This window comes from Quercus robur, chromosome 8 (assembly GCF_932294415.1).
Source record: "Quercus robur chromosome 8, dhQueRobu3.1, whole genome shotgun sequence".
NCBI lineage: Eukaryota > Viridiplantae > Streptophyta > Magnoliopsida > Fagales > Fagaceae > Quercus > Quercus robur.
In genome coordinates this window covers 37,443,863-37,560,715 of record NC_065541.1, presented here as the reverse complement: position 1 = coordinate 37,560,715, position 116,853 = coordinate 37,443,863, and the positions used below count along the sequence as shown (strand labels likewise).

The 116,853-nt window shown below is 35.2% G+C and overlaps 7 protein-coding genes across 11 annotated transcripts; 4 read left to right on the top strand and 3 right to left on the bottom strand.

The window, feature by feature from the left end:
* The first annotated feature begins 19,874 nt into the window (after positions 1 to 19,874).
* LOC126695416 (G-type lectin S-receptor-like serine/threonine-protein kinase At4g03230) lies at positions 19,875 to 25,058 on the top strand. Its single transcript, XM_050392153.1, has 8 exons — positions 19,875 to 21,619; positions 22,326 to 22,832; positions 22,992 to 23,147; positions 23,262 to 23,473; positions 23,564 to 23,774; positions 23,915 to 24,152; positions 24,306 to 24,456; positions 24,544 to 25,058. Exons 1-8 carry the CDS (start codon positions 20,275 to 20,277, stop codon positions 24,850 to 24,852), a joined length of 3,129 nt encoding a protein of 1,042 aa, XP_050248110.1. The 5' UTR covers positions 19,875 to 20,274; the 3' UTR covers positions 24,853 to 25,058.
* An 8,691-nt stretch (positions 25,059 to 33,749) lies between these two features.
* LOC126695415 (calcium-binding protein PBP1-like) lies at positions 33,750 to 34,580 on the top strand. The gene has a single exon (XM_050392152.1). The coding sequence runs from the start codon at positions 33,958 to 33,960 to the stop codon at positions 34,312 to 34,314; it is 357 nt and encodes a 118-aa protein (XP_050248109.1). The 5' UTR covers positions 33,750 to 33,957; the 3' UTR covers positions 34,315 to 34,580.
* Positions 34,581 to 63,408: 28,828 nt separating this feature from the next.
* On the top strand, positions 63,409 to 64,756 carry LOC126696249 (uncharacterized). The gene is made up of 2 exons (XM_050393019.1): positions 63,409 to 63,914; positions 64,063 to 64,756. Exons 1-2 carry the CDS (start codon positions 63,409 to 63,411, stop codon positions 64,754 to 64,756), a joined length of 1,200 nt encoding a protein of 399 aa, XP_050248976.1.
* Positions 64,757 to 68,337: 3,581 nt separating this feature from the next.
* On the top strand, positions 68,338 to 70,871 carry LOC126695414 (indole-3-acetic acid-amido synthetase GH3.6-like). Its single transcript, XM_050392151.1, has 3 exons — positions 68,338 to 68,757; positions 68,922 to 69,850; positions 70,084 to 70,871. Exons 1-3 carry the CDS (start codon positions 68,417 to 68,419, stop codon positions 70,668 to 70,670), a joined length of 1,857 nt encoding a protein of 618 aa, XP_050248108.1. The 5' UTR covers positions 68,338 to 68,416; the 3' UTR covers positions 70,671 to 70,871.
* A 4,074-nt stretch (positions 70,872 to 74,945) lies between these two features.
* Positions 74,946 to 77,739, bottom strand: LOC126696248 (putative F-box/FBD/LRR-repeat protein At4g03220). Its single transcript, XM_050393017.1, has 3 exons — positions 76,684 to 77,739; positions 75,340 to 75,522; positions 74,946 to 75,248 (listed from the first exon to the last, which is right to left on the bottom strand). The coding sequence occupies exons 1-3, from the start codon at positions 77,737 to 77,739 to the stop codon at positions 74,946 to 74,948; spliced, it is 1,542 nt and encodes a 513-aa protein (XP_050248974.1).
* A 2,114-nt stretch (positions 77,740 to 79,853) lies between these two features.
* LOC126695413 (pentatricopeptide repeat-containing protein At3g12770) lies at positions 79,854 to 85,709 on the bottom strand. 4 transcript variants are annotated; one of them, XM_050392148.1, is made up of 4 exons: positions 83,349 to 85,709; positions 83,001 to 83,198; positions 80,427 to 80,681; positions 79,854 to 80,318 (listed from the first exon to the last, which is right to left on the bottom strand). In XM_050392148.1, exon 1 carries the CDS (start codon positions 85,628 to 85,630, stop codon positions 83,384 to 83,386), a length of 2,247 nt encoding a protein of 748 aa, XP_050248105.1. In that variant the 5' UTR covers positions 85,631 to 85,709; the 3' UTR covers positions 79,854 to 80,318; positions 80,427 to 80,681; positions 83,001 to 83,198; positions 83,349 to 83,383. The 4 variants fall into 4 exon arrangements, with proteins under 4 accessions (XP_050248105.1, XP_050248104.1, XP_050248106.1 ...); XM_050392147.1 differs by having other exon boundaries at positions 80,427 to 80,610; XM_050392149.1 differs by having other exon boundaries at positions 80,427 to 80,529.
* A 17,698-nt stretch (positions 85,710 to 103,407) lies between these two features.
* On the bottom strand, positions 103,408 to 106,933 carry LOC126695412 (putative dehydration-responsive element-binding protein 2H). 2 transcript variants are annotated; one of them, XM_050392146.1, is made up of 3 exons: positions 106,760 to 106,933; positions 106,608 to 106,648; positions 103,408 to 104,283 (listed from the first exon to the last, which is right to left on the bottom strand). In XM_050392146.1, the coding sequence occupies exon 3, from the start codon at positions 104,154 to 104,156 to the stop codon at positions 103,560 to 103,562; it is 597 nt and encodes a 198-aa protein (XP_050248103.1). In that variant the 5' UTR covers positions 104,157 to 104,283; positions 106,608 to 106,648; positions 106,760 to 106,933; the 3' UTR covers positions 103,408 to 103,559. The 2 variants fall into 2 exon arrangements, with proteins under 2 accessions (XP_050248103.1, XP_050248102.1); XM_050392145.1 differs by having other exon boundaries at positions 103,408 to 104,208; positions 106,760 to 106,932.
* Positions 106,934 to 116,853: the final 9,920 nt, after the last annotated feature.

Below are 116,853 nucleotides of genomic sequence, written 5' to 3'. Positions count from 1 at the left end.
AGCCCATTTTTCTTGTAATGAGTGGGTCTATTGAGTGGACTCATAATCTCAATGATTTTCTATAGATTATGCTATCTTGCCGTATTTTCTTTTTCTTTTGCAGCATGTAGCTTATCCAAATTTGGATAGTTCCACCTCTTTCTTTGGTGTTTATGATGGTCATAGAGGTTAGCATATGGTTGTTATTTATTTTTACATATTTTATCCCATCTCATTACAAATTTCTTCCAATTAAAGTTCCTTTTCGAATTAAAGTTTTTGTCCTTTTCTTGCTAGTGTTGGCATCTTTTTGGGAATTAATATATTCTTTTGGGTGATATTTAGATTTGCTTAGGAATCTTAATTCATTTTCTTAGAAATATTGATTCATGGGGTCTTGGTTGGCTATGTTGAAACACTAAAATTGTTTGGATTCAATAATACTTAGTGTTAGGTTCTAAAGACTTAGGATTTTATGTATTTAGAACTCTAATTTGTATTGTTAGCAAACCATGATCAAAACAATGTATTTAGAAGTGTTTTAGTCTTGCTCAAAGTTGTGCGTTTATGTAAAGTTGGAATCAAGCTGAATGCAGAAAAGATTAATGCATTTCGGTCTGGCTCGATCGATTGAAGCTTAGGCTCGATCGATCGAAGCTCGGGCAGAATGTTTTTCTGCAAAATTTTCCAACTTAGCCCTAGTTGTTTTAAAACGTTTTTAGGGTTTCTTATTTGTCCTAAGTATAAAAGGCAAACCCTAGCCACGTTTTAGTGTTGCTTATATTGCTGTTTGTGTAAATCTCTTGTGAGATCTAGAAGAGCTTTCCTTTACACAAACTTAGGGTTTTCAAGGAGAAGATTTATCTACACCTTGATGATCAACTCAGTTGCTGCCATTGAAACTTAAAGAAAACACAAGCGGGTGTGCTTGTATCTGGTGATGAATCCAAGAAAGAAGGAGTCTGTGGATTCGGAGCTTGCACGTGGTCATGTCAGTAAGTTCTACTGGTTGGTAGCAATAAGAAGTCGAGTATGGAGGCTTGTAAGTCTTATTGTATGAACTTCAATTCTTTCAAGATAGTGGATTCAAGTTTACCTTGAGGATAGCTAGGTCAAATCCTCCCCAGGTTTTTACTGGTTTGGTTTCCTGGGTGATCATATCTTGTGTTATTTATTTTCCGCTGCTTTGCATGATTTGATCTTTGTTATTGTGATAACCTAGACTTGTTTAATTGGACTAAGTAACAACTTGGCTAATTACCTAGGTTAAATCAATTGTTTTAAGGGGTCTAAAAACTATCACTTAGGAAAAGTTGAAAAAATAAATTTATAAAGTGTCGAATTGTAGGAAGAGTAGTAGCACTCACAAAAGGAACTTGACACTTGAAAAAAAAATTATGGGAATGCCACCAATTAAATTAATTCACAAATTTCACTCTTTCGACCTTATACTTATTGAAAGCTAAGGCAATATATGATATTTAAAATAATTGTTACATATCAAATATGCCCATGTTCTTACTAAAATATATGTATAAGCTATTTCTATTAGCTTATTCGTATATATACTAATAATATAATACGTATGATACATATACCTATAATTGTAACAATATAGGGCTTGAGGAAGAGATTAGGCATATTATTCAAGGTTTCCCAACTTGGCTAATCTGAATTAAGGCAACCTTTACTTCTTTCTTTCCAATAGGTATTCTATGCACCAAATCCTATAATTATTTGGCTTGAAATAATACGTATTTGACAATATGTGATACATATTCTCCTTGCAAAAATTATTACATATTCTCATGTTTGGTGGAAACTAGAAAATATGTATATGTAGATGTGGCTCATGTATGTTTCTTTTTGAATTTTGAAAATATATCATGTCTTTCTTTATATTGTGAATATATTTGCAAAACTGTAAGGACTATTCTTTTGAAGGTAACTCATCTTTCTCTTATATTTCTTTAAACAATTCTTCCTAATCTACTTTAACCTTAATTTCCCAACTTAAAGCTTCAGTCTTTACCAGTATTACACCCAAAAAAAAAAAAAACCATAAACAAAATGAAAGCTTAGTGAGCTAGGATGCACAGACATGGACACAGGTACGGATACGGGTATAGGTACGACAAAGCAACACAAGCAATTTTTGAAAAATTATAATATGAAACGGTAGGTACGACACAAGTATGACATGGATATGACACAGGTACAGCACCCTAAATGAAGTGTGTATGTATCCTAGTTAGTGAGCTCAAATAGCCAATATGAGGAAAGAGAAAGCCAGAGTCAGTCATCAGAGATACGAGAAAAAAGATAAATATCAATTATATCGTTGTGGAGAGCAAATCTGTGGGTGAGCCATGATGCCAATATAAAATTTGTTTTTTGGAATTGATTGAACAATGGTTTTTTATTTTTCTTTTTTGAAGGGCTAAGAAAAGGGTTTCATGTTAAATTTTTTTGGTTATTGTTTGTAGGGTTGTCCATGGGTCAGGTTAGCTTGGGTTTGGGCCTAACCTGCACTCAACCCGATTGGGTCAGGTCACTAGAAAATTGACCCGCACTCAACCGAAATATGGGTTGGACCCGCCGAGTCGGGTCATTGGTTGGGACGGGTCAAATTCAACGGTTTAACGGGTTTGGACCACATATTAGGACAAATTTGTATATTTTCATGGATTTAATTTTTTTGGGCCTTTTTTGGCCAAAATTATTGGGCTTTCTAAATTAAAAGGATTTAAAATTTTTTGAATCTTGTCATATCATATTGGGCCTCTTTTTTACTTCATTTCTTTTAAAATGGCCTTCAAGCTCTGCTTGAATCTGTCCAAATTAATATTTCCTAGTAGGCCAGTACCCTTTAAAAAGGGCCTTCAAGCTCTACTTGAAGCAATATTAGTCCAAATTTATACTTCCCAGAACCCACATATTGACATTTGAGAACAAAAAAAATACAAAGTAAAACCTGGACACAATAGCAAACAAATAAAAACACACAAAATACCATTTTTTACCACCTGTTAAACATCAATACCATGTAAAACCTGGGCATTAATCAAACAAATAAAAACGCATAAAATACATTCCTCTTTTTTACCACCTGTTAATCATCCACACATTACAACAAATATTTTTCAAATTGCCTAAGCCTAAGGGCTTGGGCACTGGGCAGTACCTCAAAATTGCCTCAAGAAAACTCAAGCATATGAAAGTCAATCTAAACACATATTAAACCTGCCAACCATTCCACACATCAAGTAAATTTCCAAAACCACAAAGTAGCAAGCATTGCTACAAATACTAGAACATCTTCATAATTCCATATATATATATATAGTAAGCCATAAAGGCAACAAAGAAGGCAGTTACTACACAAGTCTGTAAGGCAATAAACCACCAAGGCAGTAGGCAATATTCCCAACAGTATATATAATTAGTTACAATTATGAAATACTATAAGTATTTCCAAAAAATAGCTTTCCTAAAGTAGTAAAGAACTACTCTATTATCTATAGTTAACAAGTCCATAACTTATAGAAAGGAAAGCCTACATAGATGCTAAGTTTTCCTTCCTATAAGCAAGAGTTAATGTATAGTTAGAAAAGCTATACATCTTTCCAAAAAAGCTTCCAAAATATATCCAAAAAACTATCACTTATACAAAATGTGACATTCCTTCCTCCTACAATACAAGGGGAAAAATATTTATCAATAATATATAAAGACAAAGAACAAAAGCTACAGAATGACCAAAAGGGAAGTAACCAAAAAAAAAAAAAATTACAGGTGCAAAAACATACCCGGTCAGTGATCATTCATCAGTACTAACTGTGGTACGGGTACCACCTTTGCTTGAGCAAGAAGTAGAACTTGCTACTGTTGTTGCTTGATTCAAAACTAGAAAGAAAAAATTGAGGCAATAGATTAAATTTTGCTCAAGTATATGACACATTTAATAACAATTAATAGACAAGAAGTTTGGAAGTTAAACATATTACCTAAGTCATGAAATTCATCCTCCAAGGCCTCCATCTTGTCCTTTGACTTGCCAAAAAGAAATTGGGACATGGGCTTGCAGCTAGTTTTGAGCACAAACAAAATTTTGAACCATGAGAGGAAAGAGTGAACTTCGAAATGGATCAAGTATGTGCCCTCAGAAGCAATCGTAGAAACAGGTACAGCTAGCACATCCCTGGCCATTTTGGATAACACTTGGTACCTATTTGAATTGGCTTTCCACCACCCCAAAATCTCAAATTTCACATCCCTTCTACTCTCACAATTTTCAGCCAAATATTTTTCAATCTCATTACTACACCTTATAGACTTCTCGGCCTCTAAGAAACACTCATATCATGAATTAACCATCGCATATGGATCAGTACAACCAATTGTATCACCTTCTATGTGTGTCCTCTCACTCTCACTTAGTACTACCACATTTGGTGAATCAACACAAGAATAATAATCATACAACCTATCCATGGTCTTCCTCACCAAACCATCTCATCAACCACTTCATCCCCATAAATTTCAGAAAAAGAAAATTTCAAAAACCTCATTTTCTTTCTTGGATCAAGAACCACAGCCACATACAAAAGCTGATTAATCTTATCCCCTTTCCCCCAATACTTTTTAAATTTAGCTTCCATCTTAGTTGCCATGTTTTTTAAAAAAATGATTTTGAGATTTAATTAAATGAGCAATATTTTCTTGAATCACTAACATCTCATTAAAGAAGGTATTTGAAGTAGCATACAAAGAACCGGGGAACTTCTTTGTTGCATTATAAAAAAGTTTCAAGAAACCCACAAATGTCCTACAATTTTGAAAATCAACCCCACAAGGAGATCCCAAACCACCATTATTTTCCTTGTTCATAAAGTATGAAGAATAGCTATCATCCTCAAAGTCTATTCTTATGAACACTTTCTCAAATTTTTTAGCAGTATCTAACATGAGGTAGGTAGAGTTCCACCTAGTAGGTACATCTAGACTTAGTAAACACTTGGATTCATTACCTAATCTCTCCATAAAACTCCTAAAAGTTTGATTTCTATTTGGTGAGGACTTCACATACCTCACCGCTTCACGCACCCTAGCAATGGACGCATCAATTTCTTTCAAACCATCCCCCACAATCAAATTTAGGATATGTGCACAACACCTCATGTACAAGAACTCATGTTCTAAAACAGTCCCCTTCCAATTTTTAGTTACTGTTTGTAAAAATTTAATGGTAGCACCATTAGAGGAAGCATTATCCACTATCAAGGTGAATATGCCATCAACACCCCACTCACGCAAATACATCTCAATCTTACTACCTATAGTCTCCCCCCCTATGGTCTTCAACTTGACAAAAATTTAGAATTCTATTATGCAAGTTCCAATCATCATCAATAAAATGACATGTGAGGGACATATAATTCAGATTTTGAATACTAGTCCATGTGTCCGTAGTAAGGCACACCCTATGACCTTTCAAGGCTTCCCTTAGTTTCTCTCTTTCAACACCATAAATGCCAATCACATCCCTAGCCACAGTTTGACGAGATGGGATATCCCTAATTCGCAACTTGGGTTGTAAGGTTGTTGAATATCTTTGAAACCCATACCCTTCAACAAACCTAAAAGGCAACTCATCTATTATAATCATTTCAACAAGTGCCTTCCTAGAAGCCTCAACAATAAAGGCTATTGGTATAAGCTGAAACCCTTCCTCCCTATTCATTTTGGGTTCAAATGCTAAGGTTTGTTGCCCTTTAAGTGCATCTCTATTAGGGTTCTTAACACAGTTTGGCACATAATTCAATAAATTAGTAGTACCATGCCCCTTATTATTAGCACGATAAGTTTTTTGGTAATAATGGCAAACAACCTTAAATTAACCCTCACTAATCTTTATTTTTTCAAAATGATCCCAAGCAGTAGACTTTTTCCTATTATTACCACCATCAGTAGCTATCTGACTCACCTTGGCTTTACCATTAGGTTTAGGTGAAAGTGCCTCAGCATTAGTTGAAGTGGCAGTAGGTTCAACTTGGGTAGTGAGTGTTGTTTGGGAAGGGGGTGCATCACTAGAGGGTTCCATAACCTAAAGACATCAAATTTAAGCATTAGCAAACTACCATAACAATGATACTACTAATCCAGTAACAAGAATACACACAAGTGACACAACAACAACAACAAGTCAAAGCGATAACAAAAACAACGACAAAAGTAACAAACAAACAATAATAAGAAGTTAAAATATAAACAACAGAAGAGAAATGATACCTCAGAGAACTCTTAGCTGTTAGGGATTCGACCTTGCAAAGGAAGCAAAAAGAGTAGCCTAATTGAACAACTTTCAACTCCTGTATAAAATTAGGATTTCAATTTTTTAAGTTAAGAAAGCAAAATGAATCAAACAAATGAGCAATAAAATACAATCAGATAAACAAAATAAAAAATGTGTTTGGATTTCATCTTTTTAAATTAGGGGTTCATCCTTCTTTTCTTTTCTTTTTTCTTTTTTTTTTCTTTTTTTTTTTTACAGTGAAGATACAACTATATTGATCATAGAAAAAGAAAAAGAAAAAAAAAAAAAAAGGAATAAAATTGGGCAGATACAAAGCACACTCAGAGCACACTAAAATAATGAATCAAGCTAACTAAAATGTCTATCTATAAAGAGTAAACATGAAAATAAACACAAAGCACACTCAGAAAAGTGATAACTCAAGTCTTTGAAAAATGATAACACAAACAAGCACACTCAAATTAGGGGTTCATCTTTGAAAATTGATAAATCAAGTCTTTGACCCAACAAATCAAATAAATAAAAAATTAGGGTTTCATCTTTGAATCCAATCTCTTGGTCAGTTTTGGTCCCTAATCTTTAAGTTTTAAATCATTTGAACAAGATGAAAAAGGAAGCCAAAACTGAGACTAGGAAAAAGAGGGGTGAAAAAGGAAGAAAATTTACCTGATCTGAGACTAGGAAGCCAAGACTGAGAGGCTGAGAAGACCCATGGTGGAAAGAAAGTGAGGTGATGGTGTCAGGTGTGGTGTGAGGCAGCGGCAACAACAACCAGCAACTAGGGTTTGGTCCGTTGGAGTGAAGAAAGATTTTGATGTAAAGGACTTGTTTGTTTCAAAATAAAAAAGAAAGATTTTGAAATCAACCCTTGAGACTAGAGAACAGAGAGAAGACTGATTTATGAGAGAGAGAGAGAAAGAGAGAGAGAGAGAGAGAGAGAGAGGAGAGAGAGAGATGAGGGTTGAGGCCTTGAGGCTGAGGGTAACTGGCTAAGTCTAAGGAGTAAGGAGTAAGCCATGGGCATAGGGAAGTGGAACTCTGATTTTGATTTGAAATTTAGCCATTCTAAATCTTCTGATGAGATTTGGTTGATTTTCTTTTGCGTGTAACTGTGTAAGTTTAGTGCTTTAGTCCAATCACTCTTAGCAACTCAGTGCTTTTGATTTGAAACTTAGCGTGTAACACTAAACAACTCAGTGCTTTAGTCCAATCACACTTCTCTCTTCACGTGTTCTCCTAGAAATAACTGAAGTTTCTATTTTTTTTTTTTAAAATCTAAAACCATCGGTCAGGTCGGTTAATACGGGTTTTTATTTCCTTAACCCGCTATCCAACCCGAATCATCAGTTTTTGTAAGAGACAAACCCAAATCCGACCAACCATGGGTTTCGGGTCCACCTGCTAGGCTTCGAGTTGGTCAGACCCGGTCGGTTTGGGCGGGCCAATGAACCACTGGAAAGCCCTAATTGTTGGGGCCATTTTTGCAGTTGTTAGGCTATTTTAACAGCGGATTAAGTTAATCAGTAGTCTTTTTTCTTTTCTCAAAATCGTAGAGGAGACAATAAATAGAAATGTGTATAATTTATGATTTTATGAGTACTAAAATAGGAATATAAAAAAGATTAGGGGGGTCTTGGGCCCCCTTTAGCTCTGTCCCTACTTGTGGTGAAGAACAAAAAAATTTGTCAAAGTTAGATTGAATAAACTTGTGGTTGGTTTAAACTAAATACTGATGGCTCCTAATTGGGTATCCCTGGAGTAGCTAGTAGCGGTGGTGTGATTTGTGACCATTGAGGCTCGTGGATTATATTATATGGGTTTCTATTTTCTCAACTCATAGATGTGAATACTGTGGTCGTTGAATTATGAACTTTGAGAGATGAATTGTCATTGTTTATAAGCCTTAACTTATTGGTAGTTAAACTTGAGATTGATGCTTGATAGGAGTGACGAGAACACATTACCTTGACGAAGTCAATCTAGTGACGAGGTCATCCCTGGCGACAAACAGCCATCACTGACGAGGAAAGAAAAGTCATTCAATGATGCTAGCAAGTAACCTGGGTAGTTACGAAACTAGCAAAACAGACCGTTGGAGCCCAATAAAAGCCCCATAATTGGGATGGAGGCGTTACTAAAGAGAGGCATTAACACCCCAACGGCTAGCAGTCAAAATCACATATATAAAGTCCTTACATCGACAGCATAAGATACATCCATACTGATACTCTAAGAAAATATCTATTACTTTCGAGTTTGGCGAATTGCTTTATTGTTCTAACTTTGGCATCGGAGGCGTTGTGGCAGACACCACACCGGTGACCCCTTTTTGAGGATACATTGGTGCTGACGGAAAGTTCCATCTGCCTACTTCGACTGACGAATTTACACTTCATCAGTTTGGCGCCGTCTGTGGGGAACGACATTCTCAAATTCATCAGTTTCCATCAACCCTCTACATTCAGATGGAATCCAACCTAGATTCAGCAGCCTTGGCCCAGCAAGTCCAAGCCCTTGCAGCCACCATTGAAGAACTCACCAAACAGAACCAGGAAATGAAGCTACGGCTCCAGCAGGTTCAACAGGCTCAATAGGAAGAGAACCGGTCCAAGGGTAACCTGGAGGGAGAAAGGGATAGTCACCAGAGAGGAACCCCTCAAAGGCCGACTACTCCAGACGAGCAGAACTCGGATCTCTTTCGAGAAATGAGAAAGGACATGGACGAACTGAGAAGCGCCATTAAGGAGAAGACGGACCGGAGCGTAGACAAAATGGTAAGGGCTACGAATTCACCCTTCACCTCCGCGGTACTCGAATGCCCTGTACTGTCAAAGTTTCGCTTACCTCAACTTGAGCCATTCGACGGACTAAAAGACCCACAGGATCATCTTAATACTTTCAAGACAACTCTAGGTCTTCAACAACCACCTGATGAGAGATACTGTGTCGTTCCTTCCCAACGACTCTCAAAGGAGCTGCAAGAGAATGGTTTACGAAGTTGCCAAACTCGTCCATAGACAACTTCGATCAATTAAGTAGTGCCTTCTTGCTCCATTTCATAGGGGGGCAACGCCCAAAGAGGCCGGTAGACTACTTACTCACCATAAGACAGGGAGAGAAGGAAACTCTGAGGTCGTATGTCAAACGATTCACCCGAGAGACTCTGGAGGTGGACGAAGCTGATGACAAGGTGCAGCTGATGACCTTCAAGGCGGGGTTGAGGTCCAGAGAATTCGTGGCCTCCCTCGCAAAGACCCCCCAAAGACGATGGCGGAAATGCTCCTGAAGGCACAGAAGTATATGAATGCTGAAGATGCTTTAGCTGCCATAAAGGATGCCGAGAAGCCAGGAGACAAGGCCAAGAGGGAAGACAACCGTAGGGGGCAAAAGAGAGATCGACCAGACCGTCGGAACAATGACGGGAACAGGAGGAAGGATGATAAAAATCCTCAGACGGTAAGATTTACTCCTTTGGTTATGCCTGTTGACAAAATTTTCACGTAGATCAAGGACGAGCATTATCTCAAATGGCCCAAGCCATTGCACTCATCCCCCAATGTCCGTGACAAGAACAAGTATTGCCGGTTCCACAAAGATCACGGCCACCACACAGAGGATTGCAAACACCTAAAGGAGCAAATAGAGGAGTTAATACGGAAAGGGAAGTTACAGAAATATGTGAAGAAATGAGAATATAGCAAGTTCAGGGACGACAATAAATCCAACATGAATCCTTCTCCCGGGATGGCGACCGTTTGTCCCAGCCTCCACACAAGGTGATTGGGGAGATAAGCACGATTATAGGAGGACCGTTTTCAGGAGGATCGTTTAAATCACTCAAAAAGGCATACCAGAGACAGGTGAATAGCGTCCACGCCATACCTCCATCCAAGCACTGACGAACATACCAGGACATGTCCTTCAGTGAAGGAGACGCCCTGGGAGTGAAGCAGCCCCACAACGATCCCCAGGTCATAATGCTGAATATAGAAGGGTTCAATACCAAAAGGATCCTCGTCGATAACGGAAGCTCCGCGGACATCATCTACTTCGCAGCCTTCTAGCAGCTGAGACTAGACCCTAAAAGACTACGCCCTTTTGACTCTCCACTCGTCAGCTTCAGTGGAGATAGGGTCTACCCCAGAGGCATAGTGACATTGACGGTGACGGCAAGGGCCTACCCAGTACAGTTGACCAGACAAGTAGACTTCCTAGTGGTAGATTGTTCCTCATCCTACAATGTCATCATTGGGAGGCCCACCCTCAACAAGTGGAAGGCGGCGACGTCAACCTACTGTTTGAAGGTGAAATTCCCAACAGATAATGGCGTCGGTGAAGTGAAAGGAGATCAAGTCCTGGCAAGAGAATGCTATCAAGCCGTCCTGGTTGGGAAGGAGAACCACACATGGATGATTGAAGAAAAAGAAGAAGACAGGATAGAGGCCCTGGAAACAGTGGAATTGGTAGAAGGAGAAGCGAACAAGACGACCAAGATAGGAACGACGTTGAGCCCCGAGATGAGAACAAGACTCATAAGGTTCCTTAAAGAGAATCTAGATGTCTTTGCATGGAGCCACGAGCACATGCCGGGCATATCTCCAGAAGTCATCCAGCACAGGCTGAATGTGGACCTAGAAAGGAAACCCGTTCAGCAACGACGAAGAACCTTCGCCCCAAAATGAGATCAGGCAGTTGCAGAGGAAGTTACCAAACTCCTGATGGCTGGATCCATCTGGGAGGCATATTATCCTGAATGGCTCGCAAACGACGTCCTACTAAAGAAAGCAAACGAGAAATGGAGGATGTGCGTAGACTTCACCGACCTGAACAAGGCATGCCCAAAGGACAGCTTCCCTCTACCAAGAATAGACCAGCTCGTGGACTCCACAGCCAGGCACAAGTTACTGACATTCAAGGACGCCTTCTCAGGGTACAACCAGATAAAGATGGCTGAGGAAGACCAGGAGAAGACCGCCTTCATCACAAGTCAAGGACTCTACTGTTACAAGGTAATGCCTTTTAGGCTGAAAAATGCTGGAGCTACGTATCAGAGGTTGGTGAACAAAATGTTCAGTTAACAGATTGGCAGGAGCATGGAGGTGTACGTGGACGATATGCTCGTCAAGAGCAAGGAAGAGCTCACACATCTGGACGACTTGAAGGAAACGTTTGCAACCCTCAAAAAACACCAGATGAGGTTGAATCCAAGTAAGTGTGTTTTTGGGGTTGCCTCGGGAAAGTTCCTGGGATTCATGGTGTCCCAGAGAGGAATAGAAGCAAACCCAAAGAAAGTACGAGCCATCATCGACATGGCCTCACCCAAAACCGTCAAGGATGTTCAAAAACTCACAGGAAGGATAGCGGCTTTAAACAGGTTCGTCTCTAGAGCTACAGACAAATGCCTGCCCTTTTCAAGACTTTGAAGCAAGCTTTTGCCTGGACCGACGAGTGCGAAGTGGCGTTCCAAGAACTAAAGCGTTACCTGAGCAGTCCACCTCTCCTAAGCCCGTCCAAAGAAGGGGAAAACCTATACTTATACCTAGCAGTGTCAGCCTCGGCAGTAAGTGCAACCTTGATCAGAGAAGAGGGCAAGAAGTAGCTCCCAGTTTACTATGTTAGCCAAGCCTTCCAAGGAGCTGAGTCCAGATACCCAAGGATCGAAAAGATTGCGTTTGCGCTAATAGTAGCCTCGCGGAAGCTAAGGCAATATTTCCAGGCAAATCCCATTCTTGTAATGACGGACCAACCAATCAAGAAATCAATGAACAAGCCTGAAGCAGCAAGAAGAATGGTCCAATGGGCAATTGAACTTAGTCAATTTGACATCGAGTACCATCCCAGAACAACGATCAAGGCGCAAGCTCTGGTGGACTTCATCACAGAATTCACTCTTCCAGACGAAGATAGGATTACCGACGGGGTAGATAGATGGACAATACAAACTGATGGTTCGTCAGCCCAGAGGAAGGGGGGAGTAGGGGTCGTCATAACCACCCCTGACGGAGAAGTGCTCAAATATGGGGTCCAACTAAAATTCTCAACCACCAACAATGAAGCTGAATACGAAGGGATACTGACGGGACTAAGGCTTGGGAAAGCTCTTGGTGCCAAAAACTTGTTGATCCAAAGTGATTCAAAGCTAGTGATCGGAAAGATCAGGGGAGAATACGAAGCAAAGGAAGAAAGGATGCAGAAATACCTCAAGCTGACGAAACATCTAACTCAGGAGTTTGATATAGTGGAGTTCGTGCAGATCCCAGGAAGTCAGAATATGGGGGCTAACGAAGTATCAAAGCTAGTGTCATCAGAAGAAGGGGGGATTAGCACAGACCTGGCGATGGAGGTCTAGAAACACCCTAGTATCGAAGAAATTGCAACATTCACCATCCAAAGCATAGACACCTGGATGACGCCCATAATATCCTACCTCCAGGACGGGCGCCTCCCTCAGAACACAGAAGAAGCTAAAAAGATCAAGAAGAGGGCGGCCAGGTTCACGATCTTGAATGACGCCTTGTACAAGAGAGGCTTCTCTATGCCTTACTTGAAGTGTGTCGACGAGGAAGAGGCTAGATACATCCTGGAAGAAATCCACGGAGGAATTTGTGGCGATCACGCTGGCTCCAGATCCCTGGTGAACAAGGTAGTACGAGCAGGATATTTTTGGCCAACCATGTAGGTAGATGCTGCTGAGATCGTCAAGAGGTGCGACAAATGCCAGCGATACGAGAATGTACAACGGCTTCCAGCAGAGAGACTGACGACTATTGCTTCCCCATGGCCATTTGCACAGTAGGGAATTGACATCGTCGATCCGCTACCCCAAGGTAAAGGTCAAGTAAAGTTCCTACTTGTTGCTATTGATTATTTCACGAAATGGGTTGAAGCAGAGGCTCTAGCAACGATCACTGAGGCTCGGATCTGGAGCTTTGTGTGGAAGAATATAATCTGCAGGTTCGGGATTCCCTTGACGATCATATCAAATAATGGGAGGCAGTTCGACAGCCAAGGCTTCAGGGAATTCTGTTCAAACCTTGGGATCAAGAATCAGTTCTCGTCCCCAGGGCATCCTCAGGTAAACGGGCAGACGAAAGTGACGAACCGGACGCTGCTCAAGATTATCAAGACCAGGCTGGACGATGCAAAGGGTGCTTGGCCAGAAGAATTACCAAATGTCCTGTGGGCTTACAGAACCACAGCCAGAACCCCGACAGGAGAAACCCCCTTCAGGCTTACCTATGGCACAGAAGCAGTAATCCCAGTCGAAGTGGGGGTAACGAGCATCAGACGAGGAACTTTCAACGAAGGGATCAATGACGACGAACTACGACTCAACCTGGATTGTCTGGACGAAGTAAGAGACAACGCGTCCAGCAAGATGACGAAATATCAGAAAAAGATGGCCAAATACTACGATAAGAGAGTTAAACTCAGACGATTGGACATAGGAGACCTCGTCCTTAAGGTTACCACCACAGCAACTAAAGACCCTACCCAGGGAAAGCTGGGTCCTACGTGGGAAGGACCTTACCGAGTCATTCATTACTCAAAACAAGGAAGTTACCACCTGGAAACCATGGACGAACAAAGGCTCCCTCGACCATGGAACATTGAGCATTTAAAAAAGTACCACCAGTAGATGTAATAGACAAATGCAGTCATTCTTGAATTTAATAAAAAAAACTTTATTCTCTGATATCTTTGTGCAAACAGGTCTAGCCAATTATAAGTCAAACTAAAGTAACAAGATTCCGCCTTGATGGATGTAAGTTACTGATGACAACGCCAACGGGTATAAGGCAAACTAAGGTAACAAGATTCCGCCTTGACGGATGTAAGTTACTAATGACCCTCATAACGGTTACAAAGTATGTGAAAGCTAAGTGATAAGATTCTACCAAGACGGATGTAAATCACTGACGAAACCTGAAGTGACGAGATTCCTTGAGTGGATGTAAGTCACCAAAAAATGGCCAAGTGATAAAATTTCGCCAAGACGGATGTAAATCACTGACGAATCCTAAAGTGACGAGATTCCTTAACCGGATGTAAGTCACCAAAAAGTGGCCAAGTGATAAGATTTCACTTTGACGGATGTAAGTCACTAACGAAGACATAAAAGAAAGTAAATGTCCCCAGAACGGGCTGGTGACGAAGACACAATCCTTAAGGCCTACGCAATTGGCAAAGTCCCGCTTGACGAACTTAGGATACTGACGAATACGCAAGAGAAAGGATAAGGAGAAAGAGAAGAAGGACAAGAACCCTCATTAAAGAAAAAGAATGACGAGCCAATCACGGCTAAGAAATTTACGCTAAGTACAAGCTAAGTACAAGGTATGCTAAGAAATTTATGCTAAATCACAAACACGTGCATGGTCATAAACAGAAGCATAGCCATAAAAACGGGTAAGTACAAAATCATAAAAAGCCCAAAAACAGAGGGAAATTATCTTTGTTCTTCCTACAGACCCATGAAACAGAGGGCCAAGAGACATTGTTCTGAAAATAGATTTTAAAAAAAAAAAAAAAAAAAAAAAAAAAAAAAAAAAAAACATATATTTACATCACCAAAAAGGCCCAAAACACAACGGGCATATATGACAGATAAATTTTCCTAAGTATCAGGTTCGAGTTTCTGGAGCGTCAGTAACAGGATCGTCAGCAGCAGCGAGAGCATCATCAGCAACAGGGGCATCATCAGTAACAGGGGCGTCACCTTTAGGTGCAAAAGACTGGGCAGCCTCGTCAGCAGCCATCTCTTGATCTACCACTTCTAGATCCAAATTCAGCAGATCAACCCCTGTAGGGTGCTTGACGAGGTACCTACGAAGGAGCTCGAAGCCCTTGAAGTACCAGCTGAAGAGTACTGTGGAATACTCCTCAGTTTGCTGGAAGGCCTCAACAGACCTAGCAGCGATCGTCTTCAACTTCTCCTTTGCCGCCTGTAGCTGGTCGTCCTTCTCCAGATTTAGCTGACGCTCGACCCTAAGGTCGGAATTCAAAGCCTTGACTTTCTCCTTCAATGTGGCAGCCTCGTCCATCGACTCTATGAGGTCCTTTTTCAGCGTCGAGTTCTCCTTCTCCAGAGCCTCCATCCTGGACGCCAAAGAAGCCACCTTAGCCTCTTGAGTGAGACACTCAGAAGCAAGGTGAAGGCTCTCCCCCAACACCTGACAAAGCAAATTAAGTGCGTCAATAAAAAAGGATGGGGAAATTGATGTGAAAAGAAACCAAGGAAAACGCATAAACAGCCTTACCTGCACGATCTTATGAACATGCTGACTTGCAACCACATTGAGAGGCACTCCAGAAAAGACCTTAAGGTCTTCAGCCTTCACAACGTTATGTGCCCGCTCCACGGCCACACCTTCGTCGTCCTAGACGGACAAGCCCACTCTCTCCTTCTCTTTATCTTTGGCTGACAGTCTCGGCCTCTTTGATGACGGGGTAGGGATCTCCTCAACTGAAGTGGCCGGTGAAGCCACCCGTAGACTCTCTACTCCTGAGACAATGGGAGTGGCATCTGCAGAAGGAAGGACGGACGGACCCTTTCCCGTGACGCGAACTCCCTTCTTGCCAATGTTCGCCAAGGGTTCGTCCTTCTTGGACCTCATCTTGGCGTACATATCTTTGTTGAATCTAGTCGTCATCTCTAAAAAAAAATAAAAAATAAAAAATAAATAAAAAATAAAAAATAAGAAACCCAAAGTACACAAGTGAAGATCAGTACTGACGAGGTAAACGCTTACTCTTCTTCTCCTCGATGTTGATGCTGCGCAAAACGTAAGGAGATGGGTCCGGCCCTAAGCAGTAGAAGGCAAGCGTCCGTGGATCAAGAAGATCGTCCCAACTCTCAATCGGCTCTGCGTATTCTATTGCCTTCTCAACACGACCTTGATACTTGCTCTTCAGTTTGGGGCGTCTTTTAACTGCAAAAGAAATTGAACAAGTGGTTAGTGACGACCAAATATGCAAAATGAAAATGAACAGACAATGAGAAACGTGGACGCACCTAAGTTTGGGGTTCCCCACCGACGAAGTAACCTTGGGATATCACCCCAAGCCTCGCTAGAAGGGGTCTCAAAGTCATCCCCGGACATGAAAAAGAAACGTGATTTCCATTACCTGAATGACGAAGCTAAACCCTTAATGATTCTAGTCCTCCTCGTCCAGGGGACTAGCTCATAATACCCATACTCTTTCGATTCCTTTAAGCGGTAAAGGTGGACGAGCTCACTCACTTTGATCATGTCTCCATTGGCAGCCAGCCAAATCTCCATACAATTGATAACTATCCTCCAGAAGTTAGGCATGAGTTGCCCGGGGGCAATGCCAAAATGACCCAAAAGCTCCATCACCAGAGGATGGACGGGTAGCCTAAGCCCAGAAGTGAAAGCAGCCTCGTAGAAGCATACTTCACTAGGAAAGAAGTGGCAGGCCTGATCCTCAGGACCAGGCCGACGAACGCGGACTCTAGCCACGGTGTCAACATCCAGCCCACACTCCTCGTTAAGAGCATAAAAAGCCCTAACTTGATAAGGGGTGGAAACGGCCGTATCACCCTCAACCGGGCCACCGCTAGACGACAACCCCGTGTCTAGTTCGCTGGATCTCACCTCCGACATCCTCCTCGTCTCTCCCTCAAACCAAGCCAGCGACTGACCCAAAATTGGAGACAGCTCCCCTAGAACTACACTCAACCCACAACCTTCAAAAAGATAGTCCCCAATCAAAGGAAAAAAGTCCCCGGAGACACCCAAAGCCGCCCCTAAGCGAGCAAAAAAGAAAGAAACTGAGGGGCAAGCTACCCCAAACCTCAGAAGAACTAACCATGAAAAGGGGTACCCAATCCTAAATGCCCACATATCAAACACAAAAAAAAAAAAAACAAAAGCAAAAGACAAAGGAAAAATCAGGAATTTATAAAGGGGCCATGAAGAAAAAGGATCTGAGAAAAATCAAAGGAGTAGCGTACCTTGAAAAGCGGAACAGTCGAGGCCAGAGAAATTCGTCGCCGGAGCAAGGTTGAAGTCGCCGGAGCATAATCGAAATAATCACAGAAACAAGCAAGAGAGACAAACACTCGGAGCAGGAAAAGAAAGAAAAATCAGAGTGAAGGAAAAAGAAAAGTTTTTGAAACCAAAAATCCAAGGAAACTGAAAAGTAGCGGGAAACCCAAGGGTCATGCCATCAATGCCTTCAATCAGCACGTGCCACGTGGCCACGTTTCATACCGCGCCGCCATCATACATTAAATTCAAAACGAAACCCCAAGTGTCACAAACAACTCAGGAAAAGAAACCTTTCACCTTCTGTGGCCCTCATGACACGTCACTGACGACCACAGAACCTAGGGGGCAACTGATGGGAGTGATGAGAACACATTACCTTGACGAAGTCAATCTAGTGACGAGGTCATCCTTGGCGACGAACAGCCATCACTGACGAGGAAAGGAAAGTCATTCAATGATGCCAGCAAGTAACCTGGGCAGTTACGAAACCAACAAAACAGACCGTTGGAGCCTAATAAAAGCCCTATAATTGGGCTGGAGGCGTTACTAAAGAGAGGCATTAACACCCCAACGGCTAGCAGTCAAGATCACATATATAAAGTCCTTACATCGGCAGCATAAGGTACATACATACTGATACTCTAAGAAAATATTTATTACTTTCGAGTTTGGCGAATTGCTTTATTGTTTTAACTTTGACATCGGAGGCGTTGTGGCAGGCACCACACCGGTGACCCCTTTTTGAGGATACATTGGTGCTGACGGGAAGTTCCATCTGCCTACTTTGACTGACGAATTTACACTTCATCAATGCTAATTTTTTTTTTTTTTTTTCCGGGTTTCTAAAACACATAACTATACTCACAACATGCAACTCTTATCATGGATTATAGGAACCTCTTCAGTCAGATATTGTAAAAGATGAGTTATTGCTTCCATGAGGCAAACCAATTTGCTTACGCCATGGCTAGAGAAAGACCAGATATATAAGTTAGGATTTGAAGTTTTTCGTAGTCCCCATGTGCATATTTGTATTTTACTTTTGTATGATAAAATGGATTTGTATTATGAGAAGCGATATTCTCCTAATAAGCTTCTTTTGGCTAATTAATGAAATCATTTATTACCACAAAAAACAAAACAAAAAATTCCAAAACCAAAACCCTCTTAGCCTTAGGGTCATGCGAAAGGACAGGCTGGTCGACCTTGATCTTGTGAGTTATGTCATTATCATCGTGTTATTAAATTGCTCGAAACAAAAAGTGACAAATGATGCTTTTTTATATAAGAAACCCGCGTAATCACATCTTAAATTCTTTCCCACAAAAAGAGGGAAAAAAGGTCAACCCAGGGACAACTTTTCAATCAAATCAAATTAAACAAATCCAACAATCTTGACCTCCCTGGCCGCCCTGCTTTTTCAATAATTCAACTTAGTTCACTCAATTACCCCTCTAATTACAGATTATTATTGTGCTGCCCTTTTTATATAAAAATAAATAAAAAATAAAATTATTCTTTATTTAAATTCTACGAGTCTACGACCTTGTATCATATTCCCCTTCAATCGTGTGTGGTTATGTAAGGAGAGAAAATAAATATGACAATTCTGATGGTTAGATTAAACTTCAACTTATTGGTATTGTTTTTCCTCGAATCTAATTATAGGTTTAATGCACAAATGAAACAGGCTGAAAGAATTGTTGATAGGTAAAGGGCTAGCTCAGTCTTGGTCTCGTAAAGAGGAGAGTTGTAAGTTCAATTCAATGAGTAATTTGTAATTCATTATGGGCCAGTTTTTCTTCTTTCTGCTAGTGCCCTTCGTCCCCAAGTCATCTCCACGTGCTTCTTCCTTGTTATTTATTTGTCATCCTTTGCATAACTTCTTTGTGCCCTGTGAAGTCTATGAAGCTAAAGGTCTATTTGGATAGAACTTATTTTATTGAAACTGAAAACTGAAAACTGAAAACACTGTAGCAAAATAATTTTTAAATGTGTGAATAGTATCGTGAGACCCATTTTTAATGAAAAAGTTGCTGAAAAATGTAATTTGTGGGTCCATGAACAGTGCATGTATACACTGTTCACTGTAGAAAGTCAATATTTGCGATTACTGTTCAATGAACAGTAACTGCATTACTCCAAAACGCGTGAAAAAAAAAAAAAAAAAAAAAAGAACAAAAACGCAGCTCCAGAAACGCAACTCAACAGACGTGGAACCCAAACACACACTAAATGTCAAATGGGAATAGTGCTGCACTTTCCTTTTCTTTTGATAATGTGAATCTTGGATAAGATGTTAAATCAGCTCTAAATCAAGTCAATTCCGACTAGAAAATTGGGTACCAATTATTTAACTAGTACACATCATCTCATATTCCACATTGGTCTAAGTTTCAGTCAATATGTAAAATAAAGTGTTTTTGTTTTTTACTCAATTTTTTCTATTACTTTATTCACATATGATTTTCTTTTTCAATATGAATGTACCTTCTTCTATATAAATATTAGTACATATTGCTTATTGTATGCAAGTCTACACACACATTTTGCATTGAAATTGTTATTTCAAGTCACTCTCTCAGTTCAAAAAGTTTTGAACCGAAGTCGTTGGAAAAATTGTATATTTGTTTGTGTGCAATAAGCGGTGTGAAATAAACACCATCCACAATTATGCTTTAAGGGTGACAGCCGACAGGGATGTGGTATGTGTAATTTGTCCTATGCAATTATGTATTTCACCCATTCGTCCCAGTGAACTCCATGGACACTGTTTATCAGTCAAAAAGTTACTGTGTGGGGGCAATTTTGATAATGGAAAACAACTCTGTAAGTCAGTTTCGCGGAAAGAAAACAAAATCCGAGCTTCACCAGCAGACCTATGGAAACTGCATGATTAGCTACCACTGTACTCTTTCTAGATAAGTACAAGATTCTAACCAATTTAGATTTGATTACAAGGGTATGCAAAAGAAAAATATGAGAAAAACCATCATCATTACTTGGTCTATAAATTACAAGCTACTTCCTACCATTTTCTCATTCTACACATTTGTACTTTTCTCATGCGTTTTGTTTTGCTCCGCTAGAGATACCATATCCTTTAGCAGATTGGTTAGTGATGATACAAGCAATACTCTCATTTCAGCAGGAGAAAATTTTGAACTGGGATTTTTCACTCCTAGTGGAAGCTCTGACAATAGAAGATATGTTGGAATATGGTATTACAGGTCGAATCCACAAACTGTTGTGTGGGTTGCCAATCGAGACAGCCCAGTTTTAGGTACTGATGGTGTTTTTGCCATCGTGGAAGATGGAAATCTAAAGGTATTGGATGCAAGTGGCAAGCCTTACTGGTGGACAAACATGGAGACATCATCACCTATGTACAGGACAGCAAAGCTAATGGATACTGGGAACTTGGTTGTGAGCCATGTGGAACAAGAAAATCTCACCGAGAGAGTTGTGTGGCAGAGTTTTGAAAACCCAAGTGATACATTTATTCCAGGCATGAAAATGGATGCAAGTTTAGCATTGACTTCGTGGAAAAGTTATGATGATCCAGCACCTGGGAACTTCACTTTTCGGCAAGATCAAGAAGAAGTGAACCAGTTCATCATCTGGAAAAGGTCTTTAAGGTACTGGAAAAGTGGAGTTTCAGGTAAGATTATTAGTTCTGATCAGATGACATCTGCTATATTTTACTTGCTATCCAACTTTACCTCGAATTTAGTCCACAATGAGTCTTATATGCCATATCTTGCATCACCATTATACAGTGATACGAGGCTAGTAATGAATTTTTCGGGCCAACTTCAGTATTTGAAGTGGGATACTGAGAGGATTTGGTCATTGATTTGGGCAGAGCCCAGGGACAGATGCAGTGTTTACAATGCTTGTGGAAATTTCGCTAGTTGTAACAGTAAGAATGACATAATGTGCAATTGTTTGCCTGGTTTCAAGCCTAGCTTGCTGGAGAGCTGGAATAGAGGAGATTTTTCAGGAGGCTGCACCAGAAAGTCAATATTATGTGGCAAAAATACTGAGAGTGACATTTTCTTAAGCTTAGAGATGATGAAAGTTGGAAATCCAGACACTCAATTTAATGCCAAAAATGATATGGAATGCAAAATAGAGTGCCTTGACAATTGCCGCTGCCAGGCTTATTCTTATGAAGTATCGAATATCACACGGCGGGGTGGCACTGGCAGTTCTGTATGCTGGATATGGTCAGAGGACCTCAACAATCTTCAGGAGGAGTATGACAGTGGCCAAAATCTTTTTGTACGAGTAGCAATTTCTGATACAGGTAACACTTTTTCCATATCTCTAAATGTTTCGTGAATGAAAGTTCATGATTGCCAAATATACATTTTAGCTGATGTAATTAAGGTATATTTGAAGATTAGAAAGTCACTGATATAGGAACTGCTCTAAATTAGATCTCTTAGGCTTAGATTTTTGCTTTGTTGTTTCCATTGAGTTCAGAGGATGTCTGAAAACCAGGGTGATCCTCCACTCCTAATGACAGAAGGAAGGCTAATTAGTCCTTCCAAACACTGGAGTTATTGGCATTAAGTTAGTTCACCACAAGCCGTGTCTAAACCACTAAACTTGTAGTAAATATATCAGGCTAAGGTTGTTCTTACCCAGTTGAGTAATTCGTTTGGTTCCTAGGAATGTTCCAATTCATTTAGCTGACAAATATGACCAAATAGATTGTGTAATTATGATCAGTTGATAGTCATTAGGTTTTGAATTGACAGGACTTAAATAGGCCAAATCAGCTGAAATGGGCTCCAGCCTCATATAACATCACCTTAGAACTTATGATCTATATATCAATGATATGTTTCCTAGATTCAGTCAGATTTATATTAAAGAATCCATAGCCTCATGCTTGTATTATACGCTTGACAAGTGAAACACATCACCAATATGGTCAATCTTTAAATAGCAATTGAGCCAAAGCTTGCTGGTTAGTGTTTCTGAATTCTAAAGTTCTAATTTTGCAGAATCAACTACTAGAAATTGTGAAACTTGTGGCACAAACATGATTCCCTATCCCCTTAGCACTGGACCTAAATGTGGTGATCCAATGTACTTCAATTTTCACTGCAACATCACCACAGGCCAAGTTAGCTTTGAGGCACCTGGTGGCACCTACCGTGTCACAAATATCTATCCAGAAAAAAGAAAGTTCATCATCCAAATAAAAGACGCAAATAATTGTGGGGATAGGAGCTTACAAGACAAAATTCTGCAGCTCAACCAGTCATCACCATTTAAAGCAATCAGCTGGTGCAATTTTGGGCAGGCCAACTTTAGTTCTGACTTATCATTTAAAGGTGAAGATGAATTTGAGATTGGTTGGGATCCACCACCAGAGCCAACTTGTTCTTCACCTACTGACTGCAAGGACTGGCCAAATTCAACTTGCAATTCTACTGGAGATGGGAAGAGAAGTTGCCTTTGCAAATCAAACTTTGTATGGGATAGTTTGAGCTTGAATTGTACTCAAGGTAAGGATATGTTACTGGGCAAAAGTATGCAATGTTCATTATTTGTTTTTTTGGATAGAATGAATTAGGTCAATGCTGCTAAGGTTAGCGTTATTGCCAATATGGATTTTGTTGGGCAAAGATTGAATAAAAGTGAGACGTTCATTTTCATTCTTGCAGCTGGCGATTTCAAGCAAACAGATGGACATTCAACAGGAAAGTTGCCCCTATCACTGATTATTGCAATAGCTTTTTCAAGTGTAATTGTCCTAATTATTCTCTCAACTACTATTATTTGTATCTATTTTTGGAGAAGAAGGATCGGCACAAGACAAGGTAAACTAGTAACCATTAACCATTGCTTATTTTACCCAAAATTGCCTAAATTCAAGTCTTCTTTAATATGACTTGCCCACAAATGAGTAATTCAGTTGATATATTCGAAATCAGAAAATGGAGAAATTGCTCTGAAAAGTCCTGTGTTTCATGTATACGACAATGAAAGACGTGTCAAAGACTTCATTGAATCAGGCCGGTTCAAAGAAAATGATGCAAAAGGCATAGATGTACCATTTTTTGATTTGGAAAGCATACTAGCTGCCACAGATTGCTTCTCGAGTGCAAATAAGCTTGGACAAGGGGGATTTGGTCCTGTTTACAAGGTAATGATTCATTTCTTTACACTTTGTTGAATTGAGTTTCACCTTTTTCTTAGTTAACAATGAAAGGTGTATTTTGAACTCCAAAATCAGGGTAAATTTCCAGGAGGACAAGAAATTGCTGTAAAGAGGCTCTCAAGTGGTTCTGGGCAAGGTCTAGAAGAATTTAAAAATGAGGTTGTGCTGATTGCCAAACTCCAACATCGGAATTTGGTTAGACTTTTGGGCTATTGTGTCAAAGGAGATGAAAAGATGTTACTCTATGAATATATGCCCAACAAAAGCTTAGACTTCTTTATATTTGGTTAGTCTCTACATTGAATTTCTAATGCATTTTATCACAAGGTATAGTATCCTTATAAAATAAAAGATTGCCTAAAATAGTGATTAAAAGCTAACTAATAATGTTATGTACTTGGGATAAAAAAATCTTGATCTTCTAAGATCAAAAGCTATGCAAGTTATTGGATTGGGACATGCGGTTCAAGATCATTTTGGGAATTGCTCGTGGGCTTCTATATCTTCATCAAGATTCTAGATTGAGGATTATTCATAGAGATTTGAAAACAAGCAATATTCTACTAGATGAGGAGATGAACCCCAAAATCTCTGACTTTGGGTTGGCAAGGATTTTTGGAGGCAAAGAAACTGCAAGAAACACCAACAGAGTAGTGGGAACGTAGTAAGTTTGTGTAGAGATTAATTTAATGTAGATTGTATAATCAAATCCTGCTATCTCAAACTCTATCACATTATTCAATCCTCCAGCTTTCTTTGAGAAAAAACCATTTAGTCACCTACCTGATTCACTGATTATTTATACTTTTTAATGCAGTGGTTATATGTCTCCAGAATATGCCTTAGATGGGTTTTTTTCAGTGAAGTCAGATGTTTTTAGCTTTGGTGTTGTTGTGCTTGAGATTATTAGTGGGAAAAGGAATACAGGATTTTATCAACCTGAACATGCTTTGAGTCTTCTAGGCTATGTAAGTTTGCTGAATTTTTTTCATACCCATCAACCTTTTGGTCATCCTCTCTACTTCATAACACTTTCACTCTTGAATCGATCCCAGGCATGGCATTCGTGGAAAGAAGAAAAGGCACTGGATTTAATAGACCAGACACTATGCGAAAGTTGCAATACAGATGAATACTTGAAGTGCGTAAATGTTGGGCTGCTATGCGTACAAGAAGATCCAAGTGATCGTCCAACCATGTCTAATGTTGTTTTCATGCTTGGCAGTGAAACCGCAACTCTTCCAACCCCTAAACAACCAGCTTTTATTGTTAGGCGATTGCCTTCTAGCAGAGCTACTTCTTCTAGTAAACCTGAAACGTTCTCTAATAATGAGTTAACAGTCACTTTGGAAGGTGGGCGATAGTTCTTGAGGTTCAATTTCTAGCTAGTCTTGTACTTCTCTCCATTCATCAATGTTATAAAGTTTCAACTTTCAAGTGCATTTCATGTGTAATCTTTTGTTATAGGGATATACCCTATTGAAATATATGATTGATGGAACATTCTTCCATCCACAACTTGAGAGACTTTATAAGTTATTTTAAGGCACCTTTTCTATTCTAAGTTTTACCCCTAATATTGTCACTGTTTCCTAAATACTAGAGCACCGTGTAATGTATCGAGCTTTGAGTCATCTAGCTTTGATTTTGAAATCAAAAGTAGGGTCCTTGATTATGTGAACTTTCCCAGTTTTCCTAGAAGGAAAAAGTTTTCTCAAGTACTAAGTCAAGCATGACAGCTGGAATGCTTTATGAAAAAAATAAAATAAATCTAATTTGGATCCCAACTTACAATTTAATGGATTAAGTGTTGCTTAAGTCCAGAGTTAGCAATCTAATAATAGTGTGTGTAACCACATTAAACAAAGAATTACTGCCAGTATGGGGCAAGGCAAAACATAGATATAACTTCATATACGCACATATAAGCATGCATGAATACAGTGGTAAACCCTCCTTAGGACCATGTATGCATGTGACCACATTCTGTTGGTCAAAATTGACGAAACTATGATGGAGTGGTCAATTTCACAAATATAAAAATATCAAGAAATTATAAGGAAAAATTGAAAACTCAGAATTCAGTTTGCGACTGACCGAAACCCAAGGGTGGTTTTGTATTTTGGCATTGTCTTAGGGTGTTTTCCTGGGCCACGATAAAATTTTAAAATAATATATAATTTCAACAGGAAATTATGTAACCAATACATACATAATTTAGAAAAGAATTTAGTCATTTTACTTAATTAATAAGTGTTATATCATAGTTTACCCAAAAAAAAAAGTGTTATATCATATGTTTAAATATCATTATGATTTTTCTCAAAAAAAAAAAATATATATATATATATATATATCATTATGATTATTTTTATTATTATTTTTCTATTTTATTAATTCATTATCTTCAAAGTATTTTTTTATGAATTTCTCATTAATTTATAAGATTTTGATCTAATGTTTTTGTTATATTTTTTATATTGTTAGTAACATATTTATCAAGGGATCCTATTAGAAATTCTATTGATTTTTTTATTCTTCTCTCTTTATGTTTTTATTTTCAAATAACAAGTTTTTAATTTTAAATTTTTTAAATATCCTAGTAGACATTTATAATTTTTTTTAAATAAATTACAAACATAATAAGCACTATTTATAATATAAAAATATATTTTAAAAATATAATAAAATTCAAAATTGTGGACAATATATTCTAGTTTAACAAAAACACTTAGCACAAAACTTAATGAATCAATACTAACTGATTATGGTATTTAAAACTCAATGTTACAATTCTCAAATTATGGTGTTTAAAACATGTATTTTAAGAACTTATCCATATCAATTTTTAGGTTTCAAGTAACATTGTTGAGTGGCTTTTTTGTAAATAAGTTGAAAATAGTGGGACCCACTTGAGAAGACCAAACATAATGAAATTCTCTCTCAAGCTTTAATCTCTTTCTTTTTCTCCCATGCTTCCACCTCTCTCACACATTTTGTTGTTCTCTCTTCTTTTTTCTTCTTTTTTTGCTCTCTCCTTAAATATAATAATATACTTTTATTGAACAACTCAATGAGTCATCACTTTTTTTAATTAAAAAAAAAAAAAAAACATACACATTCCGAACACGCGAACACATTTTTTCACATTTTAAAATATGTTATTTCAAACAAGGTGCCAAACACATTGTTGAGGTACAATTTTTTCACTCATGCCACATGTCCCAATCCTATTTAATCACATTTATTTATTCACCAAAAAATACCAAAATATCACCCATAAATTATTTTGGGCCTCTATGAATATTTCTTATTCCATTGGCCCACAAATATTTCATATCTCAATATCTAAATTTGGTCATAATATAAACTATCACAAAAAACCCAAAAAACTCATATCTTATCAAATTTTATTATCATTATTTAGTTAAATCCAAAACCGGCCCTATAAGCCCAATGCACAAATCTCATTCTATTTAAAACCCAATAATACTTATGCTTGGCAATATTTGAAAAACTCATAATTCAAGTCCATGACAAAACAATTTTATCAATGGAATTCAAATCTATAATCAAAGCCCATGGTTTAAACCCATGACAATTTTATCAATAGAATTCAAATTCCATAAGCTTAAACCCATGACAATTTATTTATCAAAAACCCAATTCACATTAGCAATATCAAAAACTCAATTCACATTGGCAACATCATCAAAAGCTCAATTCTCATTCGTAATATTAAAAGCCCAATTCTCATTAGCAACATCAAAAACCCAATTTACATTAGCAATATCAAAAGCCCAATTCTCATTAGCAATATCGAAAGCCCAATTCACATTGGCAACATCAAAAGCTCAATTCTCATTGGCAATATTAAAAGCCCAATTCATATTGACAATATCAAAAACCTAATTTACGTTGGCACTATTAAGAGCCCAAGCTAACTACTTAGCACTATTTTATCAAAAGCCCAAGGTTATTAATACTTGGCAAAATACTATATCATAAGTATTTCACTTAAAGTCCAATAATGAACAATATTAAGTTCTTAAACCTATTACTATAATATTACAAGCCCATGAAATCTGTGGCAATTATCGATTTTCAAAACTCATGACAATTATCTTATAAAAGCCCATGAAAAGTTATGATTATTTATCTTAGACCCATGACATTTATTTATTTCATATCATATTATAATCTCATGGAATTTATATAAGAACCCATGGTCACTATTTATCTTATATCACAACATTCATAATATTTATTTCCAAAAACTCATGATAATTATATATCCTATAAGCCCATTATGATTATCTATAGAAAAACTCATGAGAACATCACATTATTCCATTATAGTGGTTGTTACCATATTTTATTTGAAACCCATAGATATTGCATTTATTAAAACCCATCGTAAATATTATTAACAAGAAACATTGGAGGTTACTATTTAAAAGCCCCAAAGAAAATACCATTTACAAAATAATCCATGGCAAAAATTATGAGAAACTATAAAAATTGTTATTTAAAGTCCATGGAAATTAATACCCAAAATTTTTCATAAATATTTATTAAACCTTATGAATACATTTCGTTTTTACTAACAACTAAAGCCCACGTGGAATAAAAATCCATGACAATATATGGTAACTTTGTCCATTTTGTAAGACTTGCAATGAAAAAGCAGAAGAGTAGGCCCAAGCGGAGAGAATCACCAAGTCAGAGGCCAACCAAAGTACGCAGCCCTCATGGCCAAGCCCAACTTGAAGTCTTAGCCAAAATGCATTCCACTGGAGATCACCCCAAGAAGAACCCAAGCTCTTAAACCAAATTAGGAGCTAGCCATCTATCCCATCAGCCTCTTTGCCACTGCTAATTCTAACATGAACAGTACCAAAGGCTAGGCTGACACCTAAAAGTTAATGAGTAATAAATACCCTTCTTCTCCAAGTTTTGGTTACAATTCAAGGAAGCTATAACCAAGACTTCCAAGCTCATGAAATCCTTAACTAAATAGTTTATTTTATTACTAAAAACGTATATAATTGATTCATGAGACAAGCCCATGAATCCCAAAAGGGAAGATTAGGGAAAAGTGGTTTGGAGGGCATAAGGGGGTATCCAGCGGAAGCTGCCAGTAGAAGCATCAATGGTTAACACCTAGCTTGTAATGTCAACCAACCCTCTTGAGCTCTGATCCTAGTTGCAATAAGCAAGATCTCTAATCCTCATACTTGCCCTAATTCTATTGAATGAGATCTCCAAATCCCAACATTTAATGCCTAGATTAGGAGCATCTCAGCCTCCAGTTGCATTACCTAAATAAGCAATACACTCTAAAAGCAAGTCTTACCATTTTGGATCAAATCTTAGAGGAGATATTCTGGGATTTTGCTGCTATCAAACCTGGCCCCTTCTAAATTTTGCTAATCAATCCCTTAAGCTTCACTATAAAATGAACTACCACAACTCATCAAAGAGACAAGATCTCCTCATAAAATTTCTCACCCATCATGCTATTTTCAGCTCATAAATCAGTCCTTTAGTTCATAAATTAGCTTTTGATCCATAAATACCCATGTACACTTACCCATAAACATCTCATTCCATCTCCTCATAAAATCCCAACACCTTAAAATAGTTATAAACAACCCATCTTTACACCATACCCAAAAATGGCTAAATACCACTTCATCCCTCTTCCATATTTCCATATATTCACTCATACTTTCCATAAAGTCATTTACATCACTTACTAGTTACTATACACATATATTCATCATTATGGGCATAATATGGCACATAGAGATCTTGTTTAAACATTTGTTGCACTAAATGGACACTCTTTCTCTTTCTTCACTCCATCCTAATTTTTCCTCTTTTACTTGTAATTATGAAACTTTTAATCCTTGTTTATTGCTATTATAATGTTTTGGATACTATGGAAGTTTTTCCTCTTGTTGACTTAATAATAATGTAGAAACTATATGATTTTTAGTCATGTATATACACTTACTAATCTGTTAGACATCTGCTGTTGGAAGTCTGTCATATTCACTGCTAAACCATTTTTCCTCATGTATACTTGTTATAATGGGCCCACTTTTATATTAACTGCCTATGGAGGAAATGCATAACATTTACTATGCAAATACATTTATTAAGTTTCTAGACATCTACCGCGGGACATTTCTTTTGTTTATCGTTGAACTATTATTTAAACACTTATTGTGGCGGGCTATCCGTTGTGCTAGCTTATCTTTTGCAAGAGTTATTTTTGAGGCCTTATTATAATCTTTGTTGGATGCAACTCGAACCTTAAGCAAAAATGGGCCTTCCTCGCTTCCCTGATAGCCTTTAGGCCATATTTCAAGCCCAAAGTCAAGTCTCGGTCTTGGCTTCCCAAATATCATATTAGCAACAAAAAAAAGGCCCACAACACACATTTTTTGTATTATGAGTACTTTAAACACATGTTTTCACACTTTTTAAACCACAATTTTCGCATCATTTTGAATACCAATACTTAAGCACCACTACTAAATAGGCTTAGTTACAAAAATTGAGATTTCAGACCGTTAGGAGAAGTTCATCATCAACAATGATTCAGCACACTAACAAGTTTCTTTCTTTTCTTCTTTTCAAACAACTTAAAATTTCAATTATGTTGGATTTTTTTTTTTTTTAATCTACAATTTTGGGTTCTTGTACTCTTGTTGAGTAGTGATGAATAAGAGAAAGTATACACCAATGGATATATACAACATCTCTTTCATAATAGGTGGGCCCTATTGATGTGTGAACCCACGTACTGTCAAAGAAATGTTGCATATACCCTATAATTTTTAGGTGAATAGATCTCATAGCCCACTTATGTTTTTATTTTTATTTTTTTCTTCTTTTATTTATTTATTTATTTATTTTTACTTTTTTGGTTTCCCCTAGAGAAATCAATTATATATTGACCTACAAATATTTTGAGCTCCTTATCTAATGGTTACCTTAAGCAAATGCCTAAATGGCCTGGGCCTGGAGCCCATCCTGTACTTAATTAAAACTGTTGATATAAAGATACACGGTGTTCCTGTAACATGGTCCAAGAATATCGATATCTCTAAACAAATAACAATGTTAAATGGACAAGAAGCATCCTTAACGGTGTCCATCCCCTCTTCTGCCCAGTATTTCTAATGAGGAACATGATTCCATTGTTGTAATTTCTCTAGTATTTCACATTGCTATGTATACATGACAAAAACGGCAGTTCTTTCACATTGCCAATTAGAGCAGTCTAGGCATAAATATGATTTAGAATCTGAAGTTGCCAACCCTCAAGAGTCAAGACTAATAACACAAGTAATTGCCACTCACAAGGGAAGATCGACATAAACATATATAATAATAATAATTATGCATTCACTCTTCATTTTCAAGCAACTTTATTGTTCACCTGTGGCTTTCTATATACAGCGAGGAACTGTATATTACTGTGTGAACATTGGAAGTATTGTGGCTTCCACAATGGCTGCAAAATTAATGCCTTTATTTTGACTAGGCTATTTTTCCAAAAGAGATCTCCTATTTTCTACTCTTAACATGAGAGTCAAATTTATTGCCTCTTATACATTAAGGAAATTAATTACTAGTAACCCCAAAGAAACATTTATTGCCTCTTACATAAATTGTAATTCTTACTTGTACCACATCAATTAAAGCTCAGAAAATTATATTATGGATTCCTAATTGACTGTAGAATTTCAAAGTTGAATGTCGATTTTGGCTAGCTATCACATTAAGTCTTTAACAATTTTCTTAATGTCCAAGCTTAAAAAGAGGATGAGGCTACGTAAACCTTAATTAATTTATCTAGTTCAGACGCAGATATGAAATATAGTGTTTTTTCTTTTCTAGAAATAAGATGAATGTGAAAGATAATATGAGAAGAGAAACTTCTAAAATGCTGTGGGAAAAAAAAGAAGTGCAGGAAGCTTCCTGCTGTGTTGACCTTGGGAGTTGTTTGACTCCGACAAAAAAAACTTGTCGACCAATTTAGAGCTAGATTTAGATTTGTACATTATAGCCATCGAAATTGTCAATGTGCTCAAACAATCCGTGAAAGATCCCAATCTGAATCAGGCTATTCATGTGTTTGTAACTCGTGAATTTGTATATTAAACAATAACTGTGACTGCCAACTGGCCAAGAAATTAAAATTGTATGTGTATGGGAGGTAGCCTTACGCGTTATGGAATATGGACCACTCTAGTCTAGGCTTCATCCACATCTCTTTCTTACTTTGATTGTCTTATACTTTTATTTGGCCCTATTTTCTTTCCCAAACTGGAAATGCTTTGTAAGTTCTAATTTTGGCAGTACATGAGAGGTTCCAAAAATTTTAAAAAAAAAAAAAAAAAAATACACATTCACACATAGCTTTCTGCAATTGAATACACTACTTTTGACTTTTGTTGTAATTTTGCTTGTTTGGGTTTAATCGATCAAAAGAAATTTTCCAAGTCAATGGAAGCTGGAATTTGGAGGTCATTTTATAAACCAAAAGTGACAGCGAGACACCCAAATTATCATCTGGCCAAAATTCGTAAGAAAGAAAAGAACAAAAGAAAAGAAAAAGAAGTTTCATGAAGAGCGCAACACGGCAACAGCCTGGTTGGGTGGTAAAATATGTGGAGTGAGAGAAATAGGAAAAGAATCAGATTTTAAAATTCATTTTTGGTTTAATTACCATTTCAATCCTTAACTTTTGTTTCATGTTTAAAAATGGTCCCTCAAATATGTTATTTTAATCCTCAATCTTTTTATCATTCATTAAGTTTTTTTTTTTTTTTTTTGAGAGCTTCACAATCTATGATGTCTGCTCCTAATAATATTACTTTATCATTAGACCAAGATACCAATCGATTTTTGGTATAGATTGGGATTGAATCTCAAATCTCTTATTCAACTACTAAAGACTTTATCAATTAAACTAATTGGAACCCACATTCATACCATTAAGTAATAGATGATAAACGATGATATTAAAATAGTAACATATAAAAGTCCTCTGTTTTGTATATTTGATGCTTTATATATAAAAACTCCCCTCTTTAGAGAGAGAGAGAGAGAGAGAGAGAGTGAGAGACTATTCTAGTTTTTATCATAATAGAAAGAGGCGTCACCATTACTAACAAAATTGCATAATGCAGCTAGCAAGAAAATAGAACCTTCATTGCAATCGAGCAATGTACTAGTACCATATTTAACCATTATCATTATTATTATTTAAAATGTCCTACCCAATTATCCATCTTAAAAGTCGTACTTGTACGTATGCTTGAATATTATAACAAACTTTCTTAGCGATGAAGTTCATCAATAACCTGAAGTTACTTCATGAAAGTTATCACTTTATCAGGCTATCCAATGCCTTTTTATTTTGCATCTTCCTCCAAATTTCCTATAACTTTTCTCCCATGAGTCATGAATTTTTCATGAAAGTGAACCCAGACGTGTCATATACTCATCCTAACTCCCAGCCGACCTACACTTTTGGGCACCTTCGTAAACTTTTATGTGAACATAGTCTTTAGGTTAAAGTCAACCCAAATGCAATAGGACCCCTCCTATAACCAATACTTGGGCCAAACTAACTCTCCTAAAAGTCAAAACAAGTAGAGATCAAACTCTACTAAATAACAGTTATACCCTTCGAACAACTATCATCCAGCCAAGTTTAGAAATACTCTCATTTCCAATCATTTTTAATTGAACTATTTTTTAAACTCTTCCAAATGAGGAAGAAAAATACAACTCAATATGAACATATCACTCTAATTAAATACTCTAATTTCCTCTTATTTTTATTTGAATGTGTCACATATACTATAAATTTTATTTTTAAATGTCACATGTTTTATAATTAAATAAAATGAATGATTCAATGTAAGGAATTTATGAACTTAGTTTGGGCCCAAAACTCCGTTACAATACCATTGTGATGATGTCATATATTCATTTTTGACTGTGTATCATCAACGCATCATCGCAATGGGTTCAATGAACTGAAGTCCCACAAGCCAAGTTTTACCCGAAACCTATAGCCAATACTCCGAAAAAACTGGAGTATGGTATATGGATCAAAACCAAATTGACAAATTATACACATCCATGGGTCAAGTCAAAAACATTAAACTTTGGGAAATGACGAGCATACCCTTGACAAACTTCTGAGAAAGTGAGGGGGCAATTGCAACCTCAAAGAATCAAAACCGACCAGCAATTAACCGCTTATTCCTTTGCTGTCATCCATTGGGAAACCATACCCATGTTCCTTCCAAGAACCCCTTCTCTTCTTCTCTTTCCACATATATAAATATTGACTCAATTCCTTGCCTCATCCATAAACAATTGCATCCAAATCTTTATTTGATAATCTTTCTTTCTCTCTCTCTAAATCCCAAAAAACAATGGCAGGAGTTGGCAAAGGTGCTGTTTTTGAAGATTTGCTACCTGTTATGGCTGACAAGCTTGGTGGTGAGGGGCTGATAAGGGAGCTGTGTAATGGGTTTCAGTTGCTAATGGACAAGGACAAGGAGGTAATCACTTTGGAGAGCCTGAGGAAGAACTCTAGGCTTCTGGGTCTGCAGGACTTGAAGGAAGACGAGCTTGTGAGCATGGTTAAGGAAGGTGATTTGGACGGTGATGGTGCACTGAATCAGATGGAGTTTTGTGTGTTAATGTTCAGACTCAGCCCTGAGTTGATGGAAGAGTCTCAGTTCTGGCTTGAGGAGGCCTTGGAACAGGAGCTCAAGAATGCTAGCTAGATTTTGATCATTGCTGATTTCATATGCGACCAGGGCAGTATTTTGCAGTTACAAGGCAGAGTGAGGCAGAACGACAGCATCTTGATTTTATTTGTGATTAAACTGACATTTGTAAAGTGAAACATTGCCTTGGTGTAGTGTTCCCTTTCTGACTTTTCATTGTTGTTCATGTTCTTTAGTGTTTATTCATGTTGAGATTGATTAGAAAATACAGACATTTCTTTTTCTTCTCTTTTTGAGGAATAAAATACAGACATTTATGTAAATGGCAATTGGGTATTTGAGTATCAAATAATTTATACGTAAAGTATTACAATCATGTTGCTAATCTTCTGCCTTTTTAACGAGATGGGATTATACCAATAGTGGCATTACTGGATGCCTCCTCTCCTGCAGTAATTTCACTTTCTCTAATCTTCTGAGTGAGAAGATGAAAAAAAATTGTAATTTGAGTTAGCAATTACCTACTCTAATGTTTTATTTTTAGTCCAATCGGCAGAAAGGAAATATATTATAAAGTTAATCCAATGGATCACAACATAATGTACAGAAACGTAGATCAACAAGCTTTATATTTTGTTAGTGTTATACAATTATATATGTCTATTGCATTGCGTCGAACTTGCACGCCTCTTTTGTTTTTAAGTCTGTAGCCGTTGGAACAAGTGGAATTGTACACTGACACCATTTTTTAAGTTTTATTTACTTTATTTTAAGCTTGTTTCGATCAAGGTGAGTTGGATAATTTTGATTTCAATCTATGTCATGAATAAATTATCTTTTTGTATAAATAATTTTTTTTTTTTTTTAAATCTATGAATCACCGACAACTAACGAGATATAGTTAGCATTTAGATATATCTTATTTTGCTGAAAACAATAAAAAATTAATTCTTTTTTACTGTTTATTACTGTTCAGCACTGTTCATTGGCCTAAAATCAATGTTCATGGTTAATGAATAGTGCATAACGCGCTGGACTTAAAAATAAAACGCGGATGCAGCTGCACTACCCAAGCCGACCTCTAGTCCTCTAGAATAGAGGTAACTACAAGGAAAGGAAATGATAGAAGCAAGAGAACCAAGAAAAAGTCACCTCCGTGATTGATTTGAATAGAACTACCTTCAACCATTTCCATTCTAAACTTAATTATTACTATTTACAAGGGATCATTAACAACGCAGCCAATTGTTGCCACGCCGTGAGCTAACTTTTACTTACCAGCTTTCTTCTTCTTCTTCTTTTTTTTTTTTGTTGGGGGGGGGGGGAGATCTTCCATTGCAAATCCTTGATAAATCATTTTGCACAAAATGAAAATTCTGAACCTAATTATTCACTAAACTGCATGCTTGTATTCCTAATAATTAGTGATTAGGCACTAATTTGAGATTTGCGTTTACTTATTATGCATTAGAGCATCTACAGCAAATGTTTCAAATGTGCCAAATGCCAAATATTTGGCACACCAAACACAAAAACAAAGCTTTATCAGATGTGTTAAATATGTCAAATTTTTGCAACATACCACAGTACCATTGCATTTTGACATAGTATGGACTCAAATGGCATTTGTACTTTATTATTTTTTTATTATTCATCTTTCTCTCTCATCCCACTCAGCCACTCCATCTCTACTTCTCCAAATCCTGCTCTCTCTCCTCCCTCTTTGTCTAATCGCCCTCTCTCTAGTGAAGGATGGGTTCCGATTTGGGTATATTCTGGCATGGGCTCCGGCGTGGGTCAGATGACGGTGTGGGTCGTGGGTATGGCGGCGAGGTGGGTCACACCGAGCTGGGTCACGGACTCACGGCAGAGGTGAGTGGGTTTTGATGGGTGGGTTCAGATGGGGTTTGGGGTGGTTTCCTTCACCCTTTTTTCCCCCTTTTGTTCGCTCTCTCCTCTCTGTTCGATCTCTATAGTTGTGTTTGATGTGGGTTTTGCTTTTGAGTTTGTTTGATTTGTCATGCCGATCTCTCTAGTTATGTGTGTGTGTGTGTGTGTGTGTGTGTGTGTTTTTTTTTTTCAAGGTGGCGTTGGTGGATGCAGATTTGTGCCGATGGTGGCTGGTCAATGTTGTTGCGGTAGTGGTTGTTGGTGGCTGTTGTTGCGGCAATGGTGGATGTGTTGTTGTTGTTGTTGATGGTGATGAGAGGGAGGAGATAATATATTATTTTAATGTGTAGTAAATATTATTTTAATGTATAGAATTGAATGATAGAACATCTCATAAATAAGATATTGTAAAATGATGTGGTAAAATAATAAAATAGGCTTTTGGTGTGTCAAAATGGCATTTTTTTTGCAACATCTACTACGGATGCTCTTATGGTTCCATTTGTAATTTTTGTCCTAGTTAAACTGTCATGAACAGATTAGGAAAATTTGTAACTTAACAAGTTAGATTGAAGCCACGTCCAAATTGTAGGTGGATTCATGTAATATTTCTAAAAGTTTTTTTTTTTTTACCAATTTCTTTTTTCTTTAATATTTTGGGTAAATTCTTATCTATATATATGAGAGAGAGAGAGAGAGAGAGAGAGAGAGAGAGAGAGAGAGAGAGAGAGAGAGAGAGAGAGAGAGAGAGAGAGATTGTTTTGTGTTTGCCAACCGGATGGGCTTTGACAATGATCCCACTTCGTATTTGTTATTCAACAATTCTGCCAAGGTATGGTTGGGACTAGTTCTGCCTATTTTATCTCTGGAATCTGCCGTCCAAATTAACTAAAGTTGACCCATTAATTTTATGTGCGATTAGGCCCAGCACCTTTTCATAAATTAAAACTTAAAAGTCTAAGAAGTTAGACTTAGCTCATAGGAGGAAATTCAAACTTGCTATTCTACCTTTAACCTTTGCCATAGAGTGAGAATTGGTTTGGATTGGCTGTGTACATTTGGCATGAAGAATGAATACATATTAAAAGAGTCCGTTATAAGATGTCAATGCACTTATATTAGAGGTCGACAAGCTTTTTTTACAAAAGGTAAGAGAAATATTTTCCTAGGAAATTTGCCTACACATCCCTTGCTCCTTGACTTTCTTATTTTAAAGGTCTGTTCTGTTTAGGTGGCTATTGATTGAGAATTGTTTCCTTCAATTTTTGTGGTTGTGGTAAATAGCAGGTAACAACTTATATCTCCCAGGGCCTAATTCATGGAACTTGATTAACTCGCTGCAGGTTAACTTTGTCTTCGTCTTCGCAATTTTTCAACCAAAAAAAAAAAAAAAAAATGTCTTCGTTGAATTGTTGCTTGCCAAGTTGGTCTTGCCATGACCGAGCAGTGAACATTTTCTTTTTTTTTCTTTTTTGAAATAGTTAGCATTACTTACTTTATATATATGCTGCTACATAATATACTGCGGCCCCAGCTCAAACTCCACTCACCCAACTAGGGGGCGATGTCATGAGCATATTTCTATAATACAGAAATGGGAAAAAATAAAATAGAAGATTAAGACAAAAGTTTTTTTTTTTTTTTTTCAAATTATTTTATCCTTTTCGACTAAAATCCCACAAGTTGGTAGACTAGTACAATAAAACAAAGAACCCAAATTTATTGCGGATATGGTTTGAGAAATAAGGCCTAATATCCCATTTATAGCCCAATAGAGCACGGGAATAGAATATGTTTTTTAATTAAAATGCAGGATTGGGCCGAAGGTTAGATATGTCTACTTGTTTAAATTATATCTTTTTAAAAATTAAAATAATTAATATTAAAAATAAATAAACCTTGTATAAATTATACTTAGGCCATGAGCCCACGATCCACTAAAGTTTTTCTTGGCTTGCTCAGGAAATAAACCACAGAATACTAGGACCTATTTGGTAAGAAATTTTTAATAACGTTGTTTAAATGTTGTAAAAATATATGTGGGTGAAAAAGTGTTGTAAAAATATATGTACTGTTGTTTAAACAACAAAAACTATTGTTTAAACAATAGTACCAAACAGGCCCATAGTCTCAATACAAATAAAAATATTGGTATACTCTTACTTGAGCTATTCCGCATCATAATTAAGAGTTTGAAACTATAAACCACCCTATTTTGGGCATGATTTTAGAAGGAAAAACAAAACCAAAAAATTCTGGGCACAGGAATACAGGATCAATCAGTAATTTGCTTTCTCAAATAAATAAATAAATAAATATCAGAATTTTTTTTTTTTTTAGAAAGTAAAAATATGGAATTTGATATTACGAAAACATTTTTTTTATAAGCATCATAATTAAGTGAGAAGGAGGATTAAAATCCTAAAAATGTCCATTAAAATCACTAAGAATTGACGTAAACGTCATTAGCTACAAAAACAACTTAGTTGTCGTTAATAAATGGAAACAAATCAAGTACACTTTACAAAGTAGTCGCAATTTTACAGTCTCACTATGGTGGAACTAATGGATTTCCTCAATTTTCTTTTTTGTAAAATACTTGCATAAAAAAGCTAAGTTATAATTATTAATTACAGACCCAAAGTGAACCAAAAGATAAAAGTCCACAGATTACTGACCATCCTTTTTTGGCACTAGAATTAGCAACAAATTCTAATTCATTCAGTCTTGCACAAAATTCAACTTTTAAAAGATTTCTGGTCTTCTACTTGATCATGATATTCATTTTGGGTTTATCCTCTGTAACATCTTTTTAACTTGCTTTACATGGGGGATATGTAAGGAATGGTGTTGAGTGATTTCTTAATTAATTGATACTGGGCATGCCTTTGTAGGTCAAGCCAAAAAATTAAAGATTTCTTGAAGCAAGGAGATTGGATTAGTGTGTTCTTTTTGAGATAATGTGAAGCCAATTAGTAACTTTTAGGAATTTTCTTTAGTTCCCAAATAATTTTACTTTGTTTCATTTTTATATGTTTGCATATTTTTCCTTCTTGTTATTTATGAATCTAATTTTTAGCATTAGGGATTCTTGCATGTCTAAGATTTTATTGAATAAGGAGACATTAAAATACTCAAAATAGTGAATCATTTCATTATTAAAAGAAGTTGGTACATGGACGCATATAGATGACCAAAATTTTCACTATAAAAATAGTTTGCAAAATAAGAAAAATCTTTCAAAGTCCAATTGCTTGTGGCTTTTGTCGGGAACCATGATAAGGTAGAAGGGTTTTGGACTTTATTATTATTAATAGTAAGTACACCCCTATCTTAGCCCTTCACCACTACATGAGCTACGACATTAAGGTTCTTGGTCCAACCTCCTTCTTCATTCTTCAATTGGTCCTCCTCAGTTTGATCCTCGAAAGCTAGGCTTGAGGAAGAACTCTAGGCTTCTGGGTCTGCAGGACTTGAAGGAAGATGAGCTTGTGAGCATGGTTAAGGAAGGTGATTTGGACGGTGATGGTGCACCTATGAAGCACGGGTGTGTTTCGAGACTCGGGTGCGAGTGCGGGTGCGGGACTTGGCAATTTTTAAAAAAGGTGGGTGCAGGTGCGGCGGGACTCAGCGATTAAAAAATTATTAAAATTATTTTTATTTATATTTTTAATATATTGCTAAGCATACTTTTTCACATTATACAAACATATACCAAATTTAAGAGTAATAGTAGATAATAACTAAAACATGATGTTCATAAATTAAATACAACCCACAATATTGAAACTAAAACATTCCATGATGTTCGGAAATTAGAATACAACTCACAAGTTTGAAACTAAAACAAAATAAAAGATAATCAATAAGACAATCAACAAGACAATCAAACACCAACATCATCATCATCAAGATCAATAGCTTCACTTCGAACTTCACTTTCACTAGTAGTAACACTAGTGCTAGCATTCCCAATAACTATGGCCTCCAACTCTGGCTCATCAAGTGTAAGGGCTGGATTCTCAAGAATTCCAGCTCCTCCATGTATGTTGCTCTCATTCCAAGAGTCTCTTGCAATATCCCACATCTTTGTTATTGTATTTACGTACTCCTCATTGGGCCTTGACAAGAGTCAAAGATTAGAATGCACATATACCAAATCTTCAGCGTGTGCAAGAGCCATTTTGTTTCTTTTTAAGGAATGAATGAATTTGTATGTGCTCCAATTCCTTTCAGCACATGAGGATGAACAAGGTTGTCCAAGAAGTTTAAAGGCAAGGGATTGAAGAGTTGGAAATGCGGAGCCATGGTATTGCCACCAAACCAAAGGGAGTAAGGCCTACCTATTTGTCAAGGCATCTGGTGAAGGAAATCTCCCTCTTGAAAATGCAGCAAACTCAAACTTCACCACCTTTAATTCATTCTCATCTTCAAAGTGTCGATCCAAACAGTTGCTCCTTTCCATAGAAATTTCATGATCCCGATGTGGAAAGATGCGTTTTGGATTCTCCAAATGTCATTCAATGGAGTAATACCTAGTTAAAGATTAAAAAACAAATGTAGATGAAACGTGTGTTTTACTAGAAGGGAGAACTAAGGAAAATAGAAAATAAATGTACTTACTTACGATTTAAGGAATGAGCCAAGCAATGTAGTGGTGTACAATTTTTAGTCCATCGATCAATGAGTATATCATACACCATACTCCAAAATGAGCTATACTCATCATCTTCTAAGCCTTCGTGTCAATATATTGCTGCCTTCACCTTCTCTATCATTGAATCCCACATCTCATACACAAGATGAAGACAAGGCTTATCTGCGTCGGCTACTCGTAACATATCATAAATAGGTGCTAAGAATTCAAAGATATAATCAACTTTATCCCACCGAAGATCACTTAGAATCATATCTTTCACCTTTTGAGCTTTTTCCAACATCATCCTCCCTATAAGAAGCCCATTGCTCACTAATAGCCATGGCTTGAATGCATCTTTTTATCAACTTCAACCTTTTCAGCATTACAACAACCGAAGCAAATCTAGTATCAGTAACTTGGAGTAGTTTTAATGGACAAAATTCATTAAACATTGCCAACCTCATTGAATGGTTTATAATAAAAACACGTATGAAGGATGCATCATCAGCAATATGTGTAATCCAACTACATTCCTCATATATAGCTTCATTCTTTTCAGTGTTTTTTGCTACACAAATATTCTTCAAAGCTAGATTGAAAGTGTGGACAACACAGGGTGTCCAAAATATTTTAGGATACTCACCTTCAATAAGAGCTCCAGCAGACTTCATTACATTAGCATTATCAATGATGACTTGGACAACTTTTTTCATGTCCAATCTCTTTTATAGCATCCTTCAACACCCCAGCAATATAATGTTCGTCTTTGAATTCATCTGACCCATCAATTGCCTTTATAAACACTGGACCCCCATCTGATACAGCCATAATATTAATAAGAGGCCTCCTCTGTGGATCTGACCATCCATCAGAAACTATGCTTACACTATTTTCAAGCCAAAAGTCCTTAATTGGTTTCAAAAGTCTTTCAACATGAGCTCTTTCTTTTTGCAAAAGTGTTGTTCTCAAGGCATTGTATCCAGGAGGAACATAACCTGGGATGCTATGGGTAGCAGCATATGCATAGGAATTACGATAATAAGGGTTCCTTGCAAAGTTAAATGGAAGCCCGCCGGTGTAAAACATCCTAGCAATCCTACTATCCAATTCATGTCTAGCATTATTTTGGAATGCTTTCTCAATAGGAGAAATCCCAATCACCTTCCTCCTCTTACCATCAACCGAATTTGTACTATCACCCCCTTCTTGTCTTCGAAATGGGGAAATAGGTATAGGCCCACAGCCTGGGAGAGGTGGATGTAAGGGAATTCGACTTCTCTGTTCTCTCTCTAACTTATCATTCTCAACTTGATCATGCATTCGCTGCATTTCCTGCCTATGGCTCGGTGTCACATTAGGGCATGCTTTAATACCTTTATTAAGAATTTTTAATGAATGAGTCTTAACCCTAGAATAGGATCCCAAATAAACTATACCACAATAGTTACACTTAAAGTATGTGTTTCCACCTTTTTTAACAGTAGCACCAGGTGGTTTTTCTACATTAGTCACATACTGCCAAAGAGGACATTCAGCATTTGGCACTTCTTAAGATGAAGTTTCTGTGCTAGTAACTTCATCCATTGCAAATTCAATAGATTCAATTTAACCTACCAATAATAACTATTAAGTATTAACTAAATAAATTAATAATAAATCAAACCCAAGTTCACAGATTCACAAAACAGATTCAAAAATCACAATGAGTGATAAGTAATAACTATTAACTAAACAAAACTAAGATTGAAAACTAAGATTCACAAATCACAAATCAAAGATCAAACTAAGATTGAAAGCTTTATATCAATACCTGAGTTAAGAATGCGTGAGAGAGAGCTAAAGAAAGAATGAACTAAAGTGAGTCAACTGACTGAGTGCCGAGTGGCTGAGTGTCTCACAACCACAAGGGAGACGAGACAGAGGCAGAGAGCACAATGAGCACATAGAGAGTGAGAGACGAGTGACGAAAGTGAGAGAGAGGCAGAGAACTGAAGTTTGGTATTTGTGTGAAGTGGGCTGAAGTAGGGTTTAATATTAAGTTCAAACAGTGTGTTTTGCACCTTTTTTTTTTTTTTTTTTTGAATTTTAGCCTGAATCGGCCGTTTCAACCGATACAGCCCGAGTCGGCCCGATACAGCCCGAGTCGGCCCGACACGCAAGCAGCAGCGTCCCTCACACGTTGCTGCATTGGACGTGGGTGCGGCACCTCTGGTGCTGCATCCGTGCTTCACAGTGGTGCACTGAATCAGATGGATTTTTATGTGTTGATGTTCAGACTCAGCCCTGAGTTGATGGAAAAGTCTCAGTTTTGGCTTGAGAAGGCCTTGATTGCTGATTTCATATGAGACCAGGGCAGTATTTTGCAGTTACAAGGCAGAGTGAGGCAAAATGACAGCATCTTGATTTTATTTGTGATTAAACTGACATTTGTAAAGTGAAACATTGCCTTGGTGTAGTGTTCCCTTTCTGACTTTTCATCGTTGTTCATATTCTTTAGTGTTTATTCATGCTGAGATTGATTAGAAAATACAGACATTTCTTTTTCTTCTCTTTTAGAGGAACAAAATACGGACATTTATGTAAATGGCAATTGGGTATTTGAGTATCAAATAATTTATACGTAATGTATTACAATCATGTTGCTAATCTTCTGCCTTTTTAACGAGATCAGATTATACCAATAGTGGCATTACTAGATGCCAGGCCAAAATGGCCAAATACCACCTTTTTTGGAAATTTTTTGCAAAAAAACACTATTTCAGAAATAAATGGCAAACTACCACTTTTTCCAAAACTCGAGTTTCAAAAACTCGAGTTCCTCATCAATTCTGCCACTGTGGCATTGCTGAGTTGGATTTGTGCGATTAAAAAAAATTATGTGGTATTCGAGCTTAGTAAACTCGAGTGCCATGCAACACAATACTCGAGTATACCAAGCTCGAGTACCTTTTATAAATAAAATGTAGAAAAAAAAAATTTCTATAGTACTCAAGTTTACCAAACTCGAGTACCGTGTAAATATTTTTTTTTTTTTTAGGGATAATTAACAAATAAACATAAAGATAAAAATAAGTAGCTTTTTTATGTTTTTATTTATTTAAATAGAAGCATTGTAAAATATAGAGATTTTAATTTCGAAATATGAATTTAATTTCTACATTAATTAAAATTGTTCATTGTTTTCTCATAAAAATTGTTCACTGTTTTCTGTATAAACAATTTCTACAATTTTGCATAAAATTATTTTCTGTTCAGCATTATTTAAGAAATTGTTCGCTTTCTTTTTTGCATAAATTATTTTCTGTTCACTATTTAAAAAATTGTTCACTGTTTTCTCATAAAACACCTAGTAAAATCGTGTTTTCTAAATTTAAACGCCAAATCTGAATGTTTTTTCTTGTTTGAATTTCACAATAATCGAATATATTTTTCTGCATTGATAAATCTGTTTCTACATTAATAAAATTTTCTCTCTGCACATCATATTTACTATATATTCAAATTTGCTTACTGCATTCATAAAATCTGTTTTTTGCATTAATTAAAATTGTTTACTGTTTTTTCATAAAAATTGTTCACTATTTTCTGCATAAACTATTTCTAGCATTCTACATAAAATTATTTTATGTTCAGCATTATTTAAAAAATTGTTCACTCTCTTTTATGCGTATATTATTTTTTGTTCACTATTTAAAAAATTGTTCGCTGTTTTCTCATAAAACACCTAGTGAAATCGTGTTTTCTAAATTTAAAAGCCAAATCTGAATGCTTTTTCATATATAAATTTCATAATAATCGAATTTCTTTTTCTGCATTGATACAATCTGTTTCTACGTTAATAAAATTTGCTCTCTACACATCATGTTTACTGTATATTCGAATTTGCTTACTGCATTCATAAAATCTGTTTTTTGCATTAAGTAAAAATGTTCACTGTTTTCTCATAAAAATTGTTCATTGTTTTCTGCATAAACTATTTTAGCATTGACACAATTATTGCACTTAAATGGTTTTTGTGTTTTTTAAAATATGTAACCATATGAATTATGGACAAACTCCATGAAAGAAAAATGAATGATTCATATAAATCACCTAATGGTAAATGCCTCGAAAAATTTGAAATTTCTACGTTCAACAATTTTGAAATTTTCATCAAATCAGGATGATTAGTACATTAGTACATAGTTTTAAATTGAAATTTTTACTAATTTTTCGAATCTACCCATCTGAACTGAACTGAGGAAATGAAAGTAAAGACTGGAAAGAAAAGTAGAGTCCGAGGAAGAAATTGAAACGGAGAGAAAGGCGAAATGTACTGGTACCTTCACAAGACGCTCAAGGGGACGCTTGGGAATCTCTCTTGGACGAAGCGCTTCACAAGAACGGCTACGGCGGCGTAACGGACGCAAGTGTTCGTATATCTCTGGAGTTCTCTGGAGCCTTCTGGGGTTTGTGAAATGCAGATGAAGAAAGAGGCTGAGCCCCGCTGACGTCTTATATAGCAGGGAGGAGAGAGAAAAGATCATCCCTGCCTAAAAATACGAGAAAGAAACGATGGCCGTTCGATTCACGCCAAGCCGTTGGATAAAGGGAACATAACGCCTCCAGAAGTTAATGACCACGTCTCGTAAATTGTGGCGCGTCAAAAGTAACGGTCCGCACGCGCACCCCACGATCTCCTTATTTCCCTCCACTCACAAATATCAAAACCCCGCTTTTCTCCTCGGAGGGAGGTTAAAACCGCAGTTTTGAGGGGCTATTGTGGGGCCCGGCCCAAAAATGATGGGCTATTCCAAGCTCAGGCCCGTCCGAGGGGCGTCCTGTCCAACGAAAAGCCTCATATGAAGCGCTATTCAACCCCAATAGCGTCAAGGAAACCTGTCCGAGGAGTAACTCCTCCTCGGACATCACGAAGCCCAGACGAGAAACTCTGCTCAGCCATTTCAGCTCACCTTCCCCAACATAAAAAACGAATTAAATTCAAAATATCTCACGGAAGGCTACCACCACATTAATTGCGCCCCAACCACCCTCTTGGCCGCATTAATGAGGAAAAGACCCCTGAACAGTACCGCCTTGGCCTCTGCAACTCACAAAGGGTCTGATGAGGGCGTCTAATGGGACAGGTGCTCGAGTGGATGCTTGGATGACTAACAGGTGTAAGGCTGGGATGAAAAGGAGAGAAATATATAATGTAATGAAGTCCCTCAAAGAAGGGACGGCAGAATTGTAAGAGGAACAAAAGAAATAAAATCAGACTTGAAGAATCCTTCTTTACGTTCTTATTTCTCTCTGCAAACAGTACACTACATGCATCAGATTTGCTAGTTTCACTGAGGCCAAGCTCTTTAACCCATTCTCTACAAGTATTTATTGTGGGTTGTGCTTTGGGCCGAGGCCTGATCAACAGAAGTTGGGCCAGGAAAATCGTGCAACCACAATTACCATTTACAAGGGATAATTAACCATGCAACCAATTGTTGCCACCTCGTGAGCTAACTTTTACTTACCATCTTTTTAATTTTTTAATTTTTTTGGAGATCTTCCATTGCAAATCCTTGATAAATCATTTTGCACAAAATGAAATTTCTGAACCTAATTGTTCGCTAAACTGCATGCTTGTATTCGTAATAATTAGTGATTAGGCGCTAATTTGAGATTTGCATTTACTTATTATGCATTATGGTTCTATTTGTAATTTTTGTCCTAGTTAAACTGTCATGAACAGATTAGAAAATTTTGTAACTTAACAAGTTAGATTGAAACCACGTCCAAATTGTAGGTGGATTCATGTAATATTTCTAAAAGTTTTTTTTTTTTTATCAATTTCTTTTTTCTTTTATATTTTGGGTAAATTCATATCTATATATAAGTAAGAGAGAGAGAGAGAGATTGATTTGTGTTTGCGAACTGGACAGGCTTTGACAATGATCCCACTTCATATTTGTTATTCAGCAATTATGCCAAGGTATGGTCGGGACTAGTTCTGGTTATTTTCTCTCTGGAATCTGCTGTCCAAGTCAACTAAAGTTGGCCCATTAATTTTATGTGCGATTAGGCCCAGCACCCTTTCACAAATTAAAGGCCCGTTTGGTATGTGTGTTTAAACAACAGTTTTTAGTATTTTTGGAAATACGTGTGGGTGAAAAAGTATGTGAAAATGCGTGTAATATTGTTTGAAAACTGAAAACATGTGTTTGAAATTATGTACCAAACAGCCCCTAAAAGTCTAAGAAGTTAGACTTAGCTCATTGGAGGAAATTCAAACTTGTGCTTTTCTACCTTTAACCTTTGCCATAGAGTGAGAATTGGTTTGGATTGGCTGTGTACATTTGGCATGAAGAATGAATACATATTAAAAGAGTCCGTTATAAGATGTCAATGCACTTATATTAGAGGTCGACAAGCTTTTCTTACAAAAGGTAAGAGAAATATTTTCCTAGGAAATTTGCCTACACATCCCTTGCTCCTTGCCTTTCTTATTTTAAAAGTCTGTTCTGTTTAGGAGGCTATTGATTGAGAATTGTTTCCTTCAATTTTTGTTGTGGTAAATAGCAGGTAACAACTTATATCTCCCAGGGCCTAATTCATGTAACTTGATTAACTTGCTGCAGGTTAACTTTGTCTTCGTCTTCGCAGTTTCTCAACAACAAAAAAATTTGTCTTCGTTGAATTGTTGCTTGCCATGACCGAGCAGTGGACATTTTTTTTTTCTTTTTTGAAATAGTTAGCATTACTTACTTTATATATATGCTGCTACATAATATACATACTGCGACCTCAGCTTAAACTCAACTCACCCAGCTAGGGGGCGTTGTCATGAGCATATTTGTATAATACGGAAATGGAAAAAATAAAAAATAGAAGATTAAGACAAAAGTTTTATATATAAAAAAAAATTTATTTTATCCTTTTCGACTAAAATCCCACAAGTTGGTAGACTAGTACAAAAAAAAAAAAAAAAAAAAAAAAAAAAAAAAAAAAAAAAAAAAAAACCCAAATTTATTGTGGATATGGTTTGAGAAATAAGGCCTAATATCCCATTTATAGCCCAATAGAACAGGCACGGGAATAGTATATGTTTTTTAATTAAAATGCAGGATTGGGCCGAAGGTTAGATATGTCTACTTGTTTAAATTATATCTTTTTTTAAAATTAAAATAATTAATATTAAAAATAAATAAACCTTGTATAAATTATACTTAGGCCATGAGCCCACGATCCACTAAAGTTTTTCTTGACCTGTTCAGGAAATAAACCACAGAATACTAGGACCTATTTAGTAAGAAATTTCTAGTAACGTTATTTAGATGTTGTAAAAATATATATAAGTGAAAAAGTGTTATAGAAATACGTGTATTGTTATTTAGATAATGAAAACTATTGTTTAAACAACAATACCAAATAGACCTCTAATCTCAGTACAAATAAAAATATTAGTATACTCTTACTTGAGCTATTCCGCATCATAATTAAAAGTTTGAAACTATAAACCACCCTATTTTGGGCATGATTTTAGAAGGAAAAACAAAACCAAAAAATTCTGGGCATAGGAATACAGGATCAATCAGTAATTTTCTTTCTCAAAAAATAAATAAATATCAGAATTTTTTTTTTTTTAGAAAGTAAAAATATGGAATTTGATATTACGAAAACATTTTTTTATATGCATCATAATTAAGTGAGAAGGAGGATTAACTCTGGTCTTCTACTTGATCTTGATATTCATTTTGGGTTTATCCTCTGTAACATCTTTTTAACTTGGCTTTACATGGGGGATATGTAAGGAATGGTGTTGAGTGGTTTCTTCATTAATTGATACTGGGCATGCCTTTGTAGGTCAATCCAAAAAAATTTAAAGATTTCTTGAAGCAAGGAGATTGGATTGGTGTGTTCTTATTGAGATAATGTGAAGCTAATTAGTAACTTTTAGGAATTTTCTTTAGTTCCCAAATAATTTTACATTGTTTCATTTTTATATGTCTACATATTTTTCCTTCTTGTTATTTATGAATCTAATCTTTAGCATTAGGGATTCTTGCATGTCTAAGATTTTATTGAATAAGGAGAGATTAAAATACTCAAAATAGTGACTCATTTCACTATTAAAAGAAGTTGGTACATGGATGCATATAGATGACCAAAATTTTCACTATAAAAATCGTTTGCAAAATAAGAAAAATCTTTCAAAGTCCAATTGCTTGTGGCTTTTGTTGGGAACCATGATAAGGTAGAAGGGTTTTGGACTTTATTATTATTATTAATAGTAAGTACACCCCTGTCTTAGGCCTTCACCACTACATGAGCTACGACATTAAGGTTCTTGGTCCAACCTCCTCCTTCATTCTTCAATTGGTCCTCCTCAGTTTGATCCTCAAAAGCTAGGCTTTCATTGAAGAAGGTTCCATTCCAAGCCACAATTCTTTGGTGATCTCATCAAACCGTGGCTTAGAAAAGCCACAACAGGGTGGTCTTCTCCTTCCTTAACAAACTACCCACCCAACATCTTCAAGTTTTTTTTGGTCATGTGTGGCACACACACCTATCACACCCCAAATTCTTTCTACTTCCTTGGGATTTGAATTCAAGAAAAGCTACTACGGCACGCTAATTCTTCTAATAAGGCCCTTTCTTAGGAAATAGCTCATTTCCTTCACCATTTGGGCCACCATGCAATTGCAATGCTCACCAAATTCTAAGCCCAAAATCTCCTTCCTTGCCCCTTGCATATCAGCCATTCGCACCTATTCAAACATGCTAAACTCAGACTCATAGGGATATTCCTTTATTTTATTGACTAGTACCAATAGTTCCAATTTTCCATGGATGGTTAAAATGCCTCATTTTCTCTGGAGTTTGATATTTTCGTGGACTATCAAGGAGATGGCATCTACTTGATGCATCCAAGTCGATCCTATTAGGGGGGTTGTATTTGGCGGTGAGGTCCAAAATGAAAAACTCAGTCAAAGATTCCATTAGGGCCACTTTACACATTGCTTAGAAGACACCAATACTTCGCTAATATTTTTTTTGTTGTATGTTCATAGCGGCTTTTATTATCTTCATTGATGCCCAATTGAGTGAACATCTTAAGAGCGCATACATTTAGGGAAAATCCTACATCGACTAACAACAGTGAATTTTTATACCTCCTATCTCCATTACATGGAGAGCCTTGGGATGGTTGGTACCCTTAAGTGGCAAATCTTTATTTACAAAAGTAATTTGAGGTCGATCTAATGGGTGTTAAGATTGTTCCAAAGTCAATGATGTTGACACTTCCTCCCACTTGACCCACCTTATTTCGTTCTACTCTGTGCGAATATTAATTTCCTACCCTAAAGAGATAACAAGGCAGAGATATATTGTTTTCTACTGCAACCCATCTTGCTCCGCCTCAAACGTATATATACATATTTTACTTAATATATCTTTAGATTTTTTATACATATAATTTATTTATTTATTTTTTTTATATATCCTTATTATAATTTAATTTTTTATTCACATTTGACAACCATCTCTAAAATATTTGTCTATCTTTCTTACTTATTACTATCATGCTCGACTTTTCTCCTTATATTTCATCTTTATCTTATCAATGTTAGATTTTAGCCATAATCTTCTTTTCTTCATAGTCCTTTTTTCCTCCAAATCCCACACGGTTTCTTCTTCATCAACCTCAAGCTTCTTCCCTTGAAATATTTTCATTTTCTCTACAATCTATGGCCTCTTAGTGAAATGAGGTTTGATCCTCTACCATCTTCTTCATCGTTCCATCAACTTGGCTACTGTAGATATCTTCATTTTTACTTGACCTTGTATGACTTTACAGAGACTTTGATTGTAGGAGAGTAAGCCCAAAAAGATCGAGCCTGTGCTTGTTGTTAGTGGAAGCAATCAACAAATGGGATTTCTATCAAATGTTTCAAGAACTTTTTTCTTTCCCTTTAGGCGAGAAACAAGTCCCTTTGTACTCACTGGTGATTAAGAAATGTTTCTTTAAACAATTATTTCATATATTCGTTGTATTAATTAGATATCTTATAACATGTAGAATTTGTGGGTGTGTAGATCCCATAAATTGTAAGAAATCCTATGCGTGCATTATATGTTATACCCAATACTAGCTAGAATTCTAGGACTTTGGGTAATGTTTCTCAAAATTAGGCAAAAAATGGGTTCCATTAGTATTAACTCATAGCCATGTGTTACTAAAGGACCCCAAAAAAAAAAAAAACTCTCTTTAATTTGTTTTGTATTAGGTTGTTGATGATGATAATTATTTTTTATTCTTTAACCTGAGTGTTAGGTCCAATAGAACTCTCTTTAATTTGTTTTGTATTAGGTTGTTGATGATGATAATTATTTTTTTATTTTTTAACCTGAGTGTTAGGTCCAATAGGTTAAGAGTTGGCAAACCAAGACAAATACACATTCTAACTCAACAAAAACTTACACTTTAAAGTGTAAGTTTTGTTCAGTTAGAATGTGTATTTTTAAATCCAAGACAAAGAACCAAGTTTAACTTAAAGAAAAAGGAGTTTCTATTTTCTCGATTCCTTCTTAACTCCACCTCGACCCAATGAGGTTGTTTCTCGACCAAACGAGTGCTCAAATCAGCCACATAAGAAGCATAATAACTTGTATATTTCAAACCCAATTTGAGCCCTACTTCTTAGGACACAAAATGGACATAATATAAGTTGATCCTAGAGTTTTTTTTTTTTTTTTTTTTTTTTTTTTTTTAAGAGAGAAATCTTATTTTATGTGGCTAGAGTTTTTTAACCAAGATTATCTCAATTAATGTCACCATACTAGAGATATTCAAGTAGATATAAAGATTAGCTAGTGAAGAAGTTGAAAAGCCATAACACCTACCACATACTTGCTACTATGAAGAAAAACTTCAAAAGATTCTTGAAGTCGATTGAAGGTTCCAATCATGATTACAAGTGCATCATCCGTGGAGGAAATCCATATAATTGAAGAGTCCTAATGTTCTAGTGTAGTGAATGGTTTTTATTGTAAGTTGTATAGGGGTTGTAGAGTCTATGAAAATGTTTTTCCTGAGATTGTAAAATTTCTCTTACTAGAGTATATTTGTTTCATTGGAAAAGGTTTCCTCTGCTATGTTTTCTCCTTTGGAATAGTTTCCATTGGTTTTCTCTACGACACAAAATTGTTGACTTCATTTATATATATATATATATATATATATATATATATACACAAAATAGAAATTCTGCTCTAACTTAATCTAAGTGTATATATGTGTAAAGCTCTCTTATGGAGACTTGAACCCCAACCCTTACCCCTCACACCCCACAAACACCTATCCTTATGAAGTGACCATCGCATTAAGATTTAAGGGTACACGGTAATGTCTTCATTGTATTTGATTTTGAGCAATTGGTGACATATTATTTAATTTGCCATTAAATGCTTACATTGTTTACATGAAAATTGATATTGGCATAGTTGAATTTAATGATCAACTAATTCAGCAAGTAATCAACCAAGATCAAAATCCCTAAAGTAAAAAAGCATGGACATGTCGATCACAATGAAAACTTCTGGTTGGTTAACTGGTTTCTTTCTAAAACCTCATAATAGGCCGAATTCAATTTTTTTTTACAGCATGGTCCGATGTGAGGATAGGTCCTTGTCTAGTCATCTCAAACCCGACCATTATAACCAAAATGTATCTAAATTATTTGCTTTATTATGTTATCCTTTCAACTTTCTGATAACTTTGCCTGCCATATTGATTTCTACTCGACTTTGAGCACTATTCAAAAGATTATCTAGGACAATAATAATAGCAAGAAGAAAATTTAAAAAAAAAAAAAAAAAAAAAAAAAAAAAAAAAAAAAAGAGACCAGGGATATGCTAAACAGAGGAGTGAGGCACAGTTTTCCTTACATTTTGTTTTCCAGTAAAAAAAAAAAAAAAATTATGTCAATAAAAAATAGGGGTGTTCTGGCTTCTGGATTTTATCAGTTTTATATTTTCCAATAAGACTTTTGGGATTTAATTAAAAGCATGGGTTGTTGTCGAAGGGAGGACCATGACACCCAAGTCTATGAATCAATTTACCTTATCACCTTTCAGGGAATCTAATTTGGAAGCAAAAGGATATTAAACAAAGAGGCAATCATGTGTTCCCCCCTTACATGTCATATAGATGAATATCAGGAAGACACAACAAACTCTCTTTTTAGAACCCACATATAGAAAGGGACACATACCCTCCCAAAACCCTAGCCTTCAAATTTCAATTTCAACACCAACACTATCCCTCTCTTTTCGATCTATTATTTGTTCTCTTAAATAGTTTTTGGAGTAGCCATACACATATTTCCACCTTAATTATTTTGCATTATCTAGAAAAGTTAGCGTTTTTCCCATATAGAAAAACCCTCTTACTGTACCTATTGGAAGATTAGATCATCCGTATCCTCTAGCATGATGGAAACACATCATAATATAACCTGTTTATTATGTTTACTTCTCAACTTGTATATTAATATGCTCCCCACCTTTGCTAGACCTTAGGCCACCATATCTTTTCTTTCCCTGGAAAGTAACGCAAAAGACATAGAAAATCCCATTGAAAAGAGAACTCAAAAGACACTGTCCCCTTCTTTCATATGTTCACAATCATCTTCTAAAAGACACTGATACTCGTCGTGCGTGTACTTTGAGGTGAAACTAATGTCAAAACCATGGACCTACATGTTAGCCAAACTGCACTACATGAATTAATATACAGGCAGAATACTCTATCTTCTACCATGGGCTTGGATTTGGCCATAAGCTTCAAGGTTCAACAAATCAATTGAAATGTCTCCGGAATTTCAAGTTGCATCAAGCTAAGGTGTCAAAGTGTGTCTACCTTGTGGCTTCGTAATCACAAAACTAGTCAATCCTACATCTCCTTTTTTTGATCCATCTTGTCACTCTTTTCAGCTTTGGATAAGTGCTATCCTGCCCAACATCATAACATCGTTAATTACATTCCTTGTTGCTAACTTATAGTTAGTCACCGTTGTTTAACCCCCAAAATAAACAAGTTATTCACCATTGTTAATTAAACCAAAGCTTGCCTGATAATTGTGCCGACAGTCTCTATCTTTTGGGAAAGTGGTTACTGAGGTTTGTCGTAAATTCCTAATGATGTTTTGCTTTTCCATTTCGAAGAGTTATTTTCAAGTGAACTGAATGGCATTGGTAAGTGGTTTTTCGCGGTCTCTCTAACAAAATTCGTGTCATTAAAAAGAATACAAATCTTTTTCTTTTTCTTTTTTTTTTTGGTGGGGGAGGGGGGGGGGGGGGGGGGGGTGAAATCAAAAGTTGAAACCTAATGCTGTTTATACTTTATACTGCTAAACGCAATCCAGATTGTGATTCCCATTTCGTTGTGTCAATGATGGTGAATGTACGTAATTCAGTTTTTTTTTTTTTTTTTTCCTTTTTTAAATGTACAAAATTCCTATTCCCTGGTCTCAATGATGATGAACTCGGAGAATTTTCATCTTGCGCACTTGTGCTGCTCTTTAAGCGTTTTAGAGTTCATATAATTAAAATGGTCGAGTTCAAACAATCAGTACATATATATTAAGCAGGTCACCTAAAATTTAAGTACTGATGGTCTTACAAGGATTTTTATTCGTCTTGTATCCAATAGTTAATACGTATAAAGCCGTATCCAAATTCATACCTATCCACTGAGAGTTTCCAAGCAAAAATACATTTTCAAACGCATTGAATCAAACCAAACCAGCAACTAAAGGAAAAAGAAGAAGGAAAAAAGAAGCTAAAGGGAAAAAAAAAACATTTTTTTGCAAATATATATAACATTGTAAACATTTTTGTGTATCTACCCTAATGAAAAAACATGTGAAAAGTAGTAGTCACGGCCAAAATTAGCCACCCTCCCATATTGAAGAGCTAAACAGATTCGTAAAACCCTAGAGCTAAAACCTATTCCATCTCTCTTCCTTCTCCCTCTCCAACTGCCAAATTACACAATGGAAAAACTAAAATCATCACACAAAATCATTGGAGCATACTCGAAATCTCCAAGAGGCTTGGAGTGACCAAGAAGTCTTGGTTTTATGATTGGCAATTCAATTCTTAGATCCGGAGACTAACAAGTAGAAAAGATTAGAGAAATCATTTGCTAGCATGAGCTAAAGGCTCAGATACTTAGTCATTATTATTTAATTTGAAGGGTTTTGTGATTTGTATTACAACTATTCTTGTTAATGGATTTTTGGTGTTATAAGCCCTAGAGAGTTTTTTTCCACCCGTTTCTCAAGTTTTTCTATCTGTAAACACTTCAGCATTCTTGTGGGTGTGATTGTTTATTTGGGTTTTTCTGTCATGTCTATGATAATGTTAATTGGAAAATTACTTCTAAAATTTTGAGTTTAATTCAATAGTTAGCTTTAAATTGGCAATAGACGTAATATCAAGGTCTAAATTGCGTTAACTCTCAATCGGTATCATAGCATTGGTGTGCCTGTGTTTGAATTCATTTCTTATGGTGATACTTGACCTCATTGTCATGGAGAGTGTTGGATGTGAGATGGTATATGTTTGTGAAAATGACCCTATGTTGGTTGAGTCAAATTTGTTGGTAGATAGAAAATGAAAATATCCTTTTGCAAGATAAGTTGGTTGAGTCAAATTTGTTGGTAGATAGAGATAAAGAAGAGAATATGGCTCCTTGTGACAAAATTGCTCGTTTGGAAAGAAAATTGAACTCCACCTAATTGTGTAAATCTCCCAATAGGAAGCATGCTTGTTTCAATGAGAAATTAATGTGTTTCCCATGTGTCTTGTTGTGCATACTGCATTGAAAGTTTTTAACTCATGATTGTGGTATCCTGATAGTGGTTGCTCCACACACGTAACAAGTGCTATGTCTCTCTTCAAAGAGCTTTAGGAAGGGATAAGTGGCTTTGTGAAATTTGGTGATGGGAGTAGATATCAAGTGCTAGGAAAAGGAACAGTTATCATTCCTGGATTATCGGTTCTTAAGGATATGCCATATATACGTTGATAGGTTAAAGGCAAATCCCAGTTTTTTTTTTTTTTTTTAATGTACAATTTTTTAAAATTTTGCTTTTTTATAAAAAAAAATTATATTTTTTTCATCATATAACAAATAAAATTTGAGAAAAAGCTAATCCAAATTAAATCACAGTAATATAATAGAAATACAATAGTAAGTAGTACTTTTACACACATACCCAAAAAAAAAAAAAAAAAAAAAGAGGGCTACACGTTGTAAGTCTTTAACCTAACTCATCAAACTGATTAATTGGTACATGCATATGGTACGGTGGCTTCTAGTAGGATTAGAAAAGTTATCTGTCATATGTTGAAGTCAAATCATATAGATAATAACTTTGATGCGATGTGGATTTTGGACTAGAAAATAGTTAATTTATTACTCATACTTCACGATGCTTCATTAAACCCGGAAACAAAATAAACCAAGATGATTTTTCATGATTTTATAGTTATTTGTATGAGCTTGTGGGTTCAAATCCTGAATTACGTATGTCACTAACAAGGTAATTATTGTACTTTAAATTCTTAATAGTGACTCCAATCAACTAATTATTTGCTATTGTGGTTAATGTAAATAAGGGTCCTATTTCTTCTTGATTGTTTAGATAGAGAGAGTAGATTAACTCAATTAGACATTCCAAACTAACACCAAAATAAATAACACTGTTGTAGTTGACAGAAAAAGAGTGTAATATAGCGAGTGGACAACTGGACATGGACAGGTACCAAAACCTGTTATAATTAACCAGACAGGAGAAAATTATTGGATTTGGACCCAGAAAAGTGAAGTGATCCTGTATTTTTCAACTAGGGGTGAAAATCAGTATCCATGATTGTGAAAGAGTGCAAAAGGTCACGACGTCATCGAAGAATTTATTATTCTGAAAAAAAAAAAAAAAAATGGTTACAGAGAAAGCACATCCATTCAACATGACGAAAATTGTGATGGAACAGAAACATCAAATCTGTAGAGATATTGAATTTTTCACTATCTTTCATTGTTATCGGGGCTTCGAGATTTTCTTGTTAAAGCCTGAAAAAACAGCTTTTGTGGTGTCGGTATTGATCCGTATAAATAAAGCTAGTTGCAATCTGAGCTTTTTTTTTATATATATATTTTACTTCATGAAATCATGCATTGCCATGTCTGGAAAATGGTACAAGTTTCGTACTGAGTTGTTTTTTTGACGAGTCAGATTACGCATGCGATTTGTTGATACATGTCTCCCTCCTCATATCTCACTATGTGTGCACATTTTAGGAGTATTTATTGTTATTTTTTGCTGGATCACTGTGTGTTCACATGAAAGAGGTAAAGGGGGTAATAACTAATAAGTAGACATTCTTTTGGTACTTAATTGATAGCTAATAAACACTTAACCAATGCCAGTGGACACTCATTTTGGCGCGTTTCATTATTGAATATTGTTTATATACATCGCTCATTTCACATATTAAATACGAATGTGTTTTAAAAATATATAAATATTTCCTGTTAAATTATATACTTTGTGTGTTTATATTAACTGAGCCTTTTTTTTTTTTTTTGTCTTACGTATAATTATGCATTCATTCCTAATTTGAAGTTTAAGATGCTGAAAGTACAAAGGATCTTGGTAGTGTCCTCGTTAAATTATCATCAATTGAAAATTTTGCATCTAACATATTTAATTAATTACTTTGTTCCACACATAGCTAGCCTCTAAGCATGCATTCACTCGTGTACTCAAAGACACTTCTATTTTTTTAGGTAAATGTTAATAATTTGCATCATTATAATTTAGAAATATATATTTTTTATTTTTCAAACAATTAAAAATGATAAATTTTAGAGAAAAACAGTAACTGTAAATTATTATTTTTTTGAACGTAAAGGGAAAAAAAATCATAAATATTAAGAATTCTCTTTTTGAATTAGAAATGAAATTTGTTATTTAACATTTATAACCCAATTTTTAAATTAAGTTATCCTTCATTAATGAGAGTATTTTTGAATCACAAAAAATCTAGTTGAATCCTCTTATATATAGTATAGATATTTCCTATAGATATTTCCTACTGTGGCTGGAGACAGGTATTTTATAGCTGTAATTACTGATTACTTTTTTTATTGAATAGCTGATATTACTAATTAGAACTTGGAAGGCTTAAATGTTGTTATTACTGATAAGAGAAACGATATCGTTTTTGTTTCAATACTTCAACCATCAAAAGAAACAATGTCGTATTTACAAACAGCTTCGATCAACATGCTTGTATCATTTGCTGTTTATAACTAAACACATGTTAATAATCTGTTTCTTAGATTTGTTAGTTTGTTATTAGAGCTTAACGGCTAATTAGATATTTTATTCTCTCTCTTCGTATATATAAAGAACAGGTCATGTATAGTATTGATTAAGTTGCAATAACAAAAATTTTGCAATTCATTCGGGTAGAAGTTCTCTCTTTTCCATAATCTTTATTGGTATCATCCAAGATCTATGGCTTCCTCTCCTTCGAATACCAACACCACCAAGGACAGAGCCAAGACTTGAGGTTAGAGGAGGTGGCTTTACTGTTGGTTACATGTGCAGCGACTCTAGCCTCTATCTCTGTTGCTTAATAACTAATAGTTTTTTCGTTTTTTTTATTTATGTTTTTTATGTGTGCGTCTAGGTATGAACAAAATTAGTTCGTTGAAAATTTGTTAAAGGGCCAAGTTGTTTGTTTTTGGTAAAATTGGTTAATTGAACTTAATTGTTTTTTAACTATATTATTGGTAATTTTTGTTGTTGGGTAATTTTTTGAACTTGTTTATTTTGTTTTAGATCTTAGATCTAGCCTTTAAAAGGAGGAAAATGCTAAAATTGCAAACTTTTTTACAAATTATTAATGTGGTGAATGGTTATTAGTAAGTAAAAATGTGATGTAAATGATGGACCCATATACAAACCAATAAGAATTTACTATCTCAACAATTTGTAAAAAAGTTTGTAGCTATAATATTATTCTTAAAAGAATCAATAATATTGTAAAGAGAGGCAAAGTGCAATTTTATAGAACAAAATTGCTAAAATTGGTACCTATATTTATTAATATTTAAAAAAGAAATTAGGGGGGGCCGTTTCCCCCCCCCCCCCCCCCCCTGGTCCAAGTCTCTCTCCGTCCCTGAACACCACTACGCTACCATCAAACAATGTTTCTCCAAAGTCCATGCAAACACCATAACTCCTTCACAACCACAAGCACCATTGTTACTTCTATCAAATATGTCAAACCTAATGTCCATTCACTATATAGAGCGGGCACGTAAAATAGTTTTTGTTTTTGTTCCGCTATTAGAAGTAGAACCCATAGTTAAACTATTACTTACGAGCAACTCTCAGTTCTGTCGCAAGCTAAAGAACAAGCTTATATTGGAGAACTCGAAAGTAACATACACACTCTTGCAATGTTTGCCTCTAGGAAACAATCCACACTCAATCTCAATTCTACTTGAATCATGGTACAAAAAGAGATGGGAGATTCCGTCAAGTATCACCTCACTTTGGAGTTAGTTCATAGAGTTTCTTGGGTCATTCAGTTAGAACTTCTCTCTTTTCCATAGAATCTTTCAGTTAATAGGTGTAACTTGAAACAAATAGCAACTATAACTAATATTTCGTGTCACAGAATAATCGGGTGAAAGGTATTTGAAGAGTAATTGAGGATAGACTCTTAGTAAGATGAAAGAAATTTGGGGCAAGAGTGACATTTACTGAAAATTTGTTCAGGACAATTACATTTTACCACACAAAACTATCTATCTGATTATACTTTGCACTCTAAACTTTTCAAATACATATGTTGCACTCTAAACTATGATCATTGTTATACTTTGCACCCTCGACGTTAAGTTTGTTATTACCTTGAATGGAAAAATATGACTTCACAAAAAAATACCTAATTGCCCCTCTTCTCAATCATTTAAAAATAAATGAGAAATTACACTTTATCACCCTAAACTATACTACTTATTACACTTTACACTCTAAACTTTGAATTTTCATCTAAGTTAACAGAAAACTTAACATCGGGATGCAAAATGTAACAAGGTCATAGTTTAAGGTACAAAACGTGCATTTAAAAAGTTTAGGATATAAAGTGTAATATAGAATATAGTTTTGGATAGTAAAGTGTAATTTACCCAATTTGTTCACATGTTATTAATGTAGTTTTGGTCATGATCATAATCTTACATCATTTTTCAACCTTTTTCTTAAATTATTGATTAAATTTTGTATACTTTCTACAACATAACATTTAAAGCTACAAACCTCATCGCACATACTCAAGTGTTCGATAAGGCTTTTTTTTTAGTTTAATACCATAATTTTTCATTCATTCATCTCTTTTTATGAATTGAAAATCTGTAGTGAATTTTAATTTGTTGAATGTCTAGAGATTATTCTATTCAAAATAAAAGAGAACGTAGAAAAAACAAGGAAAAAAAATAAATTGTCCTTGTTTAAATTTTTTTTTTTTTAATGATGACAAATAAAGAAATTATAAACAGCTGAAAATGTGGGTTTAGTGGGAGGTTTTAACTTGTAAGTGAGCAGGGATATCCAAGCTAGACTTAGTGTGTGTTTGTATAAACTGTTAGAAAACTATATTTTGAATTCAAAATAAATGTTTATAAAAAAATTATGAGGAGTTGTGGTTATAAAACAGAATTTTGAGTTTTAAAAACAGTATTTTAAACTCCTAAAACATCTAACCAAACAAACCCTTAGAATCTACCACTTGAAACTCTTTAAATAGCTGTATAAATATGGAATAAAGTAGGTAGATAAACTAATGTGGCCACATGCTAGTGATTTGATTGGTTAATAGTACGTAATTAAAATGTTGTTTAGCTAAAAACAGATATTAAATTCTAAGAGGCCCGCAACCACAGAGCAGTTTTGTTTTTACGTGAATGCATTGATATTTGATGGTCAAAAAGGCAAAAAGCACCGCAAGGACAGTTTTGTAGGCCATATGTATCATGTAGCGTGATCGCCATTAATAATTTCACACCAAGTTCGGCTGCAAAGCTGGAATTGACATTATCTATAGTAGAGCAAATTCCGTTAAAGCTTTTGCTGTATATAGGTGTTTTTTTTTTTTTTTTCTTAATTCGAATTTAATGCATGAGTTAAGCATGAAGGAGTTTATCATGACAATAATATTTGTAATTATATGTTGTTGTAAGACAGAGCTTCATTCTCAAAAAAAAAAAAAAAAAAAAAAAAACCCTAAAGAGCTTTATTAAAGCTTTTGCGATATAAAGGTTTAATTGAAAAACTCTTCATCGTTTTGAGTGTGTGGTAGATTATAATGAATAGCATTTTAAAATTCTAAAGTTATAAAACATAAAGAATAATTTTTTTTTCTTTTTAAGCTTCAAATTTCGGCTTAAAATCTTTTTGCTCTTTAATATACCCTTAAAAGTTAAAAGTACTTTTCTAAAATTTCTAAATCAATTAATAGAGTTTTAACAAAGGGAGTTAAAACTCTATACTGGAGTCGGTTTTGATTTTTTCAAGAAAACAAAATATTTTGATATCACGTGGTTAATATTGGTGTATCGTTTCAAAATTTTTTATTGTATCCACCAAAAAACCTAAAACATTCTTAGTCAGGGTAATACAACCCATTATTTTATCCTCTATATATTAAAGAGTACCGATCGTATTAGTGTTACCAAGTATTTTATCATTTATATTTTAGAAAATTTTTTATACCAATTTTATGGTCAGTACGATATATACCACTAGTACGAATGGTATTGGTATGACTTCCTTGGTTTTAATTTAACCCCGTTAAAAATCACTCTTTGGTCCCTCCAAAACAAAACTATACTCAGACAACTGTACATTTGACTTTAGGGCATCAAACTTATTACAGCAGTGATAGGGTTTCTTCTATTTTTGCGACATCACTGACAGGGTTTCATTTCATGAATTCAATTTTTTGAAAATTTCTGGACAGCACTCTAATCTGATTAATTTGATGGAAAGTGAATTTATTAGTCCAACATGACAAATTGCCTGTACACCCACGGTTGGGCAAAGTTGACTTTGGCTTTCTGCTGAAGGACTTTGGATGATTTATACAAAATAACAAAAGCCTTATTAAAAATTGGGACAGCTTAATAAGTACCTTCAGAGTATTTATTAATTCACCATTTTAGTAATGTTTTGGTACTACTTTTATAGAAGATATTAAAAAAAAATCAAATTTTTTTTCTTTTTTCATAAAAACTTTTCTTAAAATAATTCATAAACTAGCATGATCAAATTTCATTTTATTCTTGATTTATTTTTATTAAAAACACATTTTATTCTCTATTTGAAAGTGGAAATAAATATGTATAATTTCTTCTCCAATAATTATGTAGTGTAGAATATGGCTTGAATTAGGAGTTCAACTTCTTGTTGGATTTGGATAAAGAATGAATTTTATTCATTTTGGGTTACTGTTATTTGAAGTTATCTAACTCTATTAGAAGTCTTGTCTACTACTTGATTTGGAATTCTTTTTTAAATAGGAGTAATTCTTCTTTTATGTGTGGAAAAAAAGTCTAGTCCTTCTTGGTTTTGGATATGCTAGCCTACTCAAGTCTCCTATATAAGCATAGTGCTACTATGGAAAATTAGAGTGAAAATAGAGTGTGTGGATGTGAGAAAAAAAAAAAAAAAAAAAAAAAAAAGCTCTCCTTTGTTTGGTTCATTGATAATTATGAGTTGCAATTTGGAATAGTGAGAGAAGTTTGTTGCTACTTGGTTTTGCAGTTTGGTGATTTGCTCTCTATTCGTACATTGCAACTTTTGGATTTACTTTGTGATTCTCTCTTTGGTTCGTGCACAATTCGCATTTGGTATTTGGTATTTGTAGTTGGTATTTGTGAACTTTTGGTTCTTTGGTTTGTATTTGTGAGAGAGAGTTATTTGGGTGTATTTGAGATTTGAGTTTGTGAGAGTGCCTCTACACCAATTTGTATTATCACAAATTTGTTATAGTGAAATTTGTTCGTCGTCACCCATGGATGTAAGCTATTGCCGAATCACGTAAATTCTTGGTGTTTTGTGTCTATTTTCTTTTGGATTAATTTTTTTCGTTCCTATTGTTTGTTTAGAGATCTTTCTTAAGCCTGCAATATTTGCACAATCAGTCTTGATAATTTTTTGAGCTTCTACTATTTTATAACAAACTGGTATCAGAGCCCAAGTTCGCTACCTAGGCATTTGGATTTGTTCTCTTTAGAGATTTTGGTGATTGGTTCGTGGATCTGATTTTTAGGGAGAAAGATGTTAGGTGATTCCTCTACAAAATCTTCAACGGATTCTTCTAGAAAAGCTTTGGCAGAGTCTTCTGCAAAACCTTTGGCGGTCAGGACAATAGTTTCTAATGCCAAATTTAAAGTAGAGAAATTTGATGGAATGAATAACTTTGGCATGTGGCAATGTGAAGTTATGGATGTCTTGGTTCAACAAGAGTTGGATATTACTTAGGAAGACAAACCTGAAGGGATGTCAGAAAAGGATTGGGAAAAGATTAATAGACAAGCTTGTGGCACCATTCGTTTGTGTTTGGCCAAGAATCAAAAATATTTTGTTATGAGGGAGACGAATGCTAAAGAGCTTTGGAAGAAATTGGAGGACAAGTATATGACCAAGAGTGTGGAGAATCGTCTCTACTTGAAGAAGAAGCCCTTCCATTTCCAATATCGTGCAAGTATTTCTATGTCTAAGCACTTGAATGATTACAATAAAATACTTACTGATTTGCAAATTTTGGAAGTTGATATTAGTAGTGAGGATAAAGCTCTCTTGTTATTGAATTCATTGCCGGATACTTATGATCATCTAATTACTACACTTTTGTATAGAAAAGATGAAATTAAGTTTGATGATGTGTCCAATGCTTTGACTAATAATGAGTATCGTATGAAAGATAAGCAAGCTCAAAGGGACACGAATTCTGAGGCTTTGATTGTTAAGGGCATGTCTAATGATAAGAAACTTGAAAAGGATGAGTGTGCCTGTTGTCACAAAAGGGGGCATTGGAAGAAAGTTTGCCATTCGTTGCAAAACAAAGATGAGAAGGATTCTAATGCAAATGTAGCACATGATTGTGATGAGGATTCTGATTTTGCATTGACTAGTTCATCATTTGTTTGCCAGTCAAATGAGTGGGTTTTGGATTCAGCTTGCACCTTCCATATGTGTCCAAAAAAAGGAATGGTTTTACAACCTAAAAGAGTCGGAACTTGGTTCAGTCATCATGGGTAATGATCAAACCTGTGAGATTTTAGGGAAAGGTAAAATCAAGCTGAAATTGCATGATGGAACAGTTCGTTTTCTAAATGAGGTTCAATATGTACCTAAATTGAAAAGGAATCTCATCTCAGTTGGTTTGTTAGAATCCAAGGGTTTCAAGAATGCTACGGAGAATGGAACTTTGAAGGTACAACATGGTGCTTTGGTAGTAATGATGGCCACACGTTGTAAGAATATGTATTTCCTTAAAGGGAGTACTGTTGTAGGTGGAGTAGCAATTGGGGAGGTTACTTTAGACACTATTAGACTTTTGGAATATGCCAATGATAATACTTTGTTTGAGAGTGCCAAGAACTGCAAATTTGAAGTTTGTGAGCCTTGTGCTTTGGAGAAGCAAACTAAGGTCAAGTTTGGTACAATAGTTCATCATACTAAGGGTTTGCTTGATTATGTACATACTGATGTATGGGAGCCTATTAAGGTTGCTTCTTTTGAAGGTAGGAATCATGATGTTATTTTTGATGGTGACATGGTGATTAAGCCTTTGCACAAGTTCAAATGTTGCTTGGACTTGTTCAGTATTTGCAATTTGAATTAGCCCGTAGGGGCTTTGGTGGTGGCCACGGAGAAGATTCGTTTATGGTGATATGCACTTTGTTTTGAACTCTTATTTGGATTTGGCATCATCTTTGGGTGCATTTGGCATCCATTGGTGCATTTGGAAGTGGTTTTGGATAATTTGCACCTTTTTTTGTTAGGCTCTGATTTGATTGAGTGCTTTGTATTTGTGGTTTGGGAGATGCCTTGTCAAGGTGGAGACTTGTTAATGATTTGTATTTGGTGGTTTGCAAATGTCATTTGTGAGGCTTGATGGAATTCAAGCCAAGGTGGAGATTTGTAGAATATGGCTTGGAATAGGAGTTCGACTCCTTATTGAATTTGGATAAGGAAGGAATTTTATTCCTTTTGGGTTACTGTTGTTTAAAGTTATCAAACTCTATTAGAAGTCTTGTCTACTAATTAATTTGAAATTCTTTTTGGAATAGGAGTGATTCTTCTTTTATGTGTGAAAAAGAAGTCTAGTCCTTCTTGGTTTTAGATATGCTAGCTTACTCAAGTCTCTTATATAAGCATAGCACTACTACGAAAAATTAGAGTGAAAGTAGAGTGTGTGGGTGTGAGGAAAAAAAAAAAGGCTCTCCTTTGTTTGGTTCATTGATATTTATGGGTTACAATTTGGAATAGTGAGAGAGGTTTGTTACTGCTTGGTTCTGCAGTTTGGTGATTTGCTCTCTTTTAGTACATTGCAACTTTTGGATTTGCTTTGTGACTCTCTCTATGGTTCGTGCACAATTCGCATTTGGTATTTGGTATTTATAGTTGGTATTTGTGAACCTTTGGTTCTTTGGTTTGTATTTGTGAGAGAGTTATTTGGTTGTATTTAAGATTTGGGTTTGTGAGAATGCACTTACATCAATTTGTATTATTACAAATTTGTTATAGTGAAATTTGTTCGTCGTCGCCCGTGGATGTAGGCTATTGTCGAACCACGTAAATTCCTGGTGTTTTGTGTCTATTTTCTTTTAAATTAATTTTCTTCGTTCTTATTGTTTGTTTGGAGTTAAGCCTAAAATATTTTTACAATCAATCTTGATAATTTTTTGAGCTTCGGCTATTTTACAACATGTAGTGCAACAGGTAAACTGAGAAAAGATGTGAACACAAATTTAGATTGACGGTCAAAGTTGAAGAAGAATGTATAAACGCAAAAAAATTAATTATGTGAAAACACAAACAGTAATCGATCAAGAGTCAAGACAATAATCCCACAAATTAATGCATAATAAACATTCATTCCCAGAAAATCTCAGAGTGATCTCCTGAATAATCAAATACGTGAGTACACCAAGCACAAGGCGCCCATGCCTTGGTGCGGCCTCTAAGCCCTGCATTTCTCGTACCGAAGCAACCTGTCTCTTTTATGGGGTTGACTGTTGGGAAACATAGGAAAACAACAACCAACAGCTTTGCACCACGTGTCTATTTGAAAGTGACTGTAAATGGTCTTAAGAGACAACCGGAGAGAAGGCCGGGGTGGGACCACCAGTCAACGGCCTTAAGTTTTATTATACCAGGCCCCCACCCCAGTACAGCTTCTGTGCGACTCGATCTGCTAATATCAATATCCATACCCATATGCGTGTTCACAAGGTCACCATAAGCCCTTTTATTTTTACATTATTTCATCTAAATTTTTTTAAACTATTCTTATGAGCCGTCCACTTTATAATGATAGTTCTTTATTATCATGTCAAAACGTACATTAATTGATTTTTGAAATAACGACGTTCAGACTATAAATATCTTATTCAATTGACAAAAGACTTTATCGATTGAACTAATTGAAAAAAAAAGGTATTCAAATAATGATAAATACTCCTGTGAACAAATGTTGTTTTGGTGAATGATGAAATTCCTCCCACTAAATTAAAAGATGCATATCTATTTTGCTTTTCATGATGGCAGAAATACAAATTTAGTCTCCACTATATCATTCAAAGTATCTGACTGGCCACAATTTGAGGCACCGTATAAGAGCACTCAATACTTCCTTGGAAAAATAATCCGTTTCATAGCAAAAAGACATTCCATTAAACTCCAGTGTGTGAAGCTTATTTATTCTCACGCATGGAAAAGACCTTCAATAGGAGAAGTCTAAACTTGCAAGAAAGTACATAACGCACTTTTGTAACACAAACTTTTAATTGGGATCAAAGCTCTCTACAATATTCAAGATTCAACCTGAAAATCATCCATAAATGAGCTTTTTGGTTAGTGGTTTTATTGAATACGCAAACCCTTATAATAAATAAAAATAAAACAAAAAAAGAGAGAAAATGATGGTAACATTGGCGTACATATTGAAATTGATGGTAACGCAATTGTTGAGTAGACATGGTGATGATAAAGGGCGGCTGTAGAGTACTTGGTGGTGCAGGATGGTATCACAATCTCTACAGATTTTATTTGCTTAGGTTTTTAATTTGTACACGTGGTAATCTAAGCTACTTAGGCAGCCGGCAAATTTATTTTGGAATCTTGGTTGCTTTTAGAGTTAGGTGAGAACTAGTTATTAAATTTAAAAAAAAAAAAGTTAGATGAGAAAACTGCACCAATATTTTCCACAGTTTTATTTGTTATTTTCTATAATTTCATTTGTCAAACAGCAATAATTGGTTGCAATTTGCAGCATTGGTTTGTTTTTTAGCCCTCTCCAACAATAAAATATTCCATCGATCAGTAATATATGAATTAAATCTCAGAGCTCTCAATTTTAAGATCATAGACATAGAACATCACTCAAAATTGAAAGATCTTATGTATATCATAATCTGATGTCCTCATAACCCACATTTCCTTTTCATGTCTTTGAATTGTGGTTAAATTAAATGAAAGGATTTCAACTCTCCTTTCCTTTTCTCCAAGATAACCTATATAAAGTACCCCATCACCATAACATAGTGGGCATAAATACATAACAGCTAATCTTAATTAATACCACATTTCTTAGTTGTTTTACATGACATAATACGTAAGAAATCATAAAAAGAAACACATTTGATTCCAAAAATTGAAAGAACATTAATTTCCAACTATAAATTTGTATGGGAAAAACGTAAGAAAAGGGTGTCGGTAATAAGAGAAAGATACACTCTATAATGAAGAAGCTAAAGCCACCTTTTTAAACTAAATTATGGAAGCCGTTGCTAGTACTCAAAATGACACCCGTACTACATGCTCGCATGAACCCAGTACCCACCGCAAGTTTACCGGATACTGCCGGTCCTCTTTGAAAATTTCCCTCTCAGTGAGACCGAGAGGCCCGGTTCCAAACGGTTTTAATTCCCCCTCGTGTTTCCTTGTAATCCAAGCCAACTAGCCCAACCACATATACAATAACATTTTATAACATTCCCAACTCTCCCACTAAATTAAAAAACAGAAACATATGAGTTGGGCTAACGTAGAAAAATCAAAAAACAAATAAATTATGAAAATGGGGTTACACTTCAATTACAATTTTCACCCTTGGTACTGTTCGATTGGAACTAACAAGTGGGTTACAGCCATATTGATCATATTTGCATTTTTGCACTATATATATCCCCTACGCCTCACTTCATTTCCTATCACAAATTTTATTTTCTACTATTACTACTACTTCTTCACTTTGTAGACTATATATATTATTGTAACTATGCCAGAAGCTCCTAAGATTAATAATGTTTCCGAATATGATTGTTGTGGTAGTAACTCATCTCTCGATGGTAAAAACAAGAAGGCATTACAATTTATTGAAGATGTAACCAGTAATGCTGATGAAGTTCAGAGGAGGGTTCTTGCTGAAATCCTTTCTCATAGTGCCCATGTTGAGTACTTGCAACGACATGGCCTAAACGGGTGTACAGACCAAGAGACATTCAAGAAGGTGGTTCCTGTTGTTACATATGAAGATTTGAAGCCAGAAATTGACCGTATTGCTAATGGTGATGCTTCACAAATCCTTTGTTCCCAACCCATATCGGAGTTCTTGACTAGGTAATTTATTTAATCAAGTCCAATTTAAAAACTTTGTCTAATAACTTTTTTTTTGGTCAAAAACCTTGTAGTTTAACTGATTCTTTCTGGTTTTTAAAACGAAAACATCTCCATTGTAATTATTGAATTACTTTTGGCTTAAATTTGTTGGTTTATGTGTGTAGTTCCGGAACTTCTGGCGGGGAGAGGAAATTGATGCCAACAATTGAAGAGGAGCTGGAGAGGAGGTCATTGCTTTACAGCCTTTTGATGCCTGTGATGAACCAATGTGTTCCAGGTTTGGACAAAGGAAAAGGCATGTATTTTTTGTTCATAAAATCAGAAGCTAAGACCCCAGGAGGACTTGTTGCACGTCCAGTTTTAACTAGCTACTATAAAAGTTCACATTTTATAGATAGGCCTTATGATCCCTACACCAACTATACAAGCCCAAACGAGACCATTCTTTGCCCTGATTCTGATCAAAGCATGTACTCTCAGTTGCTTTGTGGCCTTTACCAAAACACCCAAGTTCTTCGTGTTGGGGCAGTCTTCGCTTCCGGCTTCATTCGTGCCCTTAAGTTCCTTGAAAAGAATTGGCTTCTTTTATGCAATGATATTCGAAGTGGTACCTTAGACCCCAAAATCACTGACTCATCAGTGAGAGAAGCTGTAATGAAAATTCTTGAACCAAACCCCGGGCTAGCTGATTTTATTGAAGCTGAATGTAGCAAGGATTCTTGGAGTGGGATCATAACTAGGTTGTGGCCTAATACCAAGTATATTGATGTCATTGTGACAGGAACAATGTCACAGTACATTCCTACTTTGGATTATTATAGCAATGGTCTCCCTCTTGTTTGTACCATGTATGCATCTTCTGAGTGTTACTTTGGCCTTAATTTGAATCCTCTGTGCAAGCCAAGTGAAGTCTCCTACACTCTCATTCCCACCATGTGCTATTATGAGTTCTTGCCAGTTAACAGGAAAAGTGGATTCAATGAATCCTTTTCCAAACCTGTCTTCCTCAGTGATAAGGAAAACCAAGACTTGGTTGATCTTGTTGATGTTAAGCTAGGACAAGAGTACGAGCTTATTGTAACTACCTATGCAGGTAATATTATATTTTTACACTTTACATTGCGAAATGATGATGATTTTCTTTGGTTTTTTATGCGATAAGATAAAATTAAAGTTAATACATTAGATTCTCCAATTAAATTCAAACACTTTTTTGCAATAACCAATAAAATACATGGTGAGTTATTAAGAAATTTAATGCACTGCACATGTGCAATAGTGTGTATATATATATAAGAACTGTCATGAATTTTTTTAATCTTGTAGGCCTTTATCGATATCGTGTTGGAGACATACTTCGAGTGGCAGGATTCAAAAACAAGGCTCCTCAATTCAACTTTGTATGCAGAAAGAATGTGGTTCTTAGCATTGATTCTGATAAAACCGATGAAGTTGAACTACAAAATGCAGTGAAGAATGCAGCTAACAATCTTTTGTCATTTGATGCATCACTCACAGAATATACAAGCTATGCTGACTCTTCAACTGTCCCGGGGCACTATGTCCTGTACTGGGAGATTAGCCTCAGCCGGGCAACACCAATCCCTCCTTCAGTTTTTGAGGATTGTTGCCTCACTGTTGAAGAATCATTCAACAGTGTATACCGCCAAGGCAGGGTTTCAGATAAGTCCATTGGTCCCTTAGAGATAAAGATAGTGGAGAGTGGGACATTTGACAGTCTTATGGACTACGCTGTGGGACAAGGTGCTTCAATAAACCAGTACAAAGCACCGCGATGTGTGAAATATGCTCCCATTGTGGAGCTCCTGAACTCAAAAGTTGTTGCAAATTATTTCAGTCCAAAATGCCCCAAATGGGCTCCTGGTCATAAGCAATGGCTAGCTGAAGATTGAGACAAGGTTAGGACTAAGGAGCCTTGTAATGTAGCAGGAAGGGAAGTGGGGGAAGTTCAAGAAGTATTGTCTTGTGAGTTGTGACCTAGATTAACCCATCTTAGTTTCTTGGTAATGGTATTTTACTATTTCATCTTTGTAAAAGCAGTTTTAAGATCTTGTTTAATGAATGCTTCTACATGACTTCACTTTGTCCCTTTATATATTTCATTTCCAATCAATGAATCTGGGTCAGTACTAAGCAACTAGCATGAGTTTTGAAGAAACTAGTGTGCGTGGTAGAAAGATTAATTTTCTTGTAGTCATGTCCAGCATTGACAAGCAATAAAAATTATTAACCTAACTCCATGTTGTCATGTTGGGCAAATTAATCACCTAATATTTGACTGTTGAAGTACACTATTTGAAAATATGGATTCCATAAGGACAAAGGAATCAACTTGAAAACCAGTGAGCTCAATTTTGAGCAATCTGCCAGTGGGCACACGAATCAGAACTATGTGCTGACAATTCTTATATGGCAATGGCACCGTAATCATATATGGATCTAGCTCCTCCTCAATAATGTGTGTACTATGTGACTTTTCGTTTGGCCTAGTTACCATGTGATTCATAATCTTCAAACACGTTTTCCTTTTCCGGCCAAAGGATTGAAGGATTTTTTTTTTCTTTACGCTATGTGGAGCCGTATTCCCATATATACTGTGTACAGTTTGATCCTGAGTTCTTGCTATCCAATTCTAGCCACTTGTTTTCTTTAAATATCTCAATCATCTATTGTACTATAAAACATTTTTTTATACATAATTCGATAGTCGGTAAAATAGTAATTTGAACCCTAAATATAATTTTTTAATGTCATGTTTCCAAACCAATTATAAAGATAAGCATTGTCACACGCTTATAAAGTAAGTACCTTACAAATATATAAGGCCTTTTTAAAATTTATCCTCAAAATTATATCAAATAAATCCAAAATACCACAACAATTTCTTTATGAATAGATCTCAAATAATTCTAAAGGAACAAAATTCAAACCTCATGTACACAATGCCAATTGGCCAAAAGATATAAGACTATTATAAGACCATCTAATCTCAAAATCACTTAGCTTCTTTCATGCTCACAACACAACAGCAAAACTCCCAAAACTTGTTATTCTTCACAATCTGAAACTGGAGGGAAAAGGGGGGTGAGTTAACAAATCAATAAGTAACCAATGTTCTAATACGTTCTATCAAGAAAATAGAGCTGTAAATTAACAAGTTATATATAGATCAAATATGTTGAATCTTACAAATATATCATAGATGGATTAGAAAATAATCAGTTTTCCATATGTCAAATCTATAATTTACAATAGGTTCCAAAAACACAGAAGCAGTTTCAAGGACTTAAAACAGTTCAAATATTCAAAATAATTTATATTCTAATAATCTTTATGACTATGGTCACATTATATCCACGTGACTGGGCATCAAATTCAGATGAAACTAGTTCCGTGTTAATGTATATCCCCCATTAGTTGGGTCCAGAAACATGATAGACTCATGATACCCTAAATATAACTAGTTTTAGTATCAATGAATAACCCTCATTAGCTGGGTATCAGAGTACCAATGAATAACCTTCATTGACTAGGTATCAGAGTCAAAACATAGTCAGATTATTTAAAATCATATATATATATATATATATATATAATTATATATATTCAGTAAATCAAATATATTGGTCATAATTCTTTATTCTTTTCTTTAAATCAATGTAGCTAAACAATTAAATAAAATTGAAACAATTACAAACAAATTTTGGTAGTTAAAATACAGTAGTATAAGCAAAATAAAACCAATTAGGATAAGATTATTTACCTCAGCTAGCTCACCACGAAAAAACTTCTCCCTAACACTTTCTTTAAAATCCTTAAATATCACCTAAACAATTTTAAAGTACCATTTACTCAATAATCAGATAATTCAAGAAAAATTTATAACAATACCCAACCAGAAGAGAGACTACTAAAAATATCCAATAACTATCCACTTATCTCACACCAAAATTCCACCTAATCATAATATTTTTCTTTATACATTTTTCTTTTTTTTTTTTTTTGCTACAACTAAAGCCCTAGAGATAAGACCATATCTCCTATTACTATGTAGGCACGTGGGCCATTCTCAAGTACGTGTGTTCCTTTGTTTCCTTTCTTCTTCTTTTTTTTTTTTTTTTTTCTCACTATAATTCATGACTTGTCAGACTTCATTGACTTCCTATTCACCCCTACAAAAACTAATAAACAAAATATAATAATAAAAAGAAGTTGAAGGCTGCTTTGTTTCTAGAGTAATTCTGGTGACACCCAATTATACAATTTTGTCCACAACTTGCACATATGGCAAGTTATGGTTGGTAGAAAGGTGATGGTGGGTCCATATGCCATACTCCTCCACCAACCACAACTGGCCACATAGCTAGTTGTGAGCAAAATTGTGTAATTGGGTGTGACACCAGAATTTTTTTTGTTTTATCCCTCATCTATACTAACACACTCACATCATCAATACAATGCTGCTGCTGCATCAACTTTCTTATTCACCAAAAGTACAACTTTTTTTAAGGCAAAAACTATGTAGAACCAGACCACCATGACCATGCCTAAGTTTTCTACAAATCCATCTATACCTAACGCAATAGTGGTGAGGAAAAAGAATAATATTATAGAAACAATAGAGATACCGAGAATATAATTTAATCCCTTCTTCGGTTCAAATCATAAAATTCATTAGATATTTAAATAGTTTCACTTCTTGGCCAAAATACCCACATAAAAAAATACTCTAATTCCAAACAAAGTTTAGATTTGACAAGAAATAGATTCTTAGGCTCTTACCTCAATTGTGCAGTCAAATCTTCTCTACTTGAGTATTTTGGATAGTCTCCTCTCTCAAAATATCTGTCATTATACGCTGTCTTAAATTAGCTTATATATAGTTAGGGTTTCAACCTTATTTTCTAAAAACCCTTTAGTAATCTTAATTATAAAATTGACCCATAAACAAATTTACTTAAATACCCCTCTTTTTAAATCCAATTGAGGTATTTCAACTTAATCCAAAACACTAATGGATATAAAATACTAAATTAGTGATGGCAATGGGGCAGGGTGGGTCCGAAGGATGGGGTCTTGCCCCCGCCCCGCCCTACATGACGGAGAAAATTTTCTTGCCACATCTCTGCCTCTTAGGGCTCCACAAAGCCCCACTCCATCCCGTAAAACTCTACTTCTTGTTAATTTGCCCACAACTATTACAATTGTTTTTAATAAAACTTGTTTCATTAATAAAAATATACTTGAAATTACAAATAAATTTATCCTGTCAAATCAAACTAATTTTTAGCAAAAATTGAATAATATTATTAAAATGTTTAACAAGGCAATATGACAACAAAAACAAAAATATCACAATACAAAATCAATGATTCAATAATATATAAATTTGTTTATGATAAAGATAAAAGAAAATATTAGACTAGGTATAAAGGGGGTTGTGTAAAATAAAATAAACCTATCTGGGCTCTACTAGATAAGTTGATGATATGTTAAAATAAACCCCCTTGTTGAGTAAAATAAAATAAGTTGATGATATGTTTTTTAAATAGTAGAGTTTTGGAGTATAAAAAATTTACAATTTATCCCTTATCAATGCAGGGCGAGATGGGGAGTGGGGTGGGGCAAACTGGGTCTAAAAAGTCTAAACTTATCACTGCCCCACCCCGTGATGCAGGGCTAAAATCTCGCCCCATCACCTTTACAGGGCGAGGAAAACCCGCATGAGGCGAATCGAAGCGGGGCTGGTCAAGTGGAGTGAGACAAAATTGTCATCCTTATACTAAATGCTTTGTTGTTGGCAATGTTTTGCATAAATATGATGCTGTTTAATAAAGAGTGTTTCATTATCATATGTTGGCTTCTTTTTCAAAAAGGTCCATGAAAAGATATATACTACTTCATCATCACTTTATTCTCGAATACTTCAATTGATGTACTTCCATTGCCATCAGTATAAAACACTAACTTATTTCTTGATTTCATTTTAATTAAACAAAATTCAACAAAGATTTCCCAAGATATCTGGGCTCTACCAAGTCTAAAGTAGAATCTGCTAGCTAGTCGTCAAATTAAAAGAAAATTCACAAGTAGTGAACTTAAGAGAGAATAATTTTCAATAAGCAAGCTTACTCCATGATTAGAAAGTCCAAGAATGTTTCACCAGCCTAGTGAAATGCAATTTTAGCATTAGAAGAAGCCCAAGAAAATCCCATCATCTGTGACCTAATCTTCTGTCGCCTGAGAGAGTCTCTAGCACTGCTGTGTCCTGTGCACAGTGTCATCTCTTGAAGGGCTTTTCCATGCTTTAGCAGAAACTTTGCTAGACTAACCTCATTCTCACATTCTAAGAACCCATGGATCTTTACTACCTTCAGGTGATGTAGGAAGGACTTCAAAGTATGGGTTTGAGATTCCCAAAATTGTTCTTCCTCAGAGCTAGACATATCCCACAAGTCCCTATTCCATTGCTAAGGAAGAGAAGTGAAATTAATATGAAGAGAGTTTGTACTAGTAATTGGAGAATAAATTAATCAGAAGTAATGCATGCATAAAACTTACTCTCCTTTCAATCTTGTAATCATTAATAATCTTGAGAATAAGAGTATGCAATGTGGGAGAGCTCCTGAATAGGCATGCTAATCCTAGGACATTATTTTTTTTGAAACCAGTATGCAACTCCAAAGATCTGAGGTTATTAAACGGCTGTAGATAAACTGCAAAATAATTATTGCTTGATAGAATCTGCAACAAAAGAGGGCTAGGTGAAATGGTGAACCAAGCAACCAAACCCAAAAGCCTAAATAAACAAAAGAAAATTATCATATATAGCAATATATATTAATTAGATTCAGCAGTGATTATGGAAATACAATAAAATCAACAACCATGCAACATTTAGCCAACTGTTGGTATGCAGGAGACCAAGACACGAAGTATTAAACTAGGGACACAATAATTTTAGCAATCTTTCCCATGACAATTGTTAATGTAGCAAATTGTAATTAGAGTGATATTACTTTCACATGGAGTATTTATTAGCATCAATCTCAACATGCTACACCAATAGTTGTAAAAATATTATAAAATTTGTTGTGTTCCTAAAATTATTGGCACAAACGTATATATCACAACGGTTATACAATTCTCACTATCCCACCATAATATATTATATAGTTGATGTTGGCGCTAGTCTCTTTTTCTTTACAATCCAAGTGTCATTCATCATCATCACCAATAAAATGCCCTTTACTCAATTATGAATTATGCAAACATGGGAGTCTTCCTTGTACATTAGAGAGACACTCTAATTGAATAGTTTATATAATATATATGGACATCACTTCACCTAAAAGCTTAAGTCAATGAGTTTAAATTTAATTATATTATATTAACTACTTATTTTTCTTATTAATATCAAATGTGGTACTTTACTTTTTAACCAGTCACACAACAAACATGGAAATAACACAAAGTTGATTAACTAAATTTAGGTGTTACCCCTAGCGAATTCCCATGATTGTTTCTTCTGGGAAAATACTAGCTCAACCATAACTTCAACAACAAAATAAAAACTAGGGTGTTGTGCTTTTTACCATGCTGGAATGATACAAGGCGGCAAATTTATTCCAAAAGAAGTCCCTAGCTGTTAGTAGTTATCACATGTTCACGTTTATCTCTGCCGAATACTTAAATATCATTTAACTCTAGTATTGGATTAGAGTGAATTTTCTTGAGCTACAGATTGATTATGAAAATAAATTTCAAAGCTAACCATAAATAATGGACTTTAGAATCAAATCTTGATTCTTTTTATATCCTAATCATACACAGAAACATGTATTAGTCTAAAAATAAAAATATATAGACAAAGTGATCTAAAGAGAAAGATCAGATGACAAGTACCTGGACACATTGGCTTTCAAGTGTTAAGTAATGGGCATGAGAGAGTCCAGACAAAAAATTGGACACGCTATGAAGCTTGACCACACTTACATCTTCATGAAGTACAAAGAAACCAATAGATACCTCATGCAGCAAACTTAAATTCTCAAGATCACTATAATCAGTGATGGCATTACGTACCCAGTGCAAGATTTTGAGTCTGGGTACATTGATCTCTACCCAACTCTTACCCCCAGAAGCATCAAAACAACGCGCTACACGCAATCTCTCCAATTTTGGACCTGAAATACTCAAATCTTGTAGCTGAAAACAATTTTCCAAGGTTAACTCTTCAAGTGCCTTGCATCCAACACTAAGATGTCTCAACCCGAAACACGCGTCGAGACTCAATTTCTTCAAGAGTGGAAACGATGATGAATCTGATGAGAACAAGTCCACAAGTGAGGGCTGGTTGTGTAAAATGATAAGCGAAAGAGACAACGTGTGGAGTGATCGAAAACCATCCTTCATAACTGACGAAGGAGGCAAACGAAAACCTGGGAAACGAGATTTTAATTTAAGAACACGCAATGATTCACTTGCTATAATGGAACGTGGGAAGTTAAAGTAATCATCAGTGGCAACCTCAACATCAAGTTGTTGAACATTATGTCGAATGGCACGGCGAATGATACCATTTAGATGAGAGAAACTTAAACTTCCTCGAAAACGAAGGATCCTTAGGTCTGAGTTTTTGTCACGGTGACCTAAAACCCTAGTTATGAAGTCCAGTCCTGTAGTAGAAGAAGAGTGTGATTGAGAGTTTTTGGCATTTGGGTTATGATTTATGGAAGAAATGGTATTTGGGTTAATGTTTATGGTGGTGAAGTCAAGGTCAGGGAAGGAGGACCAGAGAGATCTCCATCGCTTGGATAAGAGACTGGTTTGTGCGATTGATTTGATGGGTAGGAGCAAGAGAATGTGATGGAGAACAGCATCAGGAAGATCACTGATCCGATCGATGCCATTTTCAGCAATGTGGGAAGGCTTCTTGCGCCTTGTAGATCTTGTTTCCATTGAAATTTGTTGGCACTTTTTTTTGTTTCTTTGTTTTTCAGTAGACTCACTAGTGTAGTTTGACTGTTTGAGTAAGATGGTTAATTAGGGTTTGAACTTTGAAACTTTCAAAGTGTAAAGTAAGGTGAGAACGAGAACAGCGTTTGAGACTTTTTTGAGTTAGTTTCAAATTTTTTGAATATCAAATAAACAAAGTTACACAAAAATTTTCACAACTAAAATAATATGTTATTAGCTATTTACAATAAGATAAATATTATTGAAAGTTGAAATACTTTAATGTACACATTTTTAAACACAATTGAAAAATAATTAAAATCATGACTTGAATGAAGTCACAATTTCCTCAAAAAAAAATTTGAAGTCACAATTTCCAAATTAAGTCATAATTTCAATTTCTTTTCAATTGTGTGTAAAAGTGTGTATTAAGATATGTATAATAAACATTAGTCTTTACAATAAAAATAGTGACATCACTTCAAAACAATTACAACTTATCGGCTTAATAAATTATAGAAAAAATTGTGAATTTTAATGAGCTTAACTAGGAAAATCTATTCTCTTTGAAAAAAGAATTAGGCTTTAATTTTTCTAGGTAACACCAAAACCGAATTGATGTTTTGATCTAATGATAAAGATCATAGATAAATGATTATATGTTCATAACAATCATATCTATAAAATATAAAATAAAATAAAATAATTTTGAAATACACTTTTTGTCCTTAAAGTTGAATTTGTTTTAGATTGGTCCCTTTTGTTGTTTCGAAATTTTCATTTTGACCATTTTACATTTTAAAATTTTTATTTTGGATCTTCATGTTTAATTCGGTTTTCTATTTGGCCCTTTTACATTTCAAATTTTTCATTTCCATAAAGGGTCAAATAAAAAAACTTATTCAAATATGAAGGATCAAATAGAAAATTTAATTAAATATGAAGAGCAAAAATTAAAATTTTAAAACATAAAGGGCTAATATGAAAACTAAATCAAACATGAATGGCCAAAATGAAAACTTTAAAACATAAAGAACCAAAATGAAATTTTAAAATAAATAAATAAATAAAAACCAAAAATTGTTTACTTTAATCATCAAAATAAATTTGTATTTTTTTTAAAGAAAAAAAATGTATTTCTAACATTACTCTTTGTGTATACAAAACCAATAAATAAATAAAAATAAGAAAGAATAAAAAATCATTTGGTGTGTGACCTATTAAGGCTTTGTTTTTAGCTCTCATTACCAGCATCATACAACAAGAAAATGCTACATAAAACACAATCACTAGCATGGTAATGTCATTCTTTAAATTACCAAATAGTTTGGTTAATGTGGTATTGACATGAGATTCCATAGCATATTGAAAATATTCTCATAAAATAAATAGGATTTCGTGCAGAAAGCATGGCCTTCTAGTCAAGCAGAGCTTTTTCTTATTTTAAAAGATGGGAGTATACGAATCTATTTTAAAAGATGGGAGTATACGAATCTATTATGGGTAATTACTTAAAGGCTTAAGGGTTCCGAAGCAAAATAAAATAGAAACCAAAAACTATAAATAAAAAGAAGTTTGTTTTCAATTTCTTAAAAGCCAAAAAGAAGCCTATAGCTGATTCATACTGTTCCCTATTAACCAAGTTTGTTTTCAATTTCTTAAAAGCCAAAATGATTATCCTGTTGTGAAAGACTGGTAATTAGTTCAAGGGTCACCTAGACTAAGAGGATGCTGCTGCCTGCTCAGATGAGAATAAACATGCTGGTTCTCACAAATTAATGAAAGTTTCGAAAGTTTGAAATTCATACGTACCTAGAGTTTGGATAATCGACATGCACATCATGGACATAACCTAAGCTATTAAATTAAATGAGGTTGGGAAACTTGATTGTATGAGTTATATACGATTGAAGCTCAAACACTATCTACTGCAAACCATATATACTTCATCTTTTGAGCTCTGGAAACTTGATTTAGTGAGGTTTCTTTTATTATTAGTAAGTTAGACACCTTATTCTGATAAAAGAGAAAGATGCTGTTGGCTTTATTAGTCTTGCACGACAATCATTTTCTCTTATAATAAAAAAAATAAAAATGAAAATCATTTTCAAAAAACCTAAGAAAAGCACTAGTCACATCTATACTCGACTCAATTTATGTCCAATGTGGGACCAAGTTACTCAACATACGTCCACATAATACACTCAACTAATTCAATATCAATCTGGACATCACACAACCAAACCATAAATCCAACAGCAGAAACTAAAACATCTATAACTTCTTTAAAATATATGGCAGACTCTATAACTAGATTAAGTTAAAATCAAACATTAAAGTCCACCCCTGGTTGGTGTCACTTGACAAATTTCATCCAAATCCACTAACATCTTGGAATCAAGTCCTTGACCACCTTCGCAGGAATCAATTCAATATCTTCCAAGACCAGTTCTTGCTTTTCTAAAATCCTCACAAAATTTTAATGCATTATCTGTTCTGAGAAAAGATTTTATCTTGACTTGTTCAAGGCTTGGGAAGCTGAGATTGATTAGTTCACCTATATTCCCTTTTGATGAGCTCTCCTGAAAACGGGAACAAAAATATGAAAATCACGAAATGATCAGCAATGGGGAGACAAGCATTTGCCTAAATGGCAATATTTAAAACAACTAGAAATGCCTTATACTCACATTGTTGTAAAATAACTTGAACATTTATCCACAATCAATATTTCAAGGTTGGCAGTAAGTTCAAGAAAGGCAGCTAAAACAAGAAGATCAGATTTTAAATGTCCTGTACGAAGGTGCAAAGTGGATGATGTAGAATATATTAGTCCCAAACAAAAGCCCCTTTGAAGATCAGATTTTAAATGTCCTGTACGAAGGTGCAAAGTGGATGATGTAGAATATATTAGTCCCAAACAAAAGCCCCTTTTCTGCTAGAAGCTTTGAGGACAACCAATGCAAACAAAGAGTCAGATAACACATAAACTTACTAGAAAATTGACCCTCCACATGCCAATTAATAGCATAAGGGAGTTGAATCTAGTAATTGTATTAAAGTAAGAAAAAGAAACTTGAGTTCCCTATTTAATGTAAGATACAAACAAAGTAGTCATTTAAAAAAAAAAAAAAAATTGAAGTTAAAGAAAGATCAGATATTTAACTGACCTAAGAAATGATAAACAAGGAACGGCTGACATGCTATAAGAATCATGGCCACCTAGACTATCCAAGTGAAGACACCACACTTTTCTGATTCAACTGGTTTACTTGATTATACCAGAGAATACATGTTAGGTGGCAGCTCAGAATGCTTGCAGGAATTTATGTGATGTACTATTGAAGTTATGACAATAACTAACTATTCCAATTCAATGTAAATGGTCACATATTTAATATCCAACATAAATGATGACTTCTATTTCTCTTTCCATTATTGTCATTCATTTCAATCCATATGCAGCAGATGGTTAACTAACTCTTTCATATCTTCTTTTCCCAACCCAAAAGTTGGACTTTTCTGTTTCCAGTAAGACACCAATTTTGCACTAGTAATGTAATGGAATAGGTTGATTGTTCAAATTCAACCATCAAATTCTAATTTTCTGTTGTTTTATCCTTTTCATTTTGATTGGAGCAATTGCTAATAATTTATGCTCAATTTCTCAGAATTATAAACATGATGTGGGACAAGGGGGAACAAAGCAAAATCTAACTTAGAATTCCTGGACCAGATCTGGCCAGCACTGATATTTTGAGAATTAGAGATAGGTTGGTGGGAGAAAAGTTGGAAATAACAAGGATTACTCGGGTTTCTAATGAGGAAAAGAATAATGGGATTTGGGGATAAAACAAAGGGGAGAAAACCATGATTTGGGTTTATGTTCCAGTGCTGTGAACAGTAACAAGGCTGTTTGAGGGCTATGTGGGGCTATTTGATGGATGGGGATTGGGGGCTTTAGGATTTTAAAGTTTTGGATTTTAGGGTTTAAAGGGTGACAAACCAGTTTGTGTTCGCAAGGGTTTAAGTTCTGTGAATTTATGAACAAAAAATAAAAAATTCTAGGCATTACAAATAGACTTCCTAAGCGTCACAGTCCACATCTAGGGTTTCCTTGGCATCACATCTCTAAGGGGAAGGTTGCATCACGCAAACCTCAACAAAGCTTCATAGCCTCTGAAAATTCAGAAATCTTATTCTTCTTCCAATAGAAAGCATTACATTCCTTAAAATAGAAGACTAATACCTATTCCTAGTGGAAATAAGACTTACTGAAATTTTTAATAAGACTTGGACTTGAACTCCTTGGGCCTTACTACTAAGCTCAAATAAATAACTAAATTCAAATATAACCAAAATAAGACCCATTGCACTATTAGCATAGCCCATCCCTAAAAATCAGAAAGACGCCTTTTATCTGCGTCAACGGTTGCTACCATGGTTCTCCATCAAAACAGAAGCATAAACTCCAAGCAAGCATTGCAATGCCTTCAAAGAGTTGAAAAGTCAACAGCAAAGACTACTGATCTAAACTATGCCACAAAGCAAAAGCAAAAGTTAATAGGAGAAGCCCTGCTCAAACGGTGAGGACAAAGTAAGCCTATCCTAACTTTATAACAAAAATATCTAGTGATTTGCAATATTCCATTTTGGATGAACTGAAGTTCTAAATGAACCACCATATCAAAAGTGGGATGCTTTAGGCCCAAGAATTTTTTTACAAACATGCCTGAGGGAGTCTCTTCGTCAGATGTCGACACAGTCAAGTAAACTAGGCTCAAGTGTATAAGCCTTGAACTCATCTTACACTAGACATTTGGTGCAAACTCCAACACAAATCAAGTAAGAAAACTCGCCAAACATGTGGCACAAAAGGTGAAACTTACCTTACCAATGATTTTACAAAAAAGCTAGACATGACCATTGTTGCAAATTATTCTAATAAAAGTACGGAATAACAATATTTGCTACAACCAGAGACTTGGCATCCATAAGAAGATACTCCTTGCCCCCTCTTTCCAAATGATTCTATACTAAATGAAAAAGACATGTTGCAAAAATCCCAAGAGACCCATTGCTGCATTTAAAGTGCTTGAGATTAGCTCTCTAAGCTTCAAGGAACATATTTTCACATCCTACATTACTTAACAGTAATCTATACCAGTTTCTCTAGGTTCACATCTACATAATATCCGATACCAACTTATCCGTCAAATAAACATAATAAAGAAACATGGATCTCAATGACATGAATTGCATACCTGAAATTCTATCGCAAAGAGAGATTTCTCATGTAGAGAGCCCCTACAAAGCCGCTAAGCAGAGCCATTTTCAGCAGTTGTGAGCTGCACAGTTTTTCTGCCTCTTGATCCAATTAAACAGCAACCTTTTCTGCAGCTACTGCAACTTGCAACCCCTCCCCACAACCAGGCAGATTTTCTTTGGGGGTTAGCACCTTTCTGTATGCAAGCAATGCAAAAAAATGCCCCACAAATTATCTCAGACCAAAAATGTTACTTTCCAACCCACAAAAATTTGAGGTGCAGTAGTGGAACATTGATTTGCTTCTTTGATACACATGAAGCAGAACTGAAACAGAGGAAACTTACTGTAATGTGAAGAATCAGCCTTCCCTCTCAGGCTCTCACCAATAGTCCCCACAGGAGCATACTCCATCCTTGAAATGATGGAATCGATTTGCATCCCGAACAACTATCTCCCTGTTAACAAGCTTTGAAATAAACTTGGTCGCTGAATGACAATTTACACATGCCCTAAGATTCTTTATTATTCTAAGGGTAGTTCCAGGAGGAGTACTAATGAGCCCATAAGCAATTGCTAACCTTTCACTATGATTACAGAGAATCTCCTCTGTCTCTTCATAATTCAAGTCATGAAAAACTGAATCTGTATGCGGGACAAATCCTGCCTCCTTCAACCTCTTCTCCAGTCTCTCAAGCTCCACAGAAATTTCCTTATACCTTGGATGTGACTTGTCTCCCACACGAAATGCCTGAAGCTTTCCATTGACCTCAATCAAACTATACCCAAGGTCCTTACTAAGTCCTTTCTCCTTCATCAATACACGTACCTTTGCCACACAATCCCACAAACGGACTGAAGCATACAGATTAGAAAGCTGCACATAATGCCCTGTATTATATGGGTCTAATGAGAAAAGCTGCTCTGCAGCATATTCTCCCAAAGTCACATGGCGATAGATCTTGCATGCACTAAGAAGTGCTCCCCATACACTAACACCTGGTTCAATTGGCATGTTCATGATAAAATCATAAGCTTGACTCAAACAGCCTGCACGTCCAAGAAGATCAACCACACAAGCATAATGCTGGTGGCGGGGCTCTATATCATAATCTTTCATACGGTGGAAAAGTTCCCATCCCTCTTCTACGAGGCCTGAATGATTGCATGCCATGAGTAGCCCAACAAAGGTGACATCATTAGGGCATACACCAGATTGCTTCATGGCATGGTAAAGATCAATGGCCTCTCGGCCCCGACCATGCAATCCATAGCCCACAATCATGGCACTCCACACAACTACATCCTTTTGTAGTGTTCTATCAAAAATGATGCGAGCAAAATCTAGACTCCCACATTTAGCATACATATCAATAAGGGCTGTATTAACAAAAACATCATCTCTACACTCACTCCTCATGATATAATCATCCATCCATCTCGCTAATTCAAGGGACCCCACTTGGGCACAAGCTAAGATGGCAGACCTCACAGTTATAGAATCTACACTTATGTTCTTACCAATCATCTCACGAAATAGCCCTACAGCTTCCTCAGCATAACCATTCTTCGCATAACCTGAAATCATAGCATTCCACAGAATCAAATTTGGTAGCTTCATCTGATTAAAGAAAGATCTCGCAACTGTCACTTGCCCACATTTTGCATACATGGCAGTGAGTGAAATGAGCAAGTCTGGTTCATATTCAAGACCCATCTTAATGACATAACCATGAACAGATTTTCCTTGTTCCAAATCCTCAACATCAGTATAAGCCCTAAGAACACTTACAAGAGCTATCCAATCTGGTTTCACATTACTCTGTCTCATCTGACTGAATATTCTCAATGCTTCAATAGGCTCACCATTTTGCGTATACCCAGAAATGATGGAAGTCCACGTGACAATCGTCCTATCATATAAACCATCAAACACCATCCTAGCATGCCTAATCTGACTACATTTTGCATACATTGCAACAAGTGAATTCTGCACAAACACATCCAATTCAAACCCATGTCTAAGTATCTGTCCATGTACCCGCCAGCCCATTTCAAGAGCCAGCAAGCCACTGCAAGCTTTTAGCACATACGAAAAAGTAAAGCAATCCGGACTCACCCCCGCCATTTGCATCCTCGAATACATTTCAATCACATCACCAAACATATTGTGCATTGAATAACCTCTAATAATCGCATTCCACAAAAACACATCTGGGTCAGGAAATTCATCAAACACCTTACGCGCATAACGAATTTCTCCAAGATTACAGCTCACATTGATCAACTTAGTAATCAAAAACCGACAATCCTGCAATCCAGAGGCCAGTAAGTGGGCATGGATTTGATTCAAATGGGTCTTGTGGGTGGAATTATCAATAAAAGACACATAGAAGGAGTTGAAATCGAAGGTGAAGTGGACGTTGGCATTGTTTAGATGGAAAGGTGATACAGAATAGCGGTTGAGAAATGTTAATAGTAACGCGGGAAATTCAAATGATTTTGCCGTTGAAGGGTACAACGGTCGGATGTTGGCGGTTAGGGAAAAGAGATCTGAGGAAAAAAAACATGGGTGAGAGAGTTTCCTTGTCAGTGTCACACTCGTACATTTATTCATAATCATAGCCATATGGCAAAATTGGCGTTACAAGTTTACACAGCAATTTATTATATAAGTACATCACTTTTTGGTTTGCTCTCAAGAAAATAAAATAATCACTTACTGGTTTTGGGAGTAGTTTTATAAAAAATATATATATATTATAAGATATATTTTATGATGATTATATTTTATTATTAAATCAAAACATCATGGCCATTCAATTGGGCATACACCAGCTAGAGGTGGAACTTAATGCCAAGGTGATTGTGGAGTTGCTCAATGATGCTGAATGTCCTAACCGGAGTTACTCTCCTTTGTTGAATGATTGCAGGTCCCTCATAGCAAGATTTGTGCAAATCCGGGTGAGGCATTGTTTTAGAGAGGCAAATCAATGTGCCGACTTTTTGGCTAAAAGGGGCTGTGTTATGTTGGAAAATTTTGCTATGTTTGATACTCCCCCCTTTGTTGATGATTTGTATATTTTGTTAAACTCTGATAAAAATGGGTTATATTATTATAGGCATGTTGCCAGTACTCTTGCCTCTGTGGGCAGTTTATAATTTTTGTTGTTGGTTGTTAATATAATATCTATCCTATTAACCAAAAAAAAAAAAAAATCAAAACATTAGTAGGTTTTTTTTTTTTTTTAAAGAAAATACTAAAACATCAATTAATGTTTAATATAAGCAAGATTTAGACCCAAATGCTTTATGTGATCACAAAAATTTTACCAATAGTTGGGTTTGAGCCTTTTGGCCTAAATGGAGTTGGAATGCTTTGTACAAGAAGTTTTCTTTATCTACAATCAGATTTGATTTGGGTTTCTTTAGTTTTTTAGCATAGAAAACTCGATCATCAGCACTAGGGAATGCAAATGCCAAATGTAAGGAGAATTTGACATTTCAAGCTCCAAAGTGCTCAGCATTAAGGAATGCAAAACCCAAGTATTGCAAAAAATTTTGCAATACAGCTATAGTGCAATTCTACCTTTAGAATTGCACTGTAGCACAATTCTAAAGCTAAATATTAGTTTTTTATTCCATCAGTTCTCTCTCTCTTTTAGTCCTCTCTCCCTCACTCCCACTCTGTCTCTCCGTCTCCCACTCCCTACAAAGTCCCTCTTTCTCTCGGTCCTCACTCTTTCTCTCATCTCACATCTCTCTTTCTCCTTCAAGGCTTGCACCGGAGATGGGTTGGGTTCGTGGTTTAATCTAGGCATGGTGGTGGGTTTGGATCGGCATGGATCGACAGGCTGGGTTTGCTGGAGATGGCTCCAATGGGTTTGACAAAGGTTTGAATCGGAGAGGGTGGGTTGCTGTGTTTGACCGTGGGTTGCTGTGTCGTGCTTGGTCGGCAAGGTCTGGGTTCTGCGTTTTGGTTGGCGTGGGTTTTTTTTTTTTTTTAATATGGGTTTTTGTTCCGGTGGGATTTTGGTGGGTAGTGGGCAGTGGTGGCGTGGTGGGCATGGTGGAGGCACGGTGGTGGTGACTGGGCAGTAGAGGCGCGATGATAGAGGTTGAGGGAAGGTGGAGGAGAAAATTGGAAAAAATAAAAAATAAAAAATATACTTTATTGTGTAAATATATTATGTTAATGAGTAGAATAGGAAAATAAAACGTTGGGATGCTGAAGGTATTGTAAAATAGTATGATATAATGATAAAATGACTTTTTGGGATGGTAAAATAGAGTAGAATTGGAATTTCAAGATGCTGATGCTCGGTACTCCTGAATAAAGAAAAATTGTGTTTTTTACTCTCACATTTATGATGGACTTTACCACGAATTTAATGAGTAAACCCCACCATGGCTGTGAGAAGAATGAACACCATTCTCCATACTCCAAAAATGCATAAAAATTACTCCTTTAGCCGAATATTGGTCATCCCAACTCATTTATCACCTTTTAAGCTCTAGTCTAGTCAGTATAGGGCGGTGCTTCAAAGGCTAATTAAAGTTTCAAATAATTTGTCCCTTAGGGGACATCCGATAAAAAAACGAAAGTTTCAAATAATTTTTCCATCCAAAAAAAAAAAAAAAAAAATCTTACCCAAAAAAAAAAAATTCAAAAAAATTTCATTTATGCCGGAAAAAATTAGGAACCGCAACCTCTGGCTTCAGTGACTGCTACCTAGAAACTAATTTTAAATGTATACCTAACCTAACTCTTTTTTTTTTTTTGGCTGAGAGGATACCTAACCTAACTCAAAGAAGTAATTAATAGCTTTAATTATAGTTTAATATAGTAGTATATTTTAGTAGTACTTTTCTTCTTTGAAATGAGGTTTAGGAATTAGGAGTAGATGTAAGGAGATTTATGGGATAAAGAAATTAAAAAGTTCTGGGGTTTGTTTTATATAAAAATAAAAGAGTAGTGAACTTAAAAAACTAGGAAATAGATAATTTCATTTTCAATTGCAAATGACATAGATAAACAATGCAGTAAGAATGCTCATAAAGCTTAAACTTTCAATGGGATTGCCAACTATTTAAAAATGAGTTGGCGACAGTAGTCAAAGGGGAATTGGACCCCCAGCTTTTTAGATCCAATAATATTAACAATGACTACTAACAAATCTTTTTTTCTCATTAAAAAAATATACTATTTATTTTACTATACTATTACTATAAGTTATATCTGAGCATATAAGGCAAATTAAAAACTTGTTTCTCATTGAGATTTTCAGCAAGTTCTCATTTGCTTTTGTGAGTGTTCCCACATTAATTGGAAGACTGACCGCAGAAGCTGATATGAAGTTAAAAAAGTATAGACTATAGACGACCACATGTGACTGTGAGTTCATATGGAAGATTTGGCCCTTCTTTTGACTACACTAACTTCCCACCAAACAAGCGCAATTATACACCAAAATTTAAGGCGTTCAGCGTGATAAAAACCTAAAACTATTGGACTCGTCTCTTGGTCAAGTCTATAGTAAATCCCTTCCCTGTTCGCACCAAAAAATTAAAGGTCCATAAATGCCCTTCTTTTTTGGGTGAGCTTATTTGTTTATATATCAATTTGCTTCTTTTTTCTTTTCTTTTTTTCTTTCTTTCATGTTAAAATTGTTAAATCAGTTCCATTAATTCAATTAATTAGTGCTATTTACCTTGGGCGGTTGCAACAATTAAGGTAGAGGCAGCCACTCGCCGGTAGTGACATAGAGGTAGGAGCTTGCTTCGCATTTATTCCTACCTCTTTGGAACTCTAAAAATCATGCAAGTTACTAAAATCCTTCAGAAATATTTTCTAATCGTTATCTCCAAAGAGAAAAATAGGAAAAATGAATCTAACAGCCTGCAAATTATTGGACCATAATTTACCTCAAAAATTAAATTAGTGAACACAACTACAGCCACTGATGAGAGAACAGAAGGCCAGATCATAGCGGTACTACAATACAATTCTTTATTATCATTTTAATTCATAATAATGTACTTCATCTTTAGCAGTTCCTTCATAATTCCACACCAACACATTATGCACACACATCTCAGCTTCCTAATAAGGAAGTGAACAAATCAACACACAGAAAAATAAAGTATGACAATGCAAAGTTGCAAACGCCTTGGCAAGAAAGACAATTAAAAGTAGGACAATGCAAACATAAAAGGCCACATACTTCGCTCATCAATCATATATTCACAATATCTAAAACGAATTACACTAATTCCTCTGCCTCACACCACATTATGTGTTTGTATCAAAATGAATCACTCACTCCTTTACTCACTTGACTTCTACACTAAACAATTTTTTTTCTTTTTTGTTTGAAAATCTCTGTAATAAGATCTCAAAATTTCACCAGATCATACAAGCTCAGTGAACATCAGCTCTTTTTCTCGTAACCCGAATGTAGCAAAAAACAGCTGCAAAAATAGCAGTGACAAGGCCACCAATGATGACACCCCCACCAGCCACAGACTTGTCAGAGTGATGCTTTCCCAGCCGTCTGATCTCCGGAGCTTCAGCCACATTGGCGTACTCCTTATTACCCTCTGGTGACCCTGCAACACTAGAAACAGGCTGATCCGCAAGTCTAGCCACAATCCTAAGTGTCCCAACCTTGTTTTGAGCCTTAAGCCCAAATGGGTTCAGCTCTGATCCCTCAGATTTTCCAGCCATGGCTTGTACCACCAAGATTTCAGCTAGTATAACCATAAAGCAAAACAGACCAAGGCTACCCATGTTCAAAAAACTGAGGGGAAATGGGAAACAAAATAAATGGTTTGAATATGGAATATACTAGGTTTATTAGAATTAAGATAGATGTGGATTCGAATTGCCAAATATTTTTGTTGGCTAACAGCGGCATGAGATGGATGGTTATATATAGGGAGGAATGGATGGGTTAAATTCTTGGGAAGTGATCGTGAGGGGAAGGTTCATACTGCTGGGGAAGTGGGTCCCATCAACTAGTTTGAGTGGTGAGTATTGAGTAAGAGGAATCGTGTCTGCGTAAGCGTGTGTGTTTGTTTTACTGTTTCTCGTCAATCTAAGCAGGTGAAAAGCGTATAATGGAGACACCTGTTTTCTTTTGTTACAAACGGACAGAAACTACAACTGGATTTTCTTGGGATTCTGACATCTTTTTGCCAGGAGAGAGAGAGATTTTTTTTTTTTACTGAAACTAAAAACTGAAAATATTGTAGCAAAATAATTTTTAAATGTGTAAATAATACCGTATGACCAATTTTTAACATTTTTTAATACGTAAACAGTATCAACACAGTACATAAATAGTATATTCACTGTTCATAAAAGTGAAATTTATCTCTCAAAGTCAACAAATGCGGACAAAAAAAAAAAAAAAAAAAAAAAAAAACAAAACAAAACGTGAACCGAAGAAAACGCGGACGCACAAACGTGGAGCCCAAACACAATCTAAAGTCAGCATTTGGGATTATGTTGTTCATTATTCACCATTATTACTATTTGTTTTTAAGCATTTTGCTTTTTGGTAGGACTAATTACTGGTTCGAACTTCAGGGCTTTCTTCTTTCTTTCTTTTCTTTTTTTTTTCTTTTTTTTCTTTCCCTATTTTTTATTCTTTTATATTTTAGAGCCAGAAATTTTATTTACGAAGTCATTAACAAACTGAAATTAAAAAAATTAATAAAAAGAGAATTTAAATATATTTTACAATTTCTTTCTACAAATTTTTAAATTTTGAATTGTTATATGATAGTTCATTATGAGTATTTATTGTCAATGTGTGTAGCTATGACCATTTTATTTTGTTAAGTTTTTCTAACATTTTTATTCTTATACCGTTATTATTATCTGTGTCATTTTAAAAAATATATATATTTTTTAAACTAAATTACTAAACTCAACTCATTGGCTTTGTATTAATTATTGACACACACAACTACACTCATTCATACAATTTAACCAATCAAATGCTTGAATAATCACTAACTTTACAATTTTTATTATTATAACATAATAACAATACACGCACGCGCATGTGCACGTGCGCGCACACACACATAACAAACCCTCTTTATTTCCTAATTATTAAATTATATAAAGTTATATTATATTTATATTGTACACACAAACATCCACACATATCATTATTCACACAAATAACATTATAACAAAAAATCAAGCACACAATCAATATTAAACACACTTACACACATATAAAGTAAATTTATAATAAAGAGTGATACTTACAATTCGCAAATACTTACTCTTACTCTTAGACTTGGAAATACTTGTAATAAGAATATATAAGATTTAAGTCAGGATATACAAAAAAAAATTCAAAAATAAATTAAAGTATTAAACTTCAAAATATATATATATATATATATATATTTTTTTTTTTTTAAGCCAGGTGGTTCATTTGAACCCCTTGAACAAAGTGTACCACCCATGTTTGGAGCTCAACTCAAATTCAAATACAATTGTAAATGATTTTAAGTGATATAGCAGTAATAAAATAGTAATTAAACCATTTATTACTATGATTTGAAGTACCACTAATTATATTTATTGACACATTAATTTGTAAGTTTTTTTTTTTAGTTAATAACCAAGATTGTTATTAAAGAGAAACAATATTAACATCCTTCTTGCAAGCATCCAAGACGGCTACAAGAAGAAAATGCCTATTACAACAAAAGACCTACAAGCAGTAGCAAATTTAGCTAAACTATGAGCAACTGTTATCATCTCTCCTAAGTCCTTACCCAATTAAAATTACAAATAACAAAAAGATTTGCTAAGATATAAAGCATCAAGTTTGGATAGGCCAAACAAAATTTATAAAAAATTTGTAGTAAAATTTGTATTAATTTTAACATTTTCATATTACATAAGTCTTAAGCCTCACCAAAAGATGTCAATAGTGGAAAATATAAGGCTACAAAGGAGTTGGTATTAAAAGTTCAAGTTTGTTCATTTTATTTTAGGCTAAAGTGCAAAACAAATCCTCTATGTTTCACCAAAATTTATTTCAGTTCTTTAACTTTATTTTTGTTCGTTTCAATAATTTATGTTTCAAGTTTATTCAATTAAGATCTCTTCATCAACTTTTGTTAAATGTTTCCATTAATTGTCCAATTTTTTTTTCTTCAAATTTTTTATATTAAAAAGAAATTCAATTAATGATTGAAAAATATTTTCCATGTTTTTTTTAAAAAAAAAGTAACGGAAGTCGACGGAAGGATCTTAATTAAATAAACTTGCAACTTAATAGACTGAATGAACGAAAGCAAAGTTATAAGCCTGAAATAAATTATTGTGAAACTTAGATTGTGTATTTTGCATTTTAGCCTTAATTTTATTTCAAACACGAGTTGAACTTCATGTCATTATCAAACAATATTACATGTTCAAACTTTTTAGAAGTTCATCATCTTGTCAAACATGCTCAAGCTTTTTTTTCCATGTATAGTAAAATCATGACTAAAATTTTTTACCCCTTTACAAATCTATGAATTTAACTATTAATGAACATTTTATATTATCAATAAACTACAAATACTAATTATTATTAAATAAATCTAGTTACATACTCAAACAATCTATTTTCCAAGTGTATATAAGTATATTTTTGGACAATTATACAAATAAAAGTATGATATTATACATAATTAAATCAAGAATGCATGTTTATGAGGTTGTTCATAAATATATTATCATGTATGAGATTTGCTTGTGTTTGAACTTGACTTTTTTGCTACAAACAAACATTGTCAAACTTTTTTTCAAAGCGGACTCGAGTTCTAATAAACATCTGGAGTGGATTCATTTGCAAAGAAAATGTATCTTTTGTTAGTTGTTGCCGTTGAACTAAGTAGTGGACAAATGCTGGTGAAGTGTCAAAAAATAATAATAATAAATGATGGAGTGCCTGGTTGGCCGCGTGGGTCCACGTACGCAGCATCACTATCATCACCCATTATTATTTTATGGCCCAGATGAGATGAGCATATTTTTCACTATACCTATTACCTAGCTGCAATCATATCTCTTATTACTCTTTTTACTCATCAGTATCTGACCTGAGGATTACTTCTTAATTAGGTCCTGACTCGTGACAACCAGCAAGCAAACGAAGAGGATCCTATAAATTGCAAATTCTAACTTTATTTTCTTGGCAATGTTAAGAGTGTACTCTTTTGGTATGAAAATGACACACAGCTCACAGTTGGCATTGCAGTTACAGCTGGAGATTAGCAATGACATGGTTGTCTTGTCTATTTCTAATTTCCAATTGCTAGTAGTAGGCTCTTGAAATCCACGTTTAGTTAACAATCCCGAGGATGAATTGAATTGTTATTGACTGGGGTTCAATTAAAGTACTCATTCATCGATTAGTTTTATACTTTAATGACTTAATTTGGACTTTGGCAAGGTTTCTATTCAATATAAATATATATATATATATATATATTCTATTTATAAGAGGATTATTCTCTCTGGAATTCAAATTAGACTTTTATATGGTTCAGAAATATTTGTAAACTTTATAATTTAACAAGAAAAAAACTTGAAGACAATATAATATAAATATATCTCTAACTTCACTTAAAATACCTACAAAATAGGATACTCTCTTACTAATCCATGTCTTCAAAATAAATTTATCTAAAATTTTATAATTAAAAAAAATAAAATTATGACACTAGAAAAAAAAAATGCTTGTGATAAGGGCTATGAGGTTAGTGTGTGTAAATATACGAAGCTAAAATATGTCAATTAAGCTAAAATACTCTCAACAAGTGACATTCTATATATAATAGAACATAAAATGAAGGACAATTGAAGGCATAATGGTTTGTGATGGTGTAAATAATGCACGCATGCAAAATTGCATTTTTCCTGGCATTGAAATGTAATCAATAATAGATCAAATATTTTGTTTTTGCTTAGTAACAACAGATCAAATCTCTCACTTACATGATCAGTTACACGCATTCAGTTGCACTATTGGGGGTAGTGATTGGTTTAGAGATCATTCCTACGAGTTTGGGAGATAGAGGTTCCGTGTTCAAATCCTGCAATAGATTGGAAAAAACACAAACTCTCGACTCATGTACATTAGCATTCTCGAAGCGGTTAGACTCATCCAGATACCCTACTTTTGTAGGCCGGAACGTATTCCAGTAATGCAACATCTTGCAAGACAGTTCTAATTTCATCAGCACCATAACAAGGTTTCACAAATCACAATAGGGGGATACAGTACTTTGTAGGTGAGAAAATCGAAGTTTCGTTGAAAGAAAAACTTTTACTTCCCTGATATATAGTCGGTGGTAGATGCAAGCTAAGCAGGCAGCCGTCACATTAGTTAATTCATGATTCATATGTTGAAATGAAGCAAAGTACCCAACTGTCCACGAAACTGACCACAAGTCAAAAGAGACAAAGGGCCAAAGCTACATCACAGACTTTTTCACTTTTCAAAGCCATGCACCGATCGATGCAGCGTCTCTATTTTGTTTGAACTTAGAAGGAGTGGGAAGGGGATGGGAAGAGATACAAAAAGAAATGTGAAAGTGGAAAATACCTTATTTGGTACAGAGAAAAATAAACAAATAATTAAGGCTGAGTTTGTTTGAAATATTTTTTAGCTGAAAATATTTTCAAAGGTGTTTGGTTCGTACAAAAAATTTTAAAAAAAATTTTATTTTTTAAAAATATAAATATAAATTTTGGTATAATAACATGACAAAATATGAAATTTAAAATTTGAAAAAAAAAAAATTGCTTGAACCATACTCAAACAAATCCAAATCCATTCATTATATATTATTGGCCAATTAATAAAAACTTTCAATTCATTCCGGCCTATATACTAATTAGTATCCAAGCCATACCCAACAAATTATGACTGTAGTGTAGATCTCCCATATCTATCAATAAAAAAATATTTTTTATTTATAAAGACTAATTCTAGGATTGACAAGAAATAAACAATGTAGTAAAGAAAGGGGAAAAATTAATAAAAACACCAGTAAAAACATTTTATATGTTTTTAACAAATTATAATTGAACTTGTAGGGACGCGATTTATTTAACGGTCCAAGAGTAACATTGAGCTTGTATACAATGGACCCCAACAATATGATTTGTAGAGAGTGGGCTTAAATGGCATGACATTGGGCACAGATAGACGATTTGATCGTGGCGTCCATGGAAATTCTTGTACGGGTGGGCCTTGCTTGACTAGCTAAGCCCTCCATTGGAACGGGTTGTAGGACTTCTGTCCTCGGACGCTGTCCAAGGATCCTTGTGTCCTTCCCTCTCTCCTCTTTTTTCGGGGGGAAAGAGTCCTCCTTTTTTCTTCTGGGGAGTTCTTCCTTTTATATCCGTCTTTCTTCTCTTCCTTTAGGTTCACGTGTAAGTCTCACCCTTTTTTCGGGGTGTAGACCTGTCTTGTCAACCCATACTCCAGTATGGTTTGGGGTCGCTGGGAAAGTTAAAGGGTATGGTCTAGAGTATGGACTTGTCAGATACAGGGCTTAGTATTATGATGTTGGTAGCTTTTTCCCTTACCCTGCCCCTGAACTCAGTTTCCCCCCTTCCTCAGGCATTTTGTGAGGTGCCGAGCAAGAGGTTGTCCTCGGCAATGGCTCTCCTCAGCGTGGGCCCTAGCCCCTGGGCCCCCATGCAGAATGGGTCTGGGCTGCGAATTCACTAGCCCCACAATAGCCCCTCAAAATCCTACTGCCCGACTTTTAGTTGGGGATGAGGATTTTGATAATGCTGGGCTCACATCACGACTCACTCAGATTATGCACTTTTTGATGTTTGGGCTTTTCCCATTTGCATAGGAGATGCACCGGATTAAGAGGCATTCCTTTAGTCTTTGGTCACGCGGTACCCTTTGACGTTCCAGTGTTCGAGATGCGCCTTCACGAGAATCCTTTAATCTTACGGTTGCAGGTGGCGTTGGGAATTGAGCCGAAACCATTTTGTCTTTAGCGTTCCTTGGGACTCTGCGTGAATTAAATGCCACCTCCTTGTCTTTTAAATAAATAGGGTAAGAGGTTGATCCACTTACACACAAATCCTTCAGTTTCCTCCCAAACCACAATCCTTCAGCCATAATCACAACTTCCATATCCGGTGTTATCCTCCCTTAGTATAATATGTTTAAGGCGCGGGTTGGGGTGAAGGAGCTCCCTCCGCCACAGCGGCGCTGGGTCCTTACGAGATTCAAGGTAGCGTGGTCCGGGCATGGGAGGCACAGATTCAAGAAAATACTCCGTCTTGACAAAGGGAGAAATGGTGTTTCTCCTTCTTTTAGTCAAAATCCGAAGCAGGTACTAGTCGCACCAGATCCTTGGTGCATCAGAAGTAGAGTTTTCCGCCATCAGCGCCGTCTGCCTTGTCGCAGGCAAATTTTTGTGTAGGCTCCTCAACTTCCGGCTCCCTGCACCTTTTCTTCAGCTGCGCTAGCCTGAAACTGGGCTCTCTCTGCACCTTTTCTTCAACGGTGCAGGCCCCACGTTGGGCTCTTTTGCTGCCTGAGTTATGGGCATGTAAAAGTGTTGAGGAAGAACAAAGTCTTGAAGCAGCAGCCAACCTCTCCTCTGTACTACTTCCTCGGCTTTATCTTATTCTCTTGTATCTTTCTTTTCGATTATGTAGTTAGCTTTAATATAAGCTGATTCCAGCTTTTCATTGTACGATGTACTATTTCTTTGTTTTAATAAAAAGGGAATTTATTTACTTGTTTTGAATATTTTTCTTTTTTGCAACACTACTTTGTGAATGGGTGTGCTCCATGTGTGTCTTTCTTCAATGATACTTAGAGCAGGAAACCTTGAAACATAATCCAACTAATTCTAATTTACCGACATTACCAGGCATAATAACGATAATTCATAGTAAGTTAAACTTAGGAAACTAACCGAGATAACAGCTGAATATTCTGTAATAAGTGCGAGAAGACCGTCCGAGAACGATAAACTCTAAATAATTCATCCGAGGGGGTGACCGAACAGTAAGGGACTCCGATTGTGTTTTTGGCAACATATTGCTCTATATTGCCTCAATCCCTTTGGTACTGAGGATCCGAGAGCAGACTTGAGAATCCATGCAGTTTAGGAATTAACCCAATTGTTAATGGAGAGTTCTCCTCGGATAGATTCTAAGGTCCATGTAATGTAGTTTTTCTTTTAAGTACTTGGCTTCCCAATAAGCTTGAGTCCGAGGACCATGCAAGGCCTTGGTTCTGTCCAAAACTTGTATTTTTTTTTTTTTGTAAGTAGTTGGTTTCCCCAGAGGCTTGAGTCCGAAGACCATGCAAGGCCTTGGTTCTGTCCAAAACTTGTATTTTTCCTTCTAAGTAGTTGGTTTCCCCAGACGCTTGAGTCCGAAGACCATGCAAGGCCTTGGTTCTGTCCAAAACTTGTATTTTTTCTTGTAAGTAGTTGGTTTCCCCAGAGGCTTGAGTCCGAGGACCATGCAAGGCCATGCAAGGCCTTGGTTCTGTCCAAAACTTGTATTTTTTCTTGTAAGTAGTTGGTTTCCCCAGAGGCTTGAGTCCAAGGACCATGCAAGGCTTTGGTTCTGTCCAAAACTTGTATTTTTTTCTTGTAAGTAGTTGGTTTCCCCAGAGGCTTGAGTCCGAGGACCATGCAAGGCCTTGGTTCTGTCCAAAACTTGTATTTTTTCTTGTAAGTAGTTGGTTTCCCCAGAGGCTTGAGTCCGAGGACCATGCAAGGCCTTGGTTCTGTCCAAAACTTGTATTTTTTCTTGTAAGTAGTTGGTTTCCCTAGAGGCTTGAGTCCGAAGACCATGCAAGGCCTTGGTTCTGTCCAAAACTTGTATTTTTTTTTTCTTGTAAGTAGTTGGTTTCCCCAGAGGCTTGAGTCCGAAGACCATGCAAGGCCTTGGTTCTGTCCAAAACTTGTATTTTTTCTTGTAAGTAGTTGGTTTCCCCAGAGGCTTGAGTCCGAGGACCATGCAAGGCCTTGTTTCTGTCCAAAACTTGTATTTTTTCTTGTAAGTAGTTGGTTTCCCCAGAGGCTTGAGTCCGAGGACCATGCAAGGCCTTGGTTCTGTCCAAAACTTGTATTTTTTCTTGTAAGTAGTTGGTTTCCCCAAAGGCTTAAGTCCGAGGACCATGCAAGGCCTTGGTTCTGTCCAAAACTTGTATTTTTTTTTCCTTGTAAGTAGTTGGTTTCCCCAGAGGCTTGAGTCCGAAGACCATGCAAGGCCTTGGTTCTGTCCAAAACTTGTATTTTTTTTTCTTGTAAGTAGTTGGTTTCCACAAAGGCTTGAGTCCGAAGACCATGCAAGGTCTTGGTTCTGTCCAAAACTTGTATTTTTTCTTATAAGTAGTTGGTTTCCCCAGAGGCTTGAGTCCGAGGACCATGCAAGGCTTTGGTTCTGTCCAAAACTTGTATTTTTTCTTGTAAGTAGTTGGTTTCCCCAGAGGCTTGAGTCCGAAGACCATGCAAGGCCTTGGTTCTGTCCAAAACTTGTATTTTTTTTTTCTTGTAAGTAGTTGGTTTCCCCAGAGGCTTGAGTCCGAAGACCATGCAAGGCCTTGGTTCTGTCCAAAACTTATATTTTTTTTTCTTGTAAGTAGTTGGTTTCCCCAGAGGCTTGAGTCCGAAGACCATGCAAGGCCTTGGTTCTGTCCAAAACTTGTATTTTTTCTTGTAAGTAGTTGGTTTCCCCATAGGCTTGAGTCCGAGGACCATGCAAGGCCTTGGTTCTGTCCAAAACTTATAGTTGTTCATTTATTTATTTATTTTCCGAAGGTTAGCTCCTCGAACAAGGTGGGGGAAGCTAGCTTGATGTTTGAAGCCCCTAGACTTGCCAATGCCATTGGCACTGCGAGGCGTAGCCCCTAATGGGAACTTATGTTGGAACAACAACAGTGTGTCGCTGGTCATAAAGGCATTCTCATAGACCCTTGCTCGACAAAAGCTTAACTCCATCGCCGCCTGAGCCAACGCGCAAGCCATTCCCACAGACGGCACCAATTGTAGGGATGCGATTTATTTAACGGCCCAAGAGTAACGTTGGGCTCGTATGCAATGGACCCCAACAATATGATTTGTAGAGAGTGGGTTTAAATGGCATGACATTGGGCACAAGTGGACGATTTGATCGTGGCGTCCATGGAAATTCTTGTACGGGCGGGCCTTGCTTGACTAGCTAAGCCCTCCATTGGAACGGGTTGTAGGACTTCTGTCCTCGGACGCTGTCCAAGGATCCTTGTGTCCTTCCCTCTCTCCTCTTTTTCCGGGGGGAAAGAGTCCTCCTTTTTTCTTCTGGGGAGTTCTTCCTTTTATATCCGTCTTTCTTCTCTTCCTTTAGGTTCACGTGTAAGTCTCACCCTTTTTTCGAGGTGCAGACCTGTCTTGTCAACCCATACTCCAGTATGGTTTGGGGTCGCTAGGAAAGTTAAAGGGTATGGTCTAGAGTATGGACTTGTCAGATACAGGGCTTGGTATTATGATGTTGGTAGCTTTTTCCCTTACCCTACCCCTGAACTCAGTTTCCCCCCTTCCTCAGGCATTTCGTGAGGTGCCGAGTAGGAGGTTGTCCTCGGCAATGGCTCTCCTCAGCGTGGGCCCTAGCCCCTGAGCCCCCATGCAGAATGGGCCTGGGCCGCGAATTCACTAGCCCCACAGAACTAAATCAATTTTTATATAAATTCTCTGGCTTAGATTATTTATTTGAAAAATAAAGAATGAATATGATATAAATTTTCAACAATAGTATGTACATTTATAAATATTTTTAATAAATTTTTGTGTCCATTGAACAGGTTATAATTGGCTAATATAATGATCTATTTACATTTTTTTTTCATTTCGATTAAAGGTTTCTTTTTTTAATTATTATTATTATTATTATTTATTTACTGGTTTTAGAATCGAAACAGTGAGATGCTTAACACCAGATAAGATCATGAACATGTGGTCATTGTTTATCGATCGTTGTCTTCAAAACGAATCCAATTCCCATGTTGCATGGCAACTTAGAACAGGAAGTCGGTGAGTGCGATTTTACTTTAGACCATAATCCTCGATTAGATATTGATGGATAATTTTGTTTGTATTCATATTTGACCAGCTCTATCTGCATGTCCTATAAAAAAAAATAAAAACCTGCATGGGCTTAGAGATCCCGTGATCAAGTAATTATAAACCCATATATATAGAGGATTGATTTTTAATTTATGATGTTTGCTCCATCATAATTGCTCTTTTTTATCTAGCTAGACATCAATTGATTTTTTGTGGTAGTAAACCCCAAACCTCTTATTTAATGACAAAATATTTTACCAATTAAGTTAATTGAAAACAACATAAATCTAAAGAAGTAGTCTAATTGTTTCTAAAATCTCATGAGATTCTAGAAATTATGGTTCCAAACTTACAGTCAACTAATATATTAAGGATTTTTTTTTCTTTGTTTTGTTAAAGAGTTTCTTAAAGATTCGTAATAATTTTTTTTTTTCCTTTAATTATGTAATATGTATGTGACAGGATTACACACACCCACAAGAATTATGAAGTGTTGAAAGAATTTTGAACACTTTTAATAATAATAACAATAAGGCAAATATTAACAAGTATTGTGTGGTACTTGTTAAAGTTAAAATAATGTAAGTTCCGCTTAATAAAAAATTAAATAAATCGGAAACATTGTATAAAATTGATTCTTAAACCTATAATATTGGCAAAATATTAACATAAAGACAAAAATTCTGACATAAAATTTGGTGTTAATGGAAATGAAAATTTTGGTGTCACTACTTTATGCACAACTCACTCACGTGGCGAGCTGTGGTTGGTGGAGGGGTGATCCACGTGAGCGAGTTGTGCACAAATTAGGGGCACAAAACCACTCTAATGGAAGGGTGCAGTTAACACAACCCTAATAATGTAATGCGATCAAGTTGTTACTTGTTGCATGTTTCAGTTGCAGCAGTCAACGTTGACTGGCAGGAATATTTGATGCTATTAAGTAGTTAGTGGTTACCGATTAAAAAACAAAATAGTGGTTACCTTTTTTTATTTTTTTTATTGAGAAGAATTAGTGGTTACTTATCTGTGCAGAGCCGAGGAGTGAATATTTAAATGTTACTGTATCAGAAGTAAAGCATAACTGATACTTTATAGAAATTTAAAAAAAAAATAGTAATAATAATAATAAAGAAAAAGAAGAAGAAAGGTGTAGCATAACTTTTTTTTTTTTTTTTTTTTTTTTTTAGAATCTGGTGTAGCATAACTTAGTTCATCAATCAAATTATTAAAAAAAAGCCCAAATCTTTAGACTTTAATACATCGTTACTCTTCCACGAAAAAAAAAAAAAAAAAAACCATCCTTACTCAACTCAATGGGAAGCCAAATTTATTTCATAAGACAATGGTTTGTGGTGATTGTTTTTTTTTTTTTTTTTTGAAAATTTGTGGTGATTGTTTTATTAGCGAAATGATTGGTCTAGTCGATGGTTAATGAGTACAAATTGAGAAAATACATTATGATTACTTTATAAATTAAATAAATGTCAGGAAGATAGACGTACCAAGCATGAATATAAATGGATAATTGGATTGTGTAAATTGTTCATATGCATAGTGCTCCACATGTTTATGGTTGGCACTCTAACCAGAAACATGTACCCTCATCTTATTCATACATAATAGCAATGTAGATTCATGGTTTCTGTTAATTAGACGAGAGATTGCTATCACAAGTTGGCCCCCTTTAAGTGATTTTGGTTACTTGTGGCTACCGCAGGAGGATTATTCTGAGGGCATAAGAACCGAACATGTTCAAAATAAATTGTGGGTGGTGGTTTTAATGTCTTGGACCATATTGATGTGACTTGCTATTTCACTTTCCTTGTATAGACTATAGGGTTCATGAAGTCGAAATTTATGGTCTAAGATTACTTGCATTGCTAACCAGAATTTCATTTTTATATGAACTGTGTGTTTTGGTGTGGTGTCTTAAGTTTAAGCACCCATATGCAAGATTATGTCCCCTGAATTCACAACTTCGGCACCATCCTTCTGGTTAGAATAGAACGTCTTCAATTCAATAGAAAAAAGAAGGGCATAACTGGTCCACAGTTTCAGGCTCTTGTTTGCATATGGGACCCTCTTTTTTTTTTCTTTTTTCTTTTTTGATGATGCATATGGGAGCCCTCTTAATATAATGTAAAGAAAAAGAAGCTTACATATTTCCATAAAAAAAAAATAATAATAATAAGCTTACATATATCTCTCTATTTTTTTTCTTTTTCTTTTTTTGATGAGAGAAGCTTACATATATAGTTCTAGAGGGTTGGAATATGGGGAGCATCTGTTTTGCCCATGGGTCGGAGTATCTGCCCGCTTTTTCTTTTTCTTTTTTTTGTTACAAAACGAGAGGTGGAAAGTTATAAGGAGATGGATTTAAATCTTATACATCTCCATTGAAAACACCACCAAGTATCAAATGAGATCAATTGAGTTACAACACTCCTAACAATCAATATATATCTATAAAAAATAAAAGTGAACTATCTAATATTCTCATGAATCTCAACTAATACCCGCTTGAGTTTAGGTAAAAAGTAAAAAGACCTCTCTCAGCGATTTGAAGAATTATACGGGTGGTTTTAGCGTGTAATTTCATACTGACCTGCATCGATATCTTACAGAATACAAGGCCATCAGATTTGGTACAAAAAAACAAAAAAACAAGTTTCTCACCCAAAAAAAAAAAAAAACTGTTTCCCTGGATAAAATATTTTTTTCATAAATCATATTTGCCCTTTAATAACGAGTATCTTGGTATATTGTTTAAGGAGCATTACATGTTATGCTCTCATCAATTAATGGTCTGTTTAGATTGAACTTATTGTTGTTGGAACTGAAAACTGAAAACACTGTAACAAAATAATTTTTAAATGTGTGAAAAGTACCATGAAACCCATTTTTAATATTTTTAATGCGTGAACAGTACTGATACAGTATATAAACAGTGTTACTACAGTACATAAACAATAATTTTTGTCTTGCAGTAAATTTACTATTCATGCGCTAAAAAAAAAAAAAAAAAGACGAAAACGTGAACGTTGGTTTCAGCGCTCGCTAACACCATTTTTTAAAAGAAATTCAGGCTAAAAATGCAGCAAACAAAAGATTATCCAACCATAACAAACCTCATTTCCAATTTGGCTTGCATGGCGTGCCACTACAAGATTTTTTGTAAGATTGTTTTCTTTGTAGTTTGTATTGCATTATCCAGGGAAAAATCCTATGATATCAAATGGGCGTTTCATTAGAAAAATCAAAGTTCAAAACTCAACCAAAAACAAAACATAGAAAAAGACAGATATTATAGCGCACCAGTGAAGCGCAAATGTTAAATTTCCAGCCACCACCAAAATACAAGTATCAAAATCCAGCCATACCTGAATACACATATGTGAAAATTCTGGCCATCACCCAAGTAAAAATATGGAAAATATACATCATAATACTCGAGGAGGCGACGAATTGGCTCTCAATTCACTTACCCCATCATCATGCTTTACACTTGGAGAAACAGGCTTCAGATCAATGCCCTCTGATGCAGAACCCTCAGATTCGTCTGACGACTCAGACCCTCCGGCAGTTGCCACTGAAGAAGACCCTGATGTTGTTGCAACTAAAGAAGAATCCTTTGGAGAATCCTTTAAGAAAGATGAAATCTTAACATTGGGAAAGTTGAGGCGGGCGGCGGAACCATACATGGCTCTGGCAGCTTCATCATACGCCAGTGCAGCTCCAATGGCTGTTGGAAAAGTACCTAGCCACAACCTCTTACCCCGGTTTGGCTCCCGGATTTCTGCAACCCACTTTCCCCATGTCCTCTGCCGAACACCTCTGTAATTACAACGTGAGTTCTCTGGGCCTCCCTTACCTTTCATACATCCCTTCTTCGAACCCTTGGCAGGAACTTTACGGACTGGTTTTTCCTCACCGTTGGAGGAATCAAGTTGCTCATTATATTCTTTCCACTTCGTGAGAATATCAGCCAGGGATCTAGATCCATCCCGTCTAGAATGAGTTTTATCCAACTTACGCATGCAAATTGAATTAACGAACGAACAAAAAAATCCAGAAAACTATGTGAATTACCTGCCAATGTTAGAAAGATGACTTCGATTTCAGAAAGGCAAACCTTCATCACAAAGGAAATGTACCTAAACTTATCTACAGGCCAAAACTATTTATTAAGGTCAGAAAATATCCAAACAAAACCACAACAAGAACTTATCCACAGCAAAATTGCATAATATTGGCATGGAAACCTGCCAATGTAAATTAACGGGGTTCCGAAATTTATTCTGATCGGTACCTCATAATATGAACACCAAAAGAGAACCTTTCAAAAACCAAAATAGCAAAGAATAGCACAATTTGAATGAACTAATAATAATAATAACAAAAAAATCCCTGTAAATTTATCTCAACTACTTTAATGACTGGATCAGCATACTTTGAAAGCAAATCTAAATGAAATTGTGTAATTCCAGCTGTTTTTATTATTCTCAGAGTAGTGCTGCCTTATAAAGTAAGACATTTACCATAAAATTAGGACTGTCACGACATATAAGCCTAATTACTTCTATTTTAATCCAAGGGTAGTATAGTCACATGAATGCTTTTCTTTACGATAAGTAACAAGTTTTAACATGAATGTCGTAATATGATTGGAAAACAGTACTCAAATAAAAAAAGATACAATAAAACACATAGTACCATATAAAGACAAACAAATGCCACTAATAGAGTAAAAATTCAGGCAAAATGTGATTTTTTGTAGCCATCCATACCAACTGAAAACCCTATTCTGTTCTCTTCCATTTTTCTAAAATAATTAATGCTTGACAATCCTTTCCAAGCATAATCATTCAACTGTAAGCACAAATCCTAATGCTATTAATTAATTTCACATTCTAGCCAAAACCATCATTTTATTTCTCCTTGCCAAAGAGGCAAATACATCTTGCATAACTAATTTTACAGGCAGTATGCAATAAAACAGACATAAAATAAAATACACTAAAAAATTGTATTAAAAAATTAATAATTTAAAATAACACTTTAAAGAAAAGGTAAACAAATCTTGTAATAACACACAAAAATTGCACACATCAAGGGGTCTTTTCTTCCATTTAATTTAACAACAATCTTGTAAAATAATGTAACATAGTTAGGACATAAACACTAATATCTGTGCAAGAACAAGATATTTAAGCAAAAACGTGATTTTTCGTAGCCTTCCCTGCCAAGCCAGACCCTATTCTCTTCTCTGCCATTTCTATAAAATGAATAATGAAATGATTGACAATCCATTCAAAAACATAATCATTAAAAGGCAAGCATAACTCCCAATGCTATTTGTTAATTTTTCATTCTATCCAAAAACCACTATTTTATTTCTCAATTGCAAATAGAATTATAGAGGCAAATACATAAGAACAACTTTAAAAAATAATATTGAAAAAAATAAAAAGGGGGAGGCGGAATTTGAACCTTGCATGTCTCCAAAGGAAACACCAAGAGGTGCCAACCAGTTGAGCTATAAATGCTCTTGGCAAATTCACATAATACTTTTAAGAAAGGAAAACAGTAAACTTGTCAACAAAATTTATATGATTCCATTTATCACAAGCATGAATTACGCATAGATGAGACAATTACTTTCATTTCAATATGAAATTTGGATTGAACATAAAACCCAAAGTTATATAATTGAAATATAAATTGAGGCTGAACAAAAAGAATGAGAAAAAAAGTTGGCATAACCTACAAAGACAAGAATGCCCACACCAAAAATTCACAGCCAATGATACCATCATATGCACACCAACAGGCTACCCCAATTCATAAAGCAAACAAAATCTCCCAATGACCAAAACACTAAAAATTGAAAAAGTTGAGCACTGCACATATCTACATAGACCACTAGCACATTTTCCCCAAAGAAACATTAATAAACCAAATAAGCACATCGCATAATTGCACACTTTCAATGGCCTTCATTTCCATTTAACTTAACATCAATCTTGTAAAATATTGTGACATAGTTAGTATACCAACACTAATATCTTATATCAATGCAATAACAAGATAATTACAGCAAAAACATCATTTTTTTTCTTAACCAAACCTAACCAACCCAAAAACCCATTTTCAATTTCAAACCCATTATTCAACCAAGACCCATTTCGACCAAAACCTTAAACCCCAAAAAAATTCACAGTAAACCATAGTGGACTCTTAATTTCGCTTCTTTAATATCACAAAAAATTATTTTCACCTATTTTTCTCTCATGGGTACCCCAAAAATTACCACTTTGTCCACTGGCAAGCAATAAATCACTAAAATATACACTTGAAAGAATAAATCAATGAACTAGCAATCAATATACAGAGAATAATTAAATATATAGATATTTGAATTAGGAATTTAAATAGATCTGAATCTAAAGAAATTAAATTTGAGAGATAAAGAGAGGAAAAAAAATTACCTCTTTGCCACTGGAGCTCCAGGGGCCGAGTCTAGTTTGTGCTATAAAAAACATATCGAAGAAAATGAAAATTTTAGACTTAGACTTAGGGTTTATATTAAATTTATATTATATATATCAGAGAGAGAGAGAAATTAAACGATGCGTTTTACCTTGAGGCTCCAACTGATCGGAGTTTAGGAAAGAAGTAAAGAAAATTAGGGATTTGGGGTAAGGAGAGACTTCGACAAAAACGAAGCGAAGAAGAGAGAATTTTCGAATTTAAAAATGGAAACCCTAAAAATGAAATGAAATGAAATGAAAATGAAGATATGAAATGAGCTTTGACTTTTGGCGCTTTATATATCGCACCGCCTAACCTCCCCCAATTACAAAAACGAATCATTGCGTCTGTTGGTATCTTAAAGAACAAGCCCAGCCCATGTCGGTAGTAAGAGGGGCCGAAAAACTTGCCAAATACATTTTAGGGGCTTCAGTTTGGATCCCTTTTCCAAAAACAAAAATGAGTGTGTTGTAAGTTGTAATAATCTGTGAATTGCACCTACCACCTAGGGGGAAAATGGGGCTTCAAGGAAAAAAAAACAAAACAATAAGCCTGTATCAAATGGGGATTATTTGTTAGTGTTATCTTTTCATTGTTTTAAAGAATAATACTACATTCAAAATATTTTTCAATAATTTCACAGTGAATTATAATTGTTTAATTGTATGTTATTTATGTTTTTAACACTCATGTCAAATTTCGTATTAATCGGATATTATTTACTATTCGATTTATAAGCTTATTTAAACATTTGATTAATGACATAGCTATTGATCTTTGATCTTTTAAAAATTTTGCAAATATAGATGATATTAGAAAAAAATGTAACTCAATGATAGATTAAAATTCATATATAATAAAAAGATATTGGCTAGAGTTGTAAACATTGGCTACAACTAAGTTTACCAAGGTTTTGAAACCCGGACCATTCAATGAACCGTAAAAGGGAGAGGTTCAAGGTTTTTGAGGTTGAACCGAGGTCGAACCGAGATCGAACCGTGATGACGTCATAATTAATTTAATAATTATTTAAATATAAATAATTATATTAAATTAGTATAAATATAAAAATTAACTAAAATAATTAAATTAAATATAGAAATCTATCTTTCAAATGTATTTTTTTATATCATGACTTTCCCAAAACAAATAAGAAATATTAAATACTAAGTAAAGGTAGATATGGTATTCTTTATTTATTTATATGTTGATTAGTTAAACTTGTGATGGCAATAAAAATATACTAATTAGAAGGACACTTATATTATATTAAATAAAATAAAAAATTTAAATTATTTAATAGTTTTAAATTAAAATCATTTTAGAATCACACAATTTTATATTTTTTTGGGCACAATTGTAAATTTGAATACCTATCATTTATATATAAACCTATTATTTTTTCTCTACTACCTACTCTCTATCCTATCAGAATTACAACCAAAAAAAACTAAGACAAATTTTGGTATTAGATTTTTTCTTTAAAAAAATTGTAAATATTAATTAAAAGTACTTAACAATTAAGAGAGTTGTCACATCATGTTCGGAAGGTGAAAAAAAATGGATGGTTGAAACTCCTCTACCTTTCTAATGTAATCACGTGGAGGGGCTTTGGAAAAACACAAATAAAAAAAAATACAAAAACTAAAAGAGAGAAAGTGGAGACGGACAAAAGAAAGAGAAGGAGAAAAAGAAGGAAGAAGAAGAAGAAGAAGAAAAAGAAAAAGAAGAAGGAGAAACAGCAGCAGAGGATGAAGCGTTCACCAGTACTACCTCGTCCACCGCCCCACCACTATTTGTCCTCCTCCCCACCACCAGACTGGGTCAAATCAGCTTCTTTCTTCTTTTCTTTTTTTTTTATTCATATTTGCTTGTTCTAATTCAACTTTATTGTAAGAATTGGATTTTGTTTTGTGTTTTGTGTTTGGATTATTTGAGATGTTTTTTGAGAGTGATGCAAAGTCAGATCGACATGTTCTTCCCAGCAGTTGTGTTTCTTTTTCTTTTATTTTTATGTGTTTTTTTTTTTTTTTTTTAGGTTCAGATTCAAAAGGAAACCGTGAGAAGCGATCTGATCACAGTTCTCAGAACCGTACGGTTGAACCGCAGTTCGAATGGTTCCTTGCTTTTTTGGCATAAACCGGTTCTTAAGCTTAAAGAACCGTGATTGTGAGAGGTTCACGGTTTTTCTGGTCGGACCGTACGGTCCGGTCCGAGTTTCAAAACCTTGTTTATAACTTTATCTATTAAAAAATTGATATTAGTGGTGGGTTCAATTAGAACTTCTAATAACCTCCTACTTAAAATTTGTTGTAAAATTATTGTGAAAATATTATAATCACTTTATACATTACTAGCCTCATCACACGCAATACGCACGTGCAATGAGGTTTTCTTTTTAGCAAAAAAAAACTTGTGTTTTTATTTTATATATATAATTTTTATTTTGAGAATCTAATTTTAAGTGGATAAAGCATATTTGAAAATTAATAAAAGAGTAGTCATATTTTTTAGGCAATATTTTAGTGGGAGTTATAGTTGCATTTTTACTAGATTGTCCTTTAATTTTGTCTCTACTTAAACATAGAGGTGTAAAGGCATTTTTGAACTAAAAAATGAGGAATCCAAATAAGGAAAGCCCTTCAAATAGTAATATAGATACTTTTTTTTATTAAAAAAAAAAAACCCTTTATTTATTTTGGAGATACATAACCTTAAAAGTTAAAACTTAGTTTTATGGTTTTTTATACTTAAAAATTAGGTAAATTAAAAAGAAAAAATATATATGTAAGGACTCAATTTGTAACAACCACAAATTGGTGTATTGGGTTCGAATGTTAAAGGCCCAAACAATAAATTTGTAGAGAGTGGGCTAAAAGGCTAGGCCTTCGTTATTGGACAGTAGTTAGTCATGGTGTTCATGGTGATCGCACGAGGGTGAACTGAGTGTATCCAAGAAGACTTTCTCCTCGGCACGACCTGAGTGGCTCCGATCCTTGGACCTCGTCCGAGGAGCTTAATGTTCTTCTTATTCTTTTTGCGTTAGGGTTCAATGGCCCTGGAGACGATCTGCCTCATGCCCCCCCTCCTTTTTTGGCTGCTTCCTCCTCCTTTTATACTAGCTTTTCCCTTCTCTCAAATGTCCACGTGTAGGTTCAGCTTTTTAAGACTGATACTTGTCTTGTCAGCCCATACCCAAAGTGGTTGGGGGTGGTTGTAAAAGTTGAAGAGCATGGTCCTGTCAGGCACAAAGTACTTAATTGCAGTATTAGCAGCCTTTCCCTTGAACCGCTCCTACATTGTACTCGCCCTTTCTTTTGGGAGCGTTATGGGAGCTGCCTTTGATGGCGTGCCATTCTTTCCTTCTAAGTTTTGGGATGCCGAGGACAGGATCATCCTCGACTACACCTCTAGGCCATTTGGGCTTTCGTTGCACGTCCTCAGCAACGTCTCTCCTCGGCTCGGGCTTTGAGCCCTAATGTAAAGTGGGTCGGGATCACAAATTCTCTAGCCCCACAATATATATATATATATTTAAAAAATAAAAAAACACCTTGACTAATGCTAAAAAAGTAGAAAGCTAAATTTCAAAATTCCACCTTATACCCTCTCTACAAACTACAAACAATTAGTTCTTGGTTACAATTATACTCGATATTTGGAATTTAGTTCCATTATGTTTGATGTGGACTAAATAAAGAAAATGCAATCAACATAGTTTTAAATATGTGAAAAGTAGTTATTAACGACCTTCACTAGTTTCTTTTATATGAGTGTTCAGGAGCATGGGGATTTACAAATAGTAATTTCATTGCATTGTTCATAGAGTCATTAGCTTTTTGTGAGTCTAAAGAATTACACAAAATATATATATATATATATATTTATTTATTTATTTTGTGTAATTCTTTAGATTTTTTTCATTTTTTTATACAATAAATACTCTCTTTTTAATAAAATTATTCTTGCCTTTAAAAAAAATGTTTTAAGGATTTGTGATTAAGAAGGGTAATTTTGGGAACCCCTGTTGGAAAGATAATTATTTTTTTGAGAGAATGTTGGAAAGATAAATTTAAGTACAACATTTATTTAGTGTTGGTTGAACAAGTAAGACTTATTTTTATAAATGAGATCCTAATCACAACTATAATTATATTTCGATTGGTAATCTCATTTCCTCCTTTATAGATATAGAGGAGTATATGTTAAAGTTACAAGTTCATTGACTCCCTTAGGCTCCATTTGGTTGGAGTGAAAATATGAGAGATGGAAAAGGAAGAGAGGAAAACAAGGGGAAAAAAAATGATGTTTTCCCTTATTTAGTTCATGAGAGAAAACACAAAGGATAGAAAATATTGGGAAAAAAATCCACTTGGGCCCACAAATTTTTATCCTTTTGATTTGGGAGGATAACTGGGAAGAAAAGAGAGAAAATGAAGGCCTAGCTCTTAAATTACATATTTAACCCCTCTAAGTTGATGTCTTTTATGTGAGTTTTTTCCCTTTTTTATTTTATTTTATTTTTTTAATTTTATTATGGGAAGTTGTATGCCAGTTAGCCTGGTACTTGACTCCTTGTCTTTTCTTCCTTTTTTTTCCTATCTTCAATTTTTTTTTTTTTTTTAATTCCTTTCTTTTGTGTTTGTACTACACCCTTTCTTTTTTCAATTGTTTTGGTTTTTTTTTTTTTTTTTTTGAAAAAAAAGTTTTGGGTTCTTAAACTTCTTATCCTCTTTTTATTTTGACTTTTTAATGAAAAATCGTTCATACATATTTTTTTAATAAAAATATAATGTATTATTTTTGTTTTACCTAAGTTGGACATGATGGTAAATTTATACAAACTTTATTTTCTATTCTCTCACTTTTTTTCTCAACCAAACAAAAGAGTTTTTCATCCCTCCACTTTTCTATCCTCCCAACCAAACACATATGAGAGAAAATTAAATCTTTTCGATCCTTGCACTTTTTTATCTTCTCTCCATTTTCTATCCTCCAACTTTTTCACTCCCTTAACCAAACAGACCGCTAGGGTTATGATCAAAGGAATTCGATCTAATCTTGTTAGTGGAATACTTGGTTAAACCAAATGACTTTAGTTCAATTGATGATCTTAATCTGCAAGACATGGTTAGGATTAGAATGAAAATCAAAGGTATGGACATGAAGTTAAACTTTCATGATCTATCAATTCTTTGGAGAACCACCCATGTATTAACAAAATTATCTTAAACAACTACAAAATATCTAGTCATTCTTTTATTTGTAACTTCCATCATGGAAGATAGACACATATATATGTAGTACTTGTACGTGATTCCTTAATCATGTCCCCAAGAGGGCTTAGTTGAAACATAATTTATGTTTCGTCTTTCATTTCCTTTTCGTTTGTTTCGATAAATATATCGATCAATTCCAATTCTTTCTATTTCTATTGATTCTTTTCTGATCAAGATGTATGGATCTATGGGTCTATGTGTCTATATAGATCATGTTCATGGATTAACGAAAATGTGCAAAAGCTCTATTTGCTTATGCCATTCTATGAATCTCTTCCTTTTTACGTATGGCATTCTTTGCTTGTCTTCTTTCATGTTTATTTGCTATATCTAGATATATTCCTTTGTAAAGAAAGCAAAGAGTGCAATAATTATTCTTCTTCCAGATAGTGAGACTCTCTCTTTGTGTTACAGATATCAAAGCCTACTACCTATCCAAGTAATAAAAGACTACTTTTATTAAGAGTTTGTAAATAAGTGTGAAGTAGTTTATTTATTATCCTTAAGAGTTTGTAAGGTACATTTGTATTATATATTAAGTAACTTTGTCTATATAAATCTTTCATTTCTAGTTGTTGTGAAACCTTTATACCTGTGATGCTTCAAATCTCCTATCAATCTGTTTAAATTGGAGTTAGGAGAGTTTTAGGCACTACATAGTATTGCTTTTTTTAAGAAAACATTTGTTAACTAGAGATTGTATTGATTTTCTATCATGACCCAAAGAAGCTAACCACATTTGCACTATAACTAAAAAAGAGTAATTAAATTACAATTGAGGCTCCTCTTAATTAGGTATGTACCTTAGTTTGACTTATAGTCCGTTTGGATTGAGGGGGAGTAGAGTTGAGTGAAGTAAATTTAGCCCAAAATTAACTTATTTTTAGCCAATTCTACTCTACTCTCCTTCACCCCCCCCCCCCTCCTTCTCCTCTCCATCCAAACATGCCCTTAGTAAACAGTCAATGTGAGGCTCAAAACACACCAACACAACACCTACTTATCTAATCCAAATTACATAATCTGGGGTATTACAATTTCCTCACTTAAATTCTTAGAGTCCTTGTTAGGGACCCTCTTATGTTGTAGTGCCCTTAAGCCATATAACAATACTAGGTTGGTCATGTCACCATTTTGTCACAAACCCAAGGAAGCACTAGCCACATCTATGTTACACCTTAAAAGGGATACTCAAGTTACGATTAGGATTCCTTGAAATCACTTATATAGCCCAATTCGATCTTTCAAATACTCAATTTGAGACTCAGCACATGCCCATACAACAACACTTTTCTAATCTAATTCACATAATTTAGGGTATCACATTTTCAATAATAGCTAGGATCCTCTCCATTTGAAAAGAATCAACTTTAAGTTTTAGATTAAATATTATAAATCTAAAAGTATATCTAGTGTTATATCATTTAGCAACATATATATTGTTAGATACAAGAAATAAAATCTTAATTGTGAAATTGATAATAAAAAATGTGAGTGTTTCATCCCGTTATTTTGAGTCGAGCTCATTATAGGCCAATTGGGTGGTGTTTTCGGTCTATAGTTTTTTTTTTTTTTGGGGAGGGGGGGGGGGGGGGGTGGGGGGTGTGGAGAAACTGGGTTTATAGATTTAGGGTCACCCTAAACATGAACTTGGGAGCATGTTACAAGCCTTATAGACTAAAATGGAGAAATTAGAAAAGCCACTTTGTTTAACGGTCAAAGAATCAACTTTTGATCCCATAGGCAAAGTACTAACCAAAATTTAGACTTGGAGGTAGGGCATGAAAATGGGAATGTCTTCGTCTCTTCGACACTCATCCTCGCTCCACTTGAAAATCATACTTCACTCTATTGTTTTAACCATTTTCATTTAAAAAGCCTAATAAAATTAATTGGAAATTCTCTAGCTTATAGATAATTTTGAAAGTAGTAAAATGAACACAAACAACAGAAAAATGTAAAATTAATTGAAGTAAACATCTTAGTAACGCAAAGGAAATAAATTAATAAGAAAGAAAGCCAACAACGTCTGCCCTTTATGCTGTTCTTCCAAGTCCAAACACTCTTCTGGGCGAAACCTATAAAAACGATGCGTTTCATCAGAGAAAAATAGCATACACTGGTAAGCCAACGGTGTGTGCCTTTCGTCCCTAATGAAAGGCTATTTCAAGCCCAGAATTCCAGTAAGTTCAATTAAATGTATTTTAATCTAAGGTTATAATTTATAAAAACACATATACAAGTTGCCAACTAATCATAGTCTCATAGAGACTTGGAAAAGAACTGGAAAAAAAAAACTTAAATATTTATAAAATCTACATGCCCATTAGAAATTAAGAAAAATTAAAAATTAATCAAAAATGAAGAATTAACTTACCAAACAATGAGATGGTATTCCGTGTTTCAAGTATATATGTCATCTCCCTCATAACAAGTGGGCCTCATATGTAGGACTCACCTGCTGTGAGAGAGATGTCATATATACCCGAAACATTATATAATTTTTTCCAAACAATAGTCTTCTAAGAAAATAACAATAATAGTCTTATAACCTAGCGAGATAGCACCTCCTGTTATCTCCAAATGAGACATGAGTTTTAAACTTTAAATCTACTTCTCAATGTAATTATCAAACTATCAAATAAAAAAATAAACCTTTACCAACATTCAACAACGGTCTTTCTCAAACCCAAAAAAAAAAAAAAAACATTGAACAACAGAAATTGAGATTTAATTGATTGATTTTGATTGCGGTTACCCAAGAGATTTTGGGGATTTCTTCATTAGGACTTTTCTACCCGAACAGGATCAAACACTAAAATTAAAAGGATAAATAAAACAAAATAAGGAATTCAAAGTTAGACCAGCACAGCAACTCGTAGGGGATTTTAACAGTGATAGCAAGTAAAATTGGAGTTTTGGGGGTTGCTTAATGGGGATTTGCAATGGTCATCATTAGGAATTGAATGTTTAAATTGTATGCCGAAACATGGAATTAATAGAGGTGTGTACATAGAGGATCCTAGGATTTTGTAATTTTTGTACAGTGGCAAACAAGTAACCAAACTCGGGAATTTTTGTATTATTAATTTATTATGTTAGTCACAGTGTGCTATGTTAACAAACACTTAAGATTTTAATGCAAATCCTTAATGACCAAAAAAAATAAAAAAAAATAGAGGAACCTAATTGGAAGGAAAATTATGGTTGAGTATAGCATATATATGCTTGGTATTCTAAACATGATTGTGCTATATACGTGGAGAATTGGCCGAACCTGTACAGGTAACATTCTTTACCCTCTACTTCAATCATTCCAATTTTGTATGGCTCTTTTTAGTTTACTCAACAATTGGCTGTCCCCCACCTTCATGTGTGAGTCCCATTCAAATCCTTTTGAGTCATACCATGCACCAGAAATTTCATATCATCATCATGCTCTTGATGCTTATTTAGATGTTGATGCTTCACTTGTTTTTGGAATTATTCTCCAAAGGTCTTTCAGCTATAAAGGCGTACCTAATCTGTCTTGATGTGTTTAATTTTCTGTTCCCAATCCCATGATGTATAATTAAAGTGATGTTTTCCTTTTTTCTAGCAAATGGCTCTACTGTAAAGCCATTCTGAAGCTTTAAAAAAATGGGGTCATGTATCTTTCAGTCATTCACTGTTTTATATAATAAGGGTATATGTATTGTGTCACTCACAACTGCACAATTTGAATTTAAAATCCCCTCTCATGCTATTGGTGGTTTTCACTTCCTTCTGCATGTTAAGTTCACTTTCTACTGCATAATAATTTTCATAACATTTTTCATAATAGGTAAGTTGACAAATTTTTATATAAAATTATTTATGATATTATTTTTATTAATTATCAATAACAGCTAGACTCATAAATAATTGTGAAATATTTTATGAAAATTATTGTGCGTCTAGAGTTGTGTGAATTCACTTCAAAATTCTACTTCCTATGAACTAATGCCCTTCAATTATACAAAGAGGGCCCTCTATTCATTTGATGCTTTAAAAAAAAGAAAAAACTTTTTTTGCTGTCCATCATTTAAGATGGCCCAGAGGCATCCCTTGGAATAGATTAGCATCACTTCTATTCTTTCTTTCTCTTTTTTAAGGGAACCATCACTTATATTCTAACCCTCCTTATCTATCGTGGGATTATGTGCTTTGAATTATTGACACCAAAAAGCATTGGCCACACCCTACAAAGCAGAGGGGAGTGAGGGGAAAGTAGCTCTACTCAAAGCCAAAGGAACTGGACTTTGAAAGGAACCTGTATGGTCCAAAAGAGGTCCACATATGAGATAATTAATTGTGATATTTTTACTCAACGATACACGCTAGTCAATAATGCTAAGAAATAACTATTTCACACAACTTCCACATGTTTGTTGAGAAGTGAGAACGATAGCAACATCTCGAATTATTTTGAATAAAACAATTTAGCAAACTGGCAATTGACTTTTGGCCCCACTTCTCTCGTCTCATGATTTTTTTTTTCAAAATAATACTGATTTTCAAACAATTTTGTTAGTCAGCACATTTTCAAAACTATTTAAAAAACTAACATCTTGAGTGCAATAAACTTGATTTCGGTGTACTAGATCGAGTACAAGGAACTCGATTTCAACATAGAACTCGAGCCTATCGGACTCGATTTTGTTGAAATTTCAGAATTCACCTTCAGTTCTTACCTTCAACAAACTCCAGCAAAACCCAGGTCTGATCCAATCCGGTCTGATCCAATCCGAACAAAATCCAGGTGAGTTTCGGTGGGAAACAAGCAATATGGAACAAGACAAAGGGACAAAGAACCATTGATCCAATTTGAACCCAAGAACTCCAGCAAAACCTGTGCGATCTAATCCGAGCAAAACCCCAGGTGGGTCTTGGGTTTGTTGATTTC

Excerpts from the sequence above, each read along its gene's own strand:
- LOC126695413 (XM_050392148.1), bottom strand. The coding sequence starts at position 85,630 with ATGGCTATGATTATGAATAAATGTACGAGTGTGACACTGACAAGGAAA.
- LOC126696248 (XM_050393017.1), bottom strand. The coding sequence starts at position 77,739 with ATGGAAACAAGATCTACAAGGCGCAAGAAGCCTTCCCACATTGCTGAA. Across the intron at positions 75,523-76,683 it reads TTGAAAGCCAATGTGTCCAG|ATTCTATCAAGCAATAATTA; the intron begins GTACTTGTCATC and ends CTTTTGTTGCAG. Across the intron at positions 75,249-75,339 it reads ATTACAAGATTGAAAGGAGA|CAATGGAATAGGGACTTGTG; the intron begins GTAAGTTTTATG and ends TCTCTTCCTTAG.
- LOC126695414 (XM_050392151.1), top strand. The coding sequence starts at position 68,417 with ATGCCAGAAGCTCCTAAGATTAATAATGTTTCCGAATATGATTGTTGT. Across the intron at positions 68,758-68,921 it reads ATATCGGAGTTCTTGACTAG|TTCCGGAACTTCTGGCGGGG; the intron begins GTAATTTATTTA and ends TTATGTGTGTAG. Across the intron at positions 69,851-70,083 it reads TATTGTAACTACCTATGCAG|GCCTTTATCGATATCGTGTT; the intron begins GTAATATTATAT and ends TTAATCTTGTAG.
- LOC126695412 (XM_050392146.1), bottom strand. The coding sequence starts at position 104,156 with ATGCGTAAGTTGGATAAAACTCATTCTAGACGGGATGGATCTAGATCC.
- LOC126695415 (XM_050392152.1), top strand. The coding sequence starts at position 33,958 with ATGGCAGGAGTTGGCAAAGGTGCTGTTTTTGAAGATTTGCTACCTGTT.
- LOC126696249 (XM_050393019.1), top strand. The coding sequence starts at position 63,409 with ATGTCAGAAAAGGATTGGGAAAAGATTAATAGACAAGCTTGTGGCACC. Across the intron at positions 63,915-64,062 it reads AAGAAACTTGAAAAGGATGA|TCAAATGAGTGGGTTTTGGA; the intron begins GTGTGCCTGTTG and ends TTTGTTTGCCAG.
- LOC126695416 (XM_050392153.1), top strand. The coding sequence starts at position 20,275 with ATGCAAAAGAAAAATATGAGAAAAACCATCATCATTACTTGGTCTATA. Across the intron at positions 23,148-23,261 it reads AAGGATCGGCACAAGACAAG|AAAATGGAGAAATTGCTCTG; the intron begins GTAAACTAGTAA and ends ATTCGAAATCAG. Across the intron at positions 23,474-23,563 it reads GATTTGGTCCTGTTTACAAG|GGTAAATTTCCAGGAGGACA; the intron begins GTAATGATTCAT and ends CTCCAAAATCAG.